The following is a 121,896-nucleotide window of genomic DNA, read 5'->3' as shown; positions in this document are numbered from 1 at the left end:
TGATAATAATAATACCAACCACCTTGCTTTCTACCCCCCATCAAATGCCTCTCTCTCCTTCCTCCCCCCTTATGGCTGAAGCACTTCTGCAGAAGCACGACCTTCCTCCTCCTTGCTTAACTTTTCTCCGCCGTCTTTCTGAGGCGCGTGTGTGAGAGAGTGGGGGTGGGTGGGAAGGACGGGGATGAGGGAAGAAGAGAGCTCCCCCCCTTTCCCTTTCCCCCCTTCCTTCCTTCCCTCCCTCTCCTCTTCCCCCCTCCCTCCCTCCTTACCCACAATGCTCTGCGAGGACGTTGACAAGTGGATCCAAGATGGCGTAGAAAAGCAATGACAGGTAAGCCGGGACTTCCCCGTTCCCTCTCGGGGAGGGCGAAGGGCGAGGAGGGGGGCGTGGGCCGGCCCGGGTCGGCCGAGGGGCTCGGCGGGGCCCCGGGGCTCGGGGCGGAGTTGGTTGGGGCCGGGGCTGGAGCCAGGAGGCCGGAGGCCGAGCGGGGCCGGCGGGAGAGAGAGAGAGGGCCCTGGGGGTGCGGAGGGGCCTGCGGGAGCCGAGCAGCTTCGGGGCTGTTTCCCCCTCGGGGGTCCCAGTTGCCTCAGTGCGGGGATGAGGGGCGAGCCGAGGGGCGGGTTCGAGCCCCGGCTCCTCCGGGGGAAGCGGGACCTTGGAGCAGAGGAAACCAGACCCACACACCGATGGGTGGGGTGCGTGTTTGCGGGCGGGCGGGCGCGTGTTTTCGCGGATCTTTTTCTTTTCTAAGCAGCTAAAAGGGGGGCATTTCAGGCCGGCGAACGTGGAAGCTTTCAAAGGGCGGGGGTAGTTTTTTAAAATTAAAAAAATCAAAAAAACACACACAAAAACACACAACACACGCAACTCTCAAGGTTCACGGAGACCCTCAACTAGACGGGCCAAGAAAAAGCGGTTCATATGCGCTGTATACACGCGATATAATAACCTCTTGGCGCCAGGTGGCGCTGCCGAGCGACGTTTTCCTCCGCCCGTTTTCCCTGTTTAAATGGACGGCGCTCTAAAGTGAAGCGCTTCTTCGTGGGGGTGGGGTGGGGTGTCTGGATCCAGCCCGGTTCTTTGTGGAACTGAGCAGGGAAGTCAAGGACTCCAGGATTTGAACGGGAGGCTTCCCCTCCTATCGACACTCCCCCCCCTCCGCCCCTCCATGATCGAAGTTGGGAATAAATACTAGATTAAAAGAAAGACAGAAAAGAACACGAGAGGTTGAAGGGGTTGCTGTGCTTTTCCGAGATGGTTGGGACGGGCAATGGTGAAATAGGAGATGGGTGGCAGGAAATCGGTTCTTTTGTAAGCAGGCAAAATGTTGGTGCTTGGAAAAGTAATGGCGTGGCAAGTCAGCGAAGGCCCTGTTTAGATCAGTGGCGTGGGGAGTAAGGGAAAGTTGTGACCCTTTCCTAACTGAAAATGTCGATGGAAGCAAGTGAGATTTTCAAATGGAAAAAAATGTCTATGTCACAGAGGCTTGCTTTTTGTGGTGGTTCAAATACTATTAATTTTTAGCATTTAGCAAGTCCCCTTTGCAACTAGACTTGCTTGCACAAAAGTTGATGGCCAGTATTAGTTGTACTTGGAGTAGGCCCATTGAAATCAAGGGAGTTTTAAGTAAATTAAGTCAGTTATTTTAAAGAGTCTGCTCTGAGTATGATGAACATAGGATGTTGCCCCAGAGAACTAAGCTTTGTGAAATACAATGTTAAAAAACAACCTTGATTGTAACTTCCTGGGTTGGGATAGTTTATGGAAAGGAATTTTCTTTCCAGTGGAAGCTATATTTTGGGCTCAAGGCCTGCCAGGATTTACTACATAGTTTAGCCACCAGAAATAACAGAATGCTGTTCAGGCTTGGAACTCAAAACAACTTCACAGTTATATGTGACTGAAATTAAGGATATGTTGGTGAAATAGTTTAAGCAAGGAGGGAATATGCTTGTGAGTGTAGTGCAAACTGGAAAAAGGCTTTTTGAGTAATTTGACTGAAGCCACACCTGAGAAACAAGTAAGAATTACTATTTCAATACAGTATTAAAAGTAACTTTGACTGAATATTAGAGTGATATCATTTGCAGGGTCAAATATGCTGTGATCACAAATGCTGTGAATGAGGCTCTCCACTTTATAAAGGGTGCAATTCAGCACACACTTTCAAAGAAGTAAGTCCTGTTGAATTCAGTGATCTTCTGAGTAGAAAGGTATAGAATTTGAATGTCCATGTAGTTTGTGGAAATAAACCTTTTAATTGGAGAAGCCCAAAACCATATCAGTTATTTTGTGTATATTTTATTCTACAATTATTTAGTAAAAGCACAGCTTATTTAATTCATAAAATTTATTCGCTGCATGACTGTTAAGAAACAAACCTCAAAGCAGTTTACAAATTTTGAGACGTAGTTGTGTAGCAGCTGGCTTTTATTGTAAGATACATACAAGCAACATTTTCTCTCTCCAGGTTCGAGAATCTTGTATTGTAAATGGCAAACAAAATTTCTAGTGGATAAATGATTTTTTTAAAAAGTTAAGCACTTTTAGAGCTGAAATATAGCAAAGACTGAAAAAAAAATGTAACTTTTTATATTGTATTTGCTTAGATAGCTAATTAGTTCTTTTTAGAAAACCTATGTCAGCAAACAACAGTTTCCAGACTTAAAGCTAAGGAGCCTACTAATGGAATTCCTTTGATGTCTTTGAGTCACGTGATGGTTCCACCCGTAGTTGATTCTGCTGTTATGCCATAATGCCTTCATGGTTGTTGCTGATACACTGTTGCTGATCTTCCTTGTAATCCTCCCACTTTTGAGAATTATTGTACTACGGCTAACTTAAGTATAATGAAATCTATGGGCTGAAGGACTTTAATCTTAGCAGAGCTGGTTATGTAAGCAACGCCTTATTTGCAGTGAACTTTTTCATGTGGATCTAGTTTAGGTTTATAGAAAATATTCACAGTGCACCAAATGCATAGTGGTGAACGAGTGAGGAAGTTGGTGGCTGTTGTAACATTTATACGCTACCGTGTTTCTCACAAAATAAGACGTGCCTATAAAATAAGCCATGGCACGATTTTCTGGAGGCAATAAAAATAAGACGTACTGGGGTATTGTTAGTGGTGGGAGCAGGTCTGCATGGCGCTTCTGCAGCGCGTGCCTCGCCGAGCCCCGACTGGTCGGGACTCAGCGCGCTGTGCGCTGCTGTCTCTCCCGAGTCCCGCTGGGTTGGGACTCGGCGCGGCGCGCGCTGCTGTCTTTGCCGGGTCCCGCTCAGTCGGGGCTCAGCACAGCGCGCGCGCGCTGCTGTCCTTGCCGGCTCCCACTGAGTCGGGGCTCTGCGCAGCGCGCGCTGCTGTCTTTGCCGGGTCCCGCTCAGTTAGGGCTTGGCGCAGCGTGCGCTGCTGTCCTTGCCGGCTCCCGCTCAGTCGGGGCTCGGCACAGTGCACGCCGCACAGAGCCCCGACCCAGCAAAACTCTCTGAAAGCTTAATACCGGTAAAAAATAAAAAAGCTTAACAAAAAAAAATAAGACATCCCCTGAAAATAAGCCGTGGTGTGTTTTTTGGAGGAAAAATAAATATAAGACGGTGTCTTGTTTTGTGAGAAACACGGTACTTTCCCACCACTCACCGGCCCCCAAAGTGGCTTGCAGTTGATAATTGATAGCATACAAAAAATTCTGGTGACAGCCCCCACAATCATCCATGCATTTGCTAGATCAGCCTTCACCATTAGCTCCACCTAGCACCATGCCCATCTGTGTTATGGGTATAGTGGTGCTGATCTCCCTTGTGAATTCATTGAGATAATGTCTGTGAAGAGTGCTTCATAAATGCTAAATATTATTAATATTTTATTATTTTTTTCCAGTGTAAGAAAGTACCCCATCTGTGCCATATATATAGGACCATCAGGCAGATCTCCCTTTGGCTGCTTTGTAGCAACAGAGTAGATTCCTGAATGCAGCTCAAGAAAGAATGAACGAAAAGGAAAAGAACTCAAAAGAATAGATGCAGGCCTCAAACTGGTGTTTGGTAGGATCCTTTTTTAAGTTGGCAGAGTAAAAACTATAAATTTCCCAAGTATTTCAATCTGTAAACTTCCATGGGGAGAATAACCAGATACTGTACTTTTTTTTCCTGAAGGAAGAATCCCTTGAGAGTAAGGTACCTAAGGCTGCAATATACTAAACAGGGAGTAACGCTATAATACGAAACTTACTTACTTCATTGAAATCAGTGGCACATGAATCTGAGTAGGTATTCATAGCATTGTGCTGTAAGCCTCATTGAACACAATGGTACTTACTTCTGAGTAAACAGATATAGGGTTGCACTGTAAGGAAATAATCTTTGTAGGAAGATAATATCTTATCTCATTACTCTGATGAAGATTTCTAATCAAACTCCTTTGGGCAGATGGTGGTTTTGACTCTGCTGCAATACAATTTTTCTACCAAGCACCAATTTGAGGCTTGTATGTCATTTTTTGACTATAGTTCAAGACAACTCTTTATTTACACGCACATCTATTCTATAACTTAATATATAGCATAATGGGTGGAACTAATTTTTGAACTAAGTATTACAGAATCAGAGAGTTGGAAGGGGCCTCAAAGTTCATCTAGTCCAACCCGCTGTTGATGCAGGGAACCTATCCCTGATAAAGGTTTTTAAACAGAGGCTGGATGTCTATCTAATGATGAAGAAGCCATCATCTTCTGAGGCAGTCTGTTCTGTTGTCAAACAGCTAGCAGCATCAGGAAGTTCTAATGCTTAGTACAAATAATTTTGTATGTGTCATTTGAACCCATTTGTTTGGGGCCTACCCCTCTCAGATGTTGATGTTCACCAGAAGTGTTATCTTCACTTTTATAAACACAACGCAAAATATTGTACAGGTGCTCCAATTTAGAGTTTATGTTTAACCTTCGCTACACATTCACCTTTTAGGTTGCAAGTGACTATTTGTATATCACAATCATAGGCTAGTTGGTGCACTGCTCAGTGACAAATATGTGTTGCAGAGGTTTTATTTGGACCTTCTGTTAATAATCGTGTGAATCACACTCACTCTATTTCATTCATGCAATTTTTAAAACCACTTAATATAATAAAAAATATTTAACTGCTTTAAAGGTAAAGGTACCCCTGACCGTCAGGTCCAGTCGTGACCGACTCTGGAGTTGTGCACTCATCTCACTCTATAGGCCGAGGGAGCCGGCGTTTGTCCTCAGAGAGCTTCCGGGTCATGTGGCCAGCATGACTAAGCCACTTCTGGCGAACCGGAGCAGCGCACGGAAATGCTGTTTACCTTCCTGCTGGAGCGGTACCTGTTTATCTACTTGCACTTTGACGTGCTTTCGAACTGCTAGGTGGGCAGGAGCTGGGACCGAGCAACGGGAGCTCACCCCGTCACGGGGATTCGAACCGCCAACCTTCTGATCGGCAAGCCCTAGGCCAGGCATCCCCAAACTGCGGCCCTCCAGATGTTTTGGCCTGCAACTCCCATGATCCCTAGCCAACAGGACCAGTGGTCAGGGAAGATGGGAATTGCAGTCCAAAACATCTGGAGGGCCGAAGTTTGGGGATGCCTGCCCTAGGCTCTGTGGTTCTTCCAAACTAGCAATTTGAAAGCATGCCAGTGCAAGTAGATAAATAGGTACCTCTGCTGTGGGAAGGTAAACAGCATTTCCGTGTGCTCTGCTCTGCTTTCCGTCATGGTATTCCGTTGTACCAGAAGCATTTTAGTCATGCTTGTCACATGACCTGGAAAGCTGACTGTGGACAAATGCCAGCTCCCTTGGTCTGGAGATGAGCTCCATACCCATAGTCACTTTTGACTGGACTTAACTGTACAGGGGTCCTTTACCTTTACCTATTCTGCTGGTCAGGGAATAACTAGCAGGGACTTCTCAGGAGGTCATAAAGATTGACTAGGGGCGGTATTCTACTAAGTATCTTGGTCCAAAGTTGTTTATGGTTAGATGGCTCAGTATCTAGAGCCATCTCTGTATGGATCCTATTCATATTGTCTTGTTTGCAGTGATTTATAAGCCTCCATGGAAGCCTTTTTTGGCTTGACAGTGGAATGAAAAAATCTTAAGTGGTGTGATGTACCTGCCTTTGCTATTCCTGCCTATGCTAGGTATAGTGCCTATACTTTACTGCCATGGCTGCATGTTTCATGGTAGTTACACCCTCCACCACATGCTAGTAGAAATACAGTCCCTATCTTCATGCCAGAAAAGGTAGGTGTATAGTTGCACCTCCATTGCATTTTCTCTTTCAGCAGCTAGGAAAAGAGGGAGAAAATGCACAGCTAGTCAAAATCAGTGTTGCACTCTTAGAAAGCTCTTTGAGCAATAAAGTAAACTGGTATTCACAATTTACTTAGGCTCTACATTTGATTCCGGAGCATGGTTTGGCCTTTTAACTGCTCATCCACATAGGTACTCCTGTTCATTCAGATTGTGCTAAACCATAACTTTGTGTAATGTTTGAATATGGCTGATGGCGTAGATTCCACTAACCTGGTACACTAGCAGAAGCGAGTGCAAGAACGCCTGTTAGGGCAACAGGATTTCCCATCTCTCCTCACCCTGTGTACCCCTGTGCCTTCCTCAAATTTAGTTTGGAGGGTCAGTAGAACTCCTAGAACAGCATGCTGAGAAAGGAGACGGGGATTGTTCCATTGAGCAAGCAGAAATGCTTGCATTTAGAAAAGGATCACCTTAGTGCGATGTTTAATTCTTCCCAACGTGTGGTGAACTTGACTGGCCAAGTCTTGTCTTGATTTTTTTTTTAAAAAATGCTTTAAATAGCTTGCGATGTTATCTCAGAAAGGGTAGAAGTATTTTGGGCATTAATCTTTAGTTTTTAATTTTTTAAACAAATGTTACTGGTTCTTGCATCTGATCTTTTTTTTAAAAAAATGCAGCATCTCAAACAGAGTTGAAATAGACATGCTACTGCTTTACATTGAGCTTCGCATTGAGCTCAGTTATATTTGTATTCCAAACTATTTATACTATTCATATCTAGGAATTAAACAGGTTCAGCATCTCAAAGTGGATGGCGATAAAGTCACATCCTAATATACTCTGACACTTCTTTGCTATTCTGGAAATGTGATAATGAAAGCACCCTGCATTTTCATTTGAGCCATTGCGGCCACTTCAGGGATTCCATACACAAAACACATGGTGTTCATAGCTTTTCCTCCCTCTGCCCTATTTTTCCCCCTTCATGACACATTGCTCACTCACCTTTCACAGTGTATCTTGCTGGTGATAGACACAAAACAAGGCCTTGTTTCACCCATTGGTAATTCCAGCTGTTACTGCTGTCTTAAACCTTTAAACAAAAAAACCAAGTTCCAATGATTTCAGTGATATTTGGGCTCAACTCAAATGTGCATTTTAAAATGCATTAAACTCAGAAATCATCTCTTGCTCCAGTAAATATATATTATAACCATTAACAAGTTACGCCACTTTTGCTTTAAATGACACTAAGACGTTCTGCAGCTAGTAAGGAAGAAGACTCGGATGAAGTTCCACAGTTTATGTTCCTAATGTGCACCACTGCGATTTCCTGCACTATCTCTGTCTGTTGTCCAATGCCTATGTACACCAACATTGGAAGAGAGGCTCAAAAGTTCATGGGAAATCCTTTAGGTGGCACTAGTAAGAATGCTTTTAATGACAGCTTATGTAGCCCATGCCAAGCAGATATCCGGTATCTACTGGTAGGGACTAGTTCATATTTTGAGGGTGGGAAGAAGGCAAGTTGTGCACACTCTATACAATTGCTCAAAGTTGACAGATAAATGAAGATGACACATGCTCTCTCTGTTTTCGTGTGTGTGAGAAAGTAAGTGCCACAGAAATATGCATACCCTTTCATCATGCCTACACAGACAGACATATCAGCATGTTTCAGATATATTAGCATGTTTCAGTATGTGTGTACTTGCAGTATTTGAAGTTAGCAGTGGCGCATTTAAATAAAAAAGCTTGCCCACATTTCTGCTAATTCATTAGAAATTCACCTTGTCTGTTACCCTCATCGGGAAGCTGGACTTGTAAAAGCTTGCTGATATGAAGATTCACACAATTGAGTATTATTATTACAGTATTACATTTATATAGGCATGGATGCTCAGAACTACAAGTGGAAGGAACTTTGTGGAAGATGCCACTGATCACTTTTGTCCTTTCCCAGCAGCCACTGCACTGCATTCCATGCTATTCAAAGGGGGCTACCGACCCTCTGGATAATTTATTCAAGGAGTGCAGGGAGCTGAAAATTTATTTTGCAAGCTCTCTTCTACTCAAGATTCTTGGAATCCAAAATCATAAACTTTTTTACTTAAAAATAATCAAAGCACTTCAAAACAAAAACAAGAGAACAGCGTGTAAAAACAAACCGTGCAGGAGAAGCTTTAGTGAATCAGTGGGTTGTATGCAAAGCTGTACACAAACAAGCAGAATGGTCTTCAGTGCATACAGGTGGACTTCATCCTCCCTGCAGCTCCTGTGCATGCCATCAGAATCTGCTCCCAGTGGTGGAGCATGTTTCCATGGAGCCTGGGGCGGGGCACAGAGGGTGAAGGAGCCAGTTGTACATGGCCAGTCCTTGCTGTTAGAATGTTCGCCACAACAGCTCTGTACCCTTCTCATGCGCCCTCCCCGAGCGGCTTTGCAAGGAGTGTTTCCATGGCGGGGCGCAGAGGGCGAACAAAGCCTGCTGCTCCAGATTGCCGCTTCGGTGGTGAGGGCTTGCCTAGCGCAGCGGGCTCCGTTCACCCTCTGTGCCCCGCCATGGAAACACTCCTTGCAAAGCTGCTTGGGGAGGGCGTGTGAGAAGCGCACAACAACTATGCGCCCTTTGATCCCAGCCTCACCTTTGCAAGACTGAGGCCCTTCTCATGCTCCTCTCCCTGAGTGCCTTTTCCCAGCCTCACAAAGCCACGCAGGGCTGACTTGGAGGGCAGTGTGAGCAGCACGCGCCCAGCCCCAAATTTGCCCTGGGCAATTGCCCCGGCTGCACCCCCCTCCATGCTACACCCCTGTCTGCTTCAGAGGGTTTGGGAACTCTTCAGACCAAATTTGGGGCTGTAGTGGGGAGGAGAAGAAAGTGAAGTCCCATTGCATGAGCAGAAGTCTGCTCATGCAACGATTTATTGACTTTCTGCTATGGAATCTTTATTTTTTCCTAGAGAATGTTACATAAGAGTATAAGAAGAGTTTGCTGGGTCAGGCCAGTGGTCCATCTAGTCCAGGATCCTGTTCTCATAGTCTCTAACTAGATACCTATGAGAAGCATGCAAGCAAGACCCGAACACAAAAGCGCTCCTCGTTGCAGCAACTAGTCTTGAGAACCACACTGTCTGTAACTGTGGAAGGCAGAAGAACACAGACACCCAGGCTAGAAGGCATTGATATTCTTATCCTCCATGAATTTTTCCAATCCTTTTTTAAAAGCCGTTCAAGTAGGTGGCCATCCCAGCCTCCTGTGGGAGCGAATCCCATAGTTTAGCTTGCTTCTGCCAGTGGGAGATCTATAAGCAGAACTCCATTCATGGGAATCTCTGGATATGAATCAATGTATTTAGAATTGTAAAGTCAGAGTAAGTTCGAGATCAAGGGAGCAGTAACAGTTACACTCAGGGGGTAGGTTGTTAATCTGTCAGTCTCGCTACCTGCAAAAGGAATAGACGTTGCTGTGTTAAAACTGAAGTCCTTTGCTGAGTCGTAAAATAGGTCTGTCTTTTAAAGTGATCCAAGTTAGCTTTGCAAGTCCTACTGTGATTTTTTTTTTATGATACAGTCTCCAGAAATACATCTGGTATTGAGAACAGACTGAATTAGCTGAATGTTGTGTAATCTTTGTGAACAACAGGGTTTTCTCCCTAAAAGAAAAATGAACAATAATGTCAGGATTTTGATAAATTTGATAGAGTATTTAGATTGGAACCCCGGTCGGGAAACTGCCCTGATATTCCTAGATGCCGAGAAGGCTTTCGATAACGTGAATTGGGACTTTATGAAAAGGACGGTGAGAGAATTGGGCATAGAAGGAAATTTTTTTAAAGGCATAAACACAATATATCAAAAGCAAAAAGGAATATTGATTGTAAACGGGGACATCTCCGGAGAGATAGAGATATCGAGGGGCACTCGGCAAGGGTGTCCGCTTTCACCACTCTTATTCATTTTGACAATTGAAAGTCTGCTAAAAGAGATAAAAGAAGATAAAAAGATTAAAGGAATAAAAGTAGGAGAAAATACCTATAAAGCACGAGCCTTTGCAGACGATGTGGTCATAATATTGGAGGATCCCCTAGAAAATATACATTATTTGAAAGAAATCTTGAATAATTATGGAAAAATATCGGGCTTTAAAATAAATAAGGGGAAAACCAAAATCATTACAAAAAATTTAAGGGAAAAAGATAAGAAGGAATTAGAGGAGAAAACAGGATGGGAAATAGCGAGAAAGGTCAAATATTTAGGAATTGAAATAACAGCTAAAAATGTAAATTTGTTTGAAAATAATTATGAAAAGAAATGGAAAGAAATAGAAAAAGATTTAGAAAGGTGGAGCAATTTGCATCTGACCCTGTCCGCGAGAATAGCGGCAATCAAAATGACAGTATTGCCTAAATTATTGTTCCTATTTCAGATGTTACCAATTATTGACAGGAAGGAATGTTTTGAGAAATGGAGGAAAAGCCTAAGTAAATTTATATGGGAAAAAAAAACACCAAGGATACAGTATAGATTATTAACGGATACAAAAGATAGAGGTGGATGGGGAGTACCGGACCTAAAACTGTATTATGATGCTGCGGGCTTGTGCTGGATAAAAGATTGGGTTGAATTGAGAAACAAAGAAATTCTAGATCTAGAGGGTTTCAATAATATCTGGGGCTGGCATAATTATTTATTAGAAGAAAGGAAAGGGGGATATAAAGAAATAACAAATCATGTTTTCAAGAAATCTTTATTAAAAATATGGGCCCAACACAAAAACATTCTGGAGCCGAAAACGCCCTGGTGGGCATCTCCAGTAGAAATGACCATGATGATCAAAGACAGCAGACGAAAGACCTGGCCGACTTATTCAGACATTCTGGAAAAAAATGGAGAACAGATAAAGTTAAAATCATACCAACAGATAAAACAGGAGTGTACAAGCTGGCTACATTATAATCAAATTCAAAGTATTTTCGAAAAACATAAGAAAATTGGCTTTCTGGGGAATAAATCAAAGTTGCAAGAATTATTATTGGGAAATGGGGACAAGGCAATGTCTAAATTATACAATTACCTTCTCGAATGGGAACTTAAGGATGAGGTGGTAAAGGTTACAATGGTGAGATGGGCCCAGGATATAGGAAGGCCCATATATAGCTGCCAATGGGAAAAAATGTGGAAGGAAGGGACAAGATTCACGGCGTGCTCAAGTATAAAAGAAAATATATTAAAGCTGTTTTACAGATGGCACATAACACCAGCCAAAATTGCGAAAATTTGCAAAAAGAATTCCAACATATGCTGGAAATGTAATAAGGAAATTGGCACCTATTACCACTGTTGGTGGGAATGCGACGAAATTCGGAAGTTTTGGAACAATGTTTATGAAAAACTGAAAAAGATGCTGAAATTAACGTTTGAAAAAAAACCTGAATTATTCCTATTGAATATGGTCCCGAATAACATCCCAGAAGAGAAAAAGAATGTATTGTTGTATGCAATTGTAGCAGCTAGATTACTTATAGCCAGAAATTGGAAAGGAGGGAAAGTACCATCAATCTATGAATGGCAGGAAAAATTAGTAGAGTTTATGAATTTGGCCAAAATGACCGCGGTAATTAGAAACATCCCCAAACAAAAATATATGATTGAATGGAAAGGTGTAGAGGAGTATTTCAAAAAAGAAAAATTTAATATTGATTTGGTGATTTGTCTAAATTGAAAAAGAAGCAGGAAATTTTATTAGATATAATGATGTAATTAATGAAATAAAGAGTGAGAAGTAAGTTAAAGCAAGAACAGAGGGAAAGAAAGAAGGAAAGCGATGCATGAATAGTAGGAAGTATTTTTGCTGTATTTTTATTTTCTTTTTTTTGTGTATTTTATGTATTATAAGTAAGTATTTTAGATCTATCCTCGTTCCTTTACTACTTAAGTCTTAATTGAAATATCGAAATTATGGTTTGAGTAAAGGTTCGGATTAAGATAGGTTATGTTATGTTAATTTCTTTATATTATGCTAATTTCTTTATTTTGTTAATTTTGTTAATTTGTTATTTGTTGTTTTGCCAATTTGTTTATTGATTTGTTAATTTGTTAATTGTCTATTTGATTTTGCTTTGTCTATTTTGTATCGTTGTATAATTGAAATAAAGTTTTTTCTTTAAAAAAAAAAAAGAAAAAAAAAAGAATGTTGTGTAATCTTTGGGTTTGCAGTGCCTGGGGACTATGTCTCGTGATCTTGCTGGTTTATAAAGGGACCATACTTCCAAGAGATTTAGTGGGTAAACAGTGAAAGGATAAGGGAAGCAGGATAGTTGATCTGCATGCTTCTATATGTTCAAATTGCCAGAAGTATTAAGCAAAGTTCATATTCTCTAATTTGGAGGAACGTGCTCCAGATTTCTAGTAATATGGGTAGTATTCAACTACGGTAAATTTTTCTTAGAGTAGACCTGTTGAAATTAATGGTTCTAACTTAGTCATGTTCATTAATTTCATTTAGGACTTGTGTGGCCTGAGCAGGACTTGTGTAGCCTGCATGGGAGCAAAGGATACAAACAAGATATGGTAGTTATCCACATATTGTTGACAAACTTTCTTTTTTGGAGATTTGCTTGGGCCTGCTACTGGTGTCGAATTAAACTAGTCTTCTTCAGCTCTCTGTTTGAGTGGTGATTCTGGATCACAGCTAGAATTGTCCTCCTTTAATCTTCCTGCCACACTTGCCATCCTCTTCAGCCACACCAATGTGGTGTGTCACACTCTTTGAGAACCCCTATATTAAAATAAAACTGGTTGCTGAAGAAGATAAGTATATTTGTTTTTGCAATTATTAGCTACTATCTTAACTGAATATAGAAATGTTTGTTCATTGGAAAATTACTTCTCCATTGAACTGTTAGTTCAGCAATACAAGAGATTATGAAGATTTCAGAGATAATGGACAGTTATACTGTACCTCTATTCCTACCCAGCTTCAGAGGAAACATACTGCAGTGCATTTTCAGGTGGCATCTGGGTCTACAACAAAATATTAGAGGGATGTGCTGAATTCCTTTCCAATTCCTAGTGCACACTGATGTATAGGTGGGTGGGGGAAGTAAACAGGAAGCTTTGGTAAAGTAACAGATAGTTGGAGTGTGTAATATAGCTTCACTAAATACAGAAGAAGCAGAGTTTTAATTTGGAAACTTTTCAAATTGGGTTCATATAGAATGGGCATAATGTAGAAGTAAATTTGTTAAAGTATATGCAAACCAGACTAGCTGTGTGCAGTATGCCGCCGTTTAAGAACGACCGTTTTGGGAGTAAAAGTCTAGCTCTGTGCTAGATGCTATATTTGCTTCATACTTTTTTTGTAAAAATTCAGACATGTAATGCTATCATGGAGGTATGTTCCTTTGGTGCAAAACTCAATTTCAAATCTCCAACCAGATTCCCCCCAATATTCTACAGCATTTTGAAGAACTATCCAGATGACCATGTTTAGGTTTAAACACATGAAACTGGAAAAGTGTTCTGATGATTCAGTGGGGTTCGTTTAGATGCAGTGGTGTCCAAACTTTTCCCAGGGCCAGATTTGATGAAGTGAAGGGCTGTAAGGGCTGACCAAAGTTGTTTACCTAGGATTTTACCCTAAAGTTGTTGAGCTTTTTTAAGGATTGAAGTAGTTGAGGTTTTTTTTTAAGGATTTTACCTCAGGAAATGAACTGCCACAGGCGCCAGATTAACCCAACATGCCTGGTAGAGGTAGTTGATAAAATCTGACATACTAAATAGGTATTCTCTATCTCACTGATATACAGTAGAAAGAAACCTCAGAGGAAAGCAGTTTATATAAGTTACAGTTACAGGTAATTTCATAAGTACTACCCAGATGAATCAGTAGTGTTAATATGTTGATAGAGACTTGTGTTTTGTACCGGTATGTGTTCTGGTAGGGCAATGGCTTTCAAAGTGTAGTCTAGGGAGGTCTGAAATCCCTTGGAAGCTTATCAGGGGAAAAGTAATGAAGGTCAGTACTCCCAGAGACACAACTTGCTCAGCAATACTATGCAGCTGTATTCCGTGTTCACGCAGGACAGAAGCAAGGACCAGCAGGCCTGGTATGTACCATAATGAACACCACACACTATGACATGCCTCAAAATCCTCTAATAATAGGGATTCCTTGGGAGAAAAGCTAATGTGGAAAGGGTTTCCTGAAGGTAGAATCTTTCAAAATTACCGTGCTGGGTGCTCCTTTTCAAAACTGGATTTCAATTCCATTTTGAGTTAGTGGTATTCCCTCCCACAAAACTTTCTAAAGTTTGGGATTTAAATGCAAGAGTAATAATCCTCTTTAAGATTTTTTTTAGGGGAGGGCAGTAAACGTGTTCATTCTGAAATATGTCTCGTAAGTATGTCTCTAGACGTTGAATCTGGAATGCTTGATGAGGGATTTAAGCTAAACAGCAAAGCGTTGCTCCCCTCCTTTAGGCAACATTTACAAACGCAAAGCTGTAGTATTGAATTTTTATAGTATTTCCAAGCTGCTTGTTTTAAAACATTTCTGCAAGTTTACTTGCAATGAAGATTGAATTACTGTATTTTTATAACATTAGAAGTGAATTATGCCTTCAGCCCAGAAACTGTAGAAAATAAATAAAAGATGAGAGATGCTTCTAATGTGGGCTCGGTTTGTGGGTGTGTTTAATTGTTTGCACTCTACTTTTAGTGGGGGAAGGGATTAGCAGGCTGCTAACACGCTAATAAGAATTAGTCCTTGTGAACAACATACTTCTATAATCCTGCATACACATCACCACTTAACTGTCTCTGTTTCATGTCCGCTGGCTTTTAGTATAGTATGATCACATCTTCTGCGGGGGATCAGTTCCAAGAGTTCGATGCATGCACAAAAATCTACATATTGGTTTCTAAAGGATTTTCTTAGAGTGGTTTTAATGTGATGCTAGGAATGAGGATTGCAGGATGCCAGCTGATCTGTTTTATGTTCTGACAGTTATGAGTAGTTCATGTTATACCGTAGTTGGAGTCCTCAGGTGGATGTAATTCATTCAAGTGTGAGATACAGTGCTGAATGAAACATACTTCCTTGCCTCCATCCCTTTGCACCCCCCCCGCCATACACAAGTCTGTTGTTGGCTTACTTGGATGAGTTATCTTAGCCCTTGCTGCCCCCCACAGACACCTCTGTGTGTGTGATTGCACCCATCATTCCATTGTAGTTATGGCCCCGATTCTCACTTTAGAGCAGGGATGGGGAACCTGTGGCCAGATATTGTTGGAATGCAGTTTCCATCAGCCCCAACCAGCTTGACGTATGGTCAGGGTTGATGGGAGTTGTATTTCAACAACTTTTGTAGGATCACAAGTTCCTTAATCGTTCAGTGTATTTGGGGGATGTATAGAATGTTAGGGAGACTTGGCAAAATGAGTCTTTGCAACTGGGTTCTATAAAAGGAATAGTCCCATACCAGTTGTTCTGATTTATATTTAAATGAGCCAAGCCTCCCCAAACATTCCTCTCATTTTCTATTGCACTATGTGAAGCAGTAATAAAGGGAATAGCTCTGTGCCACTATGTTACACCGAGGACTTTCTCTTTTTGAAGATCAATCTAGGGAAAAGCTGTTCACACTGTGCTGCTCTGTATTAAATCCAATTAAAATCCTTGCCAATCTGCTATTATGGATAAGGAGGGCAATTGAAATCCTGCTTATATCTTCTTCATTGATCAGTGTGTTCAACAGAGGTAAATATAAAGCAAGATATATTGCTGTGACGTTCACCAGTTGGTGAGGATGATGGCAGGAGGGAGCAAGGTTTTCTTCTTGCTGAGCAATTGGGAATAATACTTTGCCTAATATCTCTGGAATGACAGAGACGAGAAACTTCGTTGGAAAAAATAAGCTAAGAAACCAAATTGCTGATCTACTCATTGGGCAATGAGTTGCATTACAAAATAAGTCAGAACTTGATTAACTAGGCAGGGGTAGCCATTGTGCCATACAGATGTTGTTGGACTTCACCTCCCATGAGCCCCAGACAGCATGGCTAATGGTAAGAAATGATGGTAGTTGTAGTCAGTGACATCTGGAGGGCAGCATATTGTCTACATTTGAACTATGACAACATTAAGCTTGTGGGTGCTTGCTGTGTCACCATGCCAGTTTCCAGCAAAAGTATGACAATGCTTGAAAAAAAATCAGCAAGTGCTCTAAGGCTAGAGTAGGGCTGCTAATTTGCCTTACCTATCTCTTCCCAAATTATGCACAAGAAGTAAGGTAAAAGGTAAAGGGCCCCTGGACGGTTAAGTCCAGTCAAAGGTGACTATGGGGTGTGGCACTCATCTCGCTTTTCAGGCCAAGGGAGCCAGTGTTTGTCCACAGACAGCTTTCTGGGTCATGTAGCCAGCATGGCTAAACCACTTCTGGTACAACGGGACACCGTGACCAAGTGCCAGAGTGCACGGAAACGCCGTTTACCTTTCCGCCGCAACAGTACCTGTTTTATCTACTTGCACTGGTGTGCTTTTGAACTGCTGGGTTGACATTAGCTGGGACAGAGCAATGGAAGCTCATTACTCTCACGCGGATTTGAACAGCTGACCTTCCGATCAGCAAGCCCAAGAGGCTCAGTGGTTTAGACCACAGCACCACCCGCTCCCTTGCACAAGAAGTAGATTTACATTGGCTAATTTTGCTTTGCATTTGGAGGAGCAACTCCTTTCAATATTTTCAACTTCCACTTTCATCCTTGCTCAGAGGATGCAGTTTTAATGTGACCAAGTAAGAAGGTATATGTCTACCTATTTATTTGTACCTTCTAAATATCTTTGCTAGACTACAGTAATAACGGCACAGATCACATGTGGCTGTAGGATAGGTAAAAGTACATGATACTGTAGGAGGGAGAAGTTAACTCTTAATACTCTGTTTCCTTAACATTTTGTAGCACTAAATTGAGAACCTTGCCCAGAAGTTCTTACAGGAGTAGTTTCAGCTTAAAGAATCAGCAGCATAGGTTTTATTTGGGACTTTTGTATAATGTATTCAGGCACTATTTTCATTCAAAGTTCTCTGCCCTACCCTTCCTAGCTGCTGTAATTAAATCAAAATATTCTGGGTGGGACGCAAGTCTCAAATGCATGGAGTGTGGAGCTGATAAATTTCCTGGTTTGGACTGTGTATTTGGGGGAAGCTTAGAAAACCACGGGGCTAAAAGCAGATTGTTGAGGATTGTTTAGGATAATATGCAGTAACTGTTCAAGCATTTTCTATATGTTCCTTGTCAAATATTTCTTTCTTGTAAAAATGCAACTTGCTATGGGGTTTGAAGGGAATTGCCATTGCATTTTAAGTAAAGGATAATTGCTCTATTGGGACACTAATTGAAACATCTAAAAGCTGTTATTTTCTTTTTTATATACTTGGTATATAAATGTTATTGGTAATACCCATGCAAATGCCCAATTTCCTACCAATTCCAAAGAAAACAGGTTTTTTTGTTAGTTTGCTTTACAGTTGGCATGTAGTGTACTGCTTTCCTTCGCAAGCTGCAATATCAACCATTAGAATGAAAAAATCTTCATGCTGTGAAGCTGGCCTGTTTTTATTGTTGTTTTGTGTAGAGTGAATCCTTCTGGAATCATTCAGTTGTTTTGACTATATTTTGCAATGTTGGACCCTTTGTATGTGTTTGTATGATTGTGGATTAAAGCGCGGTAGGGAAGAAAATGATCACTGATGGCTATTTTGCAAAAGTAGCATGAACTAATGCTGGGATGGGGAACTGTAAGTTGTTGGACATCAGCTCACATCATCTCCAGCCAATATGGCCAAATGGATTCAGGAATGATGGGAGTTGTAGTCCAATAACGGGAGAGCCCACGGGATAATCATTCCTGACTTGGGAATTCTAGTATAAATAATACTAGAAATGGTAGTTCTTGGGATGTTTGAAGAAATTTACAAGACTTAAAACTACCTGTAAGTGCTGAATCACTTCCTAGCCAATGACAATATGCCTGTAGACGCAGAAAAGCCATGCCAAAAAAGTTAAAGCTTTCAACACATATTTAACAGTCTTGTGTATTTAACAGTGCTTCCATTTTTGTTAAGCTCCCCCCACATCATATGACCCACTAACAACAGAGTAGTGTGGGTGCAGCTTGGTGAAAGGATTGTTGCCGCTGTCACAGTGAAGGTATGAAGTTCAGTAGAGTCCATTTACTTTTACAGTTGGCCAGGTTTTGCCATCTTTTGTGGCCAATAACTTGGGAGACTGATGAGACTGAGTTTTCTCAAGGCTGTGGAAGATATGCACATAAATTAGGCATAGTTCTCTATATGCATCTGACCATTTCTTCTGGCTCAGGACACCCCTGATTATTGTCAGAAGTGTGTGAGAATATGCCACTGGCAAGTTGCTTTTCATTGTGTTTTGGGAGTGCATCCCCCCCCCCCCGACATATGCATGGTGGTGGCAAAAGTCACCTTCATATATAGGAAGAAAAGCATAGTATTATTGGTCTTGACATTGACTGACTGGCATGAAACAAAATGTAGGCAAAAGTTTTTTCCAGTGTAAAATGCAAAAGAGGCTTTGGCACGATGCTCCCTTTATGCAGTTTAGCTTCTTATCTCCTTGATTGGATAAAGGGCTTTTAAACACCTCCCCCTTCCACTGTGTGACTACTGACAGAGTTCATTTCTCATGCATCTTATCTTTGAATCCTCTTTGCTTGAAGCACATGAGCAATGGTTCCTACAAGAACCACAGCTGTTGCTCACACTGGGGTTCACACAGTGTGTGTGTTTTATGTGTATTGAAGAATTTTGATTGTTTTTTGGTTCACGGGGAGTGGGGGAAGCTGCTGTGGTGTGCAATAAATGGCAGTTCTGGGCCAAAATTTTCCCCCAAACTTTTTACGATGGGTAGTGGTGGAGGAATAGATATAACACCAGGAAGGTGAAGGAACTGCCTTCCCTCTTCTGCATTTTTTGGGAGAGCCAACTTTCGTCAAAACTGGAGCAAAACTGAGATTTAAGCTATTTTTCATGTTGTATTTTCTGAAGGGGGTTGTAAAGGTTGTGTGTATGTGTGTGACTTTTGCACTCCTCAAAACTCTGGAAGGTGAAAGGGGGGGACCCATTGGAAATGACTTGGAAAGGGGCCACTGTGGGGAGGCAGAATCTGCAGAAATTGTGTCCCCTTTCCACAGAATGAAGTCTCCACTGGACCAAAGAGCCTTCTGTCAGTGTGAAGGGACACTTTTGGATACATCCCATTGCATTTCTTGCAAACGTTTATTACCCATTGGAGTGCTTGGAAGAGAAGGATGGTAATTTAAGCAGCTGAATAGTTTCTTAGAACTTTTAATTCCCTAACAAGCCATTACTTATATTATTATTCAGCTATTATTTTCAAGGTTTTGGGGTGCCCGCTGTGCTTTTCCAAGGGCTCAACTTTGAAGGCATATTTCTTATTTCAATCAATGGTTTGCTTCTTAACACTCTTATTGTGAGACATATTAAGGGATAGGTTCAGGCAGTTCATTCTGAAAACATTGATTGGAAAGACTGATAAGTTTAGATAGTGATTTATTGCTGTTGTCATTCAGCCACAGTCATATATACTCTAGTGAATTTTTTAAATTAAAAATGGGCATGTAATTTTTTTTCTAAAATGAATGCAAAAGAACCATAATTACTTGTCTTAAGAAGTATTTAAGATATTTCTGTGGTCCATATGGTACTCTGACAGTGGAATACAGCTCTTTCACTTAAAGAATTAAATTTTGAAAAGTATTTTGAAAAAGGTCAGAAGGTCAGTTAGGATCAATATATATATTTCCTTAGGCTCAGACAGAGCTACTCAATCTTCACCAATATGTTTTCAGGATTTCTCTTAGACTGGAAAAAGTGCACAGACAGCAAAGAAGTGAGAAGCACTCAGTGTGTTTTTCCTTTCCACAACCAATAACAATCTGTGAGGCCCATAAGAAGCTGCAAGAAGAAAGGGCATCAAGGGTACAGATGCAAAATTAAGCCTTATGAGTGTTTTATACTATATTGGTAAACATGTATTTTTAAAAGACCTGTCAATATATTCCTGCAATTCATTGCACCATTTTCTGTTGAGAAAAGAAAAACCAACTATGTTTCCTTCCAAACAGCATATTAAAATAATACAAATGGGAAATATAGATTGTAAAACTGTTGTATCTTGATTGACACCATACCATAGCAGGAGGACCAGCCAGATTGCAGGGTATATTTATATTGATACTTATCATTTCTGTAGTACTTTAGAGCGCTACACACACTTCACATTTATCATCTAAGTAATCTTTACAACAGCTACATTATTTTTGACTTTTCTGCTACGATTAGTTTTGTTACTGCCTTTCAAATCCTTGGGAACTGCCCCAAGTATATATTGATACAGAAGAGCGGAATATAAATTACAGGAATAATAACTCTGAAAGTTATGCTGCTATTGTAGATCAGGGTCTGAGGCTGAGAGAGAAAGTGTGAGAGAGTGTGCAAGTGTGTATAAGACAGCAGCTTTGGTCAGGAAACTCATGAGAACTTCCAGGAAGATGGTTAGGTACAGAAAGTTGCAGGGGCAGCCATTCCCTATGGGCTACAGTAGAGAAATTGAATCATGCTGAGAACATGTTAAACTGAAGTAACTCTTCATGTGAATGTATCCCAGGTAGTGGGCTGCAACATGTTTCCCGTCTAAAATGGTTTTACAGTATATTATTTGCAAATGGAGTTTTTGAATGCATCAAATCAACCATTACTGTGCTATGTTGCAGTAGTGCGTAACTATGTGCGGTTTTCCAAATGATAAATGCTCACTTTGGTTCCACTCTGCACATGCTCCTTTTTGAATGTTTATTTTTGTCTTATTTCTGAGCCATTTATCCAACCATGAAATTATTTTTTTAAAAAACAGTTTTTTGTGTGTCCAGAAGAGGGTAATATTTATACTATCCCAGGAGTTCCCAAATAGTGGTCCATGGACCACTGGTGGTCTGTGAGCTTCATTAAGGTGGTCTGTGGTGTGTCTGTAAAAATACATTTAAAATCGTACAGCATCTAGCACAATGCATTACAATTTGTACAACAATAGTCCACCAAGTTCTTCAGCAATTTTCAAGTGGTCTGATGGGGGGGGGGAAGGACTGGGGGGCACTGTTTATGTGAATTAAATTTGCAAACTGAGGTACCACTGCATATGGTTGCAAAGTGTCTGATTCTCTTCTATATGGTACAGAAATGATGAGAAACCATCTCATGTGCCATAATTATTTGGTATTTCTAACATTGCTTAGTGGGTTTTATTTACATGTGGGCAGTCCAGTCTTATGGTTTTGCTTTTGATCTGTTTCATAACAGCAGAAGTTCCAGCTGATGCAAGGCAAAGGGTGGAGGGAAGAGCCAAGAGGTAGTTGTGCCAGCAGTATTAAGTTGATTATGGCACGTGCAGCGGCCCATGGCTCTGTCTTGCTCTCCAGTTCTGGCATGTGGTTTGAAGTCTGCAAAAGGAAGTTACAAGAACAACGCCACTTGCCTAGTATATCAAATATTCCACAGAGAGGAAGCACTAGTTGCTAGAGGTCAACTAGCATATTATTGCCCTTGTCATTGAGCAACTTTTCCTACCTAGAGGGAATTCTCGAATGATTTTCATAATTGCAGGGAGGAACTTTTCAGTCAGGTAGTACTTAATAAAAGGGATCCTGAGGCTTGTCCTATGTACATAGGTTATATATGTGGATTAAGCCTTAGGACTCTCATACCTTCACTCACTGCATGTAAAATATTTAATGTTAACTGGGGCTTACACAAATAAACACTTGGTCATAGAATTCTTACACCCTTCCTTCCACTCTTTTTTCATATTGTGTGAATGTGGCCTATTGGTATAAACCTTTATACAGTGGTCACTAGTTCATTAGCAGCCACTAGTTCCTTGTTGTCTGCGAATCAGCCCTAAGTAGTTTTAAGGGCAGATCCTAAATGTGTAGTTTCAAAGCCAGAACCAGAAATGTGTCCATAGAGTTAATATTAATGCATTATGCATTAATGTCACAACTGAAATTATGGCCAATAAGCATTTTCCAATTTAATAAAGAAAAACTGGTGTTGCTTTGAACTCTGTCAGAACTGTTCTAGGACACAATTTGAATGATCCAAAGATTCCTATGGAAAATGTGATTTCCCACCAGCAGCCATACTTCTCTCCTAAACTGCAGTTCGATCAAGGAGATAATAATTTGGCAAGCTATGAATGAATAGTAAAAAAATAAAATAAAAATGCATTAATGCCTTTGAACTGTAGATGTGCATGAGACCCAGACAGGCTATAAAAAGGTATTGTTAAATGTTTACGTAACGAAAACCAACAATTTCCTCTAACACTTCCCCTAAAAGTTTTTATTTCTCTTCAGCAGGGGTTCATTTACAAGCATTTTTACAAAGCAAATTCTTTGATGCTTCATTCAAAGATGAAATTCAACAGGCGTGCGGGAATTTATTTCAGTTCGTTTTGTTGCAAATAGTTATATTCATGCGTTTCCTTTATTTTTTGCCATAAAATATTCTGGCCATTTTTAAATGGTCATTTTAAAATCTGATAATAACATTGATTAAATAGCATTGAAGCATGGCTCAGAAACTGGGTTGTATGTTAGCTTGATCATTATACTACAGCAGGCATGTCCAACAGACATGTCCAACAGTGTAGACTAGCACTGCTGCTGATACAATATAACATTTTAGTCCAAGCTATGGAGGTTATTATGTATCATTTTGGGCTTGTGTGAGGATTTTAGCATACTGTATACGGTACCCTTGACAAAGTTCTGTGGAGTATTCGGGGATGATGCTCTGATTGTATGTAGTTTTATCTTTGTTTTAAATAAAATTTGGGCGTGGAATATTAGCACCAGGTATTGTTAGGAGGCAAGCGTCTGGACATCGCCACAGTAATTATTATGATCATTATTTATTAAATTTGTTATATTGTTCAAGGCAACCAAAATGACTTACAACCAAACAGTAGCCTGTTATTGACATAAATGTTGGAGACAAATGTCCACATATGTTTATGTTGAGGAAATCATTTGTAGATTTGTTTGAAAAAATTGTATTACAGTGGTACCTCGGATTACAAACGCTTCGGGTTACAAACTCCACTAACCCGGAAGTACAGTGGTACCTCGGGTTACAGATGCTTCAGGTCACAGACGCTTCAGGTTACAGACTCCGCTAATCCAGAAAAAGTACCTCGGGTTAAGAACTTTGCTTCAGGATGAGAACAGAAATTGCGTGGCGGCAGTGGGAGGCCCCATTAGCTAAAGTGGTACCTCAGGTTAAGAACAGTTTCACGTTAAGAACAGACCTCCGGAATAAATTAACTTCGTAACCCGAGGTACCACTGTAGTTACATATAAATATTTTCTCATCTGTAAAAGAAATGGTAAAATGGTATCCGGGATTGAAGTCTGCAATCCTAAGTACACTTATATAGGACTGAGCTCCATTGAACATAGTGAGACTTAGTTCTGAGTAAACATTCATAGTAGTACTGCTTTGTAAGACTGGTATGGGCAGAGAGAGGAGGGGAGAGACAGCATGTGTCCTTTCTTGTATCAGGAAATTTTTAATGTCTGATGTTTTACCATTTTTTATGTGCTGTAAGCCACCCAGAGTGGCTGGGGAACCCAAACCAGATGGGTGGAGTATAAGTAATAATTAATGATGAAGATGACGACGACAACTAGTCCTGTTAGCAATTCTTGAGATCAGAGATCAGGAACATTACATTTGTGTGGATCCTTTATTCCACAGAGAGCAGAACATATTTTCAAATGCATATTGGATTAAGTTGGTTTATCTGTTAACCTCAATTTTAATTTAAAGCTGCTTCTTCTTCTTCTTCTTCTTCTTCTTCTTCTTCTTCTTCTTCTTCTTCTTCTTCTTCTTCTTCTTCTTCTTCTTCTTCTTTTCTTCACCATAAAGTCCAAGGGCAGGTAACAGCAAATTAAAATGAAATATTAAAAACCAATTTAGAAACAAAGAATTACAGTCACCGAAAGGGTGGGGCCTAAAAATGTGCACCTTGGGTGTCAAAGGCCAGGGTAAATAAGTTTAGAATATTTGTCTTAATGGGGTTTTCTACCAAATAAAGAAACAAACATAAGGTGCAAAGTTTAATAGTAAGATGAATGAATTTGAAGCTTTGCTTCATTTTAATATGAAGATTTAATATGTTAGCACCAGAATGCAGGGCACACCAGGGCTGGCTTACGGTTGAAGATTAGTATTGGGTATTAGGCAAGGTGAGGAAGCTGCCTCAGGCAGCTGATTTTGGATGCCACAAAATGGCTAGTTATTTAATTTGTAATTACTGTATTTTGCATGAAGAGGTGGTTGTGGGATTTCTTCCTTAGGTGCCAAAATAACCTGGCTGGTCTTGGCTACTATGCGCCTTGACTCGTGGGGGGACAGAGCCCCATTTGCTGTGCCAATTCAGGCATTGGGATGTTTTGGTGAGGTAAAAAGGCACATATATTGAAAATCAACAATTTAAGAAAAAATAGTACATAATTGATAAACATTGTGAAGACAAACAAGTCCCCATTCCCACTTCAGTGTAAAGCCCTGAAAATATGTGCCTTTGCAATATCAATTCCTTATAAAATACAATTACTGCGGATAACATGAGAAAACAAGGAAAGATTTGTTAGCGGGTAGCATTATAACAACGCCTAATGCAAATGTGATGGTGGTGTTTTCCCCCAAACCATTTGTTATAGTAGAAGTTGTCTTTAGGTGTAGAGAAATCTGCCCTTGCCAAGAGGAACATTAACTCTGAGTGGCACTTCAAACCAACATAAAGCAAATGAATGCAAAGCAAATGGTTTGTCATGAGGTACTATTGTTGATGTTTGCAGTAAAAGGGGACATGAGCATCACCTACTCATTCCAGAGTTATGGAGACAGATAACAGTATTTTAAAATGGAAACAGATGTAAAGTGCAAGGAGAAATGCTTGGGGGGTGGGGAAATGGCAGGAATTTAGCATGCAGCAGAGGCTCAAGTGGAATATAAGAACTCTGGGATAGCAATGGGGGCCAGTTAGTAGCACTTGGAAAATGTAGGTGTGTTTTGAAAGACCTTTTTTTTTTGTATTAAAACTAACCTGCATTTGAAACCCCTCCTGATTCATATTAGGATTTCTGCCGCTGAGTCATGGCAGACAGAAGACCAGAGAAGTCATGTGAACAAGCATGTGAATCACTCAGACAGCAGGATTACGAAGTGGCGGTGAAGCACTGCACGGAGGCCCTCTTTTCCCTCAGCCGGTACCCTCCCAGTCACTTCCCAGAAGCATGTCAGGCTGAAATCGACCGCATCAAAATTGAGAGCCTTCTCTATAGAATCGCTTCTTCTTTACAACTCGTGAGTGTGATTTTTACAATCGCATCCAGTGAAAATAATTTGATTTTATTGTATGAGTACGTGGAAATTGAAAGCCGTTATTGACACCAGACTATCCTTCTGCTCAGAGCTAGCAGTCATTTATTTACCTACTTGGCTACGTAATTGGAGTGGGAGACATACTTGGTCCCCATGCTCTTAGCTTTCATGGGAGGTGGGCATACACTGTCCATTTTTTGCCCTCTTTGTTGGGTAAAGTAAAAGATGCACGGATGGGTGTTCTTCATTTTGCCTTATTTAAAACAATATTTGTGTTGTACCGTCGCTGGAGAGAGACACTGCTTCAGGATAGAAAGGTGGATGAAGTGGGTTTGCATTGCCTGAGTAGAGATGGGGGGAAGGTTAGGGAACAGGGCGGGTGTGCTGTAGGTATCCGATGAAACGAATAGGTGTTTGTTTGCTTAACATCTGGTACAAATTTAATTTCAAGACTGCCTGCATAGAGCAGCTTTCGAGATTAAACCTAAGTGCAGTTTAGATCTGATCTATTAATGGGGGGTAAGTGTTTCAAATATTAGGACTATTGATTTTTGTACTATTGTAAACCTTTGGGGTTCTGCAAGTCGGCGAATATCTTCCTTGGTGTGTAGGGAGTCGAGGTTGTGTGTGGTGCTAGTTTGGCTGCATTAGGGATCCCCAAGTGGAGACTGAATTTACTGATTGTATTTAAGATTTGAGCTGCAGTTTTGATTACCAACTGTGAACGGGTGCATAGACAGTTTGACTGAAATCAGAGAGGTTTGCATACTCCTGGACATGCTTGGATTACAGTCAGAGCGCTGCTGAATAAATCACATGTTTCTATTTAACTTCTGCCTTAAACAAATTCATAAGCAAATATGTAGTTATTGCTTATGCTGTGTCTAACAATTTATATATATTTCTTTTTGCAGAAAAACTATGGAAAGGCAGATGAAGACTGCAGGCACGGTATGAAGATGCAGTTATTTGTTATAGCTTATAGCAATGTGGTTGGTTCTTCGGAGTTTTAAGCTTTAAGAAATCACTTCAAATCTGGCTCTCTAGAGAAATGGATTTGTCCAAAATGGAAGTATTGCTGTGAGCTTTATAAAAACAATACTCGCCACTTTGCAAAGAGAAATCATTCAGTACGTCACAGAGTATGTTATCTAAGTATCAGCAATCTTCTTGCACTCTTTAATGTAGAGTTCTGATAACATAAGCCTAATTGTTGTTTAAAATATACTCAATTGTTGAGTCTACCTGCTGTGCTCCAAGGTTCAGTAGTTAACCTGATACAACAAAATGCTGGAGTCAGTTGAATTAAAGTTTGTATTTAGAAATGTTGCCCTGTAGACCAGTGGTGGGGATCCTGTGGCCCTGCAGGTTTTGATGCATTGGAACTCCTATCATCCCCAATTGTTGGCCTTGCTGGCTGCAGAGTTGAAGTCTAGCAGCCTATGGAGGACCACGATTTCCCACCCCCTGCGGTAGATTATGCAGAGTAGTGCAGCTTCTCTATTACTAGCTTTTAGCAATAGGAAGTACTTTGGAAGCTTGACATAGCTGCACATGGATGCCAGGTAACTTTCAAATTCAGGTGCCTGTATTTGTATAATAATAATAATAATAATAATAATAATAATAATAATAATGACTTAATTTGCATTTCTGGTGATCCTGCTTGCCATGCTTATTCTACAGTATTCTGACATTTAACAACCTTTGTTCAGAGGTTTGGATTTCTGTTTAAATGACTCTCCTCATCAAATAATTATGCTGTGGGCTTTAATTGGCTTGAGTGGTAGGTTCATTAACACCCATGTATTAAACAGATAAAGCTAAATTGACGGGGAGGAATTTTAATGGGAATCTTGTGTTGTTTTGGTTTTTGTGTATTACAGTCATTTCAGATGGGGGGGAATCCTTTCCTCCTTGCAAAAGGTGGCAGCTTTCATTATCTTAAAAGGCAGCTCTTTTGAGGTTTAGTAATATGCAAACTTACTTACATTGGGTTGGTTACAAGACATGCTGGATCGGTAAGTGCTATTGACTGAAAGCTCTACACATAATAAAGCATGGAATTGGAAGGAAGCATATAGGAAACTATATAGGAAGTTACCTTAAGACTATTGGTCCATCTAGCTCACTATCGTCTACACTGAGTGGCAGTGTCTCCCCAGGATTTCAGGCAGGGGTCACTCCCAGGTGTACCAGCAATGCTTGGGATCTACTGGTTGCAAAGCATGTGCTTTAAGATTGAGTTATGAACCTTCAGTTCTGATCCAGGACTCCACAGCTCATTCCCCCCACCCCACCCCCGACTTTCAGAATACAGTGATACCTAGACTTACGAACGACTCGATAACCGAATTTTTTGACTTAGGAATGGGGCTAATGGCCGCATGCTTACGAATGTCTCGACATCCGAAAGGAAACCGCGGCGGTTTTAGATAGGGATTTTTCGACTTACGAATTTTAAGATAGGGTTGCTTCGACTTACAAATTTTCCCGTTTCCAATGCATGCCTATGGAAAATCGCGTTTCCAATAGCGTTTTTCGACCTATGAAGGTTTCTTCGGAACGGATTAAATTCGTAAGTCGAGGCAGCACTGTATAGAGACAATGTCCCTGTTTGTTCAAGTGTATTGTTGATTCTCTGTATTTTATGGCGAATGGTATTTTCAATTTGTTTTGAATGCTGTATTTCATAAATGTTAGCCATTGTCGGCTCTGATGAGAAACAGGATGATAGATTTAATTAATATAAACATGTTGATTCCTGTCTCTGTCTCCCTCTCTCCACAACTCAAAAACACTTCACTACCCTGCTAATGTTTTTTTTACTCTCAATGATGGGAGAGCAAAGGGAGGTATCTGAGGGTCGCAGTTTGGATATACTAGTCTTAACTGATGTCAGTTCCAAAATGTAACAAGAACTGCCTGTCTCATTTCATAACATATTTTGGACAAAGAGCCACCAAAGAACAAAGAGTATGGTGCTCTCCATTTTTTAATATAGATTTTGTGCATGTTAGGGAGATGACCCAGCCCTACATTAAACACTGTTAAATCCCACTTATTTTGTTGAGAGAGTTAAGTACATCAGTGTTGAGTAGATCACTGATCTTCAACTGGTGTGTCAGGACCCACTGCTGGGCTGTGGTCTGATCCAAGATGGATTGCAACAGAAGCACTACTACCATGCAAATATATGGTAAACGATTAAGAAATGGGTCCCCAAATACGTGTTGAAAAGATTGAAGATATCTGGACTATATGATGCTGTTATGTTTTGATATTACAAATAGGATATTAATTAAAGCTTTGTAGCTCTACCTCTTCTGCAGTTGTGACTTTTGTTGTTAAATAAGTTGCCAGTATCTGTACATTGGGAGCACAAAATTCATGTCAAGATTTAATTTTGTATTATTAAAATGAAGCCAGTGCAGACATTACATAAAGAAAATACACAATGCTGATGTGAGTAGGACTGGTTCTGGTGTAAATAGGTTATTGATTATTTCCTTCAGATGCAGTTCATTGGAAACATATTCTGTGCTTCCTTTGTTGAAATGAATTTCAGTTAGGAAAAAGCATGTAGAAGAGCAGTGGAATTTTAGAAGCACTCTTCGTTAGGACAGAACTTATGTAGGACAAATTCCTAAGATGAGGATGGGGAACTTGTTGCCTTCCAGATGATGTAGGGCTACAACTCCTACCATCCCGGAATGTTGGCCAGATATAGCACAATGATTAAGTTCAAATCAGAGCTAGAAAGTTTCACATAAAATGTGAGTAAAAGGAAACCACAGAGTGGAAAAAGAGAGAGGATATTTTAATATTATATTTCCGGGGGAAAACACTTAATTTTTACTTCTGTAATGTAGTTCAAGTTGGGGTGGCTTAAAAATTGGTGTAAATAATTGGTGGTGAATAATGGAATATGATTTTCACTTTAGTATTGGGAGAAGGACTGGACAAGGAAGATGACACTTTCCGTGCAGTGCTTTGCTGCATGCATCTTAAAGGGAAGCTGCAGATTGTATCGAACGCTCTTTCTAAATCACTGATGGGTGAATCACTGGTAGGTGACAATTGATTATCTCTAGTTTTTCAAACTAATATACTTTATCTAGTAATGAAAGGGCTATGTCAGTAACATTCAGCACCAAATGATTTGTGCTGAGCCCTAGTGAATATTTTAATGCATGCGGATGTTTATAGATGAAGTGAAACATGACTCCCAGTTACATCCATGACTCCGATCCAACAGAGTTTGGCAGCTGTTGCATGTAACAAATACATTGGGTTGGATCCAGAGCTACAGGAAGTCCTTTATCCTTGTTTCTAGCATTTAAGATTATGAGTGTGTAAAGCATGTGAGAGGACCACCTGAGTTTGCTTCTCCTTGTATTCTGGCTTCTGACTGGAAAGGTAATTGATTTGTAGCAGCAACTTCACTAGCTGCATCTGCCTGCTGCTGACAGACTGCTCAAGACTTGCATCCTGTAGTATAGCTTGCAGTAGCCAAATACTCCTTCCCAGCTTTCACCAAGGAGTCTCTGAAATTTTCTCCGCTGCTGCTAGACCTTTTTTCAGCCTTCAGTTTCTTTTGGTTTGAACTGCAGTGGAGATGGTGAAATCCACATAGCCATGGCTCTTCCAGACATACTGACTTCCCTTGGATTTCTTACATAGCAGTATGTTAATAGGGTAATAAGTTAATAGGAGCAATATTTTGACGAGTGATCCAAAGTGTAAGTTAACATATAATTAACTCAGTACCAGCATAAGAAAGCTATAAATAAGTTCTGGGTTTTTTTAAAGAAACAGCTGAAAGCCTTTGCTTGTTTAATTTTCTTTCAAAAGTCAGGGGTTCAGTTTTCTTTTGCATGTACTGATTCATTTGCAAGAGATAAATCCACAGTCTTAAAACTTTAACTTCCACCTTAAAAAAAGAATTTGAATCAAACCGTTTAAGTGTTTTATCTTATTTCTTTGGGTCCACTTATATTTGAATGACTAAGGAAGTTTTCTTTTTTGTTCATAAATTTGACTCCTGTGAGCAGATTACATCAGGATTCATTGCTCTTTTGCTGATGTTTATGAAACACATTCTAGCAGAACACACAGGTTCAGGACACATGCATTGTCAAGTAAAGAAAGTGTGTTTGTTTTTAATGCTATGGCTGATGCTATTTTTACATAATATACAAGCAATATTAAGCATACACTTTTTTAATACACTCTATAAACTGCACATAACCTTGCAAGATTTACTGATACCAGCTTAAAACATAACAGATGTGCTTAAAAAAAGTTAGGATCAAAGATAAAACCAGAAGACCAAAAAGTTGCATGGATTGTCACATGTTTGTTATATAGATAACTCTATAAATTGCAATCCAATAGTCCCCAAGTGGGTGTCAGTGGGCCATAGGTGTAGATCTTCCTATCCATAGGCAGCACCAGAGGTCTGTCAACACGCATAATCCTTGCAGCCACAGAAACCTCTGTGGCTATCCCTCTTCTTCCATTGGTGCTCTGATGGTAGAGGTGAAAAACAAAGAGGTTTTTCCAAGGGCATCTTGGGGCAGAGCAGGAGAAGCATTTCCACTCCACTTGCACACTCCTGGAATGGGGTAAAAAGGACACCTGCCCTGGACCTGACACCTTTCCCTTCCCATCGGAATCAATGTGGGAGGAGATGTTAAAGCTAATGGAAGAGTGATTTTTTTTAAAAGGAAAAAACATGTTACATGGGCTTTGGATTAGGTGGCTTGTTTGCTTTTGATTCTCCACTCCTCTTTTGAATTGCCCTGTATCGATTGTTTTTATATGGGACAGTTCTGTTTTGACCTCACTTAGCATGGATGGATTAGCTGTTGGTATCTAGCATGCTTCCTTTACTAGGGAAGGATCTGGTAGCTCCTTTGGTCTAAGGCTTGTCTTTGGCTGTATCAGGTATTACTTTGTACTTCAGTGGAAAGAAAAGAGGGGTAGAGTTGCATAGGGAAGTTAAGGCTCTGTTCCTCTCATATCAGGTTCACCAGGTAATACTGGCTAGACCAGCCTCCAGGTCTGAAGTTTTCAGCTGTCCTTGAGTATTAGTGTTATCAGTTGTTTTTAAGAGAGTCACTGCAGACATGTTTATGGTTGGAAAAGAAGCTTTTTATAAGTAATAAAAAGAAACTCCTGCCCAACAGAAAGGCTATTAGGTCATACCTTCTGACCATATAATTTCTCTCTCTGTATTTTTAAGTTTTAAAATGTTTCCCATGCTTTAAAAAGTTTACCATGGATTTTAAAATAATAATAATAGCATTTTTCAGTTTTGGACCCCGTGATACTCAAAGTCTGCCAGTACTTTCAGTGTATTTTCACTCAGTTTTAAACTATCCTGTAGTGACCACAAATATGTGAGGTATGTTGTGTTATAAACAAGGCCACCAATAATCGTGGTCTGCCTTTTGCTGGGAATCTCAAGTGGGAATCTCTGAGAACAGGCTAGACTAGATAAACTAACTGGCCTGATTCTGTAGGACTTTTATATGATACTGTGTTCTTATAGTCCAGCAGCTCTCAAAACTATAGTTTTATTAACCTTGTATACAATGGTTAAAAAAACAGTTTTTGCAGTTGACAAATGGACAGCATGTGATAATGTTCTTTCTTGGCAGAACGGGATGGTAACTAAAGATCTGACGAGGCTGAAAACACTTCTTGTTGAAACAGAGGTAAGACTATGTATGATACTGGAAGTAATAAATATATTTCCTTTATAGAGCTTTGGACTTTCTGTGCTGAGTTTTATTAGTACAGTTTAACCAGCTTCACACACACCCCTCCTTTAAAGCCTTCTACATGGTTGTTGATTTTCTTTATCCTTTTATATTTGTTTTCTATTTAAAAAGACAGACTCAAGAAAGCTGAGAGATTGCTTTTTTGTGGTTTGTAATATGATGGAGAACATTTTGTTCCTTCATCTGTAGTAAATGATTCCTTTGTCTAATATTAATTATCCATTGTTAGCCTATCTTTAGCCAGGGTCGGTTCCAAGATTTTGTAGTGTAGGCCCTTGGACAACAGTGTATCAGCACCAAACTTTGGGTGTCTTATTTGCCCCTGCCCCTGCTCCGAAAACATCCTTCTTCCCTCTTTAGGCCACCCTTTCCTCTTCTAAGTGAGCTTCCTCCCATTCAAGTAAAACTCTTCAGAGCTTTTATGTCACCCCACCACATATGATGCTTTCCAATTGGGTCAGTTAACACAATAATCAGGTGTAGGGTCATCAGATGTAGAGAAGTAGTCTGATGGATTTTGCATTTGTGAAAGAGCCTCGGAGGCCCATCATTCCCACTGCTGCATGGTGAATATTTCTAATGAATGTAACCCTTGGTGTTGACCATTGCCACTATGTCAGGAAACCTGTTCTCACACTTTTAACTTGGCATGGTAAGTCTCCAAGGAGGGGTACACATTGTAAGAAATGTGTGCCACATGAAACATGATGTCAAATTAGCTTGTAATGACTGCACTGCAACAAAATAAACATGGAAATTGGACCTATGTTTTTACATATGCTGCACAGCCTACCTACCCAAGTGCAGCTGTAAACATGAATATAAGTGTATAAGGGACTGATTCAGCCAATATTAAGCGTATTTAACTCCATTGATTCTGATGAGAAAAAAATAAGTTCTCATATTTACCTATGGCAAATGTTTTGCACCATGCCAAACAAAGACTTAAGTTTAAAAGATCTTTTTTAGTTGCTGCATTTTGCTTCAGAATAAACACCCTGATTCCTAAACTTAGCTATTTTAAAATGGACCACTCTCACTTGCATCCCCAGGGAGTTTTTAAAAGGCTTACAAGGTAAACTCAGAGATTTTCTATTTAGGTAACGAAATGTGTCTCACACTCTTCTGTTTTCCCATCTCTGCTGAGACAATTCCCTGTATCTCTTACCACCTCCTTCATTTTCCCAAGGTTTTCGGGGAGGGAGAGACCAAAGAAGCAGATTTCTTTGCACGTTTGACCAAGCACTCCTTCCAACCAAATATTATTTGGGTTAAAAGCAAATGAACATGATAAGCTGCAGACTTAAACAGAGACGCTGCTTCCGTCCACACAAACTAGGCAAGGTCAACAGGTGGCGGAAAGCAGCGGCTAAGAACGGACAGTGACTGTTGTCACCGCAGCAAAGAACAAAGCTGCAAGTTGCAGGATCAGTGGCTGGTCTGCTCAAACCAGCCCTCTGAAATGCACCACAGCAGTGAGTGTATGTAAGCACATGTGTGCCACAGCTGCTGCCGCTGGTTGTGGCTGCCTCCCGATCCAACCATCTAACAGTGCTTAGTAAAATGAACTGGGTTGATGGTGGGATCGGTGGTGGGTCCTTTTGATCCCCTGGCACTTGGACCACCCCCACTGATCTCTGACACTAGCCCTGACTTTAGAAAGAATTAGGTTTCAAACTTATGCCACTAGCACAAATAATTATCAGAATGAGCAGGTTTGGGAGCAATCCTAAAATATAGCTTAGTGTTATTAACATGACAGTTAATAACTCCTCTCAGGCATGAGGAGCTAACCAGAGTTTCCAGTTATGTCAGAATTTAAGGAACCACTGGTTACTTTAAATTACGGTTAGTGAATGAGCCAGGATTATAAACCATGGTTGAATCCTGGCCTGAAGAAAACAGTTTGAATCATAGTGTTGAAGGGGCAGGGTTGACATTTATTACCTTTATAAATTAAAAAATTACACTGAAGTATATTTAATGTCTTAATTTTAATAGTTTGTACTCAAAATGATATTTGAAATTAATTTTGATTTCTTTATTGATTGAATTAATGTGCTCAACATTTTTATTTTTATTTATGATTTCAGGCAGCAGCTGGTAAAGTACCCTCAGTATACCGTGTAGAAGAATTGGAGGAAGGTAAATAAAAGTAGCTTTTGAAACTACTGAATGAAGGATTACAATTGTCTGTCAATAGATGGCTAAACCGTGGCCATCTCACAATTAGGGATCAATTATTATAAAAGGCTAGGAAGTGGCTTCTAATGTGATTTTTTTAAACTAAGCAAGGGGCCCTGGATTGTAATAAATTGGATCCAGAGATCTTCCCACCAGATGGGAAAGGCAAATGCTGACTTCCCTACTCTGTTCTCTCCCTGTAAGGGAGAGCCCCCATAAAATGCTCTGAGGGCACTGCTATGCGGGTGGAGTGTGAGTTGGGGGGGGGCTATGGCGAAGGGGGAGGTCACCAAAAATTGAGTGGTGACAGCTGATTTTCTACTGTCTCCCCATTAGCCCTGAGACCCCATGTTGTATCCCACCCCATTCAGCATTGTCCCTGAATCCTCAGCAAAGCATTTTGACAGAGTTTTCAGTGATAGTGGGGGAAAGTGGTGGCAGCAAAGTCAGAGATTCTCCTGCAGAAGGGAAGAGATGGAAAGTGATCCAGTCCAAGAACTCCTGTTATTAGAAGCTCCCTCTGACACACCTGCCACTAGATTCCACATTTCATATGTTTCTGCTGTTGAGCAAGAGACCATTGGCTTTTTCCTGCTTGCAAAGGAATGTAATTATTGAATTGCATTAGGCTGCCTGTCGTTTGGTTCAACAAAATCCGTTATGAGACTGATACCTTAATAGCCCAAGTGTGTTTCCTGATACAGTGGTACCTCTGGTTAAGAACTTAATTCGTTCTGGAGGTCCGTACTTAACCTGAAACTGTTCTTAACCTGAGGTATCACTTTAGCTAATGGGACCTCCCGCTGCTGCCACGTGAATTCTGTTCTCATCCTGAGGTAAAGTTCTTAACCCAAGGTACTACTTCTGGGTTAGCGGAGTCTGTAACCCAAGGTGTTTGTAACTGAAGATGTTTGTAACCCGAGGTACCACTGTACAACCAGAAAAATAACATAGATATTGTATTTATGTGACAGGATCTCAGGATGGCTGGCAATTTCGACCCCCGCCCAGGGGAGTCACAAGTAGTGAGGAGTACACACTATGCAGAAGGTAAAGTGTTATTTGTTTCAACATCTCTCAGTATTTACTGGCATAGTTAAAAGATATCAAAACTAGAGAAACATATTGCATAGAAACACATGGTTAAAAGGGTGGCATCTATTGTAACTGCTTCATTACTATTTCCATTACTATTTTGGCAGTATATCTAAGATGATTTAACAAGTAATTAATATTTTATATGATTTGTAGGGGAAATTGTTTTCATTTTAATATTTTCAAAACATAGCTGAATAGACAATGCTGCTCCCTTTAAATACTTTATTAGTAAATTGTTTAAAAGGGCTTTTAATTGGTCAGCCCATATGTTTGAATGCAAGGGCTAAGCAATCAGCAGCATAGCAGTGCCACCTAGAGACATAGGGTGTGACCCCAATGGGGCTGCTCCAAAATAACACGTGCCTCCAGATTGTAGGCAATGATAAAGAAATTCCTATGTCGAGAAAAGCAGTCACGTAAAAAAATGCAGAGAAACCCATTGGTAGTGAGTGGCAAGGATGTGAATGTTTGATTTGTGCCCTGCCAGATGTTTCTGTTGTACTAACATGAACCTGAAGTAAACAGAAAGGACCACTTGGTGTCACTATCATTCAAGAAAACTGGAGAGATAATGTACTGAGAAATACCTATTGTGCTACATGCTTAGCAAATCTACTTGGAATGTTCTTCTAATAGTGATGTTGCATAGTTCTTTGCAATTTGTGGGAGAGCAGACGCAAGAAAGGATTTTGTTCAACATGCTTACCCATTATCTGGCTCCTTTAGAACTCTCCTTAAGTGTCCAGATGCCTTTTTAAAGTACGTCTATTGGTTTGGGCATGCCCTCATTTTCTTTAACCAGCAGGCCCTCATGCCATGCCAGAAATTACTTTTTTTGTTTTTTTCATAATAATTTTTATTTGGTTTTACAAATATAAATGTATAACAATCCAAATTACATATCCATAATTTGAGATTTCTCCAAATCTCTGGATTTCCCACCTTCCCCTCCATGGGTCCGATTGTACACCCTCTCAACTGCATATTATTTCATAATCCATATTTTATATCTTTCCATGTTGTCCATGATATTAGCTACATTACAAGTGTTATTAAAATAATGCTAACGCTGGCTCCCTCGGCCTGTAAAGTGAGATGAGCGCTGCAACCCCAGAGTCATTTGCGACTGGACTTAATTGTCAGGGGTACCTTTACCTTTAATGTTTTCATCTGTTTACAGTGGTCTCCTAGATAGATTATACATTTTCCCCATTGTTGAAGTTTTGGTCTTCTTGGTTTCTGAGCCTTCCATTCAGTTTTGCCATTTTGACATAGTCCAACAGCTTGGTTTGCCATTCCTCTCTGGTAGGGACTTTGTCTTCTTTCTGTCTCTGGGCTAGTAGCATCTGTGGGGCTGTTGTCACATACATGAAAAGTCTTTTCTGTTCTTTTGGGATGTCAGCACCTACAATTCCTAATAAAAAGGCTTCTGGTTGTTGTTTTTTACAAAAGTTATTTTAAACATATTTTTCAATTCATTATATATCATTTCCCAAAATGCTTTTATAACCTTACACGTCCACCACAAATGGTAAAAGGTATCTTCTTATTCTTTACATTTCCAGCATGTATTTGTACTTGTCTTAAACATTCTTGCTAACTTACTAGGAGTCAAATACCACTGGTAAATCATTTTCATATAATTTTTTTTCAGCGTACAACATGCCAAGAATTTCAAATCAGTTTTCCATAACCTTTCCCAATCTGAAAGCTGAATATTATGCCCCAAATCCCTTGCCCGGTGTATCATTACAGATTTAACCTGTTCATCTTTTGTATATTTCAAAAACTGTCTATACATTTTAGACAGTAATTACTTTTGAATGTCCCTCTGTTTCAAAAGCCACGAAGCTTTGGTGGCGGATGCTGTTCAAGGAACCTTGGTTCAGACCCACCTTGGGTACATGGAACTACAGTAGTTACGAATGGGAAACGGAAACAAAAAACAACCTATGCAATTGGGGAATATTTTAAATTTTAAGGTTGATTGTCTTTCCTATTTTGTGTAGGTTTTTGGAGCAAGGAATCTGCAGGTATGGTGCACAGTGTACTTCAGCACATTCCCAGGAAGAGCTAACAGAATGGCAGAAGCGATACGCATCCCGCTTGATAAGGTTGAAACAGCAGAAGGAAAACAAGCAATGTTTAGGCAGTTACATGGAATCCCTGATCGAGAAATGGATGAACTCATTATCTCCTGAGAAAGTGGTAAGGGAAAAAAAGGTTATTTTGTAAAGCGTATATAAAACCCTCAACATAAAAACAATATAATTAAAACAAAAATACTACATAAAAGCAGTAAAACAGTAGTACAGGTGGCAACCGTTTTGCATGGTGATGAGCTCTTCCTTGGTGTGTCTGTGTGTTTAAATATAAACAAAGCAATAGGTATTGCAATTTATGACTTTACTTCAATTCTTTTGGTTAAAATGGTCATTTGCAGGTGGGCCATTCCTTTTATGGAATGGTCCTTAATTGGAGAGTTATTTTTCAACCCTAGTGTTGTTACCTTATGTGATGCCTTTTTCTTTCTTTAGCTTAGCGAGTGCCTAGATGGCGTGAGAGTTGAACATAGCCCTGAACTGTCAGTTACTGTCACCACCAAAAAATCACAACAGATGTGGACATTTGCTCTGACATGTAAGGTAGGATCTTTTTTTTAAATACTTTGAAAGTATCGCTTACCCTTAATAAGTTTGCATTTAAAATTTTCAGCACCTTCTCTTGTTGTAATCACACACTCACAGAGTATGCCATGTTAATAAAGAATCTGCACATTCTGTGACTGTTGTAGTGCTAAAAGCATGTACGTAAGTATGCAAATATGTATATACTGGTGATAACATTATCTGTGCTGGTTGCAAAATGTGCTGATCCCACCTTTTCCTTAGCCTTAACATTTATCATTTTGTTGTTTCTGCCACTGAGTCAGGTAAGGCTGGGAAAGGAAAGTTAGGTTTTGTGGAATAGTGGAACTTTGTAGATATTGTAGGAACAAAGCAGAGATGAAAGCTGAGAGCTGGTTCAATGCAGTGCCTGAGAGTGTGAGCCTGAGTTCAAGCCTCACATTAGCAATGAACTGACAAGGTAGCCTTGCACAAACCTGTTTCTTAGCCTCTGTTCCACATTTCTAATATAGAGATGATTATAATGGCTCACGGCCTATCCCACAGGATTAGTGTTACAAGGCTTGCTTGACTATTGTATGTCAAGCACTTAAGAACAGTAGAAAATGCTATACAAATGGGATGTATTATTAAAGGCAGTCATTCTAAGCATTTATCTCCCACCCCAATTAATAAATAAAAAGTATCCAAACTTTAGTTCTTTTGGTCTTTCATGGTAACTTCTTCCACAGCATTGTGTTTACCCAACCAAACGGATGCTGGCAATTCCTGCCTTTTTAAAAAAAGAAAAGAAAAGTTGTTGTTTTTTAAATTGGCAGAAGTGGCAGAATGGTTAGAGTGTTGGACCTGGGAGATCAGGGTTCAAATCCACACTTCGCTATGAAGCTCAGTGGGTGACCTTGGGCCGGTCACAATCTCTTAGCCTAACCTACTTCACAGGGCTGTTGTGAAGATGAAACGGGGAGTAGGAGAACCACGTACACCAACTTGATAATCCTTGGAAGATAGAGGTGGCATATAAAGTGTGATATAAATAAGTATTAAAAAGTGATGGCAAGGGTTTGGGATGCCACATTCTGACCTTTGTCTTATCAAAATTCATCCAATCTTCATATTTTTTGAAAAAAAGCACATACCCCACAGTTATTTATACGCTTTTGTTGTTCTTCCATAGCCTGCAAGAATGCTGTATCGGGTAGCATTGCTTTATGATGCGCATCGTCCTCATTTCAGTATCACAGCAATATCTGCAGGAGATAGCACTACCCAGGTATCTCAAGCAGTCCCAGAAAACTGCCAGGAATGGATAGGAGGAAAGATGGCCCAGAATGGAATAGATCACTCGGTGTACAAAATCAGCATAGCCTTTAGCACAGAAATATTTGGGACGTTTCGCCAAACTGTGGTATTTGATTTTGGAACCGAACCAGTTTTGATGCAACGAGTGATGATTGATGCTGCTTCAACAGAAGGTATTGTTTGCATGGTTTTGTTAACAAACTCATTTGTTGGAAAGTTTGCTGCATATTTTTTGTTGTTGTAAATTGCCTGGATGATACATGTGGCTGTAGTATTGTTACACTCACATTCCTAACTCTGAAAAAGTCTCAGAACTTTCCTTCTCCAGATATGTAGCTCTCTCTTTTAACCAAAGCTGTGATCTTGCTGTAATCTTCTCTTTCAGATGCCTGTTATATTTTACCATATCATTAGGGCAGAGAAATAAAAACATTTTCATTTTAGCGCTCTCTAATGTGTAGAGAACTATACAGTGGGGTTGGAATAATGATCTCTAGGTTATTTGTTTAAGCCATTAAAAGTGTGTGTGTGTCTTGTCAAAATAGCACTAAAAACAGAGTACAAAGCACAGAAAAAAATGAGAACTTATTGAACTAAAACTTTAAATAATCCAAAAGTCATAGCCAGATAAACTAAGCAGCAGTAGCTGAAAACACTGAGCACAGTACAGTGAGCTAGAGGGAAATGCCTTTTAAGAATACTAAAGCTTTTATCAGCTGCCTAAATGACAGTAAGGAACTCAGTGGGGCTCCTAAGTTGACAAGCAGAGGTTCGCACTGTAAGAAAGAGCCAGGCAATTCTCTTGAGAAAACACTTTCAGGCAGATGTGGCCTTCAGCCATGTCAGAGAAAAAACAACCACAGGGCAAAACAGCACAGGCCAACTTTATTGTAATGTCAGCAATAAATACCCCCAAATTAATTATAAAATAAAACCACATCATATAACCATCAGCAGTCGGTAACATCAGTGTTAGTAACTGGCCAGACTTGAATACCTGGCAGTAACAACAAAGTATTTAGCAGTTTTCCTGAAAGCCCATAGGGGTTATGCATAGCAGGCTTCTTTGGAGATAAGAGTTCCACAAGTGTGCTGTCATCATGGAAAAGGGCCTGGTATGTGGGCCAAAGTTACAGTGGAGCCTCATGTTAGCCTAACAGCTGTTAACCCACTGTAAAATGTCTTTTAAAAGCATATTTTTATAGTAAAGAAGATGTGTGTTTAAATTTGTATCCATCTGCTGCATTTAACCTGAAAGTCCCCCAACCTTTGGTTTTTCGTACCTGTCTGTGTGATTAACATGGGCCTGAGATGCAGTTAAAAGTGGCTGGAGGGAGGAAAGCTTCAAGGAAAAAAAACTGATGGGGAGCAGAAAGGCTGTGACCCCTCACTATTTATCCATGTCAAATCACTTTTCCTCAAGTATTACTATGACTTATTCCTCTTTCTCCTCCTTCATCATTCCACCTTCATCATCATTAGCAACTCTTGGCTGTTTAAAATAAAATTTGTAATAGTAAAATGATCACTGGGCTATCATAAAAAATGCCAGCACATTAGTTTGGCCCTCCTTCATCACCAATCTGGTAGAAGTTAAGGAAGGCACATACAATAAGGCCTTTCTGGATTATCTTAAGCCATGGAGTGAGACAGTTTATACAAGAACCTGCATTCTCTGGTATGTAGATGCAAAGCAATTTGGGCTTTATGCTACTTAAATGTTTAGTTTGAACCTTTAAGAAAATGGTTGGACTGCTGCAGTATCTTTCTTGGACTGCTAAGAAAAAAATGTAGCTAATAAAGTACATTCTGATTTTTTATTTTTTTTTACAGAAATCTATATAACATGTCCTTTGACTTCAGTGATATTTGACTTGTGCCTTGAACACACTTATCTTGCTACATGTTTAGAAAGGGATTAAAAGTATAAGGATGTTTAAAAACCCATAAGTTTATCCATGTGACCCAAAAAGTAGGTATTGATTATTTTGGAAGGTGTGTTGGCAAGAAGCATCTTTTGCTGGTGAAATGGAGGCAATGGACAAAACAGAAGGCTCAGATCTCAGCTAGTCACTAATCGTGCAAAAAAATGCAAAAAAAATTAGAGAAGTCATGATTAGTTTCACATGCCACATTACGGTTGAACTGCATGTTGCCATGACTATAGCGTTCTTTGTATAATATGGGTCTATGTGCGCCTCGGTTGTAAATGGCAAATCAAGGTTTCAGATTCTTCCTTAGAAAGGATGTCAACAATTTTTCATATGTATAGGGAAAATGAAAAAGTGAGTAGGGACTGAATTTGTTTGATTTATGAGGAAAGATGAAAAGAAGTATCTGTCTGCTGCTTAGTAAAAAAAGAAAAAACAACCTACCACTAAAGGTGGGGGGAAGTATGTTATTGACAGATCTAAAAGAACAAATACCAGGCAAGAGATGCAGGCAGAAATTTTTTTATCTAGTGTGAACAGTGAGATAGATCTAGCAAAAGAAAGACTAACAGGATCAAGTGGTAGGATCATTGTCTCAGTGGTTCTCTCGGTCAAGGTGCTGTACTGCTGCAACAATTCCAGATAGTGCTGTGCTGTACAAGGTCTTGCATGAATCGTGTGTGGACAAAGGAATTGCATGGCAAGGGCAGAATGGAGCAATGACAACGGTAGTTGCAATTCTTTTCATGTTAACAGGATTAGGCACATTCTTCTCCTTTGTTGCGTACATACACTTAGCATTTACTAACTCAAATCTATGTTAATATCATAGCTTTTTGTCTAGACATTGCCCCACAGGACACAGATACATAAGTGGTTGTAGGGTGTCACACGCACATGGATCAGATCCACAAACCTCACTCTTATCAGTGACTATAGACTAAAAAAAGAGAGGTAGTAAAGACAGTGAACAAGTGAAATACTGTATGGAATGCCAGGTTGTCATAGATGAAGGATGCTAACTGTTTTTTGACTACGACCCTTTGCAGGCACCCTAGGATTGGGCTATGCATTTTCAGAAGTAGGATCTCATAGATGCTGATGACCTTTCTTGTTGCAACTGGACCCATTTTTGTTTTTGACATTTGAAAACAACGAAGTGTTTAAAATCATCAATTTTAATAATGAATATTCAATAGTGTGTTACATTGCAATTCTAACCCCACCCGAGAATAAGCCCCAGTGAATTCCGTAGGACTTCTGAGTAGACATTGTTAGGATTGCACTGCTAGTCTTTTTTTCTTCGGGAACATTTTCTTCTCCTTATAAATTTCTTTATAGTTAAGCATATTGCCTTTCTTATAGCTCTAGCAGCTCAATTCTTAGAGGATCATGCTGATCCCAGATATATTTAAACAACGAGTGTTGTTACAGAGTGGCTCAAAGATTTCTAACCTTTCTCTCATATGTATTTCAAAGACGTTAGGATGCTGCAGCAAATGTTTTCCAGATATGGGAGCTGTTTGCTTGGAACTCATATTAAATTGTTATCCTGCCTTTCCCCCCTTTACTGTATATGTCTATCTTCCTGACCATATCATTCCATCTTAATTCTTTTCCCCATCTCTTTGCTGCTCCAAAATATTGTAGCGTTGACGCCTAGATAAGACCAAGGTATGCAGAAAATCCCAGAGCAAAACTCAATTTCTTAAGGCAGATAACTGAAGAATATGTTCTTTTCATGTTGTGGATGAATGAGATAATCACTTATTTACTGTATGTTGAATCCCGGCAACAGGAATATTTTAGTCTCCACCTCCCAAGTAGTTTGCTTGGTTGTAAATTCCAGTTTGAGTTATTTGAGTTGAGCTGAAACATGAAGGGGAGGAGAAACGAACCATCAATCCTTGTTTTACAGACCTAGTCTGGAATGTTTTTCAGGATGTTTTTCAGAGCTTCAGAGGTGGCTAGTTTCACAATGGGCCCTGCAGAATGGTGAAGGAAAATAAAAGCTACACACAATGTTGATTGTATGCTTGATTTTGTTTCAGTTTTTGAATATTGCTCTCTTTCCTCTCTGTTTAGAGCACAATGTTTTGTTCTTGATTCCTTAATTTTTGCCATCTTATTTATGGCTTATGAACCACAAATTGTGGCATGTCAAACTACCTTTGACTTGCACTGAGACATGGCCTTTAAAATCATTGTGATGAGCAGCACTAATTATTCAGCTAAGTGAAACCTTTGTGTATTCTGAATCTGGGTTGGCTAGAGCTGCAGGTGTTTTCTTGCTCATCCTGTTCTTTATTTATGTACAATAGATTTAAATCTCCAGCATTGCTGGAGCAAAGATGTGAAGCAAATGCCATAGTTCATGAATTGCTCTTTCTAGATTATCTGAATACTTACAGCCTAAAGCAGGAAGACTGAATATGTTGTATAGTTGTTGCAATGCAAATAACTATTCAGTGTGAATTAAACTGTTTTCAGGGTGAATCACTGCGGTCTTTTAGGAACTGTTCTTTGATCTTCATGTAAAAAGGTGCCTAACCAGAGCCATCATGTCAGTAAACTGTGTATGTTTGCCTTTACTGTCTTTAAACAAAAAAACAAAGTCCTCAAACACAAAATGTAACCCACAACAGCGGCGGAGCTTCATGCTCCGCCACCGGGGGCGGAGAGCAGATGCGCTGCCCCCAGTGACGTGGCACACATTTTGGGGGCGGGGTGATGTGGCACACTTTGGGTGGCGGGGCGCGCGTTTTGGGGGTGGGGCGGGCAGTGGCGATGGCGCCCCTGGGATCACGTCGCTCGGGGCGCACCGCCCCTATCTTCCTACGCCCCTGACCCACAATTTCCCCCCAAGGTTGAATCAATTTATCTTCTAAAAGTTCCCTGTCCATCTTAATTTCAGCTGGCAAGAATTCTCAGTACTAGTTAATTAAAACAGATCAAGGAGCAACAACTATAGCACAAAAGCATAGGAATATATAATTTAAAAGGCTGACAAAATAGGCATATTGCAGTCTTCCTTGTCTGCTTAACAAAGCAGAAATGGGTACATAAATACAGCTTACAGACCTAAATTTTCTGCTACTGCTTTGGTGCTGACTGAACTTTTCTGAATATCTTTACTTTTGAAAGCTCATATTAAAGTATGTATCTTCTATATTAGTCATATTCTCGTTTAATAAACAAATAGCACCCACTACCATGTATTAGAGTCCAAGATGCAAATGATGTTACCAGTGGGTACAAGCAGTTTTACTAGCTGTGAAATTTTCTTGAATGGACAAATCATGTCACTTAGGCATCTAGCAGAAATCATGTATGTTGTCTCTCCCATCCTAATAGTACCCATTTATGTCAGACAAAGGTATCCAGTTATTATCTTTCTCAATTTATCCCTCTGTATCTAGATCTTGAATACCGGATGAATGCACGACAACAATTACTAACTACAGCCAAACGTTGGGATTCCACTTCTAAGACTATTGTAGAATTTGAGCCAAATGAGACTACTGAATTGGATAAGAGCCTTCTGATCAGATACCAAATTCCTCTGTCTGCTGACCAGTTATTTACACAGTCTGTCTTGGATAAATCATTGACCAAGAGTAACTATCAGTCACGATTGCATGATCTCCTTTATATTGAAGAAATAGCACAATATAAAGAAGTCAGCAAGTAAGTAATGTTTCTGCTAAAACTGTGTCACTTGATCAATACTGCTGCTGTATTTGACATTACAAACCATTGCTTTCTTACTCCTGCTAACCATTGAGTATTGGAGATTGGGGAAATTCTCCCATAGTCAAGAGAATTGCATTTTATTATACAGCTATTTGGCTGTATATTGGCTTCATATGAAAAAATACGTTTAAGATGTTCTTTGGAGATAGGTTATCCTCATTGAATAAACTTCCCACACCTGCTACATGACTCCAAATATCTGAGCAGTGCATTGAGCTTTCTGGAAGATCAAATGGTGCCATTTTTAAAAATAAAAACCAGTATCTTATGAAATAAAGGTAAAAGGTAAAGGACCCCTCATCTAGCTTCAGGCCGAAGGAGCCGGCATTTGTCAACATACAGCTTTCCGGGTCATGTGGCCATCATGACTAAACAGTTTCTGGCGCAATGGAACACTGTGATGGAAGCTAGAGCGCACAGAAACACCGTTTACCTTCCCGCTGCAGTGGGTACTTGCACTGGTATGCTTTCAAGCTACTAGGTTGGCAGAAGCTGGGACAGAGCAACCCGAAAGGCTCAGTGGTTTAGACAACAGCGCCACCTGTGTCCCTGTATCTTATGAAATACAACACAGTAACATGGCATGTTGTTCTTTGATTTCTTTTACATGGAAAAATGGAATTCAGCACTACAGTCACACTGTCTCTCTGTGTGTATTATAGTGCATTCGACATGCTTAGGGAACATTTTGATTAGCCTTTTCAGTCAGAATGACATACTTCCAAAGATCACTCATGAATGGGAATCTTCACATGAAGTCAATCTGGTTAATCAGTCATTTAGTATGTGCTCCAAGATGACTAGTTCTCATTCATTCTGCATTTTAGGGGCTACTGGTACTATTTATGTTCTAATGCCTAGATACAATTAAGTTGTGGGGGGAAATTCCAGTATTATTGCACAGAGCATTATGTTAGAACGGTAACATAGCCAAATAAATGGAGAAAGTTTTTTACAGTCTTGCTAGCCCCATGATTAAAAATGTAACCACTGCATTCTCTCAGATGTGATGTGCTGGAGCTTCTCCCCAATTTGCTTCACTGACTCAGTTACTGACTTGTGCTCACTGTACATTATTTCTAGCATCTCTAGAAAAAACATTTTATCACAGTTCACACAAGAAGCAAGCCAAATATTTTAAGGAACACAAAGGCCATTTCTTCCTCTCACTATCTGTGGATTACCGTATTTTTCTGTCTATAAGACACCCCCATGTATAAGACCATGTATTTTGGGGGACTCTGGTTTAAGAAATTTTTTTTTGGGGGGGAAAGATGCCACCAAATTTTTGGACATTATTTTTTAGGGGGGAAACCTAGTCTTATACACAGAAAAATATGGTATATCTCAGTAAAGAATAAATTACATTGAGCTTAAATTTATAGGATGAAGGCCTCAGAATTAATTGTTGTGTTTTTTTGTTAATGTGATTTTATGAGCAGGCATGAAAGTGTGCCAGTTAGGATTGCATTTCTGAGTACAGTAGTTGAACACCAGACCCTTAAGTGTTAGAGTGAAAGCAGTTACTCTAAAATTCAACCAAATGATTCAAAATATACGAGTAATACAGAACGTAGAGGATTTCTGATCAAATATTTGGAAGAGAGCATCCAGTGCATACCTGCCAAGTTGCTGTCAGAGAAATAAGGGACCGGGCCGGAAATAGCAGACCGGAAGTAGCGCTGCCGCCATTTTGGAACTGGGCGGAACATGCTCAGAAGTGACTTTTGATTCTGCTTTGCCCAGTTCCAAAATGGGAACAGCTGGAAAAATGGGGATTTCCCAGGGAAAACGGGAGACTTGGCAGCTATGATCCAGTGAAGTAGTCCCATTTGCTCAAGGACTTCTGCTTATGCAACACAACTTACTTCTTGCACGCTCCCAATCTGTTCTGGGTTTCACCCCAACTCTTGAGAATTTCTTTTCAGGAGGGTCCACAGAAAGAGGAGAGGGAGAGGAAGCCCTGTTGCACAGAACTGTCACACAGAAGCTCATGTGTGAATGGTATGACTGTTGGATACAGTCCTCAATTGGCATAATCTAAGACATATTTGTGCAGTATAGTTAGAGCCACTGATGGATACAGTATTGGAATTATTGTAAACTAATTGTGTATGTAACAAGGTGGTGCAATTTAGTTTCAGCTCCAGTGTGCTCAATTTCCAATATTCACTCCCTTGCTTCCCTTCCCTAGTTGATCACTGTATTTAAAAATTGTCTATGAAGAGGGAGCATCCGCTGTTCTGAAAATGCCCAAATTATATGTTTATAGCTTATATAGCATGTTTCATTCACTCAGGCAGACAAATCTAAGGGCTTTAAAAGCAATGTACCCTCTGCTATTTTCCTGTTCTTATTTATAGCATTCCTGAGTTGTATGGTACAGTGGAACCTCAGTTTTCGAAAACATAATCTGTTCTGGAAGACCATTCGACTTCTGAAACATTTGAAACCTGAAAGTGGAAGCCTCAATTCAATAGGGAAACTCAAAACGAAAGCCGCGTAGCATGTTCGGCTTCTGAAAAGCATTCAAAAACTGAAGCAGTTACGGGTTTCCGGCGTTCGGGTTCCGAAACGTATGTCAAAGGGGACGTTCGAGAACCGAGGTTCCACTGTATTCTAAAGGAAAGCTTACAGGTACATATTTGTACCTATACGTTTTCCCCATGGATTAATAGCAGCTTTGGGTGGGGCTTTGTCTGCCCTCCAGTGTCTTGCTGCTTCTGCCCATCCCCAAACACACTTTACTCTGCCTAATATTAAGACTGGCCAGCAACTTTTAGATGCATCTGCCAGCCCGGTTGGCTTTTGTACATGGAATGAGGGAGGCATCATTTTGTCACACGCCTCATGCATTGGAGCATCTTAAGGGGTGCCTATAGGAAAAAGTTGCGGGGGGTTGTTGCCTGTCATCCCTCAGTGTCACAGCCCCAGTCAGCATTCCATACCCATTTAACATATTTTAAAACTTCTTGGAGATCCTGAACGTGGACCTTCCACTTCAGCCCCGGTTTGGCCTTCAGTTTTCATTTTTGTTTTCTCTGCTGGGTACCATTTCACCCCCAGAACTAACTGTACGCTTTCTGGTTTAGGTTCAACATAAAAGTGCAATTGCAGATTGTAGCAAACTTCATGCTCACCGGTGTTTCTGGAGGTGCAAAGTATGCCCAAAATGGACAGCTTTTTGGACGATTTAAACTCACTGAAACACTTTCTGAAGACACTTTGGCAGGACGACTGGTGATGACCAAAGTCAATGCTGTTTATTTATTGCCAGTCACTAAAGAGAAGTCAATACTGACCCAAGGAACCAAAGAAAAGGTGTATGAAGCAGCTATTGAAGAAAAAACAAAGGAGTATATATTTTTGAGAATATCCAGGGAATGCTGTGAAGAACTTAATCTTCGAGCAGATTCTGAAATGCAGGTATGTGTGATGGGAAATTTCTGATATATTATTTCAGTTGTATTTGCCTTTCATTACTGTAGGTATCTCAGCAACCTCAGCCATAACATCAGCCATAACATACCTGACTCTGATACTAATTTATAAGCATAACTGAGGAACAAGTAAGTGCCTCATCTAATGTTGCACCAGAAATTTGTGACACAACAAAGGAATTACATTGTTATGGTCACTCTCCATAGGGCTTATTCTGTGCACTGGGGGCAGAAATGTGTAGGATCCTACCTACTCTATGATTCTTCTGCTGGTGCAATTAAGCATTACAGAATGGGATACAGGATCCATTACCATTGATTACACTTGGTGCAGTGCAGTGGAAACAGGAAGGGCACCTGTGAAAGCCACGTCTGCAGTTTCTGTGGCCAGGAGTAGAGAGCAAGGCAGAACTGCCAGCATGATAGCCACGAGGGCTGGAGCACCTCTCTTCCAACTTCAGCTGAAAACACTTGGTTGTGGGCACATCTGGAAAGCTGTCTTCTTCTTCTTCTTCTTTGGCAATCACTCGTAGCCGAGTATGATTGTCTTCCATAAACACGGTTTTAACAATGGGTCCGTAAGTGACTGTGGAGGCCAATTCTGGATCCACACGTTGTGGGCACATCTGGAAAGCTGTATTATGCTTAGCCAGGACAAAATTTTGCAACAACACTGCTGGTGCCAGCCATTACGAACAGTGTCTCATCTTCTGCAGTTCATTGGGATAGGACTGGTAGAAATATGAATTTTTGAAATTATCCTGGGAATAATCTAAAAAATTCATTTAGTATTTATGCTTGATTTTTTAAATTGAACACAGTGCAGTTTTTTTAAAGGTCTAAATTGTGCATTTTGTTTAGTTTTAATTCTAAATCTAAATTTCTTACTCTAAATTTGATGTCTTGGGCGCTTCTGTTTCCTCAAGGTTTCAGCATCAGTACTTTCCAACAAAGGCAGAGGTTTTTGTTTTTTTAAATTCCCTTTGAATTAATAATGCTCATAGAAGAATGCTTATGGACTGTGGAGCCACCAGCTACGTTGTTTGTAGATATACATCTGTGAAGTAGCATGTATTCTGGGCTCTTTTTAAAGCCAAACTCTTTCTGTTTCCCTCTTTCCTTTTTATTTCCCAAATCACTAAACATGCTGTCTGTTCCTGTGGCTGTGACCTATCCTCACCAACTCTTTTTGACCCCCACAAATCTGGCTTCAGTCATCTCCACTGATTGAAACTGCTCTAACCAATGTGTCTAACAACCTCTTCTGTGCTAAGGGTGAGTTCACTGGAGGGCATTTATCACAACCTTACTAAAGGGAGCATTCACCATTATCCTCCTAATTATTGCATCCTAACTTCCACCCCACCTCAGAAGGTGGACATTATTGTGCAATGATGATGGATGGTAGTGTGACAACTTTGCTCATGACAAAAATAGAGAGCATAGTCCGAAAGACTCCAGTCCCCTGTTGCCAGTTCCTTTGCGAAATAGCTTCCCTTGTCACAGCTGCAGGACGTGTCACTCACACTGAAGAATTGTGAACACACACTTTGCCTGTGGTTATCTCATGCTCACATCTCAAAATAATCACTACTTTTTTATCCTAAATGTTTGCTCTGTATCACATCCGTGTCTTTCGGCTTTGCTTCTGTTGGGGCCAATTTTATGCTCATCATATAAATGGCACAAAATTGAGACTCTGCAAATTAGTTGGAGCCCCTTGTGCTTTATGGCGTAGCCCCTGGTTCTAAGCAGTTTGACTTTCACTGGCCCACAAAACACCTTTTATGAGAACATAAATTAAGACTTTAAAAAAAATAAAATAAAGTGAAGATTCATCTCAGAGGATGTCAGCCTATAGACATAAACAGAATGGAGAGATTGAAAGCAGGATAGGTGTGGACATGGGGTTGTAGCCAGTGCCATCACAGCTGATGGTAAGGCTTATATCAGCAGAAAGGGGAAAGAAGCCATTTCCCCTCACTCCTGCTGCTCTCTGGTTCTCTACTTTGTCTGGAGGGTCTTTCTGCCCTCGAGCAGATTTAGGGGGAGTGAATTGGTGAAAGAGGCTTCCCTCCCTGTTCTATTGACTGCAGCCTTACCATCATCTGAGTGACACCGCCGGATGCAACCTATACAAAAGAATATCATTTATTAATGGATTCACGTGATCAAGCTGGATATTGTGTTGGAACTCCTAGGGCTCATTCACATGGAATTTTAATGAGGATTTGAAACTGCTTGTGTACCAAACCTAAGTCCTCCATGTAGGTTTATTTTATTTTGTAAAATTTATACAGCGCTTTAAATTTGTGAAGCACATTTGCCTTTTAATTGTTTACCTTAATTTTTAATATGGAGGATTTGCGCAGGAGCAATATTGTGCTGAACCTCCGTACTAAATTTAAATAAAATATAAACTGTCAGCTAAAATATGACAACATGAATTGGGAGTGAAGGGAGATGGGATGTGGAGGTAACCAGGGGAAGGGCTAACCTAAGGAAGCAGAAGGAAGGAAGAATCACAGGAGCACACAGCACTGTCTGAACAGTGTGAAATCTACCAGAAAGTTGCCTGCTTTGTATTTGAATGGGTAGTGTGAGGGACAGGGGATATCGCGAAGTCCCTCCCCTCCTGAGTTCAAGCCCATCCCCGAGCACAGGGGAAAGCAGAGAGAGTTCCGATGCCAGTGGGGAAGCAGGAAGTCGGGGCCGAGGCTCAGGCAAGGTAGAGGAGCCAGGGTCCCAGGTGGGACAGGAAGGGGCGAATAAGGGGGGGAGACCCATCCCCCCAACTCCGGAATTACGCAGAAAGAGGAGGGGAAAGAGGATGGGTCTGCCAAAGCTTTTGTGTTGGAGAAAGACGCGCCAAAAGCCATTCGGAGGTTCTGAAACCGACTGACCACATCACTCCGTGTAAATAGCAATGACTTCAGCACTGTAAATACGCAGCACCAATAAAAGAATAAAATGCAGAGCTGCGTAGCGTCGTTACTCTGAAGTAGCCCACTCCGGCCACTGTGACAGCAACCTCCGAATCCTTTTTGGGGCTACTTTGGAGTTGCCGGGATGAGCGTGTCAGAGGCGGAGAGATGGCGGCAGATCGCGGAGCAAGCCCAGCAAGAACTGCAGCAGCTGTCGCTGCAGGCGCAGGGGGAATTGAAGGCAGCTAAAGAAGAGACTAAGAAGGTCCAGGACGACCGGCTACAACTTGCGGAACAGGTGAGAGCGCTACAGGAAAGAGAGCAGGAATTAAGGGCGGTGGCGGTAGACCTCCAAAACAAGCTGGATGCAGAGAAAAACAAGGCGGGAGGGGCACCCCAAGTCCAAGTGCTGCCAGGAAGGAGAGCCGGGACCCTAGTAAGCAAGTTCAATGGAGACCCGAGGGAATATCAGGGCTTTGAGACTGAGATTGTGTATGCTCTTGAGCTGCACCACGATGAGTTCCCTGATGATGAGCACCGGGTAGCGTTTATTGTGGAGCACCTTACCGGGGCAGCCAGGGAGTGGCTAAGACCGTTAATCGCAACAAAGAATCCTTGCATGAAGAATGTCAAACTTTTTCTAGAAGGTTTGAAAACGATGTATTCGTCCGATAGTCATATGGACCAGACTAAGGAGGAACTTCATAATTTACGCCAAGGAAATATGACAGTTCGCGCGTATTGGGCGAAATTCACCATGCTGGTGCACAGATTGGGGTGGGAACTAGAGTCACCCCCAATGCAAGCGGCGTTCTACTTGGGGTTGCATGAGGAGGTGAAGGATGAGCTCTCGAGAGGTCCAAAGCCCAGTAATATGGATCAGCTGAGCAAAGCGGCTCTGGCGGTGGGGGTGAGACAGGAATCCCGGTGGAGCGACAAGCAAGCAACGCGCGCAAAGCGGGCTTGGTTCCCACGGTCGCAGGAGAAGCCACTCCCCCAACAACCCTTTCAAGCCACGCCGGGGCCCAGCCAGGACCAGGAACCCATGCAGATTGATAGTGCGCGCGCGCGCGGGCTTTTCAAACCCCAGCGGCGCCAAGACGCAAGGAGGGAAGGGGTGGGAATTGCTTTCTCTGCAACTCCCCCCAGCATCTCGTCAGAGACTGCCCACATCGCAGGGAGTGGCAAGGAAAGGCGGGAACGGTTGTGCCCTCCCCCACTGACGCAGTACCACAGCAGGGAAACGGGAAAGCCTGGCTGCAGGAGACAAGGGGCAGCAGCCAGGCACAGTCAGCAGACAACAGCCCCAGCCCACCCACCCGCACAGAGAGGAGCAGAGCCAGCCCACCCCTCCCAGAGCAGGAGTGGTTCTAGAAGTGACGCTCACGCTCCCAAATGGCTATCCCCTGACGGTCCTCGCCCTAATTGACAGTGGTGCCTCAGCCAACTTCTTCTCGAGAACCTTTGCAGAAGAGCACCAGATCCAGCTTCTGCAGCTGGATTTTCCTCTGCACGTGGCAACCATTGACGGCAGAGAGCTGCTGGGAGGGGCCATCACTCATCAAACCCCCCCCCCATGAGAATGACGGTGGGAAGGCACTCAGAGACACTGGCATTCAACGTCACCACCATCTCAGACCCCCCCATCGTCTTGGGCATGAGCTGGCTGGCGCGCCACGACCCCTCCATCAGTTGGCACCAGAGATGCATCACGTTTGGGTCGGACTTTTGTCTGGAACATTGCATGCAGCACCAACCAGGGGAGGGGCCTCCAATAGCCACGGTGGCCACCATGCACGTCAAAGGGGGTGAGGCGATACCCAAGCCCTGGCACATGGAAAGGGAGGGGGAGGGGGAGGAAGCACGGGAGAGCAGTTCACCATGGCGCTGGGAAGCGGAGTTTGAGGAACCAGAGGATGAGGTATGGGTGTCACCGAGATCCACCCAGTCAGAGGAAGGAGCAGATTGGCAGAACATTTTTACCCCTACCAGCTCTGACGCCACGGACTTTTTGGGATTCCCGTCCTCCCAGGCGGAAGGGGGGGGCTCGCAGGACTGGGGGGAGGTGTTTACACCAACGGGCTCGGAAGGTACTGAGTTCTTAGGCTTCCAGTCGTCACCGACACCTGGGGGGGACCTGGGGAGGGGTGAAGGAGAGCTTGGGAGGGGGGTGGATGTGAGGGACAGGGGATATCGCGAAGTCCCTCCCCTCCTGAGTTCAAGCCCATCCCCGAGCACAGGGGAAAGCAGAGAGAGTTCCGATGCCAGTGGGGAAGCAGGAAGTCGGGGCCGAGGCTCAGGCAAGGTAGAGGAGCCAGGGTCCCAGGTGGGACAGGAAGGGGCGAATAAGGGGGGGAGACCCATCCCCCCAACTCCGGAATTACGCAGAAAGAGGAGGGGAAAGAGGATGGGTCTGCCAAAGCTTTTGTGTTGGAGAAAGACGCGCCAAAAGCCATTCGGAGGTTCTGAAACCGACTGACCACATCACTCCGTGTAAATAGCAATGACTTCAGCACTGTAAATACGCAGCACCAATAAAAGAATAAAATGCAGAGCTGCGTAGCGTCGTTACTCTGAAGTAGCCCACTCCGGCCACTGTGACAGGTAGGAAGGGAGAAGCTTTTTTTGCAGCTTTCCCCAAGGTATGAAATACAAAATGCTTCATTTTGTGAAATAAACGAAATATGCTGGTAACATCTTTTTAAAAAGTAGTAAAAAAAGGTAAATGGTAAAGGACCCCTGGATGGTTAAGTCCAGTCAAAGGCAACTATGGGGTGCGGCGCTCATCTAGCTTTTCAGGCCGAGGAAGCTGGCGTTTTTCTGTAGACAGCTTTCTGGGTCATATAGCCAGCATGACTAAACTGCTTCTAGCGCAATGGGATGCCGTGACAAGTGCCAGAGCACACAGAAACACTGTTTACCTTCCCGCTGCAGCAGTACCTATTTACAGTAGTACCTCTACTTACGAATTTAATGCGTTCCAAACACACATTCGTAAGTAGAAAAAATTTCTAAGTCAAATCCCATAGGAATGCATTGGGAGAAAAAAATCGTAAGTAGAAAAAATCCTATCTAAACTACATCCAAGATGGCGGACGGAGCTCCATTCGTAAGTAGAAACATTCGTAAGTAGAGTTATTCGTAAGTAGAGGTACCACTGTATCTACTTGTTCTGGTGTGCTTTTGAACTGCTAGGTTGGCAGAAGCTGGGACGGAGCAACGGGAGCTCACCCTGTCGCACGGATTGGAACCGCTGACCTTCCTATCCGCAAGCCCAAGAGGCTCAGCAGTTTAGACCACAGTGCTACCTTAAAAATGTAGTAAAGACACATCTACACACATGCCTAGTTTGGGGAAAAAATGGTAATGGAGGTGGGTGGGTATCTAATAATTGAGTTGGGGGAGGGATATGCATAGGCCACATTTTCATCCCGTCAAGTAATACCCACTAGTGCAGATGGGAAGCATTGGTTAGGAATCAGAGACAGAAAAGTCGGTGGACATACTTGCACCATAGCACTCGTGGAAAAATTGGATCTGAGCTACCTCATTGTGTGAGTTAACACCATCATATGAATATAGCTCCAGTGGTTGATTGGAATACAGAATTGACACAGGACAGTTTAATCAATAACTAATACGCCTTCTGCACTGTGCTACATGTATTAATACTACACTGTTGCAGGTAGCTACAGATGATGGAAGTATCAGGAGCAAAGGTTTGAGTGATAGCGGCCAAAATTTGAACGAGCATTTGAAGTAGCGTGCCTGTGATAGTGGCAAAGAGTTCTCACCTCACTGCATTGCATATGCATCTTTCTGTCCAACCATATTGCATTCAGCCTGACCATGATAATAAAATTTAACGTATGGTAGCTCACTGTGACAAAATTGCTATGCCTCTGATGCATTTTGGACACCACTAAGTGTTCTTCTGATACAGGAGGTGTCGACAGCCTCCATCACTGAACCATTCTAGTTGATTTCAACGTAAGAGTTGAAGAGTTATTGCAAATATCCATGTCTCCACTTATCCCTTTGTAATCAGCTTTGCTCAGCTAGGTAATTTGGCTGAGGGTGACCAGACCTTTGCTGAAAATAATTACTTTTAGATCCACTGGATCTGAATAATCAGTACTTTTTTGATCAAGATGATCAAGTGACTAATAGAGACGCAACTGAAGAAGCCTCTGGATTAAACTAATTATCTAGAGTCAAACGAGCCTGGCTTCATGGCTGTTTCTAGAATATAAATTACATTGGTTGTCCTGGAGGTTGATCTGTAATGGAAGAAAAACAGAGTGAATGTGAACCTCACAGGAACTCCCCCAGTGCAATCCTAGGCATGTCTACTTCAAAGTAAGCCCCACTGATTTCAGTGAGACTTACTCCCAGTATATAGGATTGCTGCCTCAATGGCTTTCAGTACCATCAACTGTGATCATATGATATTCCTGGATCATCTGCCTGAGAGTATGATACACCACACTAAACTGCTTGAACATGTCCCCTCAAAACATGTTCTTTGAGATTCTTTCCCTGTGGAACATCTGGCGTAAACCACCAGTTAGTTACTTACTCCATGGGAGCTTGTGCTGTATATCTGGAAACTTCAGTTAATCCAACATCAGAACATTAACTTAATTGTGGGAGTGAGCTGAAAGGAACATGCTACTATGGTCCAAGAACACCTACACTGGCTCCCCATCTGTTTCTGAGCAAAACTTAAGAGTGTTGGTTTTGATCTTTAAAGCCCTAAATGGCCTCGGTGCAAATTAAACAAGACAATGCCTTTTCCTCTCATCTTGTCTGTACCTCTATGATCAGTGGAAGATGTCTTGCTCCATCCATTGAATTAATGGAAACGAGAAGCAGATATATCACCTCTCTTTGTAACTTCTTCCTTTTATGTTCTTTCCCCCCATCCTTTCTCTGCTCTCACCTTTCAGAAATTAGTGAAGATCTTAAACTTGGGAAAGTAGTGTAGATGATTTTTTAAACTGTCTGCTCTGTGGCTTTCACTGCTTTATCATTCTGACGACTGTTCAAAACTAATTGGTATATCCTATTTATTTATCTGCTTGTTTTTAAACTTTTTGTAAAACCTCACCAGGATTCTTTTGTGGCTATGTGCTAGAAAATAAAATTGATTAAATAAATAAGTAGGTTTAAAAAACATCAATAAAGTTGCTTCCTTAGGGACTGCAATCCGTGATAAGCGTTTCAGTATAAACTATTTAGTAATGCTTCATGTATTAACCAGTTCACTCAATTGGGATAACATAGTTCTTCTAAAAAACTATTTGTTTAGATGGTAATGATAAACTAGAGAATGTATAGAAGATACTAATGCAGTCTGTGTAAAACAGGAGTGGTTAAGTGTGCCCATCTAGATGGCGCTGAATGACAACTCCCATCATCTTCAGTGAGCATGGCCAGTTGTCAGGGTGGATGTGACTTATGTGGCCCTCCTGATGTTGCTGAACGACATTATTCACCTTTGGTGTAAAATTAAATTTGACAATTTATCTAAAATAACCTATCTTTCATAGAACTGCAGAGTGCTGATTACTGATACTACCTGCAGATAAGCACTGGGAATATAATAAGCGTTCAGCTATCTCTACATTTACTGTCAATCTGACATTGGTTGAAGTCAAAGCCTTGTGCCATTTTATGTTTTCCAGACAAGGATCGTTCCATTAGATGCCTTTAATTTAATACATCCTGTGGTCAACCATTAAAGAATTAGTCTCAGTCAACTGAACTGAATGCTTTCTTCATCAAATAGCTTCTGTAGGTGTAAAGTGGCTGACGTTGGCTATCTAGTAGAAAAAAATTCAAATGAAGGCCACAAATACAGATGGAAGTAAATTTGTTCTCATAGATATCACCAATGACACATTCTAATCAGTCTGCCGAAAAATTATGCAAGAATCATAATGTGCATAATTAGCCTAAATGCTGATTATGCCACTGGGCACTTGGGTTGTGTTTATTTTCTAAAAACAATAATCAAGACAACTAATTGACTATATCAGGAAATGCTACTGGAATACAAAATTAGATGGGCTATTTATCGTGTCAGTCAGTTTTCTCTTACAAGTTATTGTGAAGCTTAACTCCTTCATAGCATTCGTCCATTTTATTAGACGCCAACATATTTCAATGAGCATTATGTTTTACAGCAGGGATGGGCAAATATTACTTCTTACATATATTTCCTTTGGTCATCATTGTGTGGACCTTCCTATACAAGTCCAAGTCTTATTGGTTCTGTCTATGTTAAGAAGTTGTGTCAACTTTGTATTTATTTAGAGGCAGGCAGGACTTTGCAAAGCCAGTGGGAGAAAGTGAGAAAAAGAATTAAATAAAGTTAAAGTTTTTTTGTTTTTTTGTTTTGTTTTTAAATTGCAGCCATACCCTTTTTATGGTGTCAAACTGTACTTGTCTGCAGGTGTCTGTATGTGTGTAGTTAACCAAGGAAAGACTTTTCTTCTTTCTTTTTTAATGTTAGGATAATAGTTTTGGGGGAAAAGGGTTTCTCTTCTAACAAAGTCAAGGCTTTTATCTGCACACTCTATTCCTCTGATTATATTTCTTGGGAATTGTGGTGAATAGCATGTTCTTTTTATTTTTGCTAAGTACATTGTGTGGTTTGACAACCTCACACGTTGCCTTTTTATTATTTCTTTTCAACATTCATAGTCTGCTTCGGTATTGTGTGGTAGATTTTAATGTTTGGTTTAGTGCATTTATCGTTGACAACATTCTTGATTTCTTTTGGGTTAATAAAATAGAGTTTTATCTTTCTTGGTCCCTTAACATATTTTATGTTTCAACTTTAATCAATAGATTAACTATTGGCATTCTAATAGTTATGGGGGATACTTCCGTGGTTAAACAAGAAGACATTGATTAATGCTGTAATTCAGTAAGTCTGTAATTCAGACTTAGAAGAGATATCCCACAAATAAACAACAAACTAGTATGTGGGCATGCTTCTTTGATTCGCAATCTCCTTGAGCACTGATTCTTAAACAGAGGATCTGTGAAGGAAAACTATGCCAACCTGATACAGATGAGAGATGGTGTGAGAAGGGACAAAAATAAACTTGGTTTTAGCTTAATGGTTCTCAAACTCTCCCTGCCCCTATGGACCACGTGAAAAATGCAGACCAGTTTTCATTCAATGCTGGCATTGTATAACCAGTATTGAATTGTGAAAAATGCTGCCCAGGGCCTTGTTAGTTTTTTTCATAAAGTTGGTCCTAGTCAAAGAGTTTCTATTTTACTTTTTTGGGGGGTGGGGGATAGAGTAGAGATAATATTGGGAACTACTTGTTTGGTACGTTGCTAGTTTGAGAACTGCTTCTAAGTCATGTGTTATCGTCTCTTACTGCTGTTTATAAATTATCACCGTGCATATTTTATTTATATTTAAGCTTTGCATTAAATTGTCAGACTGTACCTCTTATTTCATGACCATTTGGCCTCCACTATTTGCATTTTCCCCCCTTTATACTTTCTTATCTCCTCTAATCTGTTTGCCTGCAGAGGATAATACTGATAAAGTTAACCTGTACCTGATAAAGTTAACCTGCCCCACAATAAATCTGCTAGCCTTTAAGATGTCACAAGTCTCTTGTTTCATGTTGCAACTGTAATGAAATCTCTCTGTCTCAAACATGGGTTAGAGTTTTCACTGTTATTTCTTGACATTTTGAGTATGGTTGCTGTATATTGAAGTATTGGTTATAGCAATTAGTAAGAAATCAGTAATTACAGATATTTTAGATTGTAGTGTTTGAGTATAGATGTTTGCATAAGAATCAACCTTTCTTTCAGCACTTTGATTTGGAAGGTTTTCTTTTTTTTAGTCATAAGCACAAATGTTAAATTAAAGCTGTGCACATTTCTAGCTTTCATGACTAACCCCCCGCCCAAGGCTTTGAGCTGCATTTATCCATTTTTCCCCCAATGAAAATGTCTGCCATTATTTTTTTAGTTAGTAAGACAATTGTTTGAACTAATTTTATTGTTCATTTTCAGATATAGGTTCTGGTTAATATGCTGTGTTCTGTGCTGAAACATTTTTGAAGTTTAGTAATATTTTTTTGGGGGGGGGCTTTGTTATTTACCATGAGTATACAGCAATTGAGAATAAAAATTCTAGTTAGTGCTCAGCCAGAAATCACTTCCCTAGTTTTGAACCTGAACGGTTAATTCACTCTGTTCCCAACCTTTCCATAGCCTTTGCACAGCTTATTGCTGACTTATCCTACTTTGAGGGTTAGTTGTTTATATGATGCAGTTTTGCTATCAGTGGACCATGCTGTATTATGTGTATTCTTTGTATTTTTAAAAAGATATTCTGACCCTGTCAGTATATGTTTCTGTAGACCGTGGGGTGGACATTATTGGTCAAAGGTAATCTGTCAGGGCCAGAGACAAAGGTGGGTGAGGCCACCCCCTTTTCTTTTTCACTTTCTGCCCCCCCTCTCTCTTCCACCCCCATTTCTCCATTTCCCCCCTCCTTGCCTTGCCACCTGCCAAAGTTTGGCTGACGACCTTTGCTATACGCCTTTGCTATAGTTCTTCTATGAGAACCCTGTATTTCACGTACCAATGCACGGTCTGAGTTATTTTTTATATATAGTATATATAAAAACCACTTGTACAACTATGTATACATGATAGTAGTCAAAACCACAAATTGTGTTACTATTACAAAAATGTTTCTCTTGGGCTTTCCTTTTTTTTTAAAAAAAAAAAAAGTTCACATAAAGCATTTAGGAAAGGTTTTGATCTAATCTGTACCTTCCCCCCATAGGCGTTGTGAATTCATTGGAATATGTGATTGCAGTAGTTCTGTTTAGCCCAAGTCTAAAACTATTTATTTCAGTTGCCTCTTTTCTAGCATACCTTTTCATTTATTATTTTTGTATGTACTATAGGTTGAACTTCAGTTTCAGTTAAACCGCTTACCCCTCTGTGAAATGCATTATGCCTTGGACAGGATCAAGGACAACAGTATCCTCTTTCCAGATGTCAGCATGACTCCCACAATACCTTGGAGCCCCAACAGGTACAAAAATACAAACAGTTTGATACTGGTCTCTGGTATATTTAAATTATATTGCATTCTTTGTAGCAGGTGCCTCAGACATGCATCTACACTAGAAATACCTCTTCTGTAGGGTGCAGGAACAGGACATGAAGTGATATAAACAGGAAAGCAAACTTATCCTAGAAAGGAAACTTTCTTTGTTCTCTGTAATATCAAAAGTCAGTTGTAAGGAATTGCATTCTTATGGCAGAAGCAGCTTAACTTTGTCATTTGTCCTGAATGTTAGTAGAGTGTGATGGGCAACCTTTTGAGCTTGGTGTGTCAAAATTTGCCAAAAACCCGAGCATAACTCGGGTGGTGTGTCACTTAAAAAAAAAAGTAAAAAAGGTGTTTCCCCTTTTTAAAAAAAGGAAAAAGGGGAGGAAAAAAATTATTACAGTTTTTTTTTAAAAAAAATATATTAAAAAGGGGAAAAATAAGGCAAAACCCAATGTCTTTCCCAGTGGGACTCTGGGTTCAGGCCTTCCTCCAACGGGTCTGCCACTGGGGAGGTAGGCTCAGGTTGGGCCTGTGCTGTGCCTCCTCGTGGCCCTCTTCAGCCCACCTCTCCCCTCATTTGGCTATGCTTGTGTGGCGGCGGGGCAACAGGGAGCTAGTACTCACGCTGGGGCAGCTGTAGTGAGGTCGGGGATTCCCTCCTCCAGAGCTCCGGTGCATTGCAGGGTTGGCTGCTCGAGGCTTCCAGGCCCTGGGGCTTTGCCTCGCCGCTGGCCTGACGCTCTCCTCCTTTGCCTGGTGGGGTTGCTGGGGGGGGGGTCCGGCGGCTCCCCGCTTGACGCACTGGGTGCCCCCGGCACTCCCCCAGAGCGACAGCGGTGGCGGTATCGGCAGCTGTTGCAGTGGCGAGGTCGGGGCCTTCCTTCTCCCTCTCCATGGCGCCAGCGCGCCTCAAGGTAGGTGGTCTCAGGCCTCGGGACCCCTTAGCTTCGGCCTGGTGGGGGGCATTGAGGGGGGGTTCGACGGATCCCTGGCCGCTGCTCTGGGCTCCCCCGGTGTTTGTGTGCTGGCGGCGGCAGCCCTGGCGGCTCAGAAGCTGGTTAGGGAGCGCAGGCACGCTGGCCATTTTCAAGAGCTCTGTGGCAGCGTGCCTATCACCATTTTGTCTCTCTGAAAGTCCACAAGGCCCCCAGAGATGCGTCCTTCTCGGCATGCAGCCGCATGTCACGCGTGTCATAGGTTCGCCATCACTGGTGTAAACAGTACAATAATGTGGGGTTGATGTAATTTTTGTTTCAGGCATGTCTTTGAGTAGTAATTTCTTTCTAAACCACGATGATTTGGCGATGCTAAATGTCTGCTTTCTATTGTACAGACAGTGGGATGAGCAGTTGGATCCTAGGCTCAATGCAAAGCAGAAAGAGGCTGTTCTGGCTATCACAACACCACTCTCAATACAGTTGCCTCCTGTTCTTATCATCGGTCCCTATGGGACAGGCAAAACTTTCACTTTGGCTCAGGCAGTCAAGCACATACTCCAACAGCAGGATACTAGGTGAGGTGGCCCAATATATAGATATTTAATTGGAATGCAAATGCCAAACTTTAAGAGGAAGTTAGTTGTATAGAATCTCCATCCAGCTTAAAAAAAACCCCATCCATCATTGTTTTGTATATATATATATTCAGGAAAGAACTCAACAGTCTAAAAGTGTAGTCTCCCCTTGGAAGAATGAATTAAAATTGACATCATGTGGAACAAATGCATTGCCGTATATTTAGAAAGCTGTGCACTGTGTGGAATTTAATACCGGTAGCTATCTTTATTTTAAAGCTACATTAGGATTGTGTACAATGTTTTTTTTAAAAAAAACCCTATGTTGAAAGTTTAAATCTTCCCACAGAAATTAGTTAGAAGCATCATTGAGCCATAAAATTTGCAGACTAATTTCACTGAAAGAAATGTGTGAGGAAGATGGCCACTATTTTTTTTTTGTACTGCTTTTGAATGATTTTCTGTTTCTTCATTGCTTTTTTATTTGCACCATTTATTCCAGCAGGATTCTCATTTGCACCCATTCTAATAGTGCTGCTGATCTCTACATAAAGGATTATTTACATCCATATGTAGAAGCAGGCAATCCCGAGGCGAGACCTCTCAGGTATTTTTTTAAGGCTTATTACGTATCTGTACAATATCTTAAGAAAAGGTGTCTATTCGAAATAGTTTTGAAAAACCTCAAAGCTTTTAAGTTTATTGGCATTTAAAAACAATGTTGCCTAACTGTGATACAGTAACTAAAATGCGAATTGGAGCAAAGTCAACATGTTTTTGTTTTGTCCATTAAAGATAAAGACATCCTTTTTTAAGCTTTACATATGTGGATATATGTGCTTTTCTAACTGAACAAATTTTGATATGATCTTCTAAAAAGCTACTAAGGTGTAATTTTAAGGCGTAATTTTAAAGAAAACTAGGTACTAATTGGATTTTGGTGGGGGGTTAATGGTATTTTTAAAATCAGAGCAACATTTCGAGCAAATGGCTGAGAAAAGAAGCAATATATTTTAAAAAATCATACAAAATTAGTTCAGTATCAAGCTGTTTGTGTATTAAATGAACTTGTCATAGATATTAGGAGAATAAGCAGAAGAGAAATCACACAAGATAATTTTATTCCTTCCCGTGGAGTCAAAAATGACCCCTTGGAAGACTTTGTGTATATTTGTATCTGGAATACCTAGAAAATTGCTTAAGACTAGATTTAATTTAAGCCAAGAGTTCATTTAGGCCAGGCATCCCCAAACTTCGGCCCTCCAGATGTTTTGGACTACAATTCCCATCTTCCCCGACCACTGGTCCTGTTAGCTAGGGATCATGGGAGTTGTAGGCCAAAACATCTGAAGGGCCGCAGTTTGGGGATGCCTGATAGGCTGCAAATCCTGCTATTAAAATGTGATTGACCTCTGCATGTAGTCAGGGCAATAGTCTGTCATGGAAGGAAGCTTTCTGCAAGCAAATGTTTCGTATGTAAAATTAGACAAAATTTCATCTGAAACGACATTGCTCTAGTCTTGTTGCTACCTTAATTCCAGCCCTAGGCTCTTGGCACACATATTCCCCCCCCCCCCCGCTTTGACACTACCTTGGAATTACAATGCCTATCTTCCTCTACAACTCCATAGGAAAGTAGAGGGGGCAGAGCTGTCTTGAGACTTCAAATCCAAACCTTTCCCAAGAGCAGGAATCCCACTTCTCCTATAGCAGAACTAGAAACACCTGAGCAGATCTCCTGTAGCAGAACTAGAAACACCTGAGACTCTGGAGAGCTGCTGCCACTTGAAAGAAACAGCACTGGGCAAGATAGGCCAACGGTCCAGTGAAACTTCATGGACGCTGCTTGTGCCACATTGTGCTTTTTCTAATAGAGATACACATAGAGATCCATTTTGCAATCAATCTAACCACCTCATGTTAAAATCAGTTCCTCCTTTCTCTTCCACCCTGTCAACTTCAAAAGCCTCCTAGCTCAATGTTCTGTTCTCCATTACTCTCTCTGATCACTTTGGCTTCTAGGCACCCAAGGCATATGTCTAATGGTCGTGTGGCCCTTTGTTGAGAATCATAGACTCCTTTGTTGCACATCATGGCCCGCCATGTCTCCAGAGCATCTTAACCATATCTCAGGACCGATAAGCTCCTCCACCCCCAATTCGAAACACACAGGATTTGAAATATTCAGCCAATTGTCCCTGTTAATCAGTGATCCACAGAGTCTGTGACAGCTGCTTTTGAATGTTCGTAATCCCATGTTGGAAGGATTATAGATTTATATCCCATCTTCCCGTCAGCTCTGTTGCATACTGCTTCTTTCTCATCCACTTTATCTTCCTAACACCCCTGTGAGGTAGGTTTAGACTGGGAGAGAGTGAGTGGCCCAAGATCACCATTCACTCATTGGTTGAGTGAGGATTTGAATCCGGGTCACCCCAGTTTTAGTCCTTGAACCTACTGGTTCTCTGGATTCTTCTGGGTCCAGTTTAATCACCTCTCCTATAACAGTGTTTCTCAACCTTTTTTGGGCCAAGGCACACTTGTTCCATGAAAAAAATCACGAGGCACACCACCATTAAAAAAGTTAAAAAATTTAACTCTGTGCCGCCCTATATTGACTATATAATTATTACTGTAAGAAACACTTGCCAATTGCTGTGTTGGTTGCAATCTCCTGTAATAAGGCTTCACAAGTCGCTGATTTCTCTGCCAGCACAATCCTTTGCTCAGCAAGTTTCAGGTTGAGCTCATCCAGCCAGCTTCTTTAAGTTTGTCTAAAACCACCCTCCCGTGGTGGTGGCTGTTGAGAGCTGCGCTCGCCCCGCGTCGTGACCCGGCCGGCTTCCTTTCCGGCGGGTCAGCGTTTATAATTGGCGGCCGCCAGGCACGTGACAATGCAAATTGCCCTTCTCGTCGCCGCACGTCGCGGCACACTAGTGTGCCGCGGAACAGCGGTTGAGAAACGCTGTCCTATAAGAACATTTGCCTGCTCTTTTGAGGGTGATCATCAGATACCCTGGCTTGTAGTATGTCAGTTATCTTAGTTGAAGGTGGCTGTGGGCATTATTGGACCTAGTTATTCTGTATATAGAGTGCATCCTTCAATGAAAAAATAGGTGGAAGTGAGAAAAACAAGTGGCAAGAGAAGGTGAGGAGGGAGAAGGCGCACATGAGCAGAAGAACAGGTGTAGAAAGGAGTGAACTAAGTAACCAAGGAGCAGAAGGAGGAGGTGAAAGGAGGTGGAGGAAGTAAAGTGGGCTTGGGGGATGGAGGAAGGAGAAGTGAATGAAGGAGCAAAAGGTGGAGTAGACTGGGAGAAACTAGGTAGGGGATGGCTGACAACACTGCTTCTGACTGAATCAAATAAAAATTGCTGTGCATTTAAGTGTAGAACACTTCAATCATACACATGTCCATTCAGAAATAACACTCATTAGTTCAGTGGATCTACTGTCAGGTAAGTGGGAATTGGATTGAAGCTAAAGTGTAGCTGGTTACTATTTTAAGGTCACGTAAACAAGCCAATTATTTTCTGTTTACGGTACTTCAAAACATGTTGATATACTACAGCCAAAGGGATTATCCACTTGTATTTGAAAAACAGATTTATTAGAGGATTGTAGTATTGGCATGCTAAAGAATGGAGCTGAAGCATTTTTTAGTATACACTCAGTTGTGTGACATGATACACCAAAGCACTCAACTGATTTTACAATCATTCGTGCGCGCACGCGCACACACACACAGGCACTCAAGTGAAAAAACAAGAAAGTTATGGCTGTTTTACTCTTGAAAAAATTACTTTGTTTCCTCCAAAACAAATTTTTGGGCAAAAATTAAGATATTTTCTTCTATTACAGGGTATATTTCAGAAATCGCTGGGTAAAGACTGTTCACCCAGTTGTGCATCAATACTGTTTGATTTCAAGCACACATTCCACCTTTCAGATGCCCCAGAAAGAAGATATTCTTAAACAACGAGTAATAGTGGTTACTTTGAATACTTCACAATATTTATGTCAGCTGGATCTTAAACCTGGTGAGGAAATATACATGAAAAAATATTTTAGTATTTCTCTCTTTGTGATTTAAAAATCATGTATTTGTGTGACTTTCTGTGCAAATTGGAGGAAGTGGTATACTGTTCCATGTCTTATCTGTATAAAGCCAGTGTTTTTGTGTATGGGTACAGGCAATCCTTGTTTTGCACAGAGGTTCTGTTCCAGACCCCCACATGCATCGGTGGAGCATGCGTAAGCCTGCTCTGCCCCTTTTTGTGATGTTTCCGTGACATTTTGGGCTACTTCCGGGTTTGGCGCATTGTGTGTATTTGCAATCGTGTGTAATTTGGATGTGCCTTAACCAGGAGTTGCCTGTACTCACTGGTATGGAGAGCCAGGACCTCTTTTTATTACTTCATATACAGTCATACCTCGGTTTAAGTACGCCTCAGTTTGAGTATTTTCAGTTTAAGTACTCCGCGGACCTGTCTGGAATGGATTAATCCACTTTCCATTACTTTCAATGGGAAAGTTCGCTTCTGGTTAAGTACGCTTCAGTTTAAGTACTCCACGGACTGTCTGGAACGGATTAATCCACTTTCCATTACTTTCAGTGGGAAGGTTCGCTTCAAGTTAAGTACGTTTCAGGTTAAGTACAGTCTTCCGGAACCAGTTGTGTTTGTAAACCGAGGTACCACTGTATGCACATGACAAAAGAGACAAATATAAAGCCCATTTAACTATTTGCAAAGCTAGTGTGAGTACTTACATACAACTGTTCACAAGAAATAAAAATGTATGGGGTTTCAATTAAAAAGAATAGTCCACAATTTTTTACCTGTCTTGGTCAATGAAACCTCATTGCATAATCATAAGTGTTGAAACACTGGATAGAAACTTATACTATTGTACTCATCCCGGTTGTGCGATTTCTCAAAAACTAATAATCACACAAACAAATGTTTTATGCCTGAACCACATTTTTCTATTGGCAGAGCAATGTTACCAGGTTGTTTGAGTATTGGCACTACATTTTGGTTGAAGGCAGGATGAACATTTTGGGAAGTAGGCATTTTTCACAATCTAGTTAGCTCCTGCCTTCAGTGAGAGCCAATGCCCAACCAGCCTGATGACCTTGTGCTGTCAATGGAAAACTACTCTTCAGGTAAGCGCCAAGTGTACTTCCTTCACAGGTGAAAGATACTTTCCTTCTACTCTGAAAATACTTTGGAAAAGTCCTTTGTTGGGCAAGATGTTTCTGGTAGAAGAGATAACATTATGAGCAGATTTTACCATAGATAAGGATGAATAGTTTATTATAAGAAACATATTCTAACAGGGTCCAGAAAATCCTCATGGATAAAACTCTGCCAGAAGATCACTCTTTGATTGTTTAAAGCAGTGTTTCCCAAACTTGGGGCTCCAGCTGTTTTTGGACTACAGCTCCCATCATCCTTAGCTAGCAAGACCAGAGATCGATGTGATGGGAATTGTAGCCTGAAAACAGCTGGAGACCCAAGTTTGGGAAACACTGGTCTAAATTATTCTACCTCTTTACCTTTGATCTCAACTTTGGTGGGATAGATTTGGAGGAGATTTCTGTTTACTGAGAATAACTTGCCAAAATGTAAGCCATCTTACAAGATGCATCAATTGTGTTGATTAGGTTTCAGTCTGTTCACAGTCCTGAATCTAAATGTTTTGATAGTATTAGCACCATTTTTATCACTTGCTACTTAACATTTTGTCTGTTTCTGTTTTGTAGGGTTTTTTACACATATTCTGTTAGATGAAGCTGCACAGGCAATGGAGTGCGAGACTATCATGCCTCTAGCATTAGCAAGTAAAAATACAAGAATTGTCTTGGCTGGAGACCATATGCAAGTAAGACTGTGTATTATTGAACTTACCTCATATAAATCTTTTCTTCAGGGAAATGAAAATTACCAACAAAGTATATTTGCAGATTACAAAGTAGCTCATGCATCAAACCCTCCAACAGGTAGTGTGGTGCAATAAAAAGAATAGAGTCATAAAGTCTCTGTTTTAAATCTTACATTGGCCATCAATTTACTGGTTGGCCTTAGGCAAGCCACTTCCTTTCAGCCTTAGTGACTCTCTATACTAAAATGTAATAATACTTGTCAGACTCGTAGGACTTATCAGTTGTACATACAGTGGTACCTCAGGTTACAGACGCTTCAGGTTACAGACGCTTCAGGTTACAGACTCCTCTAACCCAGAAATAGTACCCCGGGTTAAGAACTTTGCTTCAGGATGAGAACAGAAATCGCGCGGCAGTAGGAGGCCCCATTAGCTAAAGTTAATTAACCCAGGTTAAGAACAGTTTCAGGTTAAGAATGGACCTCCAGAATGAATTAAGTTTTTAACTTGAGGTACCACTGTACGTGCCTTTACAAATAAACTGTTGACAACGATTGAAGTTCTTCTGTTGTAAAAAGGCGGCAGGATGAGAAAAATTATCAAAGTTGATACGGTGTCAGACATGAAAAGTAGCAATATTTATTGCTTGCTTTTCACCGATAAGGAAACAAAACACTTGACAGGGGGAGAGATGCTAGAATAGGAAGAGGAGTGGACTAAAGAAGTGAACTGAAAGTAAATGGAAGGTTTCAGAAATCAAGCATGAATCAATCAAAGAGGAGAAAAGAATGTTCTTTAGCAGAGAATGAAGCAAGAAAGCATACACCTGTGCTAGTTAGGGAGAAGATCAAAATCATGGTTGCGGGTCAGCAGGACAAATAGATTGAAAATAAATGGTGGCAGAAACAATAGCAACAGCAGAATCAGATGGCTGGAAGGAAAGAATAGAAAACGAAAGAAGGGAAATGGAGGAGAACAGATTTTTAAAAAACAGAAAATTGATGAATTAAGGCACAGTAAGCCATTTGGAAATAACCAGTACAGTATAACCAGGGCTTTTTTTCTCATGGCACGCCCTGTTACTCCATACCAACAACTTTTTTTTAGAGCAATGTCATGTCAAGGATCAAAGAGAGTTGAGAGAGAGAGAGAGAGTAAGAGAGAGAAGGGGAAGGAGGAAGTATGCATGTGGTCTCTGAGAGAGAGATGCATTTGGGCAGAAAGAGAGAAGTTTGGTTTTGTATATGTGTTGTGTGTTTGAGAGAGGGATGCATCTGTGTCTGTGGTCTGTCTTGTGTATGGTGTGTGTACTGAATGTGCATGTATACAAGCCATTGTGTATTATTTCCCTAAAAATGGGAATGTTCCTTGTTGCTAGATGGCAACAGCATCATGTTGTGCTTGTGATCTCCACAATGGGGATCACCAGAACTTAGCTGACTTCCCTCCATTTACTCTCTGTCAGGATGTGTGAACTAGGAAAAGAAAAACCTTGAGCTGATGAGCTATGGCATTTTGTGCAGTTAAATATAAATATATTTTTCTCCTCGTTTAGGAAGAAAGTCATAGTACATAGGTATCTCATTCATGGTGATTGAACACTTTGCTTGTGACCTTTTTGCAGTTTCGAAATTAAATAATTATGGATAAATTATTATAAGTTCGTCACAAGTTTAGTAAAGTGGGGAGGGAGTACGGGAAAAGGGGAGTGTGGGAAGCAGATTTTACAATTTTTCAAGAAATGAGTACCAGCACCACTTTTTAAAACAACAACAGAAAAAAAGTATGAAGTGGTAACTCAGAACAAGATTCAGAGTATGATCACTAGGGATGAATCAAAGGGCAGCCCCACCAGAATGCTAAATAGCTATATTAGAAGTGGAATTGACATTAATGTTAAAATGACTCTGAGAGTAAGAAATGAAGAAAGAAGAGATGTTAAGTGCATGTGAATAATAAAAGAGAGGGAACGGAGGCAAATAGGCTATCACCAGGAAAAGATGAATAGGAAAGAAAGCATGGATCACAAATCCCACATGAAAAATATAATGTGAAGATGTGAAAGCTCACGTGTGAAAAGGACAAAAGCGTAAAATTCTATGGTGTGGTCTTTGAGGGAGACAGAATTGCTAAGCTACTATAAGAATTTTTTTTGGCAGGAATCACAGAACTGCAAAAGGTTAGCTTAATTTCAATAAAAGACATAAATTTCAGAGGGAAATGTGTGGATAAGAGCAGTCTTATCACACGTAGAATAAAAAATTGCAACAGAATAGGAACTGAAAAAGAGGGCAATTGTGAAAATGATTATTAAAGACAGAGAAGGGTCAGAGTAATAGCCCAATGCCTTCACATAGGATGAGGACATGTTGTGAGGTAGGCTTCGGTAGAGAACCTCCTGTGTGGCAGGCAGCTAGTGGATGCATGATCCTAGCAGCTGCCTGGCCTTCTACAGACTGGCGTTGGCCCAGTGGGATGAATCAGCTTCGCTGGCTGGCTTTTGTAGGTTGAGCCTTGGGGCACACCTGGGAGAAAGCATTCCCTCTCTGGTGCGCTCCTAGATTATAAATAGGAGCCCCCGACATGTCCTCATCTATCCAGTACTTCTCTCTGGGCCACAGGAAATGAGGAAATCACTCCAGTTGTTGTTTTTAACAAGGAAGAGTGTGCGTGTGCTCAGCTTGTTCCTCTTGTAGTTTTAGGACTGGGATGCCTTGTCATGAAATATATATAGTAACCAAATACAGGCACTGGATTCTCAGGTTTTTAGATTTGGACTGAGACAGGTCTTTGCTTTGGGGCTACAAGAGCTGCAGACATTGCTAATCATGTTATTTTGCTGCCTGTGGGTACAGGGAGCAAGCTATGAATAAAGTGTCATCCTAGTTGTTTCTTCACCTTAGTTTAAGACACTTAATGCCATTTCTATGGATTTGCAGTTAGTTTTTCCTGATCTTTTACAACACAGCATGAGATCATGTTGTGCACAGACATGATCATTCAGTTATAAAGCTCATAAATAACATTTTCTTTTCGTTTTTTCTCTGATGCAGCTTAGTCCTTTTGTCTACAGTGAGTTTGCCAGAGAGAGAAATCTTCACGTCTCGCTGCTTGACCGCCTCTATGAACACTACCCTGCAGAATTTCCTTGCAGGATCTTGCTGTGTGAGAACTATCGCTCCCATGAAGCTATCATCAAGTAGGTGTGAACTTTTTCACTGTATCACACTTTTTGCGTGGCTGATGCAAGTGTCTAATAGAAAACTTTATTTTTAAAGTCCTTTGCCATTGCAGTCCCAAATTGAAAACACTCTTCTAGAAGTTTCATTATAATAAAACACTAGTTTTTATGTTAAAATGAACATAAGAACATTATTTCGTGAAGCTTAGAATGACTTATCAGGGCTTATCAGGGCTTCCTTAATTGTGGTTGGTACAACTGAAGCTGCAGCAAAATTTTAAGAAGGTTGACAAAAACTGGTCTAGCTGATGCAGATAAAGGAAATGCACTAAGCTTCTAAAAAAGTTCAGACTTGGCAGATAATCATTTGATGTGTGGAAGAGATTTATTCAATATTTTTTTAAAAAATTGGCTCGTATTTGGTCTTGTTTTATATTAGTTATGTGTTGATTTTGGACAAATCAGTTGGGAGTGAATCCAACTCACAAGAGAAAGTGAGAGTGTAAGCATCAGTGAGACTATGTTTATAATACACTATTTGGGCTCTACTTGTTCCCTGCATAAAGCGAAGACACAAGAGCATGGGTTGGCAACCTAAGGCCCGGGGGCTGGATCTGGCCCAATCACTTCTCAATCCAGCCCATGGACGGTCCGGGAATCAGCGTGTTTTTACATGAGTAGAATGTGTCCTTTTATTTAAAATGCATCTCTGGGTTATTTGTGGGGCATAGGAATTTGTTCATTTTTTTCTTCTTCAAAATATAGTCGTCCCCCCCCAAAGGCCTGAGGGACAGTGGACTGGCCCCCTGCTGAAAAAGTTTGCTGATGCCTGCACAAGTGGTTGCGGTCCTATGCCCACCGCAAAGTAAACCTTGCTAAGTTCATAGGATGACACAGAAAAGAGTTGAAGTTGGTGGGGTTGCACAGGTGGTGTGACAATGCTCACGGGCATTCCAAACACCAAGTGTCGCCATTGGTTCTTTGGGGGGGGGGGGAGAGCATGGGGAGTGAAGTTTGGTCTGGATGTGGTGGCAGAAGGCTACCGTTGGGCTACCCACTCCCCACCCCCAAAACACACCTCATCCCCTGTGCTTGGCTCCCCCTCTCCTCCATGCTCAGTGTTCGAAAGGCAGGTGAGCAGCATCTGTGCTGCCCCACTGGCTGCTACTGGTTGTAAAGCAGTTGCTTTCACCATTTATGTGAATTCTAACAGCCTTATTAATAAAGACATTTATTTCTCAGTTAAAAAATATGAGCAGAGAAATGCTCCAGCAATTAAACTATAAATGTCTTTAAATGAGTACGTTGTGTGTGTGTGTGTGTGTGGGGAGGTTAAAGCTCTCAGCAATCATAACAGACCATATTATAATTAATTAATTTTGATGTTGCAATGCCATAAAGAATCTGGAAAGCTCCAGAGGATTTTGCACAAGATTCATGGTGTGCTTAAAAGCTAAAAAGATGCACATGTGTTCCACATCACCCGTCATGTTCGATTTTTCTTATCTTAAACATCATGCCTTATTAATGTGTACATTTTAAATACCCTTTAATACACATTTAGTTATCAGTGTCTTTTGTCTCTTGCCCTTTGTAATATATCAGACTCTCGTCTTAGGTGCTCTGTGTTCAAAATATGTTTGAATATTTTATCATAGACAGTAGACACATTCTCCCTGGATAGGAATAGATTGTTCATCCTAATTTATATGTAGAAACACCACTGAAGTTAAATTAATCTGTCCAATGATTATTTTAAAAAGTTGGCACTCCGCAGCCCTGATCAGGAACAAGTTTTACAGAAACCCCACCTTCTTGTTTTTGCATTTATCTTCCAGGGTGGGAAAAGGAAATTTAGGCACATGAGGATGTTCCCTTTCTGTGACACTGTGTGCTTTACTTCTGTTTCTGTAAAATGGCTTGCTTGCTACCTAGCAACAACACCCTGCTTCCTGGGGCAGGAGAATGAAGGAACAGAGTTCTCTTCCCACAGGGACAGGTAGAAAGGAGTGCAAACTGGGAAATAAGCTTTGCCTGCCTCCTTTTCAACCTCATTCAGTCTTTCTGTGGGAGAGGCATGAAAGTGCACAACGGCCTATATGTCATTTCTCCCTCCTCTTTTGCCATCCCCATTCTTGGGAAGGAGCCGTTTTTCACTGTAAACCTTATTCTATTTATTTATTTATCTATTTGTTTATTGTTGAGTTTTTAAAGCAGCACATAGCTTCCATATTTTACTTTGCGTTTTACTCCATTGCAGTTACACATCTGAACTTTTCTATGAGGGCAAATTGATGGCAAGTGGAAAGCAGCCAGCACACAAGGATTTCTACCCGCTGACTTTCTTCACGGCGCGAGGAGAAGATGTGCAAGAAAAAAACAGTACTGCTTTTTACAACAATGCAGAGGTAGCACTTTGGTTTCACCTTTAATTGCTTTCTCAATAATCATAATTTTCACTCCACTTAATCTGCTCCAGAAAGTATTTTTTTTAAGAATGACTTGTTCTTTGTCTTAGTCTAAGACCCTAAGAAACAGAGAGTGCTTGCTTTAAAATTAGTATGACTTCTCCCTAAGCAAGGACCTTTTCACATGACTCTCAAGCCACACACTGTTTTGAATTTCAGCCCACGATGAGGTGATGACAATCGTATCATAAGGATGTGCTGATTGGCCTTTTAGATGCTAGTGCATGAGTGTTTTTTTGGCTGTTTGGCTTTTTCGTTTGGCCACCTCAAGTTGTAGCATTTGCTTGAAGAGGCATGGGATATTTTTTAGATCTTAGCCTCTAAGAGTTTTATATAGCCAGGACCTACAAATTATTCTCCAGAGGTGGATGAATACATGCCATGGATTGGTAACGTTGTCCTCTTGCAGCTGAAGACAGGAAATTCAGATTGTTCTTGGTTATTGTTTGTCATTGGTTAAATCCTCGCTGTATTCCTACAGCAGAGGTTTTTAGTGTTCATGGTTTAGTGTTTTTATTTCCCAGTAGCAGGATGTTACAAATAAGTGAAGGGGAACCTGCGACCACTCACCCCACACCCAGATAAACTAAGTAAAGTTGAGGCACTTAAAAAAACAAACCAGAAACTTTGTTTTCACTCAAAAGAGTTTGTATATAGACACAATACTTGTTTGAAACAGACATTTCTAACAGTGATGTTTAATAACTGTGGTAACTCAGTGCTTACACCCTACCATGGGAGAGAGAAATTCTTTCTAGGATTGCTTTTCTTTTATCCTATCCAAAAAACCTCCAGCCTCTCCTATAATCTCAGCCTTCCCCTTAGCTAGGTTGAGCGTAGTCTGCCTTCAGATAATCTTAACTCTGACTGGGAGCCACTTCACAGTCTGTTCTCTCTAATGGATAAAACCTATCTGAGTCTACAATTTAACCAACTCTCCCAGGGTTGTATAGGATTTGTGTGGCTCATGTTGTGGAGTGGCACCTGAGACAACCTGGAAAATGATCAACTGGTACTTGCCTCTGAGTTGTCCTCCTCAGATTTCTCAAGTGCTACTTCAGCCCACCCATTTGCAGGCACCTGTGAGAATCTGACAACTTACAGGTTGGTATGTGATTGGCGGACCACAATACTGTAGTGTCGTGTTACAAAAACAATCATTGACAAATTTGTGCATCTTTATTACCCGGAGCAATTTGTGCAATGTTGATTCAGTGATTTTGAAATGAAGTCAGTTGCATTGAGCCATAATGAGGCCACCTGCAGTGTCCTGTGACCCATTAATATGCAGCATTCAAAGTACTGTATGAAGAAAACAAATCTGTAGTGAAAAATGAAAAATCCATAAATAGGCATTAGAACTATCTAATTCAACAAGTGACTGTTAGCTTTAGGTAGTTTAGGTTCCTTACTAATTTCATGAGCCCTTCTAATAGCTTATGTAAAGCAATTATGGATACACCTACAAACTATCGTGTTACGATCATAGGGGAGGATCATGAAAATATATATGCTTCTGTTAATACCTGTTTTGAAGTATTAGATTTTATCCAAATTATTTATACCAGACCAGAAAAAGCCAGTGCTTAGCATGATAGCATGATTTCCCCCTCCCCTTCAAGGTGTTTGAAGTTGTAGAACGTGTGGAAGAACTGAGGAGAAAGTGGCCTGTAGCCTGGGGGAAACTGGATGACGGCAGCATAGGTGTTGTAACACCATATGCTGATCAAGTGTTCAGAATTCGGGCAGAGCTTCGGAAAAAAAGATTGTCTGATGTCAGTGTTGAAAGAGTGCTAAATGTTCAGGGTAAGTAGCACCTGTATATCTAAGGATCTGTGAACTTGGCAGAGAATCTGAAACAACCTCAAAGTTATCGGCAGCTTACATGACTGTATCTGATGTTTTATTTAAGTTGCAACCCTAATAGCTGTTGAATATAAAGCAGCTTTTACTTCGTGTTTGTACCTGGCGATAATAAAAGAATTTATGTAATTTATATCGTAGTTACAGTTAACGCATAGCTAAATATATAGGAAGTACTATTCCGACATGGTCTGCAAGTTGTAACTGCTGTTTAGTGTCATTGTTAAGCAGGGCCCACAATTTATTGCCACATATTATTGTTCCCTGTCACTGAATGCCAAAGCAGCAACACACTTTTTTTGTGTAACTGCATGGGACATGATCCCCAGTCCTATCTGTAGGGGGCTTTTCTATTTTCCCCTACAAGGGCACACACACACACACACACACGGATTCCCATTTTATGTGTAGTTAGTTTCTCTGCTAAAAGAAGAAAATTTGGAAGCCTCTACATGTCTGATGCTCCATGCATGCATGCATCATATTATGCATATATTGTTGTGCATTGACATGGTATTTTATGAGTGGGTGGCTTATAAATATTTTTATAAATAAAAAATATAATAGAACAGGGCGACTGGCATGTGGCTACCCAAATATCACCTTCCCTGACTATTGGCCATGGTGGCTGCAGGTGAGGGGAATTATAGTTCAGCAACATTTGGAGGGCCACAGATTAGCAACCCCTGTTATTTCTTGGGCTCCAGCTTCGTAATAGTTCTACTGTTTTCCTGAAAATGGATTCACAGACATAGTATTCCTATATGGAGTCCTATGGTTGAACTCTAAATTAGTATGTTCCTTTGCAGTTTCACAGACTAAGTAATTATTGTGAAGATTAATTGATGGGGCAGTAGAAATTAACGACTGCAGCCAAATTATCACTGTTAACTGTCCTATTATGGCCTGTCTTTTATCAACTTAGAGGGGTTTAATGGCTAAGATTAATAATGGGGATTTTCTTTTTAAAAAAAAGATCTCTGAACTTAATGTCACACACATTTAATAGACGTTACTGGTGAAACATAAAGGGTATAAAGCCAAAAAAGATCAAGCATAATTACTGCTAGAGTAAAAGATGAAGACTTTGACCTGTAAATGATTCTGGCTACTTCTAATGCATTTTCAAATTGTTTAAACTCTTTTTTTTAGTACAAAGCTTTTTAGTTGAGCACTAATTATCCAATTGCCAGAATTACATGGTTGTATGTCCAGCAAAGAAATTGGCTAAAATTATCTCAGACTTTCCCCTCTTCTTCAGGAAAGCAGTTTCGAGTGTTGTTTCTCAGCACGGTACGAACACGGCACACATGCAAACACAAGCAAACACCAATAAAACGGAAGGAGCATTTATTGGAAGATTCAACTGAAGACTTGGATTATGGTTTTTTGTCCAATTACAAACTTCTCAACACAGCCATAACAAGAGCACAGTCCCTAGTAGCTGTGGTGGGAGACCCTATTGCTCTGTGTTCCATTGGAAGATGCAGGTACACCAAATGTGGGGTGTGAACAAACAGTGAATAGGACCTTTTCTGTGTATTTGGTAATGGACAGTTTTCCTGTAGTTAGAAAATAAATCCATTGTCATGCTTATATGTGGGCTGTTCCCCACTAGGCTGGCTTCTGCTGACTTTCCAAACATACTCAGATATTTTGAGGCTTAGAGAAAGCAGCATCCTTGACCCTCTATCTATCCTGGCCTGTAGTTTAGGGCCTGTCATTAATACCTAAGGGATTGCCATCTCTTCTACCAGTGTATATGCTCCAACACAGAGTGCAATGAGACTGAGTGTTTGGGAGGCTTGAATTTCATTGTGCACAGGTTGTACAATGACAATAAAGGTATTATTATTATTATCTATGTACACTATTAGGCCCAGATTGCGCTGTTGGAAATAATAATAGATTTTTTTTAAATGCTAAAAACAGCTTAGATGGGTCTGTTTGGCACTTGTTTCTTTTAAGATAAGGAGCATATTTTAATTGTTACAGTCCTAGTACAAGTGTGCAATTTCTGAAGAGTCTACTAGCAAAGGCAAAAACCTTATAGGAGTTCTGGCACTAAGTCTTCTGTGACATAATATGTTTTAAGAAATGCTGTCAGTAAACCTTCCTAATGGTTGAATGCTGATGTTTATTATTTTAGAAGCATGCAATACCAAGTAGTCTCATAATCAAATAGTACTGGATTCAAAGTGACTAATAGAAGCATAGCAGATTACTGGCTTAATTTGTAAAATTTGTATGTAGCAAACAAGCAACTTAAGTATTGTTTTTCTTTTGGCTTCTTTAGGAAATTTTGGGAAAGGTTTATTGCCCTTTGTCATGAAAATGAAAGTCTTCATGGTATCACATTTGATCAGATCAAGGCTCAGCTGGAAGCTTTGGAGTTAAAGAAAACCTATGTATTGAATCCGCTGGCTCCTGAATTTATTCCACGGGTGTTGCGACAGCAGCATTCATCACACGCTAACAAACTACAGCAGTCACCACCAAAGGTAAAGTTTTACCTGGGACAAAGCTATTAAGAGCTTGCAAGGCTCGATAGGGGTACCTGTTGAGACGTTGTATGGCTGCATGGGCAAAACTGGTAGTTCTGTTTCCCTATGTGAACAAAGAGCAGAAATCATACTGGGCTGAGGAGTTCCTAATATGACCGGGTGTGTTAAAATTGTTGGCATGTACCTGCCTTGAGAGGCAATGGAGTGCGCCTCCAAGGATGAAGTCAAAACTGCTGCATTAACAGCACTTGAATGACCTCTCTGGGGCCAGGGCCGACCCTACGGCAAGGCTGGGTGGTGCAGGGTGCTGGGCCGCCAGACAGCCACGCTGGGAAACCGGGGGGGGGGGGGCGCAGGAGGGATCTTTGCACCAGGGCGCCAGATATGCTTAAGATGGCCCTGCCTGGGGCAGAAGCCTGGGCATTGTGTATGGAGCTCCTGGGCAGCACGGATGACAGCCTTACTGATGTGGTTCCAAGGAAAGCAGAGCAATAAGTTTGGCACCAGTTTGGCTGCAGGAGTTGCTGGAAAGAGATGTACAAGGGACTCCACTCCGGCTTTGTGTAGGGTCCACTCCTTAGCCTTTTCTTCTTCCAAAGATATCCCGCAAGGCAGTGGAGGTTTAGTATTCCTTTTCCTAGATGGGCTACTTTCCCAGCTTGACAATCCGCATCCGCATCACTTCCCTCTACAGCAAGTGCAGAAACCACCTTCTTGACCATTGGACCCACTATTGGTCTTACCTGCTCATTCTGCTGGAGCCTGTTTTTGCATGCAAGGGTTTGAAACCCATTGGCTACCCTCACTTGGTTTAGCCAGCCAGTCAAAGCTGTTCCCGGGGTGTGGCTGCTGTTGCATGCTAACAGCTTCTAGGAGCCTCCCCTACAAGAGGTACTACCCCTCCCTTAACACCACATACACACCCTGTGTGTTAAAATAAAGTTGTTACTACATAATATAATTTTGCTCCAGATATAAAGCAGCTATCTAAAATGTATGGCAATAAGTCAGCTAAAAGCTGGTAGAATTGATGTGAAAAGTATAATTCAGTACCTTACACTTTTCAGGAGATGATACTAATAACAGTGGTTACTTGCAGCCTAGAAAACTGTTACAGTGCAGAATTCATTTACCATTTACTCATTATTGCACTGATACAGTGTTCTTCAGGAAGCCAAACATATTTATCTAAAAGGCTGTAACAATAACATGCTCCTATGAGAATTGATAGTGGCAGGAATTGTGAAAACCATACAATGGCCCTTCCTTGTGTTTATGAAGAATAATATTATATTCTGTATTTAGTTGTCAAGGGTATTAATAAGACTTATTACTTTAATTGACCATGTTTGCTGTGATAATTAAAATGAGTTGTATTAGATCCTTGGAAAACAATCCCATTTTACAAGGCTTCTCAAAATGTTATGTTTTTGTCGCAAGTTAACATCTACATGAAAACTTCAAATTCATACTGTTTTTCATTTACATTTCTTAGATTTTATTTGATAGCGCAGAAAGGAATATCTTTTGTGAACCTTTCAAAAAGAGTTATTATATTTAGAAATGCTCATTTAACAAAATTCATTATTTTCTGTAATATAATGAAGCTTTTAAAACCTATTAATAATGCTTTGAAATGTTAGTCTTTTAGGAAACTGCATGTCCAAAGATTGCTCTTCATTTTCAAGATCCATATTAATACAATTTCCATTTCTGCAGAAGTTTCAGTAAGGTGGACAAGTTGGAACTTTGTCATGTTGGTTTTTAATTCGAAGATAGAATCTCATAATATTTCTGACATGCATTGTAATATAATAAAAAGAGGTTTTCTGAGACACAAAGAAAATTATTTTAAAGGGTACAGTTAGTCATGAAATTAGCTGCTGAAACCTACAATCTTCCCACAGACCCATTTTCTTTCTTTTCTCATTGACAAAGAAACAGTACATGAAAAGTACATGCTAAATGAAATTTCAAGTTGCTAGTATACCTGAATTTTAACATAGAATCCGAGGGCCAAACTTGGATGTTATCTACACAAAAATGTAGGTTTGATCCTGTTTTCTGCAACAACAGAGAATGCAGGGGTAATAATAGGATTGGTGAGATGCATGGTTTAGTTCTCCTATACCCATGAATGCCCCTTCCCATATCCAGACTTGTGTTACAAGTGGGAAAATGGGTAGGGAGCCCTATGTTTCTCTTGGCACAACATTGCAGAAAACCAAGTAGTTGTTAAGAACACAGTTGTGGGAAATTAACACTGTGTTTGCAGTAGGTTGATTAAGTCTGTTAACTAGCCTTCTGGGTTTGTGTAAAAGCCATGCTGTTACTGTATATTGTAATATATTTTAGTTTTGAAGAAAAGCTTGGAGCCAGAGTAGTGAAAGAATAAGTCTGTGTTTAAATGGAAGGTATTCATAGAAACCATCTTGTGATGTCCAGTCTTGTATATAAATCTCCAATCCTACATTAACCAGATAACCTGCCAGGGTGTCACTACCATAAGAGTCAGAGTAGGGCTTTCGTTCTAATTACTGTTCTAATTACTGGAAAGGCAAGCCAATGATTCAAACCAGGGTTTTCCAAACTTGTGTCTCCAGCTATTGTTGGACTACAGTTCCTATCATCCCTAACTAGCAGGACCAGTGGTCAGGGATGATGGGAATTGTAGTCCAAAAATAGCTGGAGACCCAAGTTTGCAAAACCCTACTTTAAATGTAGCTGCACTCAGGTACCAAAGAATGGTGAAAGATGTGCACCAAGATAGTCTCTATAATCAAAAGAGACTATCTTGGCCCAGGTAGTAGTGACCTATTTATAAATGTGTAGCAAATCTAAACACAGTGAAATATTTGTAGTATGAATTGTAGAATAAAGGTAAAGGTGCCCCTAACCATTAGGTCCAGTTGCGGACAACTGGGGTTGCGGCGCTCATCTTGCTCTATAGGCCAGGGATCCGGCGTTTGTCCACAGACAGCTTCTGGGTCATGTGGCCGGCATGACTAAGCCGCTTCTGGCGAACCAGAGCAGCGCATGGAAACACAGTTTACCTTCCTGCCAGAGCGGTACCTATTTATCTACTTGCTCTTGATGTGCTTTCGACCTGCTAGGTGGGCAGGAGCTGGGACCGGACAACGTGAGCTCACCCCATCACGGGGATTCGAACTGCCAACCTTCTGATCAGCAAGCCCTAGGCTCTGTGGTTTAGACCATAGCACCACCCGCATCCCTAATTGTAGAATAATTTATTCTAAAACACCGTTCTTTGTAGCTGCAGTCAGCAAGTCAGAAAGAATCAAGCTGAATGGAGATAAAACTCAGAACATGATGGGTTAAAAATAAAAACACTTTTACTCACTTTTCAAATAAGTCTTATTTGATCCAGAAATCGCTGTGTGACCACAGGCGGAGAACTCTGCAAGGCTATTTTGAAGAGCAAAGCTGCATTTAAAAAAATCACCAGGTGGTGCAGTGTTAGATGCAGATAAAACAATGAAACAAGACAGGCTTTCAAATCCATTTGTTCACAGACTTGCTGTTTACATTTGGAAATAAAGCTATTTTAAAGCAACTGTGATAAACGTGGCAAAACAAATGTCAAAGTCTCTCTTATGGAAAAAGTTGTTAATTAAACCATACATGTGTAAAGAAATCACGATACCAGATTAAATAATGTTTTTGTGTCTGGTCTTTGAAAATATAATTGCTTTCTTAGTTTATGAACATTAACAAACCATTATCTTAGTTTAATAGGTAGTGAAACGGTTTATAATTTTTCTTAATCCATTTTATTTGTAGTTCACCTGCCTATAGACAGAGTACTGATTAATTTGTTCAGATTGCTGCAAAATTGGATAGAATTTGCTTTTTCCCTGAGAAATTCATGTTCTTAAGCATCAGTGAGTTTTCGCATTTGATGCTTGGCCACATATTGATAAGCAGGCGTCAGTATCTTCTACACTATTATCTATGAACAGCAGATATATTGCTTATTTAGAAGATGGCTATGGATCTGAGGTTAGTTGCATCATGACCTCTGAATTTATGTTTGAGCCACCTCTGACATTGGCACCTTAGCTTATACTATTTCACCATTGGTTTGTCTTTCCATTTGCATATATTCAACTGTAGTGTGTAAATATGCTCAGAAAGCGAACAATATTAGATATGTTTGACTTGACAAAAACTGCTCATATTGTAGCCTTATTGGATTAATAATGGTTCTTTAAGTTGCACCCGGGCAGGGACAGAGACAGTCAATAACGACACCGAGGGTTGAATCCAGAGAAAGAGTTTAATCTCGATATCGAGAGACTCTTGGTGATCACCTTCACGACAAGAGTAAAGAAAGACAAATTTGCAAAGATTCTTATACACTTCTTGGGCTCCTTCCCCCCTCCTCAGGAATCCACTCTGTAAGAGTGCGCATGCAAGAGGGTCATAGGTTACAAATACATATATGGATCTTCCTGTGTCCTGTCATTCTCATAAGCACATGCTGACTCAACAATGCTACCCTTGAATGTAGGGGCTTGAGTTCCTATCTATCTTCCCTGTTCTGTGCGTCAGACTGGTAGCATCCGGCAATGCCAGCCATCCGGCCTTGATAGCTAGCAGGGCATCTTGCTTGCTGTCGAATGTTTTCATTACACTTTAACACAGAGACACTAAAAGCATTTTAAGGAAAAAGCATCACAGGAATATGGGGGCTAAGCCACACAGTCAGAATTATACAGTCAGAATTATACAATGCAGTCAATGCAAACTATAGGATCAGATTTAGCTCAATAATCCAATTAGCAAATCTCTCTCCTCCATTCCCACCTCTTGTCTTCGGGCCGACGGCCTTCCGTTGCGTCCCATGGTGGTACTGGTTGGTACCAGGGCTATAAATTGAGGCATTAGCATTCGGGACACCATCTTATGCATCATATTTTGCAAACATTGCAAGAAGCAGGGGATACACAAGCAAATGAGCAATAAGATTAGCAGAGAACCTATTAACATCCTAAGTTGGGGAGCCAATCAATCACCAATCACGGCACCAAGTCAGTCAATCCAGACATATCCCACATGTTCCAGGGTTTGAACCTGCATATGGGCGACTATCTGCTCTGGAGACCACTGATCTTTTCCCCACTGCTGAGAGCTTTCCCCCTGCAACTGCCGCTATGTCAGCTGATCATTTTCCTCTCACGGGGTGTGGTGGCAAGCGACTCATAAACCCATATAGGGGGAATTAGCCAGGCAGGACATGGTAGGCTTTAATATCACAGACCCAATATGCCACTATGTCTCCCTGCCGTAGTACTGGTACAATGCACTCTCCCCTCTTCCGCTTCCCAAATCAGGGAGTTAAGGCTGTGGGTGATGCCATGTTTATGGGTTGGGTCTGAGCTTTCCACCAAGGATGGTGGTGGCATTGTTCTTTCATGTATCATCTGAGAGATTGGGCTGGCTGCTCTCTGTTGTCTCTGAGATATTAAATTGAGCACATGGAATTTTCTCTTCAGTTTCTAAAATGATTGCATGAGTTTGTATGCATTTACTTATATATTTATGATATTTTTGTATAATCCTCAGGGCACCCCACAGTCCTATGAAATGTTAGGTTAAAATATAGTGTCTGGACTGAGATCACCCAAGAAGTATTGTGGCATAGCAGGAACTTTAACCAAATTGCAACATACAAGGACAATAAATAATTTTTTATACAGTTATTTCTAATCTTGACCCCTTAGCATTGGGTAGATTCTAAATATTTATCAGAACTTAAAGTTTTGTCTTTTGATGTGCTTCATTAATTATCACCTTTAATAAATAAAATCTAATTAATTCACTTTGGAGGAAAGTCCAAGTCAGTATTGATTATTTCTTGTATAGTTCTAGTTACAGGTAGGTAGCCGTGTTGGTCTGGCACATGAAAGCTCATACCAATGACAAACTTAGTTGGTCTCTAAGGTGCTACTGGAAGGAATTTTTTTTATTTTGTTTCTTGTATAGTGTTATGGTTACCTAGTTCTTACTGAAGCAGAACTTAATGTTTCATGATATACCAGTTTCACTTTCGAGTTCGCTTAATCAGTTGTGCATTCAAAAGGCTAAATTTTCTAATTTATCACACTAGTTTCTAGTTTATTTAGAAAATAACAATTTCTAAGTTGGAAGCTTGTGTCCTATTTCATTTTTATTATTTAATTTTTGTGTAATATGTATAGCTTCTATCACTTATTGAGCTTCTGTGTGCTTTATAGAAATTAATATTGATACCTCAAGTCCACAACACTCCATTAGCAGGGATACATACAACTGGATACAATCTTTACAACTCATTTTATACTAAGCTATATAGCTAGAATGACTTTATCACTATTTTTTTTTTAAAGGTGAAAGGCCACCACCATAATCAGAACGACCATTTTCAAAGTGATGGAATTGGTAAGCACCTGGTGAACTATTGTTGGTGGGGATCATTGCTGATTGGTTTCAGATCTGCTTATTTTCTCAGTGGAAATGAATGTTTTTGGGTGGTGAGGAGGAAGGATCTCAGAATAAGGATCTATGGACCTGTTTGGAATGTTTCTCATGGATTGTCATAAGGAAGCATTGTTTTTCCATACTCCCTCCCTGTGGGGATAAGGAATTAGTGACCAGATGAAATATCCTATAGCATTTGAGGCATCTTTCCTGATTCTCAGAAATAAAACTGAAGGAATTTTAATTTCCCAGGATTGGTGGAGATCCAGAACACAGATAATAGGGGAACCCCTCAATTTGTTTCCTCTTGCAGTGTGTTTACAGAGGGAGGAGTGGGGAATGAGTGGGATCAAGACCCTTTCTGTCTTTCTCAGAGATCCTTCTAGTGAGGAAGGATTAAATCTGAATAGATGTATCAGCGTATGAATTTATGGCTTGTTTAAACTTGGTGGTTACTAGTGTGACCCAGTTATCTTATTATTATTATTATTATTATTATTATTATTATTATTATTATTATCACCATCAATAATAATCATTTTTATTAGACTTTATAAAAAGAAATACAAAACTTAATATCAGATATCTTTTTTGTCCAACATTAATCTAAGTTAGATAAAAACATGACAAAAAGGAAAGAGAGAGAGAGAGAGAGAGAGAAAGAAAGAAAGAAAGAAAGAAAGGAAAAAGAGATAGAAAAGAGCTTGGTACATTAGCAGGTTTTAAGATTAACCAGCAGAAAATGAAAATACTATCGAGGAATATGACAACAGAAGACCAGAAGGCTTTGATGGAAAAAACAAGGTTTCAAATCTAGCTTGATTATTAAAGTCCACATAATAGTGGAGATAATTCTATAAACGCTGTACACATGAGAAAATAAAGACCTCGCTGAAATGCTAGCTATATTTCCAACAGGAACCTACTTTTCCTACAAAGTATTGGGCAAATATTGACAAAGTATTGGGGAAAGTATTGACAGTCCATAACCTTCACATCCATGTTGGATTTTTTGTTTTGTTTATTTTCCAGTTCAGCCCAATCCTTCTGTTTTAATTGGAAATCCTATCAGAGCCTATACTCCTCCTCCCCCTCCTCCCCCTCCTTCTGGGCCTCATCCCAACCTTGGGAAATCTCCTAGTCCAGTTCAAAGGATAGATCCTCACACTGGGACAAGCATTCTTTATGTACCTGCTGTTTATGGAGGAAATATGGTCATGTCTGTGCCTTTGCCAGTAAGTATACCCTTTCATGTTGATGACATCCTCTTCAATTTGAAAATGCTTGGTCGGGGCTTTTTGGGGAAATATTACAGTGCACTTATATATTCATAGAAAGTGTTAATTAACCACCACATTCTTCAAAGTTAGAACTACTTAGGTAGTCCCCAAGGCACAATGAGGTTACAAGCTGCAAACGGAGGTGCCAGGTTTTCAGCTCAGGGCTGTGCTCATAGCAAAACTCTTCTAAGGCTAATTGTTTAACCAGTAAATTTTACTTTGTTTTGATATATCAGTAACCGAAAACATTTAGGAGCTCGTTCTGTTCAGACCAGGGGTCAGCAAACTTTTTCAGCAGGGGGGCGGTCCACTGTCCCTCAGACCTTTGGGGGGGGCAGACTAATTTTTTTTGGGGGGGGGGGAATGAACGAATTCTTATGCCCCACAAATAACCCAGAGATGCATTTTAAATAAAAGGACACATTCTACTCATGTAAAAACATGATGATTCCCGGACCGTCCGCGGGCCAGATTGAGAAGGCGATTGGGCTGGATCCGGCACCCCGGCCTTAGTTTGCCTACCCATGGTTCAGACTAGATGATCCTTTAGGATATTTTTTGTTAACAAAAACAGAGCCATGTTAACTTTTTGTTATGAGACTTTCTTATCAGCTCTCTGAGAGCCAGTGGCAGAGTCAGCAGCTTTTAGAGAAAGAGAAAACAGACATGAAGCCTCTGCCACGGTCAACCCCTTCCCCACACTATTTCAGGAGCTGAAAAATGGCACCAAACGGGCTGCCTCCAATTTGCCTCCTGGGGATGTGATAGAAAATTTGGATATATTACTTAGGTCTGTCCCTAGGGTTTCTTTCTATTTCTTTACTTGAGAAATAGAAACCTATTATCCTTTTCTGAGCTATTGCAGATGTAACACTGCCATACAGAATAGATTTGAAGCAGGCTTTAGGCTTGCATATTAACCCGCCCCCCCGCCTCTTCTTCTCTTCTACACTCTTGCTTTTGAACAAGACTAGGGTATGGCATAATATGGACTATGCCCACGGTGCTGTCAACTTCAAAACTTTGGTGTATGCTTGACAAAATTGGGAAGAATACATAAGCCAAAGAATAACTGCTTTTCAACCCGCAGTTGAGTCCCGGGGGGTCCCTTAAAAACAGGAACTGAACTGAACCCTGGAGCATCACTATTGGCAGGTCAGCCACCTGAATTAGTTCTGCGTGTGTTGATTGAATCAACGGCACTCAGTTTTGCCACCGTTGATCCCTAAACTGGCTGGCGTTGTTGTAGTACAAAACATCTGAAGGGGATGCCTTAAACATTTCTGTTCCTGTTCCACCTATATACTTGAGGCCAAGCACATACAGTATAATATTTTCCTGTTTCTTCACTTTCTTTGGTGCCCCCATGCCCGCATAGGGAGAGGTCTGGCACTCCCGGTTTTCAAAATGCTAAACTCAGCAAGGATAAGTAAATCAAGATTGCTCTGTGTTTATATAAAATGCACACTCCATTTGATGTTTGTTTGTGAAATCCTGTTCATGACTTCTATTTTGGGGCTTGCTATGAACTTCTATTTGGAGATATTCCTGCTTGGTCCATCTGGTACCATTTTTCTTTAACATAGCAAGACCATTGGCTTCCATTCATTTTAGATGCAGTCCCCCCCCCAAAAAAAACCTAGGTTACCAGAAGGTAGCATTTAATGGTTACAGTTAAATGAAATATGAAGCTTAGCAGCTGCATCTTTGTAATGCAATCTTGCTTTCTATTAATATCAAAGAAAAATAATCCAAATATTTGTATTTTATTTAAATGTGATGTTAAAAGGCTGTTAGGTGGATAGGCTTATACATTATTACTACCTGTGTCTTGGCGAGATAACACACAAAGAAATATATTTAAAATTATTTGTTGTTCTACTGATTTTAGTTTTAAGGAACAGATGATTCAAGGCTAAAGTCCATCTGTGAAGGTTTCAAAAGATTTTTAAACCACCATTTAATAAGATTGAAAGAATATTTTAAAGCAAATCTTCAGTGAAAGTTGTTGTCTACTATCACTAGGAGCCAATGTAGATGTAACGCTATTGGTTTGTTAACCCTGGTTAAAAGACAGTAAGCTACCCTCTGGTATGTAAACCCCCCACCCCACCAGTATAGTTGTTCTTCTCCAACAATATGAACCAAAGTCAAGGCTAACTAAAAGCTGTGCTTTTTTCTAAAAAAATGTTAAGGGGTACTCTCATTTTCCTACTCATATTGAAATACTGCCCCTCAATGAGGCCAAACTTAGTTTCACAAAATGTTTAGGGGTATGCGTCCCCCCAGAAAAAAGCACTGCCTAAAAGTATCCTTAAACCAGGATCTGAAACCCATTTTAGGCTGTGGGAAGAGAGAACATGAGCTCCAAATACTGGCTTCACTGCCATGTATATCAGCCCATACACCATCTGGTTCAGAAGTGGACAACTTCACCTTTTTGACTGTAAGCCTGAGAGCAGGGATTGCTTTGCTTTTATTGATCTGCAACCTGCTCCAAGAGCCTTTGTTTGACTGAAAAGTGGGGTAAAATTATTTCAATAAATTAAATAAAACTGTAATTTGGATTCTGTTCGGGGCTGTGCTACTTGGGTTATGACTGACCTATCCAGAAGTAAAACAGCAGTGACAAATGGCACACAGTGGTATAAAAAAATCTCCCTTAAGGTTGCTCGGATGTGTAGGAAGGGAAGGGATTTGCATACTGGAAACTCCAGCATCAATCCCTGGCATCTCCAAGTAGGGCTGGGAGAGAACTCTTCCAGAAACCCTAGAGTCCCTGGTCAGTGAAGACTGAGTTAGATGGGCCCAGTGGTCTGACTCAATATCAAGGCACCTTTATTAGCAAGGGCAGTAAGGGCCAGTGAACCAGGGATACGTCTCCCAGAGAAACAACCAGACCAGGATCAACAGTTAGGAGAGGCAGGGAAGCTGCCAATGAGGGAGCAGTCCCCAAACCTGCCATATTGGAAGAAGTGGGTGCAGGCTTGTAAACGTGAGTGGCAGCTAGGCCCTCAGAGGTAACTGAGGTAGGTCAGGGCCTCTAGACTTGCCACCCAGCCACTATTGAGGTTTGTTGATTTGAAGAATGCTTGCTTGTGCAGTGGTACCTTGGTTCCCAAACTCAATCCGTTCCAGAAGTCTGTTTGACTTCCAAAACGTTTGCAAACCAAGCTGGGGCTTCTGATTGGCCAATTGGCCCCGCAAACAATGCCGACAGCTGAAACAGACATTTGACTTCCAAAAAACTTTCGCAAACCGGAACACTTACTTCCGAGTTTGCAATATTTGGGAGCCGATTTGTTCAGGGGCCAAGCTGTTCGGGAACCAAGGTACCCCTATATTAGGTTACCAAATGAGTTTGCCATTTCAAAACGTGCCCTTTGACTTTTGAAAGTACACCCCCCCCATTCGTTTGTGCTAGTTATTTTGGGAGATTAAATGGAATCTCTGTTTTCACTGGTACTGTATATTTTTCCAAGTGTGTGTGCTTACAAAGATGTAAACAATACGGTTCATATTTATTTATCACATAGGTACCATGGACAGGATATCAGAGTAGGTTTGCAGTTGACCCTCGAATCATTACTCATCAAGCAGCCATGGCATATAATGTGAATCTGTTACAAGCACATGGACGTGGGTCTCCTATACCCTATGGTCTTGGACATCACTCACCCGTTAGTATAGGGCAACAGCAGCTTCAACATTCAGATAAAGAGCAACTTGAACAAAATCGAAGCAGTAAGTTTTTGTTTTTCAAATTCTTAAGCAGGGCAATGTGCTTCCACCTTGGTACACTTCATTCTTAAATACTTTGCTAATTCTGGGGGATGTGGAATTTTCAGCTTTACTTAAATATACTCCAGTGAAGACTGGCATATAATTCTGTGTCATATCTTATAGTTTATGTGAGGATGGCTGTCTAATGAATTAGCGTGAAAGACTTTAAAGGGGGATTAGACAAATTTATGAAGGATAGGGCTATCAGTGGCCATTAACCCCCATGGATATGTTCTACCTGCACAGTCAGAAGCAGTATGCTTCTGAATGCCAGTTGCTGGAAATCACAGCAGAGAGGAGAGTGCTCTGGTGCTCAGGTGCCGCTTGTGAGTTTCCTCTAGGCATCTGATCGGCCACTGTGAGAACAGGATGCCAACTAGCGGCCATTTGGCCTCACCCAGCAGTGTTTCTATGGTCTTATCGCAGAGATGGAAGCTGCATTCACGTTCTTTGTACAACATCAGTGCCCTTTCCTCTGTCAGCTGCTCCCTACTGGAGGGAACCCAGGGAGTCTGTTGAAGTGGGCCATCTCTGGCTTGCAGACCATGGGTTCCCCACCCCTGTTCAGGTTGAAGCAGCTGCTATCCTTTTGTCCAGAAATAACACTACAGGGATGCGGGTGGCACTGTGGTCTAAACCACAGAGCCTAGGGCTTGCCGATCAGAAGGTCAGCAGTTCGAATCCCCACAATGGAGTGAGCTCCCGCTGCTCGGTCCCTGCTCCTGCCAACCTAGCAGTTCGAAAGCACATCAAAGTGCAAGTAGATAAATAGGTGCGCTGCTTTCTGTGCGCTGCTTTTATTCGCCAGAAGCGGCTTAGTCATGCTGGCCACAAGACCCGGAAGCTGTACACTGGCTCCCTCAGCCAGTAAAGTGAGATGAGCCCCCCAACCCCAGAGTCGTTCATGACTGGACCTAATGGTCAGGGGTCCCTTTACCTTTACCACTACAGTGGTAGCTTGATTGTCGATGGCTTGGTTCCCGATCAAATCAGCTCCGGAATGCCGCAAACCTGGAAGTGAGTTTTCCGGTTTTTCAGAAGCCGAACGTCCGATGCTGCTTCTGCGGCTTCCGATTGAGTGCAGGAAGCTCCTGCAGCCAATTGGAAGCCACGCCTTGGTTTTTGAACAGATTAAGTTCGACAACCAAGGTACCACTGTATTCTTTCAGCAGCAGCAAGGTGGTATGAGATGGATAATCTTTTTTTAAAAAAATCTTTTTTTAAAAAAAATTCCAAGCTGCAACGTGAAATAAATATAGTGGCTGTATGTTCCCCTGACATACAACAGGGAAAGGAGAAATCAGAAAATGGTGGCATGTTGCAGGAAGGTGTCCCATGATATACAGGGTGAGCCTTGAAATCCTGTAGCAGGCCTTCAGCAGAAGTATTGCTGCTGCAATATAACCCTTAATCTTTTGTTATGGACAGGATCCACCAGCACCATTAGAGCAGTAATTAATTTAGTAGTGCATATCATTCTCAGAATTGTAACCTAAGTATCTTTTCACAGGCTTTTTTTTTAGGACAATGGTATAAAAATGTCCCCAAATGTCAGATAATGACCATCAATGGTCAGTGGGGCTATTGATGTGCACATAGACATCTGCATGCATAGGCACTGCTGCCCTATTCTGTGAGCTGGAAAATAAACTACATGAGCAGTGGGATTCTCTGTTGTTGTTGCATAATGTTCCCTGATACTCCCTGCATGTGTGCACCAGCCATTTATTGGGGCATCAGAGGTGCAATGTGCACACCAGCACTACTGGATTACAGTAGATACAATATTATGAAAATTGCATAATAAATAAAAAATGACAAATAGTGCTTGCCGTGCCCGTGTTGGTAGCTCCATTGCCTTCCAAAATGCAGGCTTTGGCTCAAACTGGAAAAACAAATCTGACATATCCATTATGAAACAATAAGCACAAAACTCCATAATATCATTAGCATAAAATCTATTTCAGAGCAAGACAGCTTTTTAATGCTGAGGGACTGAGCGCTGTATCGAAATTGAAATTGCTCTGATTCCATTTGTGCTGTTAGGATGACTTCCCTTAAAGCTATGCAGTTCAAAAATCTGCCTCATTAAATCTCTGAAAAGCAGAGTTATCCATGTGTTGAGAGCTCAGGGTACTGAGGTGCATAACTGAAAAGCTTCCTATATTCCCCAATATTGTAGACATATGAGCTGTCACAGTGTTATGCCTGGCAAAGATGTTATTCAAAAGTTAATTGGACACTAACTAGTTCATGGATATAGTCATGAGAAGAAACTTAATTTAGATTCATGAAAGCTAGGATAATTCCAGAAGCAAATATGACGTGACATCCTTAATTTCTTCCATAGTAATCTCCATAGTGGAAGAGGACAGAATACACGGGAAAAATACATTTGAACGGGGAAGTTAAATTTCCTGAACTTTTAATAGTGTAGCCGGGGGAGGATAAAGGAAATATTGTGAAATTCACTGCACACAGTCTTCTGTCTCTCTGAAGAAAATGACTGTCCCTGAATCTGATTTGGGTTTGTCTGTGAAAGGTGCTAAATACCATCAATTTATTATAAATTAAGAAGCACAAGAGGCCTCTATTGTCACACAAGTCAGATTTAATTCTTTATTTACTCAATATACCACCAAGCACTAAAGAACGAGCAATTAAACTTCAAGGCTAGTTTTTCCTGCAGATGAAACTTAGCATTGTGAACTTTTAAAAATAATGCTAGTCCTGAATAAAAGATAAGCAGCTAGCTTTAAAAAGTTAAAGGTTTCAGAAATGAAGACGCTAGGGGCTGTTGCACTCAGGTCCTTCTTGCAGCCTTCGAATATGCATCTCCTTGGCCACTGTGCGAACAGGATGCTGCCTAGATGAATCCTTTGCCTGATCCCAAAATGACCATCTTGCAGCAGATTTTCTTATAGAGAAAGGAGCTGCAATTGTGCACTTTCGTGAATTCACTAATGCATGGACCTCTCTAGTTGGCATATCCTGGTCCAGAAGCGGCTGCAGCTGAAGCTGATAAAACACACTTCTGGCTGCTGTGGCCTCTGCCTCCAGTAATAATCTAGAATCTAGAAGTACCCCCAGATTCAGGACCTTCCTTTTCAGAGGGATTGCAGCTCTGTCTAGGGCAGGCAATTGACCAATTTATCATGGCATACAGGGTATGTTTAGAGTACAGTGGTACCTCGACTTATGAAGATGATCCGTTCCGCAGCCGCCTTCGTAAGTCTAAGTCTTTGGTTGTCGAAGCACCGCTTTTGTGCATGTGCGAAGCGCGATTTCGCGCTTCTGCGCATGCGCCGACCGCGCACGCAGCTTTGCGCAGGCGCAGAACGCGCACGGCAAAAAGACTTCTGGAGTTGTCGACTTCGGAAGTTGAAACCTTCGGAAGTCGAATCATTCGGATGTCGAGGTACCACTGTATTGCTTGGCAGGGAGAGGGCAGGAAAGTACAGCTTTGTTTGCTCACTGATAAAAGGATTTCTTAAAATCTTAAAAGCAAAAAGATTTTAAAGGGAAAGCATCTACAAAAACTCGCCTTGAACAACTCATACTACTAATAATTGTTTCTTGCTCATAAATCTACAAACAACTAGAATTTTAGCCGCCTAATTTCAAACCATCCTAAGAAATTAATCTGTTTTCTTAATATTATCTTACAAAGCATGGAAATCTTCAAGCAGTAAGAGAATGTGAAAACATTTGTCTTTCCTATCTCTCTGTATTAAAGTTACAAGAGCCAGAGGCTTATGCTAATGAGTAATTGCTATATAATTATGAGAATGAGGTAGTCATGTCTGTTCCAGCTCATGGAGAAATTGGGGGGGGGGATTTTTTTTAGTTTCTCAAATCCTCAACTATGTAGTGGCTAGGGATATTAACAGGAACCATGTGTATATGGATGAAGCAAGGATCACAGATGGTCTTCTTCAGGGATTCATGTACTGAAATGGGTCAAGCACATGACCCCAAAAGCTTTCTTAGCTTTTCGTTTAGATATACCTTCCCAAAAAAACCAGAAGCATTTTTGTTAGGAATAATAGGAGGAGAGATTAGAAAAGAAGATCAAACACTGTTTATGTATGCAACAACCGCGGCTAGGACTTTGTTAGCCCAAAAATGGAAATTACAGGAATTACCTACAATTGTGGAGTGGCAGATAAAAATGATGGACTATGCTGAACTTGCTAGATTGACATGCAAGATTCGTGACCAGGGGGAGACAAGGTTTCAAAAGGACTGGAGTAAATATGTGGACTATATGGAGAAAAACTGTAGATCATTAAAAACTCTCGCAGGATTAAAATAAACCTTACGAATTGACCAATATGTTAAAAAAGGAACTGCAAAAAAGGGAATTAACAAGAAACCCGCATGAAGGGAGGGGGGGAAGTCATAGCTCGGCGGAGCAAGGTAAAAGATGTGAATATAAGATTTTGTATAAAAGATTGGTTTTGTTAATTTGTTGAATTTGGAAAATTGGAATAAAATGTATTTAAAAAAAAAGCTTTCTTAGCTTTTCTGAATTGTCACCTATGTATTGTCTTATAAAATGCAAGCACCCTATTTGTGTAAGGATAATTATGTTCTGGAATACGAGATACTGTATATGATTAATAGCAGCAGGAAAAGAATATAAAACTCTGGAGTTCTTTAATGATTAGCAGCTTCAGCAACAGGAGAATATAAAATACCATCATTCCTTAATGTGTCCATGGGTGGGTAGCATCCCATCTGAGATATGAGAATGCTTCAATTTTGTTTTCGGTAATATTTTATATATTTAGGTAAAAATGAACCTAGTGCTGGACCTGAAATCAATAAAATCCGGACACCCGAGAAGAAAGCCATGGAAGCCAAACAGGTGTGTGGTTTTTATTTTTCTTTCTTGTCTTCTAATATGAGCCACTAGTCATTTCCCATAACACAAGAAGTGACAGAAAGGAGGTCATCCCAGATGAATCAATACATAGAAGAGGCGGGACACTAGGGATAACAAATCAGAAATGTGTTGGGTGTAGACTTCACTTTTGATGGCCATAAGGTTCTTTCTATCCGTGGAAGGCTTTTGATTCAGCAGAGGAATTCTTGTATAGAGAATGGGCAGGTGACTCCCTTTTTCTAAGGAGAGCTTCAGCCTACTTAATTGGCCCAGGTGGCGCTGTGGGTTAAACCACAGAGTCTAGGGCTTGCTGATCAGAAGGTTGGCGGTTCGAATCCCTGCAACGGGGTGAGCTCCTGTTGCTCGGTCCCAGCTCCTGCCCACTTAGCAGTTCGAAAGCACATCAAAGTGCAAGTAGATAAATAGGGACCGCTCCAGCGGGAAGGTAAACGGCGTTTCTGTGTGCTGCTCTCGTTCGCCAGAAGCAGCTTTGTCATGCTGGCCACATGACCCGGAAGCTGTCTGCGGACAAACGCCGGCTCCCTCGGCTTATAGAGCGAGATGAGCGCCGCAACCCCAGAGTCGGACACGACTGGACCTGATGCTCAGGGGCCCCTTTACCTTTACCTTTTTATGTTTGAAAAAGTAGAATGTTTCAGGATTCCCTCCCTTACAAAATTGGCCTTCCGTGCCTTACAGAATTTACATCAGATATATAATGAGTCCAGACTACAAAGGCTTTGTAGGCTGCTCTTTAGAACTTGCTAGCATTAAAAAAGGTTACCAAGAATTTTGACAGTTGCTATTCTTTAACTTTTCTGTGCTGTTATTTTTTATCTATGTTTTTAGTTCCCTATTACTTAGTGCTGATTTTTTTAAAAAAAAAACAACAACACTACATCATGTCTGAAATATTTGTGCTTGCCCAACCACGAGACTTACTGTACTGATTTTAGATGTAATTGGCGAATGCTCCTGCAGCTCTGCTCCCAATTTGCTCTGAAAGTTTGAGGGATCCTCTAGAACAGGCATCCCCAAACTGCGGCCCTCCAGATGTTTTTGCCTACAACTCTCATGATCTCTAGCTAACAGGACCAGTGGTCAGGGATGATGGGAATTGTAGTCCAAAACATCTGGAGGGCCGAAGTTTGGGGATGCCTACTCTAGTACAGTCTAATGCACTGAGCACGAGGCGCCTCTGATGGATCCAACTCACTTCCTCAAAGAGAAAGCACCCATTCATTTGTGGAATAGTTGGTCTCTATCCAACCTAATAGATTTCAGTATTTTAATTAACCTTTCAACTTATAGAGCAAGTAAATACCCACACTTGTATGAGTAATTCAAATAAGCCTCAGCTTCCCCACCCCCAACCCCCAGAAGAATATCGTCAGATATAAATGGTGGGAGAATAGACTCGTAAGAACGAAGTCATTAACTGAGTGGGATGACCTAAAGCAAATTGTTTAAGCCTTGCAGATAAATAATTGCCTTTTGATTATATATTTGGTGCTTTTGTCTAGAAGCACAGGTAGAAAGCAGGGAACCTGACAGTTGTCTGTCTTTAACTAAGTTAAATATGACCACAAGGCAGCAGCTGGTTAGTCATTTATACTACAAAAAGTAGTTGCTGGGGTGATTTCAGTGATGAGAAGGTCTGGATGTTAAGGGAGGAATTCAACATAGCACTATGGCAATTCTTCACTCAGTGCAAACGTTTCAGTGAATGAATCTGCTAGTGGGACTAGTTAGCTGAATACCGCCCATAGGTTAAAACTAGAACTATAAGGACACAACTGCCACTGGTCTTTGTAACATAACTACCATAATAGCTACTTTAAAAAATTAGCATAGAAAAATGTTCAGATTCACAAAATACATGTAGACAGTTTCAAGTCAAGTAGATCAGTGAAATGTGTTTTCAGTTACACAATAAAGAGAATATATAAGTTTTACGGTGCTTTCTTCACTTACGACCTTGTTCTTCCCAACTTTGTTAGATTTCACATGCCTAATTCAGTGTGAAAGTAATTAAAGTGTTAAAAGTAATTTGCTTGGTACAGTCATACAGCTTACAGGGATTTTGTTGGCTATGTTTTCTTAAATGATTTTTAACTCAAAGTAATTTGTGTAATTTTCTCCAGGTTGACTTAGAAGCAAATTCCCAAAATAGAAGCCCGGAGTTGCGTCCCAGCGCTGCTTATCCTAATTCTAAATTTCACCGCAAAGATAATCTGAACCCCCGGCAGCTGAATCTTCACCTCACCCCTCCACATGCTCAGTATGCTGTTCCTAATCGCCACTTCCAGCATCTGCCCCAGATTCCAAGGCAGCCATACCCTTTACAACAACCGCAGAACCCTTTGAGTCAACAGCAAAATCATTTGTCTGAACAGCAAAACCAAATGGATCCACAGCAGAACCAGATAGCCCAGCAGCATAATCATTTAAATCAGCAGTCACTGCATACACCCTCACAGCTTTCCCCAGCCTATCAAACGGGCCCCAACCAGTCATTCTTTAAAAACCCAGTCCCACACAGACCTCATTCCCCTGGTGTAGACGCTGTGATTTCAGAGCAGCACCCCCCATCCCTGTTACAAGAAGTCGGTAACCCTCTGAGACCCATTGCACAGCACAACCCAATGATGCCACCCCACTTGAACCACTTCATTGAAGAGAATCCTCCAGGGATGCCTATAGGAGAGCAGTTAGGTAGGTATCGCCGCCACGTTTCATAGTCCGAAACGGGACACAATTGTTCTAAACTGAAAACTATGCTTACGTTTGGGTTTGGGGTTCGTTTGTTGTGAATTTCAGTGTCGTTTAGTACTGAGTTATCTCCCTTTCTGTCCAGAGGGGGAAAGACATGAAAATCAGCCATGCTTGCAGAGCCTTTGCTTAAGGAGTTCTGCAGTGCTTGCATTTGAAACTCCTGATCATGTTTTTCTGTTGTGCTAGGCACATTGATGCAAAGCCATGGGAAGGCAAGTGGGCCTTTTCAGCAGCTGCATTCAGGTCCTGGAACTCATTCCTGAAGGAGAATGACCTTATCCCCTCACTACTGGCCTTCTGTAGCAGGGTCAAAGCCTTCCGTTTTAAGAAGACTTTGGGGCATAAATGGTTGCTCTCATTCTCAAGTGATTTCAGTTGCTGTGGTTACACTATTTTTATGAGCTTGGTGTGTTTTTGTGTGTGTGTGTGTGTGTGTGTGTGTGTGTGTGTGTGTGTATGTGTATTTTAATCTTTACTGTTCTATAGTTTTTGAGTACTTTATTTTAGTTATCATTATTAGCCTACTCTTTAAAATGGTTGAGTTATTGTTTGAACTTGCTATGCTAGCTGCCTTGAGCTCACTGAGGAAAGGTGGATTATAAATGGTTTAAATCATGGGTGGAGAACCTTAGGCCCTGGGCCTCACGTGCCAAGCCTGTATATATGGACCTCCCCAGGCCACACCTCCTGCTGGTTCTCCATCCTCCTTGAGTGTCTTTGCCTGTCTGAAATGTGTCCTTCAACTCTGCTTGTGCCTGTTGCTTGCCTAGATGGAGGACAGAGAGGGGTTTGTGCATGTGTGTAGAATCTAGCCTACTGTGCAAAGGTAAAATTGACATTTATTGCTGCACCCACTAATTAAACCACATTTCCACATTTGAGATATAGCAGGTGGTTTAAAAATGTACTGCTTTTAAATAATCCATGAATAAAATAAAGAGACTGCAATCAAAGTGCTTAATCTAACACATACACCAGGGAAGGGTGGGAGAGAGTATGCTCATTTTGAACTGGCCCTGTAACAGGTTTCTGTAAAATAAAGAGAAGCTAATACCCCTTCTGTACGCTGTGTTAGTATAGTAGATTTTAGATTACTATTGTGTATCAGACGTGTAGGATTTCATTTATGTAAACAGACGCTAGGGCTCGGCGATATATTGATATATTGTCCAAAACCGGTTTGAAGTCCATATATTGGTTTCATTTTTTTTTACTTTGCAATCTATCATGAATTGTGTTTGTGTGTTATGCAAAAATCACAGTGGGAAAACCCCCGAAGTCAGCCAGTGCCTCTACATAGCTCCATCCTTATTTCAGACACCGTGATATATTGACATATTGCAATGTTTAGCTGGTGATATATCATGATGTTGAACACCAGATATTGCCCAGCCTCAACAGACACATGGCAGGTAAGATGTATTTCAGTGTAGCACTGTGTCAAAGGTACAACAAGAAGCAGACTTGGTACCAAAGTTGTTTTGATATTGTTTGTACAATTACCATATGATATTGTGAAATGAAGCTTTCTGACATAAGCATCTTAAGTACAGAAGCTGGGTAATTTTCCCCCAAAAATGTTTTGCAGATCGTATTCATGGAAATTTAGCTTTGGAAACCTTAAGGCAACAGCAAGCAAGACTACAGCAATGGAATGAGCATAACGCCTATCTCAGTCAGGGCAATATTCCTTATTCTCACCATCACCATCCTCACTTATCCCACCTTTCTCAGCAGCCAATTGGATTGCATCAGCAGCCAGTTAGGGCAAACTGGAAACTTGCCAACAATGTAGAAGATGAAACTGAGGCAACGTATTCAAGGTAATTGTGGAAAGAATTCTCAAAGTGTAGCATTTAGGTGGAAATGGGACATGGGCACTTTTCATTCTGTCCTAGAGGTGAAAGGGTCCACCTGGCCCATCCCTTGCTACAAGGAGCAGTATCAAAGTTGTTCCTGGAATCTAGAAACTCTAATTCTTAGGGTCCAGTTCTAGGAGGCTGATTTCAGGTGCCTAGCTTGAATGGGATGGACTTCAAAAAAGGGCTGAGAGTGCTGTGGCTCTCTTCACAAACATGGTTTTGACAGTGAGCACTTGAACCATGAGCACTGGGCAGGGGGAAGGATTAAAGAAGAATCAGACAGGGAGAAGAGTGATGTCTCAGTACAGTGGTACCTCGGTTATTGAACATAATCCGTTTCGGAAGTCTGTTCGAGTTCCGAAACATTCAAAAACCAAAAGCGGAAGCCTCAAATCAGAAGCCTCAATTTGGAAAACTCAAAATGGCAGCCATGTTTTCTGTTCAAGTTCCGAGGCACGTTCGAAAACTGAGACCCTTTCGAGTTTTCGACGTCCGAGTTCCGAAACGTTCAACTACAGAGGCGTTCGAAAACCAAGCATCAAGCCTGTTATTCTTTATAGTAGCATCCCAAATGTTCATATTAAGAATAATGGTGGTTCTTTCATGGCGTTGGATACTACAGTACAGTAGCAACATGTTAAAAGTCTCCTGGCAGTGAAAACAATGTATTGCTGAGATATATCAGAATTGCTGCTATTTGCACATTATAAATAGTAGATAAGATAAGATTAAGATAGCTTTGCAGGCAGATGACAACTACGGTACAACAACTTTGCGGGTAATTAAAGAAAGCATCAACTTCACTTGCCCTGTGAAAAGGAGCGTTCTTGAAATTTACTAGAATAATTTTTTTTGTTCATAGCCTTTATGTCCCAAGAGCTTAGGCCAGGTAATATCAAACAGATGGGCTGACAATCCATTGAGGGTTTGCAAATTGAACCTTTGGAAGCAAAAGAAGGATAAACAAAGAGAAAGGGAATACTTGTTATGCATTTGTATACATATAAAGCAAGCCAGTCTCTTTCCATTCATGCTCAGCTACAATCTGTATTTAGATTACCATTCCAGAGTTCTGTACTTTTCTTCCTATAAGGAAACTGCACTATGTCCTCACCCCATTTTATTTTATTTTTTAAAAAAACGTTATGGTTCTAATTTTGGTTTTGGTAACATACTTGGGAGTTTTCACAGAGTGAGTTTTATGCTTCGTGTGAAAATCAGTACCTCCAATGAAAGGTTGGATTTAGAAGCTGGATATGTTTTGTGGGGACACTTTCAAACATCTAGTTTCTCATGTAAAAGTGGAGGTTTTGCAGACAGTTTGTATTAGCCTAAATAACATTGCAGTTTTTCAGTTAAACAAGAAATGTCTTACAAGTTATTGTCTCGATTTCTAATGCCCCCCCTGCTTTAAGACTGTTTTTCTGCTTTTGATATTGTTTTTCTTTTTCATTGTTCAGAATTTCTGAACAAAAAGCTTTAAAAAATGTATGCCTGCCCCCAGATCATGGTCCAGATTACTTGATAACTACATTTAAATGTAGATTGTATTGTGATTCTTGTACAGTGGTACCTCGGTTCTTGAACGTAATCTGTTCCAGAAGCCTGTTTGGCTTCCGAAATGTTCAAAAACAGGCATGGCTTCCCATTGGTTGCAACAGCTTCTTGCAGTCAGCGGAAGCTGCATTGCATGTTTGTGTTCTGAAAAACGTTTGAAAACGGAAGCATTTGCTTCTGGGTTTTCGTCATTCGAGAACTGAAACGTACGACAATGGAGGCGTTCTGGAACCGAGGTACCAATATCATTCTACCATTTCTCTTGAATGCGATAACTTTTTACACTCCTTTCATTTCTAATCTGAGCAATAATTATTTTATTAACATAGGCTCCAGGATTTTCTCCGAGAAATCTCACACCGTGATCAACATGAAAGCAGGGACCTAGTTGAAATGCCGCCACCTCAGTCGAGACTTTTGCAATACAGACAAGTACAATCCAGAAGCCCACCAGCACTCCCTTCCCCTTCGTGCAATTCAAACCACAGTGGCCACTTTCCTAACTTCTCAGAGAACAGAGACATTGAAGTATCTAACAACCCAGCATTTCAGCAGCATCTGCCTCAAATGTACAATCCCCCTTTCTCAATGCCATCGGAACACATAAACCCGCCTTCCCTGAAATACCTGCAGCCTGATGGATCATGGACTTATGCTAATCTACACCAGAGTCATCTAATGGGGCAAGGCTTTCATTACGGTATACCTCCATTGCCTCATAGATCGCAGCAGAACCCTTTTATCCAAATACAGAACCATCAGCACACAGTTGGTCAGGAACCATTTAACTCCCTCACTTCGCGAGCAGTGTCTGCTTCTTCGCTGCACAGCTTAGAAGAGGTACGTGGTCTGCGATGTTGGTCATGCTTGCTTCCTGTTTAGAGGTCTGTTTAGAGTCAATAGTGAATAGATTTAATAGTAGCAAATGCAAGCTGATTAAAAAAAAAAGTGAGTCAGCGTAATAGATGGCTTCAGGCAAGGTCTTGCATCATTTTCTGGATTCCACTGTTGAGGGTTTTATACCAGCTGCTGTCACTTTAATTTCATTATGAACAGTGACTATATTTTTTATCGTTTATACACCTCTCCCAGGATTGCTGGATAGTGATTATTGTTTTCAGGGTATGAAAAGCTACCCTCACGTATACAATTTAATTTCTTTTTCCAATTCTGATTTTGGATATGTGTCCGAATGAATGAAACTTGTAGAAATTAGCAAATTAATATCTTATTTATTAAGAGTATATGCACCATATATTATTTCAAAGCAATTTACTATTTCAAAAGAATATCCAGATTTAATATAGCTCAAACCATTAAGGCAAAACAAAACAAATCAGAAAAAAATATCATCAGGACATGTTACTTGGGTCAATATCTTATTAGCGAGGATCAGCCCCCAGTTGGAATCATAAAACACACCCCTTTGATCTGTGCATTCAAGCCCTAATTGAGAATGTACTGGTAGCAATATAAAACACATTTGTTTGGATAATGTATGACTAACAAATAAAAGAGAGGTTAGAGTCAAAGATGTACTTCTGCATGTGAAAGATCTTCGAGTCATGGAAGGGCCATTTCACTGGAAAAGCGAAATTAAATTCAAATATATTATTCTGGTCATATAAGGCTTGAGGAAGCATGAGAACTGTGGCAGAACTTGCCTATTATAGTAATCTGCTTCTAGTGGTAGAAGAATACTGATAGCTGTTTTCTTTTCCTCTTACCTTCTTTGTATCCAACCGCCCAGTGTGGTGGTTTTATTATTGACAGGCTCCCATCCCCAAACACAATGACAGTGACTTACTTGAAAGCAAGGAAAAGTTATTTTATTCAGGCCAATAGCCTTAGAGGCTCAGCAGCCAACAAGGCCTAGAAGTCACGATTCCAAGGGTCATGAGCAAGGCAAGAGATTCATAACTGAATGGAAGCTGTTATGACTACATAATTATATCTAGGTGCATGCCAATGATGACCAGTTCAACTAGATTCCCAGTATTATCCTTATTGTTCAGGTTCGGTAAAATAAACGTACCAGTTCTATGCAGTGATATTGCTACCACTGGAGGATTATGGGAGCCTCTAGTACAGTGGTACCTTGGTTCTCGAACTTAATCCAATTCCGGAAGTCTGTTCGACTCCCGAAACCATTCACAAACATTGGCTGCAAGAGCTTCCTGCACTCCAGCGGAAGCCGTGTTGGATGTTCAGCTTCCAAGAAATGTTTGAAAACCATAACACTTACTTCTGGGTTGTTTGTGTTTGGGAGCCGATTTGTTCGTCAAATAAGCCGTTCGAGAACCAAGGTATGACTGTACTCTATACTCTTCCCATTGCTCTTGCTTAGTTTGAAGGTGATGAAGTTGAATTGCAGCATGTGTGTTTTAGTATCTAGGAAATATGTGCTAGTGAAGTTGCTGAGGTTTTTCATGGACTTGGCATACACTGTAGAACATGGGTGTCAAACACAAGGCCCGGGGGCCAAATCCGGCCCGCCAGACCTCGTCATGTGGCCCGCCGAGCACCCCAGCCAGCGGGACCTTGCTACTGAAGTGCCGCGCCGACAAAGCGCCGAAAAACAGCTGGGGCCTGGGGGGGTAGAAAGGTGGCCGGAGCAGCACTGCGTGGAGCGCCCCGAGCCACAGCAGAAGAAGGAGGAGGCAGCTTGCCGGGTCGGTGCCCAGCAGTGCCGTGTGGAGAGTCCCGAGCCTCTGGGACGCAGCAGTGCTCTGTAGCACTTTGAATCCTCCTCCTCCTGCCACGGCTCGGCGCTTGGAAACGGCTGCTGCTGCTGTAGCACAGACAAAGCACCCAGCAGCGCCGCGTGGAGGAGGAGGAGGATTCAAAGTGCTACAGAGCACTGCTGCGTCCCAGAGGCTCGGGACTCTCCACACGGCGCTGCCGGGCACCAACCCGGCAAGCCGCTGAATCCTCCTCCTCTTCTTGCCTCACCTCCTCCTCCTCCTGAACGTGAGCTCAGCAGCGGCTCAGCCTCACGAATGTGCAACTCTGAGGCTTTACGCACTTCTCCTAAAACGGACACCCGCTGAATCAAGGCGGCGACCCCCCCTTCCCTTTCTTTCTTCCTCTCTCTCGTTCTTATTCTTTCTTTCCCTCTCCTTCCTTCCTTCTTTATCTTTGTCTTCTCTCCCTCTTTCTTTTTCTTGCCTTCTTTATTCCTTCTTTCCTACTCTTCTTTCTCTCACCTCTTTCCTTCCTCTCTCCCTCCTGCTCCCTCTTTTCTTTCTTTCTTTCTTCTTTACTTCCTTCCTTTCTTCCTTCCGTCCTTCCCATCTTTCTTCCTCTCCCTCATTCTTATTCTTTCTTTCCCTCTACTTCCTTCCTTCTTTCTCCCTTTCCGTCTTCTCTCCCTCTTTCTTTTTCTTTCCTTCTTTATTCCCTTCCTTATTTCCTACTCTTCTTTCTCTCCCCTCTTTTCTTCCTTCCTCTCTCCCTCCCACTCCCTCTTTTCTTCCTTCCTTCCTCCCTTCCTTCCTCCCTCCCCTCCCCTCCCTCTCCCTCTCCCTCTCCTCAGAAACATAGGATGCTGCTTTATACTTCTGGCCCTTAAACCCTGGAACCAGGAGAGCAGCTCCAGTGAGTCAACCTCAGCCAGTCCCTTTGGTGAAGGGTGGTGGCTCACTGGCAGAACATCTGTCCTGCATGCAGAAGGACCCCAGCATCTCCAGGTACTAGTAGCTCTGCAAAGGTCCTGCATGAAATCCTAGCGAGACTCCACCACCCAGTGCAGTTACCAAAAATCATTTTTCAATAAATTGTACAATAATTGTACATTTGAATATCTACTTGCCATTATTCTGACTATGTTTCTGCTTTCAGAGCTAGTTATTACTTACATTATTACAAAAAACAGTAATAATTGAATGCAGTGACAATAATTTATGATAATAAAGAGTGGACACATAGTCCTACAGATACAACCGGCCCTCTGAGGGTGACCATACTGCTGATGCGGCCCCCGATGAATTTGAGTTTGACACCCCTGCTGTAGAATGAGATGCTGTGCCATTATGATGAATTCTAATTGTGCTGATTAGAACCAAAGAAAATTATCAGGACCACAGCTTGTGTTCATGAATGCCAGAACATCTCTGTATTGTTTTGTTGCCAAGTTACTTTATAATAACCTTAAATCTCTGTTTTGCACCGCATCTGGGGACTCCGCATCAGCCATCATTGGGAAATACATTTAAAGATACATACTGATCTGGGCGAACTAGGAAAATAACTGCTATAAATCCTATTAATTTAAGACTTTTTCAGAAACACAGTTGGGGACCAGGAAATTGCTGATTGACAGACATAGGAACAAATCTTCAGCACATAAATATTTGCTTTTATGTTTAGAATCGAGCTCTTCGAAATAAAAAAAGACACTACCGTTCTCTTTTGGTTTTTTTTTTTTTGCCTTCTAATACTCAAAAGCTTAGTTATTTTGATTCTTAATAAAAGATCACTTTTTACAGAGACTGAAGTCACATTAGAAGGGGATTTTACTGCCAGTGATAGAACAGAAAGTGGAATACACCCCTCGCCAAGTCAAGGTGCATAAGTCCCTTCTTCCTAATCTACAGATGACCAGCCTATGGGCCACATGCAGCTCCCCCCTCCCCCCAGTCCTGTGAGGCCCATTTGTTATACCCCAGTTGCCCATACCCACCAAATGTGCCACCATGTCTATAGTTGTTTCTTCTGGAACATACCTAATGTTTTCTTGCCCTTAATTTCCACCTATCAGCTGGTACTGTATGTCTTGGATGTAATATACAAAAATTCTCCTATCTGAGGAATGAAGGGTTTGGAAGTTCCTCTCCTTTCTCATTCAGTTCACTTCTTTCCCTAGGGCATTGTCACCTTGTGCCGGGAGGGAAGGCAAAAGACGTTTGGGATTTCAATGGAGATATTGCTAGAGATGAAAATCCCATGTCCCTTCCCATTTTGAGATAGTCAAATGAGTATACATGTTTAGGGAACTCTTTATTAATGTGAATAAACTCTTAGCAAGATAGGTCTGTAGAAATCTGTGTTAAAAGAGTCCTCTGGTCCTGAAATGCTAGCTGCCTTGCACTTATTAAACTTTTTAGCTGAAGGCTTTCAGTCACATTCTAACTTATTCTAACAGAATAATGTGCAGATCTCACATAGTTTGCAATGAAAAGACTCTTTGAAGAAAAGATGCTAATTGTACACTTTCACATTGCAAGTTGTAAGTGTGATGCCCTTGTACGAAGTTTGGGAAACTACTGGTGTCATTGCTAGCTCTTCGGATTTTACAGAACAGGCTCCAGTTAACTAAATTTCCATGAAAAAGATTTGCAGCATTTCTATTCCTCTGGCACTTGTTTTTAAAACGCTTACACTAACCTTTCCCTATAAGTGTTTGGTTTAGTATAGTACAGTATGAGAGTATCTTTAAATGCACTGTTTCTTGCATCCCTCCCCTCTTCACGTCAGCTGAGCTTAGATCCACTTTTAAAGGATCTTGACTAAATGCTATATCCAAAAAATGGATCTTGGTTCAGATAAAACAGCGGTTAGTTTAACAAGCCAGCTGCATAATTTATGATTGTAATGAAACTTAGAAGCATTGTTCTAAGCTCGGATTCCTTGTTTGGATGTAATACTAAGCTAAGATTCTTTAAAATTGAAAACAAACCTTTATGAAGTCCTGCTGTGCAGCAGCTGGAATGGGCAACGTGCTAGACCAAGGAACACTAAACTGCAGTTTAGCAGCACATATAAACATGGCCTGTGTCTACGTCTAGTTTATTTCTCTATCTCTCTCGATAAAGAACCCAATACTGAAGTGTTGATGGAATTCACATTTAAAACGGTTAAATCTGAATTAAAGTCTGAATGCGGCTGATTTGTAAACATGGTCTTGAATCCATAGTTCTCCTTAACCTTATCAAAGCCTATCGGATTCATTTGGCATAAAATCAATCAGTACACTACAATGACCCAATAAAGAGGAGGGCACTTGATAGTTCTAATAACTAAAAGGAAAGAACAAGAAGGTGCTCACTCACCTTGAGTTAGAAAGATCTCACCACAACCATGAGGTAGTCTTTCTCTGGAGAGTGTTTCATAACTAGGGTGTCACCATGGAAAAGGCCCTCTTCCTTGTAACTTCTTGCTTCAGCTAATTAGGCGGGGAATCTGGAAAAGGCCGCCAGTGAAGATCTTAAGGGCCGGGTAGGTGTATATGAGAGCAGACGATCCTTCAGGCATTCTAGCATCAAGGGCTTTAAAGCACTTTGAAGAGTACTTCTCAATTGACTGAAAGCCAATGCAGATAACAAAGGCTTAGTGGAATGTGCTGTTATCGGCCAGTTTCCATTAATAATATCACACCCTTATTTTGAGCCAGCTGAAATTTTTGGACTGTTTTCAAGACAGCCAAATTTCCCTGAATATGTGATGGGACACATTTGAAAACTGGCAATATTGTCTTGGATTCTAAGATAAATTAATGTAAGGAAATCCACAGAAGGAAAGTTTCCCATCGTCTTCTCCCCTCTGCAGCTACCTCTCCAAAAGCCATTTTGGAGGGTAGGTACCCTCTTGTACAATATGCTGGGTAACATTTACATATGGAAACTACCACCAGACACAAGATCTCATAATTGCCAAATCATCAGGTAAACCTTAAAGAGGGATTACAAAAAAAAGATGATTTTTCATGTTGCTCTAAGCTGACAAAACCACAAAGGAGATGAAAATGCTATGCAATCAAGTATATCAACCGATGTTACTTGAAAAACAAGGTGTCACAAGTTCATGAAATGTCACTGAAAATTAGCTAAGTAAATTTTGAGCAAAAATATTCCCCTGTGCCCTCAGCTGCTAACTTATCCACAAATGACATCAAAGCAAAATCACATTTTATTTCTATGTTCCTTTTGCTTCCTTTACCTTCTCCTGTAGAACAGAGAAATGGCAGGGAAAGAAGCCTCTGTGTGGAAATGAAAAGCGCCCGCAAAACAAAATAATGTGTTTTGTTACATTGTGTGCTTTGTGCTACCTAGAAATTATTTTCATGGGATAAATTAAACCAGTATGGATGAGCCAGAACTGCCAAGAAAGTAGAAGGAAATTGCCACTGGCAGATACTTCCACGCAATTGCACCCTGGAGGGAAGTTGTAAAAGGCAAGCTTGGAAGTAGCAAAAAAGGAATGATTGCAAGACAAAGTGAGAGATTAGGAATCAAGAAGTCATTGTCGGGGTTGTGGGGTGGAGATGAACACTGCAATGTGATACCTTGGGATTTAAATAAATATTTTATTTCTGCCACCATTAATATTTAACCTTGAGACATTTCAGTGGTATTTACTTGCATTCTGTCTATTTTTGTACTACCGCAAAACCAAAATTTTAAACTAGCACTTCTCTCATGGTATTGTCGTTAAAGTGATTTCAGAATGTAAGTATTGAGAATCTCAGGGGATATTTGCCACAGGTTCCATGCAAGTGAGCTCTCTTCTCCTCTTTGCTTTTCTTCTATTCAGTATGAACCAAGAGGACCAGGCAGGCCGTTGTACCAAAGAAGAATTTCATCTAGTTCAGCCCAGACTTGTTCTGAAGATATAAATGCTCCTCAAGATAGCCTTGGACAGTGTAAAGAGCTTCAGGACCATAGTAACACATCTTCTTTCAATTATTCATCCCCCGAATTGTGGGTAAACTCCACCTCATCAGCCCCATATCAGAACATTCCATGCAATGGTTCCAATAGAGCAATCCCACAAAGAGAACTCTTGGGTAAGTGATGCTTTCTCATCATTTTAAAGTATTATTATTAATAATAATTGCAATCATTTTATTATTTATACCCTGCCCATCTGGCTAGGTTTCCCCAACCACTCTGGGCGGCTCTCAACAAAATATTAAAAACACAATAAAACAGGCATGTCAAACCTGCAGCCCTCCAGATGTTTTGGACTACAATTCCCATCTTCCCCAACCACTGGTCCTGCTAGCTAGGGATCATGGGAGTTGTAGGCCAAAACATCTGGAGGGCCGCAGGTTTGACATGCCTGCAATAAAACATCAAACATTAAAAACTTCCCTAAACAGGACTGCCTTCAGATATCTTCTAAAAGTCAGATAGTTGTTTCCCCCTTGACATCTGAAGGGAGGGCATTCCACAGGGCAGGTGCGACTACCGAGAAGGCCCTTTCCTGAAATAGTAATAATTTTATTAAGCCAACTCATTAAGAAGTTGCTGTACTATATCTGGCTAACAAAATATATTCTCAGAATGAAATGCATCAACTTTTTCTCTGCATTGAAAACTTACAGATGTTTTATCTTTGGGACCAATTTCATATTACAAATACAGTATCCTGTCATTCACTCTTTGCTGCTTACTGAAGTGGATTAAATATTGCGCATTCTAGTACAAAAATAAGGCAGTGATGCACACAATTCAGGCCTGGGTTAGACCTAATGCCAAAACATGGCTTAGCGTTAAAAAGATAAGTAAGCACAAACTTTGGGCTCATGCTGTCTCCCCTTCAGTTGACTCGTTGGGTCAATCAAACCACGGTTTAATACCCTGGTTTGCAAGCTAGCTGTTGTTTGGACAAGCAACAGTTCCCCATATTCAGATGTTGCTGGAAACTGCTGTTTGTTTAAAACTGAATAGTAGCTTTCAACATATTCACCTTGTGCGCAAAGGAGGAGTGGAAGCAGGAGCGCATGTGTGCATAGTTCATGCCTGCTCATCCTCACAATGCCTAAACATGGTCTGTTCTCTTCTGTGCTTTTAAAACCATTTTGTGTGTTGTATACACACTTTTATATAGATACAATAAAAACACAAAAGGGTGGGAGGAGAGAAATAGAGAAGGGGAAAGAAAGAAAGAAAGAAAGAAAGAAAGAAAGAAAGAAAGAAAGAAAGAAAGAAAGAAAGAAAGAAAGAAAGAAAGAAAGAAAGAAAGAAAGAAAAAGAAATATAGAAAATAAGATTCAGAAACATCTGATTCTTCATCTGTCTGCTATATAAAAACAGTATTCACTTCGTCCACTCCAATATAACACCCCACAAATCTGTTTTCTATAAACAGACATTATCTTCAATCCTCAATTCCAGATGCTATTATTTCTTTTTCGCACAGAAAGTCTATGAGAGGTTAAAGGGTCTACCTTCTTCTTTTCTTTGCTTTCTGTTTCCAGTTCCTTCAAAGACCGCCAAGCCGCCTGAGGAACCGATGAAAGTTGAGAACATCCAGCTGTCCAATTCTTTTAATTACAATATGCTCCAACATCTTGGCCAGTTCCCTCCCCTCATGCCCAACAAGCAGATCGTGGAATCCAACAGCAACAGCCAGCCCAGCGCTGGTGCGAACAAGCCGGCCATGTCTTACGCAAGTGCTCTGAGGGCGCCACCAAAGCCCAAGGCGCCCCCTGAGCAGGCAAAAAAGAATAGTGATCCTTTGTCTTTGTTTCAGGAACTTAGTCTAGGTAGTTCATCAGGTAGCAATGGCTTTTACTCCTATTTTAAATAATCAGAATATTTTTGTAGAGAACATTTTAATTTCTATTTGTGTCAGTAGACTTAAGATAGTTGGGGCTTCCTATGCAGTTGCCACCATTTCTCTTTGTTTATATTAGTAAATATATCTTGGTTTAAATGCTTTGCTGCTAGACTTGAAGCTAACCTTTTTAAATTATATTCTGTTCCCCCCCCCCCCAAATGTGGGTCAGAAGTTTCAAAAAAAAATCCCTAGAAAAATACACACTTAAAAAAAGAAAAAAATGTAACATTATATATGTGTTGCATTAAAGCTAGCAGCTGAAAAGTTAACTGTGCAACTTAAAAAATATATATAATTTTTTTAAAAAAGTTGTCTAAATTGTATTTAAAAAAAATTGTAAGTAGCATTTACATTTATTCAATAACATTTAGCATACTATGCTGGGTTTCTGTACCAGAAATGGCCAGTTAATGTACAAATGTATGTTATGTCTGCTTAAATTGTTTATTATTATTTTTTAAATAAAGGTGCAGCATCTTATAATTACTTTCAGTTTTATCAACTTTCTGTGAAAGGATGCTGCATTCTAAAACTTTTATAGTTTTAGAACCTGTATGATGTGGTATAGTAATCTCCTTTGACTGTAGGATAAAGTGAAGACCTTCTTTGCAGACCCACACACCACTGTTTTTAACTTTTCAGAGTAAAGCAGTGGTCAATAAAAAATTTAAAAAATCAAAAAAAAATCCTGCACATTTTATTTTTGGACAGGCTGCTAAATTTAGCTTGTTGGAAAGATTAATTTGATAGATTTTTTAAAAAAAGAATCATGAAATTAAAAAACTTTTTTTTTTTGCTATGTTGGGTGCTTCGTAGTTTAATAACTATTAAAAAAATTGAGTGAATTTAGTAAAATATTTGGGTCCCCTTCCCAACTATGCATGTGTAAATGCTTGTAATCTGATCTCTCCTATTCTTGGCTTCTCTAGTGGTATAAAGAATTGTGCCGCTTTAAGGGTCCCCCCCCCCCCCCGTAAAACCTTTTGGTACATTATTTGATGTTTACATTAAATGTGACATTATACAACGGATCTTCAGATATTTTGCTAACTGTTTTGTTTGAGGAACATCATTAAAGAAGATTTTTATGTTTGTCAAAGCTGTATCCAAATTAATCCAAAATTTTGGGGAGTCAAGTTGGGGGGGGGAGAACTTGTGAATCCATATGGTTGTTTTTATCTTTGTATGTTCTGCTGAGGTTTTCCACAATCTTGGTCTTTTACCACTATATATTGAAAGTGAAATCTATAAAGAATTATACAGCAATATGTAACAAAATTTTGGAGAAAAAAAACATTTTAGGGTAATGTTTACCTTTCAGGTTGTGGTCTTGTACACTGTTCATACTTTTGAAGTAAGGGATGTATCTTTTATAGCTTCTACAGAGGCCCTTGTCCTCCTTTACACTTGAAACGATCTCTCTGATCGGGGACGTTGATTTTTATCAATATTTTAATTTATTTTAGTTTCCCATTGTGAGACGCGAGAGTAATATTTTCAATAGTATCATTTTTAAAAGTGTGTTTCTCTTTGAGGTGGCACAGCTCCCCACAGCTTTGAAACCATTGGGATTAACCCAGAGCCTTTTTGCTGAGCTACTGTACTTGCTGCTGTATTCAATCTGATATTTGCTCTTGTTACAATCCATTTGTCCCTGTTGGGGTTTTTTTTGGTGTTTTTTTTTTTTGTAAATCGTTGTGGTGAAATCTCAGCTTGGTTTGAAATCAATATCACCTTTCTTACTGATTTCAGGTAAGTCGGGATTTCACCGAAGGGTCTTTCTATAAGAGATCTGCATACTGATTTAATGCATTGCAATATCTGAATGGTTACCGGGTTCGTGGTTCAGAAATGCAGGATAAAAGCTGCATGGCTATGTAACTTGTATTTCTTAATGTTATAGAAACAAACAAAAAAGTGAAGGAGAATGTCCCTGCTCAATTTTGCTTCACAGTTTGAGCACACAGTATCAGGAAGTTCCAGAGGCTACGTTCTCTGCATCTTAATCAGAGCTTTCATCGTTATCATTAGTATTTTTGGTCTGCTGAGTACTGCAGACAATGGCCCTAATGAAATTAGATGGACAATGATGGTATCTGAGTTGGTATAAACCAGGGTTAGCCCCTTTGAAATAAGTGACGCTATATCTGATGTCGTCTCCTAAAGTTCTGAGTTCCAACCCTGCCCCTGGTTACTCATGGCAAATTCTATTGAAGGCAATGACATTTACCCACTCATAACCTAAGGCAGGAATTTTGTCTTTTTATCCCACTTAATGTGGACACAATAAAGAGTTGTTGGTGATATGTACAAAACCAGGGATAGGCAACCTGATGCACTCCAGATGTTTTGAACTGAATCCATCATCTTTGGCCATACTAGGTGGGGCTGATGGGAGTTGTATTCCAAAACATGTGGTCACCAAGATGCCTACCCCTGCCGATGACGATAGAAGGTTAATTAGAGCTCAAATGCACTCACACAAGTCAGCACTATATCTTCAGGGGTTTCAAAATCACACATTTATATAGAGTTTTATTATTCTGTTCACCTTACCTGAAATATTAAACTATTAAATTTTGCTTGTTCGTTTACTTCAATCTGAGTTAGTTGAGGAACGATTGTTGACATCTGACGGCCTCATTTTCAAACTGTCATACACTAACTGGTATTTTCATCACAGCAACTTTCTAAAAACACATGCCTTCTTTTTCTTTCTTTTATTTCACACCCCACCCCAGCCTAAATGTTGTTAAACAGTTGTCGGAAGTGTATGCCTACATTTGGAAGATTGATATTTTATCTTTTCAGACTCCAGAGATTAAAATGAGTTAGAGGCTACAAAATAAATCCATTTACTCTGCATCAGATTTTATTTTTTTTACAGATTGTGGATTTCGGTCAGACTTGGCATGTACATGGACCTTGGTGCGACTGGTGTTTCTGAGTTGTTAAATACAGTTTTCTCCAGAGATTCAGAGCTATAGCAAATTCAAAAATAGAACTGGTTTTGCAAAGGTAGGAAAGCTCCAGACCGTTCCAGTGCTCTAATATATTCAGATTGCTGGTGTTTAGTTTTACCACTGGACAAATTCTACTTAAAAGCATTCTCACTGATTTTGCCAGCCTTTTGTCAGGAGTAGGCCATTAATAAAGGCATACATGTTGTCAATTTTGTGAAATAAAGTTTCTAATGATCCTGGTGTTTTTACAGTTTACAGCTCTTGTGTACTTAGGTCTGTACCTAAGTACATAAAAGCTTATATAATTTTCATAGTCCCTTCTCCCCCTGCCCACCCCCCAAAAAGGAATAGTGCTTTCTACCATTATTTCATTTCACATTTTCAGAAACAAAATATACTAGTGTCATGGGAACGAGCATCTTTTATTTTAATAGGAGCATGCCATATATTGCTGCACTTAAAGAGAATTTTAGAATACATTAGTGGAACTTACAAATGTAACCCACTTATGCTTGGTAATATTTAAAAGGAAAAGCTGCTGGTCAACATTATATTTGATACATTAGGTAAAGTATTTTTCTTCTTGCTGGAGAATTCATTTTTCATGAAGCATCTTGTACATTCAGAAAAATAAAAATAGTATGACATAAGTCTGGAGAACTCAAGGGTTCCTGATGTTATGGCAATTTAACTTGTCAACGTCATTTAATTGCAATATGGTATTGGATAAATCCTAGATCCTCAGTCTCTATTTTATTTCTTCTTCCATGCCCAGAAGCCATTTTACTACTTATTACAATTTTCCCTTGGTTCATCTGATCAGCCAGCTACCCTGATTCTGCCACCTACTCTATATTAATCGACCTGATCCTGCCCCAATCTTCATATGCTACTGCATCATATTTGTCACTGAGAACCCCAGTGCAGGATCTGCCCGAGTGATTGGTGATCTCTGTATTAAATGTCCACCATAGGTCTCCTGTTCTTCCTGATGGACACCCCAAATTTAGCAAAAGACCCACTTCTCACATCATTATTTTTGCTAAATAAGAGCATTTGTTTGAGAAGAGAAGAGGTCCTATGAGAGCCAATGATAAAAGAAAGAAAAACCCACACGGAAGAAAACTTGAGGTTTTGTTTGTTATACTTGTCTAAACCTGCCTCTGGAAGAAATCCAAACTTCCAAAGTTATAGCTGGAGTTTTCATTCTAATATTCCTGCCTCCTTCACCTTTAGCATTTGTCTACACAATCTGTTCATCTTCCCAAATTCCTCCAAGAAAATTATTAGTGTTCAAACACCCTTACCTACGACTCTTTTGTCTGCCTCTCTTCCAGCTCATGTTATGCTCAACACTACCAGACTGAGTTACTGCACCAGAGCCTCAAATCTTAATTCCCCCCTAATGCTATGAGGACAGAGCTGATGTGGCTTGTTCTATTTGATCAAAATCTGATCCTTAGCAAATTGCAATGTTTACTAGACAAGTTACATTCGGGAACATCTGTCTTGTTTGTACACTTGCAGCCCAAGCATTTTGTACTCAAGTTACCTTGTCACGAAGACCCCAAAAGTAGCTTAAAATATTGATTTGTGAGGATTTGTGCTAACAGTTCTGAATCTAGTAATGTATCCCTCACAAGGTGTGTTTGTGTATTTGATAACATGGTGAAAAATAATGTTTCCTGGCATTGCACTGCAGTTTTAAGTGGACCTGCCTGTCTTGCTGTTCCAAGATAATGCAAAATGGTTTCTATTAGGATTCAGCTTTAAATTAATTGTGAAGGATAAAGTATGTGTGGTGAAGATTGTATCCAATGAAGTTGTCCTCTTAGAATAGGACTTTCCACCTGCACAACAGGACTTCTTTTCTCCCCTCTCACAGAACTGCTCTGGAGGGTTGAGGGAACACCCAGAACAGTTTGGAGGGTGCAGGTGAGGGAATAGAGAAAGAATGAGAGAAAAAGAAAAAGTCCTGTTGCGCAGGCAAAATTTCCATTGGAGTCGACTCATGGTGAATTCTGAATCTGCTTCCTGTCCCATCCATATCAGTAGAAATGTACCTATTTAGGCAGGCCACCTTCTCTGAGTGGGCATTGTATTTCTCTCCCGATGTAAGGTTGACTATCCTTCCACTTATATTTTATTAGTCTTTGCTGCAGGTATTTACCCTCTTCTTTCTTGCGGTATGCATACTACCTACTTAGCTATTGATGTTGATTTTGACAGCAGCCATTAGTCTGAGATGTGTTGTTGTTCATATGTCAATTTTTTTTTTTGTTTTGCTCGTGCTCTGATACACTGCAGTGTAACACCACATGACGTCATCATAAATCTCTTTCAACCTATTGTTTATTATATATTTTTCTAGATACCTTCCCCCCCCCCCAACAGCCTTGCCCTCCTCTGCAGTATGTCACTGCCAGTTGCCCTGGTCAAGTCTAATAAGTAAATTCTTTGTTTTCCTGCAGTGCACTCTGGGCTTTAAAACCTGGTATTAAATAATAAACCCTCTTTAATCTACACACTAAAAAAAAAAGTTCTACCTTCAAGGCCGGCCTTAGCTAAAACTAAGGTAATGTTTAACGTCTTATGGGGATGGGAGGCTGGGGTGTGTGGAATCCACCTTGCTTTTGGAAGCAAATACATTGCCTCATGGTTAGGCCGGTCACTTTTGCCTTTAGTATAAATGCAGTCATCATATAAAAGCCATTTGAGAATTAAGTAAAGAAGTAACCGGGAGGCTCATTTGCAAGACAACAGCCCAGTTTAAGCAACCGGCAGGCTTTAAGGTGGTCACCTGAAGGCTGCTGAAGGATTTAGTCAGCATAGCCTATGCACTTGACCATGATTGTGGCTTCAAAGGGGCATATAGCGGTTGGAGCAGGACATGTACATGTTCTATATGGAAGCACCACGTAATGGGTACTGCCATACATTCCTCACCAGGTTTGAGTTCATCACCCATTCCTACAGGTGATCGTATGATGAAATGAAATGTCTAGGAGCACATATCTTCATCCTGCTGGAAAAGTTGGATGCAGATGTTGGCACAACCATCTCTCAAAACTCCTGAAGCACCTCTGAGGTGCATGTGTGTGCATTTCTGTCAGGACTTGGAAATGGGAGGGAAGCTACCAGGAAAGATACCAGCTAGCTCAGGTGTTGTTTTGTGTGTGCAGCCGTCTCTAGATTGGACTTTGCAGCATATGCAGACCCTGCTGGTTCTTGTTCTGTACCAGCACAGCTAACTAAAAACCCTCCGTCTGGGGGGAACAAGGAAGTATTACCCGCTTCATTTGCTGCCACTGACAAAATGCTGCCACCCACAAACTGTTAAGGTAGCCCTGACATGGGGAACCTGAGTCCTTCCAGATGTGGTTGGGCTCCAACCTCTGTCAGCTCCAGCCAGCACGACCAGTGCTCAGGGATGATGGTAGTTGCCGTTCAAGAACATCTGGATGCCAATAGGTTCACCACACAGTGTGGTGTAGTGGTTAAGAGTGGTAGACTCGTAATCTGGTGAACCGGGTTCGCTTCCTCGCTCCTCCACATGCATCTGCTGGGTGATCTTGGGCTAGTCACACTTCTCTGAAGTCTCTCAGCCTCACTCACCTCACAGAGTGTTTGTTGTAGGGGAGGAAGGGAAAGGAGAATGTTAGCCGCTTTGAGACTCCTTAAGGTAGTGATAAAGCGGGATATCAAATCCAAACTCCTCCTCCTCTTCTACTACTACTACTGTTACGGCCAGGTATCTAGGACTAGCTAATGAGAAGGTAAGGCCTGATTTTTGTTTGTGGCCACAATGTAAGGTAAAGGTAAAGGGACCCCTGACCATTAGGTCCAGTCGTGACCGACTCTGAGGTTGCGCGCTCATCTCGCATTATTGGCCGAGGGAGCCGGCGTACAGCTTCCAGGTCATGTGGCCAGCATGACAAAGCCGCTTCTGGCAAACCAGAGCAGCACATGGAAACGCCGTTTACCTTCCCGCTGTAGCGGTTCCTATTTATCTACTTGCACTTTGACGTGCTTTCGAACTGCTAGGTTGGCAGGAGCTGGGACCAAGCAACGGGAGCTCACCCCGTCACAGGGATTCGAACCACCGACCTTCTGATCAGCAAGCCCTAGGCTCAGTGGTTTAACCACAGCGCCACCTGGGTCCCTCCAATGTACGATTATGCAAATTTAAACCCCATTGATTTTAATGAGATAATGGTGTACCTGAGGCTCTATAATTGGGATGCCATTGTGGTTCTGTGGATAAATTCCCCTTTAATGTGGGTCTGTTAGTAAAATGGAGTTAGAAAAAGAATCTCTTTTGAATACAGATATCTCCACTTTAATCCCATTCTCTGAGAGGCAAGATAAATATCCTCAGTGAAATAACTGAGGTGGTTGTGTTGCAAATGATACTCAACATGGCTTACTTTAGCAAAGAAAATGGCCTTATATTGTTAGTACTTCTAGTATTAGCGGAAACCTCAGATGTAGCTCAGAAGAGTTGCAAAGCACCAATAATGTTCTAAACCTTTCAGAACACAAATTGCATTAACTGTCCACCAGTGGTCAAGACTGCTAAATCTAGAAGGTCCTTTTAAAATGGTTTCACCAAGGTTTTTTTCCCTTTTTCTTTTGAATTCCTTGTAAACTGCGTGGAGGACTGGGTCTTACAGTATCTTCAAGTGTAATGATTGTCTTGGTGCACTCTTTATTTTTAAAGATTAATGGTAACACAAAAATGTATTTTACTGCTACATTTAAAATGTATTTATAATAAAAATGCCTTTTTAATAAATAATATTGAAATTTACCAGTGCATCATGTTTGCTGTGCATGCTGATGGATTGTCTCAGAACAAACTCCCAACGATAATACATGTCAGTATGGAGCAGTTGTTTGAATTCAGACCTAAATATTTGTGGGGAGATTATTTTTTTGCTGTTTGCTTTTAAGTGGAAGAAGAGGCAAAGTGAAGCTATGTTTGCAAGCAGTCGGTCCAGCTGTTCTCCGTTAAGAGAGGGCTTATCAACCTCTGGGGTGTTCACAATAAAATAAACCCATTTCATGCATCTTTCAACATGGCACTGACATGCAGCTTAAGAACCATGGCTTCACATCTGCTCTGGTACTTAATAATGTTACAAGCATTCGCTTCACTGCCAAGAAGCATATCACAGCTGTTAAATAGAACTGCATATAGGCACTCCCAAATAGCATTGACTACAAATTGTACAGAGGTCCCTGAACCCATTGCTTTTTCTTCCGTGACTTAGAAGGGCATCTGTTTCGCTGAGTACTGCTTGTCTAAGTATAGATCAGCCTGATGGGAACAATAATGTTCTGGTTCTGCTGTGCCCTGTGCCGTATCCCTGTCTAGGGCAGGCCTGGGAACAAAATAACGGCCTGTTGAGCAATGGGAGAAGGCGGGGTGGCCAGGTTTAGGAGCTAAGGACAGAGCTAAACCAGTTTTAGTTTGGTTCCCATCCTCCTCCTGGTTGTGCAAGGGCAACAATAGATTAAGGAGGCACCTGAGAGCCAGTGCTACCCCCACCCCAAACTGGATATAAGTAAGAAGACAGAGAAGCAGGAACTGTGTGAGGGCAGACTTAAGATTGCAGTGCCCCATTTGTTTTAATAGACCAGCCACCACAGCTAAGAAGTGAGTGACTCCAAAGTGACCTTTAAAGCCCTAAACGGCCTCGGTCCTGTATACCTGAAGGAGCGTCTCCACCCCCATCGTTCATCCCGGACACTGAGGTCCAGCCCAGCGCCGAGGGCCTTCTGGCGGTTCCCTCACTGTGAGAAGTGAGGTTACAGGGAACCAGGCAGAGGGCCTTCTCAGTAGTGGTGCCTGCCCTGTGGAACGCCCTCCCATCAGATGTCAAGGCAATAAACAACTATCTTACTTTTTGAAGAGATCTGAAGGCAGCCCTGTTTAGGGAAGTTTTTAATGTTTAATGCTGTATTGTGCTTTAATATTCGGTTGGGAGCCTCCCAGATTGGCTGGAGAAACCTAGCCAGATGGGTGGGGTATAAATGGTATATATTATTATTATTATTATTATTATTATTATTATTATTATTATTATTAATGTTTGGAGCCATGGTGGCAATGGAATTTTGTGGTTCACCTCAAGGATGATCCTTCAGTGTGGACATGGACAGGAGCAGCCAAGCAGTCATTAGGAATATCCTAAAGGAACTGCTGTTCTTTGTTGTGTATCGGAGATGAGCATGAATTTCTCAGCAAGATAATTGCTTTGGGTAGGCCTAATTCTCATTTATTTGGGGGAAATTGCTCCTCCACACAGCCATTTTGAATGATACGTGTCCCCTCTCCAAGGAAGCCTTACCGTTTTTCCTCTTAACATTTTGAGCACAGACTTTCACTGTTCAGGATGGCCACATTTAACTTGGATGATGTGAGATGGGGAAGCTGAACGAAGAACAAGGAAGTATGCCAGATTTTGTGCGCCTTAGTCTTGGGACAGAAGAGTGCCTCATAAAGGGGGTAAGCCTAAAATTCGTTACTGCTAAACCTTTATTCTAGCTGATGTAGAGCGATAAGAACGTAATAAAATAGAATAAACACACACACTACATTGTCATAGGCAGAATGGCCTGTTAGAGATGAGAGATGCTGAGAACTACTTCACACAATTCTGTTTTCAAAGGGCATCCTGATCAAATGCTTTATGAGTACATGTATACACATGACAAATGTATTTGCAAACATATCTTTCCCAGATTCTCTCGCCTTTGAGTTGGGATTGGGCTTGGCCTCCCTGACAAGTGTGCATTGGTAGCGAAAGCACGTTTGCCGGGATATAAAATATTTTCCTAATATATCTCTGTGATGGTTCCATGTACCTCCCTGGAGGGACAAAGTATCAGAGTCACCAAAAGTAAAACTGGTCAAAGCACATGACTGGAGCAGTCATTAAAAAGGACTACATTTGCAACCACGAGAGGGAAAGCCTTGGAATTTTTGCAGCACGCAATTTAAGTACGCAATATGCTCCGAGATATCACAATATTGCCATTAGAATTTCTGTCCCCACCTCATTCTTTCGTCTGTAAACGGCTGTACTTAAGGAATTCTCAGTGTTCAAGTGATTTTAAAATTAGACCCGACCGCAACCAAAGGCTGCATCGATATTCAGTCAACATGTTCATTAGATCTTATTTTAGTGCCCCAGCATGCCTTGGGCATACAAACAAGTCTATCTAGTAGCATTGCCTGTCAGATACTAAGAGTTGCTGTCCTATAAAGTGTATAATTGTGCTAGTTGAAACAATTAATTTCCCGTTAAAGAAAGCCAAATCCCATATGGAATTTTAGTAAGCAGTTGTTGGCTGATGGAAATCAATAAGGGCTTGACAAAAAAGGGGGCCATTCACAGAGCAGAATCCATTGATATACAGAGGGCACAACATGGGGTCTTCCTTTCCACCATTTTCTCAATCCATTCAAAACAATAGATGCTTCCTATAGTTTCACAATTTTTCAGCTACCACAGTTTTTACTCGAACTTGTTGGCTGCTTCTTCATCTTCATCTGTTTGTTTGTATGCCACTTCCCCACAGAATCATGTCCAAAATGGCTCACAACATCTCAAGTGAGCAATTAACTATAACAGTAGACTCCCATCTGCCATCTCCTTGGTTTCGCCCCCAGATTTTGTTTATATTTTCTGCCCATATCTGCAGCAGTTTAAGTATTGTGTGTTGGGAATTTTGAAGATTTGGTTCCTCATTCTATTTTCCCTACCTTTCCCCCCTCTCTCCAGTAATTTCTCTTAAACTTCAAAACGTGAGCTGCCTCATTCTTTCCTCTGAAGTAGCCAAGGTCTATCGGGGAACAGGCGAAGTTACTAGAACGCTATGTGAGATGATAGAAGTTTATATCTACATCAGGGGTGAGGGATCTCCAGCGTGCGAGCCAAATCTGGGCCACCAGGCCTCTGCATTTTACCTGTGAGACTGTTCCCCCAATTCACACCCATCTTGCCCACATCTGTCAGATAGGGACTTAGCTGGATTGAACTTCCTGTGCATCAGCAGATGGGTGGGGAATTCAGACCTGTTCGATTTGGATGCTTGAGTGAGTTCCCTACAGGGAACTGGCAGGTGCACTGAACCTTATAGAAAACAGGATTGAACTTCCTGTGAATCAGCTGATGCACAAGGAATTCCGTCCTCCTTGGCTCCTTTCCCCCACAGGCCAACTTTTACAAGTGGGCAAGACCACCCGCCTGTCAAGTCATCTGGCATCACCATACAGACCCTCCAAGTACAGTGGTACCTCTGGTTATGGACTTAATTTGTTCCGGAGGTCCGTTCTTAACCTGAAACTGTTCTTAACCTGAGGTACCACTTTAGCTAATGGGGTCTCCCGCTG

General features: G+C 40.8%; 1 protein-coding gene across 3 annotated transcripts; it reads left to right on the top strand.

Annotated features, from left to right (window-relative positions):
- Positions 1-273: 273 nt before the first annotated feature.
- On the top strand, positions 274-113,402 carry HELZ (helicase with zinc finger). Of its 3 annotated transcripts, none has more exons than XM_035104007.2 (31): positions 274-334; positions 25,533-25,760; positions 26,693-26,729; positions 29,723-29,847; positions 32,444-32,500; positions 34,660-34,711; positions 35,725-35,800; positions 37,858-38,056; positions 38,386-38,493; positions 39,650-39,947; positions 45,125-45,392; positions 48,551-48,884; positions 60,780-60,910; positions 62,265-62,444; positions 62,947-63,051; positions 66,306-66,484; positions 68,212-68,330; positions 71,384-71,529; positions 73,772-73,919; positions 75,602-75,785; positions 77,104-77,332; positions 78,139-78,343; positions 84,736-84,787; positions 85,859-86,061; positions 89,643-89,850; positions 94,683-94,759; positions 96,922-97,492; positions 99,141-99,375; positions 101,301-101,811; positions 108,502-108,754; positions 110,171-113,402. In XM_035104007.2, the coding sequence occupies exons 2-31, from the start codon at positions 25,551-25,553 to the stop codon at positions 110,500-110,502; spliced, it is 5,832 nt and encodes a 1,943-aa protein (XP_034959898.1). In that variant the 5' UTR covers positions 274-334; positions 25,533-25,550; the 3' UTR covers positions 110,503-113,402. The 3 variants fall into 3 exon arrangements, with proteins under 3 accessions (XP_034959898.1, XP_034959899.1, XP_060127961.1); XM_035104008.2 differs by lacking the exon at positions 274-334 and adding an exon at positions 754-2,178; XM_060271978.1 differs by lacking the exon at positions 274-334 and adding an exon at positions 755-2,178 and having other exon boundaries at positions 62,950-63,051.
- Positions 113,403-121,896: the final 8,494 nt, after the last annotated feature.

Source organism: Zootoca vivipara, chromosome 2 (assembly GCF_963506605.1).
Source record: "Zootoca vivipara chromosome 2, rZooViv1.1, whole genome shotgun sequence".
NCBI lineage: Eukaryota > Metazoa > Chordata > Lepidosauria > Squamata > Lacertidae > Zootoca > Zootoca vivipara.
Note: the sequence above shows the minus strand (reverse complement) of the source record. Positions and strands in the feature narration are given on the sequence as shown.

Bases quoted from the DNA above. Each gene is read 5' to 3' on its own strand.
- HELZ (XM_035104007.2), top strand. From the start codon at position 25,551: ATGGCAGACAGAAGACCAGAGAAGTCATGTGAACAAGCATGTGAATCA. The intron at 48,885-60,779 runs GTATGTGTGATG...TATGTACTATAG, and splicing joins GAGCAGATTCTGAAATGCAG to GTTGAACTTCAGTTTCAGTT. The intron at 62,445-62,946 runs GTGAGGTGGCCC...CATTTATTCCAG, and splicing joins CTCCAACAGCAGGATACTAG to CAGGATTCTCATTTGCACCC.